The 125,229-nt window shown below is 44.5% G+C and overlaps 3 protein-coding genes and 1 long non-coding RNA gene across 9 annotated transcripts; 2 read left to right on the forward strand and 2 right to left on the reverse strand.

The window, feature by feature from the left end:
• Positions 1 to 8,321: 8,321 nt before the first annotated feature.
• PRR13 (proline rich 13) lies at positions 8,322 to 34,521 on the reverse strand. Its single transcript, XM_056560420.1, has 4 exons — positions 34,406 to 34,521; positions 19,056 to 19,094; positions 15,705 to 16,036; positions 8,322 to 9,500 (listed from the first exon to the last, which is right to left on the reverse strand). Exons 2-4 carry the CDS (start codon positions 19,075 to 19,077, stop codon positions 9,465 to 9,467), a joined length of 390 nt encoding a protein of 129 aa, XP_056416395.1. The 5' UTR covers positions 19,078 to 19,094; positions 34,406 to 34,521; the 3' UTR covers positions 8,322 to 9,464.
• Positions 34,522 to 34,545: 24 nt separating this feature from the next.
• On the forward strand, positions 34,546 to 36,294 carry LOC130357696 (uncharacterized). Its single transcript, XR_008889226.1, has 3 exons — positions 34,546 to 34,671; positions 35,898 to 36,107; positions 36,199 to 36,294. It is a non-coding gene; the product is annotated as an uncharacterized LOC130357696 (long non-coding RNA).
• Positions 36,295 to 45,773: 9,479 nt separating this feature from the next.
• On the reverse strand, positions 45,774 to 96,520 carry AMHR2 (anti-Mullerian hormone receptor type 2). 4 transcript variants are annotated; one of them, XM_056555230.1, is made up of 12 exons: positions 96,261 to 96,520; positions 95,781 to 95,957; positions 93,866 to 93,997; positions 74,448 to 74,525; positions 68,934 to 69,005; positions 68,116 to 68,237; positions 67,194 to 67,430; positions 65,541 to 65,655; positions 60,467 to 60,624; positions 52,751 to 52,898; positions 49,400 to 49,536; positions 45,774 to 46,454 (listed from the first exon to the last, which is right to left on the reverse strand). In XM_056555230.1, the coding sequence occupies exons 1-12, from the start codon at positions 96,319 to 96,321 to the stop codon at positions 46,296 to 46,298; spliced, it is 1,596 nt and encodes a 531-aa protein (XP_056411205.1). In that variant the 5' UTR covers positions 96,322 to 96,520; the 3' UTR covers positions 45,774 to 46,295. The 4 variants fall into 4 exon arrangements, with proteins under 4 accessions (XP_056411205.1, XP_056411207.1, XP_056411206.1 ...); XM_056555232.1 differs by lacking the exon at positions 74,448 to 74,525 and having other exon boundaries at positions 96,261 to 96,519; XM_056555231.1 differs by lacking the exon at positions 68,934 to 69,005 and having other exon boundaries at positions 96,261 to 96,519.
• On the forward strand, positions 52,802 to 108,832 carry LOC130355292 (cell division cycle-associated protein 7-like). 3 transcript variants are annotated; one of them, XM_056555235.1, is made up of 9 exons: positions 52,802 to 52,939; positions 60,339 to 60,420; positions 102,003 to 102,254; positions 103,378 to 103,455; positions 104,195 to 104,356; positions 106,556 to 106,699; positions 106,989 to 107,138; positions 108,275 to 108,411; positions 108,714 to 108,832. In XM_056555235.1, exons 3-9 carry the CDS (start codon positions 102,009 to 102,011, stop codon positions 108,748 to 108,750), a joined length of 954 nt encoding a protein of 317 aa, XP_056411210.1. In that variant the 5' UTR covers positions 52,802 to 52,939; positions 60,339 to 60,420; positions 102,003 to 102,008; the 3' UTR covers positions 108,751 to 108,832. The 3 variants fall into 3 exon arrangements, with proteins under 3 accessions (XP_056411210.1, XP_056411209.1, XP_056411211.1); XM_056555234.1 differs by lacking the exon at positions 60,339 to 60,420 and having other exon boundaries at positions 52,822 to 52,939; XM_056555236.1 differs by lacking the exons at positions 52,802 to 52,939; positions 60,339 to 60,420 and adding an exon at positions 60,637 to 62,088.
• Positions 108,833 to 125,229: the final 16,397 nt, after the last annotated feature.

A 125,229-nucleotide genomic window follows, 5' to 3' on the forward strand; every position in this document is an offset into this window, starting at 1 on the left:
AGGTCTGTCCATTCTTGCATACAAAAAGGGCAAAGGGGAAGCCCCAACGGTAGAGGAGGTCACTCTCCTGTAGGATTTCTAGAATGGGTTTGAGAGCAGCTTGCTGAGCCAGGGTGTGGCGGGACAAATCTGGGAACAGCTGGACTTGGGCATTCTTGTAGAGGATTCGTCTGCGTGAGCGAGCAAAGTGGAGAATATCTTCCTTGATGGCATAAAAGTGAACCTGGCAGATCACATTACATGGGTTCCGATCATCCAAGCTAGCAGGTCGGACAGCCCATGTGTGCCCTGTCCAGCTCTATGTGAGCGTCTGGGGCATGGTTCAGCAGGTCATTGAACATGGACAGCAAGGCCGAATACAGTTCGTCTGGGCCCACCGCCTCGGGCAAGCCACGAACACGGATGTTGTTCCGTCTGTTGCGGTTTTCAACGTTGTCCAAGTGTTGTTGTAGGGTGAATAGTTGAGCACTATGCTGCACCACCACCTCCTGCAGAGCTTGAACAGAAGAAGAAGAAGCTTGGGCTACCACCACCCGTGTAGTTAAGGTAGAAACATCTTGACGAAGTTGAACAAATTTAGCCTTGCATTCATCCACCAGTTGTTTAGCCAAGGAAGAGAAATCAGCTTTCGTGGGAATTGAGGCAATCAGGGATCGCAAGTCTGCAAGTGCGACAGGGCGGTCATCATGCTGAGGCAGACCTTGGTCCCCATGGAGAGGGTTGCCCAGCTGGGCCAGAGTGGCGGGTAGAGGAGCATACCCGCATGAAGGAGTTCCAAAAATGGAGGGGGTGCCTCTCAGGCTAGGCGGAGGATCCTGCGGCAAGGCAGGTGGGGCCCTTCCAGCTGGAGCTGCAGGACTGGGAGCCCGTTGGAGTATTGTAGGGCCCACAGTAGCAGACCCAAGAGGCAGTGGCCCCTTGGGTACCATGTTGCATGTGTCCGAGCAGGACATAGAAGGCCGACACTGAAGAAGGGTAGGTGGCCGAGGCTGAGGGCCAGTCCCCAGGGGCCAAATCCGGCTACAGCCTCAATCCAGGTGTAGCAGAGGAATGCAGCTCAGCTGAGGTGTTGTGGCAGTGAAGAACCTCCATTTGGGCACTGGGAGGACGGAGGGAAGCAGCTGAAGCTGAGGAGGGATGAGGAGCTGCAACTGAGGCTGTGGATGGATGGCTGGCCACAGCAGGGATTGTGGAGGGGTGCGCTGCTGCAGCAGAGACTGTGGGGATATGGAGGGATGCAGCTGAGGAGGGATGGAGGAGTGTTCCTGAGGAGAGGTGGGCAGTTGCAGGTGAGGAGGGAAGGATGGCTGCGGCTGGGACGGAGGGAGAGTGGAGGGCAGCATCTGGATCATGGGGGCATATAGAGGTAGGCTCAGAGTCCAGCACTTGGGGCAACTGAAGCGCAGACATAGTAGTCCCCTCCAGTGAAGATGCTGGGCAGGAGGGCACAGTGCAGGGGGCGAGCTCCAAGGCTACCTGGGGCCCAGAGGCGTCCGTCCACTGCTGTACGCCGGCCGGAGTGAGGAAGGAGGAGGCGGCGCCGCCATCTTGCTGGGTGCCCATCATGGCTGAGCAGCACGGCCGTGCTGAAGTGTGATGCGTCTGCTGGAGGGGTGCCCAAGCAGGACTCGCTGGCGGTGAAGAGGTGAGTAGCAGGGGTCCCGATGTATTGGGAGCCAACAGCGCCGCGGGTGAGGCAGAGCCCGCAGTCACAGGAGTCCCGGCAGCCATATTGGGTGCAGGACTGGAGCTCCTTCAGCACACATCCTCACTCGGTCATGGCTAGCCTTGCTTGATTTCTTTTAATGAGACTTGTAATTGTAAAAAAAAATTATCCAGATTTTCCAAAATAAATATTAAATTGTGTCTCTGTAAGTCTGGTACGCAGTTCAGTTTTTGCTTTACATAACTCTATTGTGATGAGCTCATACTCCTTTTGTGTATTTGTAGACACGGAGCTCTCTAGGTGTCCGTTTATACTCAGCATATGCGGTCAGTGATTAAATAGTCCAAAAAGACCGGGTTTCTTTTTCTGCAATGACTGCACTTTGTATTGCAAAGATTTAGTGCTTAGCACCTGCAGTTCATCCTGCAACTCACATGCAGTGAAGAACGCCCCCGCCTGTGCTCTACCTGTGCTAATAGCTGTGTCTGTGGATATATTGGGAATTTCCAAATCCATACTGCTGGAGATGTTTGAACTGCATGCCTCAGACATATTCATTATAGTTACAATCAAATGAAATAAACGGAGAAATGAAAAGGCATCTGGCACCGCTAGTAATAAACAGCTTCAATCCTATGCAGTGGTAATAAACAGCGTTCAGCACATGTGTCAGTCTGACATTACTCTGGATCGTGACAGTGCGCTCATCCCAAGGCTAGAAGACTTCAATGTGGACAAGTACTGTAGAAAGGACAATGCACTCACCACCAGCTTGATAGATGAATAATCCCGACCTCAATTTGAACATAAGAATACTTCCAAACAGACAGACACACAGGGAGCATCGATGGACAGGTGAGGCGGGGGGCATTCACAGGGGTGGCAACAAGTTTGGTGGCAACAAGTTTCGCACACAAAGGCGCTTCCTCTGGCCAGTACTGACGTTTACACGTCAAGGTGTGATTTATATAGTGTAACTTACAGGCGTTACTATGGAAACTATAAACAAGTGCATAAAAAAAATATACAATGCTAGTAAATTAAAAACAACAACAATGCAAGTGAGGCATCAGTGGAGAAAGGCACCAAACTCATTTTTGTCATTAAGCCCCAGTGGACCGAGCGCCTTGGCTCTGATGATCCAACGGGCTTCTTGTTCATGAGTATGCGATGCCTGTCCCCACCTCCTACTGGCACTGCTACCTTTTCAATACTGGCAAATTTTAGACAGGATGTATCACCATCGTGAAAATTACGGACATGGGCTATAAATCGTGTCGCTCCTACTCCTGTGCGTATAGGCGAAAATTTTCTTTTACTCTAAGCATAAGTTTGCATTTTTGTTTTGCCAATATAGTAATGCCCACATGGGCAAATAATACAATATACCACAAAAGTAGTTTGGCAAGTAATAAGCTCCTTTACCATTGCAGCACGTTCCCCCTCAAGGTTGAATGATCTAATCTTCTTAGAATACCTCACCTCTTCCATGTGACATGGTTATAATAAAGATTTAAACATAAATGTATGATTGCTGGGGCACCCAGAGATCACTAACACTAGGGTGCCAAACCTAAAGGTGTTTGAAAATTTTTGTTTTGACTGTCACTGTGTCCTAAGAGTGCCTGTAGTTTGGTTCCTGACTTGACCTGTATCTGTCTTAACAGACAGCAGTAGGCTTGGATTTGTATGACCATGCTTCTGTTTTTCAAACACCATTTGTAAGCAGCATTTGCTAAGAATACTACTTCCAGGACACATAGGTAAAGCCTGCACTAAGTCAAAACTCCCATGAGAAGCATTTTAGGCTGGGTTTACGCAAAGTATTTTGGGCCTCATTTTGGTCCAAAAAACACAGAAGAAAGGTGCAAATCTTTTCATTATAGTTTTCTTCTATTGACCATGAGAATCAAGTACTGAGTGTGAGCCTAGCCTATGCTCCCGCTCTGTTTTTTGGTCTGTATGCTTGGATGATGGCTGAAGGAATATAGTTACTGTCATTGATCTGGAAACCTATTTCAGTAATTTATTGTAAGATTATGTTTTGACACATCAGTCCATAAACCTTTGTATCTCAGATTTCTAGTATGAGTCTTGAGGCCACATTTAGAAAACCAAAATATGACTGATCTTCTTGTGTAAGTTTAGATCACAGAAGAATATATGTCCTTCTGAGTACATAGAAGACCAGTAACCAGGCAACATAAGAGTACAGCTCGCTTCATTACACATATGCAATGAAGATGGACGCACTTTCATTTGTGGGATGTGCGCGCACCAGAATCTGGGGATTTGAGTCCAGGACTCTGGGACAGGCTTAAAGGGGTACTCCACCCCTAAACATCTTATCCCCTATCCAAAGGATAGGGGATAAGATGTCTGATTGCGGGGGTCCCACTGCTGGGGACTCCCGGGATCTCGGCTGCAGCACCACTCTGTCATTACTGCACAGAGCAAACTCGATCTGTGCGTAATGACGGGCAATACAGGGGCAGGAGCATCGTGACGTCACGGCGTGGCGGCTGTAACGCCCCCTCCCATAGACTTGCATAAAAGGGGTGGGCCATGATGTCACGAGGGGGTGGAGCCGTGACGTCACAATGCTCCGGCCCCTGTATTGCCCGTCATTACGCACGGATCGAGTTTGCTCTCTGCAGTAATGACAGCGGGGTGCTGCAGCCGAGATCCCGAGGGTCCCCAGCGGTGGGACCCCCGCGATCAGACATCTTATCCCCTATCCTTTGGATAGGGGATAAGATGTCTAGGGGCAGAGTACCCCTTTAAGTGTACCTATTATTTTATCTGGTAGGTCATGCTGTTTTGGATCAGCTGGACTGGAGGGTTAAGATCTAAAAAAAAAATCTATAAAAAAAAACATTTTGGGGAAAAAGCTTTAAATCTATTGAAACTACAGAGCAAATTAAAGTTAGGGCTCATTGATACTGCAGCTGGGCTACTACTGGTTTATATACAACAAAAATATCTTACTCAGAAGAGCTCTAGCCCTAAAAAAATCTTATTGCTTCTAGTAAGTAAAGTAAAAAAATAGTATAAATACTCACCAATCAAAGATTCAAAGTGGGTACCAAATACACACAGAAAATCTAAGACAAAATCTAAGAAACATACCCTCAGGGAAAACTACTGGATTTATAAACAGAAAACTCTGGTTCTATTTGGCCTCAAGGAATCCATAGAACATTCCCTGTGATTTATTGTAGTGCAGTATATGCTATTTGTAAATTCCATGTTTCTTTCACATTTGATTTGCTATTTCTTTAGGGCATTCTGTCTTTCCTTTTGTAACCACTTTATATCTATATATTTATGTTACAGGAATCTGTATGTATTCTTATCTCATATTCATTACTCTAAAGTATCTTCCTCCCATACCTGGGTCCCCTATGGATTATTTGTTGTTGTAAGATACCTTTGTCCAACCAACATTACTTAGTTTTTTATTTAAAGGAGAACTGTCAGTAAACTCCCCCGGCACCTGGTAGTGCAGGGGATGCTGATCAATATGCTGCCTACCATGCCCGGATCCGTCCAGCTGTTCGCCCGTTATCTTCATTTTTGTGGATATGCAAATGAGCTACTAACTGGCACGGGTGGGGTTACAAGGCTCCTTCTGGCACTCTGACATCAGCGCTGCCGTCTGGCTTATGAATATACATAAGCCGGGCAGTGCGGCGGACGAGCAGCGCTGACGTCACAGTGCCAGAAGGAGCCTTGTAACCCCACCCGTGCCAGTTAGTAGCTCATTAGCATATCCACAAAAAAGAAGATAACGGGCGAACAGCAGGATGGATCTGGGCATTGAAGGCAGCACATTGATCAAAGCCCCCCGCGCTACCAGCCAGTACCTCTAGTAAGTGCGGGGGGAGTTTAGTGACAGTTTTCCTTTAAACGTTTTTATGATGTTTTCTACTACTATTTTTTTACATATATGCCATAGTTATATTTATTTACTAATTATAATATACTATATTAATTTTTTATTTTTTGTATTCATGCAATGAATGTACTGCCCTTTTATCTACCTATTGTGTTCACTTTTTGTTTTAATTACATGGTGCTTCTGTGTTTTGATTTGCTAAATATTATTGCATCTGTGATGTAATTTGACCTCTGACCCATACTTCCTGCTAGCAAAGCGTATATAACCCTTGGTTTTATGTTATGGACATTTATATATGTCATTTATTCAAGAATTCTCAGCCACCAGCTCTAAGGTTCTCTTAAAGACCCAGGTGAAGCTTCCTGACCACTTTAATGGCGACAGGAAGGCATTTGAGAGGTTTCGGTAAAGTTTTAAGTTATACTTTCCCAAAGAGTCGGTATTGTTAGGTCTCTCCTGTACAGGTGTCCTATATTGCCTGGACTTTCCTCAGGATTGCCTTTTTACTTCTCTTTGTCTTCTCTGTGGCTCAGTTGGTCACATGCCGACAGGACCAGTCAAGAAGTACTGTGGAGACTTCTTGACTGGTCCTGTTGGCAGGGTGTGTTTCATTTATCTTTAAATTGACAATGTGAAATACAAAAACTTTTTATATGTTATACATTTGGCAAAACATTAACCTTTCTAACATACTTCATAAGAAATGGTTATTTCCTTTTTATAGAAATCATGGTTTATAAAATCATGGCTTCGTCCAAGCTAAAGCACAGGCATGGACAAAGGGCTAGCACTCCTCTGTGGTCTCTGCTGTCTGATAGCACTCCTCTGTGCTCTCTCCTGTCTGATAGCACTCCTCTGTGCTCTCTCCGTCTGATAGAAATTCTCTGTGTTCTCTCCTGTCTGATAGCACTCCTCTGTGCTCTCTCCTGTCTCATAGCACTCCTCTGTGCTCTCTCCTGTCTGATAGCACTCCTCCGTGCTCTCTCCTGTCTGATAGCACTCCTCTGTGCTCTCTCCTGTCTGATAGCACTCCTCTGTGCTTCAGCTTGGACAAATCCATGATTTTATAAGCCATGATTTCTATAAAAAGGAAATAAAATTTTTTTAAGAAGTTTATTAGAAAAGTTAATGCTTTGCCAATATGTAAAACATATAAAAAGTTTTTGAATCTGAGTGTGCCCATTTAAGGTCTCAATTCAGACTAGGCTTTTCAGATAACGTTTAGGACCTTTTAGGGTATGTTCACAGATTTGATGCACAGGATTTTCTGCTGCAGATTTCAATGTAAACTAAATGACTGAGCACAGCTTCTAATCTGCAGTTACAAATCCTGCGTAGGATCCTGTACTATGTCAGTTATTCTCCTCCTGACACTTTAGACAAGGCTATGACATTAGCAATATGCCTTAACAGACAATTGAGGGAACACCAACAGGTATGGTCATTCATTCCGGTTTAACACCTACGACCAGACTAGCCTCCTGCTCTTGCCCATCCTTCTATGGTTGCAGAGGAGCTTATTCAACCGGGCAAGAACAAAGGAATTTCCGAAGGAGCAACGGCTTGTGTTTCTACTGCAGAGGTGCAGATTATGGGGGATATTTATCAAAGGATTTAGACTGGTTTTTCCTGTCTAAATTTGTCCCACAGAAAGTCGCAGACTAAATATGTGCGACTTTTCTGCGACTTTTGCTTTAGAGGATTTTTAGAACATGATGCATTCTAGTCTATTTTAGTGCATTTTAGTCTATATCTTTAAGTTATGCCCAAAATCCAAGTAGTTGGAAACCTTCAGCATCTAAGTGGCCATTTGGGAGGACAGGTATTTCCCAAACCTCTCTCTAAAGTTCTACTTCCAGCTTGCATTATGTTTATAGGTAAAACTTTATCTGGGTTGGCGTCACTGGGTTGGATACTACTTCTTGCAGGGGGATTAACAGAATTTTCCACTCCAGATTGGTATGCTTTATAGGCTCTGTACATTCGAAAATGTTTGCCATAGAAAACTTGTCATAGTTAAAGGGGTACTCTGCTGGCCAGCATTCGGAACAGTAAGTTCCGAACGCTGTGTGCTCGCTGCGGTAGCAGACTTTCACTGCTGTTATGGTAAATAAAAAAAATATTTTTTTTGCAGTTTGAGTGTGTTTTTTCTTCTTGGATTACTCAATGTTGTTTCTATATGCTCTTAGGGTGAGCGAATGATGACAAGATTTTTTTATATTTTCGTAGATTGATCATGTCTCATCTTCAATGCATTCACTTTGTAAAATATTTTTTATCAAAGATTTAAAAAATTATATATGCACAGTTTTAGTTTTTTTGTAAAACAAAAATGCAGCCCAACATCCACTTCGGTCATGCTGTTTATTTTTCAAATAGCATAACACATAGGCATTGCAACAATTTTGGGAGACAAACTCTGGAATATAGAGATACAGCTTTCATACTGGTCTACCAACATCAAAAAGCACCTGTTCTAGTTATACTGTACATGCAGGTTTAAACCTAGCTGCCCGTCTGCCAGTTCTTGGAAGCAAGTGGAAGATGGAATATTCCTATACTAATATTAAATTGATCAAAATGAGGTGTATCCAGATATGGTTGAAGCAGGATAACATTAGATATTATGCCCACGTTCAGCATCAATGCCACTTTTCCTAGTTCCCTTCCGATTATTAATTTTACTTGGCTATGGTGAACCTTTTATCCCTATTAGCTGAAACATTTCTCACTTCATGGAAAGTTTCTTCCCCCTTTTCTTTAGAATTATATTAACAAGCCAATGATGGGACTCAAAATAATCATATTCCAATTTGAACCCGAGAGCATTGACCAAGCCTCCGCTGAGTGTCTGCCAGTCCTTGCTTTCAAACCTAAGTTAAATAAGCATCCACCTTTACTTTACTGTAATTGTCCCAATAGGTCCTAAGTTTGAGTAAATTTTTACTGCATTAAAAGAAAAAAAACATATCTATCCACTGTGGTATTCAAGACAAATATTAAAATATTATATAGTCTTGTCCCCTTGGATCTACACCCCATGAGTTGCATAAATTCTCTCCTACCTTTGACATGCCCACTTGGCCTCTGATGATTCCAAACGTATAGAGCTTTTATTCAGATATAAAAGCCTGCATAGATTTGATATAATTGGACATTACTCCGAGGCAGCCACCATCGACTCCACACAAAGATAGGACATTTTCTAAAAACAGATGTTTCGACCTTCATGACTAGGTACATTTTAGGTACTTATAGCCATGAAGAATCTTTTTTTATTTTTTTTTACTGCAGATACAATTTTTCTCTTTTGCATGGAAATGTTTTCTCTTCTTTTCCAGTTCCCCTCCCTACAGCACAATCGCTGTCAAAGACGGACATCGCTTTATTTCACTTATTGTACACATTTGTTTTATTCTCTTGACTTTGGCTTGACCCATTGGATTTTTATCACTGATAAATAATGAAATCATAGGCTTTTCTCATATGTTTATACTTTATATTACTGTTAGGCTTGAAACCAAAAAAACATTTTAATTGCGAAAAAATAAGCATCCAACTTTACAAAAGGACAACTATCAGTTTTGGATTAATAATTAAGGTTAGTCATACAGTAAATTAAACGTTATTTTTGGAAGCAATTTTTTGAATTAAGTCCATTTCACTTCACAGTGGTGATAAATATAATATATATATATATGACAGCAGGAATGTGTGGTATCGCTCTTGCAGAGAAATAACAAGAACACTGCAGATATAATTACATTCATCCAAGATGATTAACATACATAAGACACTTGGGTCTGCAGCAGGCTCCTCTCCAAGAAAAATTTGTGCATACTACACTTTGGTGCAGGGGATTGACCCTGAAAATTTAGCATTCACTGGACATGTATTTTAGTCGCTGCTGGAGGACGAGGAGGATGAAGATCGCTGCAGAAAAGACAGAAAGAAGTGTTAACATTATAAAAAGCAGTTTCCTTCTAGGTAAAATATATATGCCTTATCTTTCAACCCACAAATGGATAAAGTTATCTGAACAGTATGTGTAATTCTTTTAAAATAGTATTCTTATCATCCTTCATCTCTTCTGAACCACCCAGGAACAGCGCCCCCTAGGGCCGGGGTAGTCATTTAAAATTCAATGAGGTCCAGTTAGAGAAAATCAACTCAAGGAAACATTCAGAACTTGCATTATCATTTAGTGCCATGGTTTATATTTAGTTTGCCCCCTATAGGCAAGATTCCCACCCCCTGTAGGTAGTTGGCCCTCTGTATGTAGGTCCTCCCTATAGGTAGTGTGCCCCCTGTTTGTAAGGTCCCCTGTAGGTAGTGTGCCCCCTCTATGCAGGGCTGCAAGAAAGTGAGGTACTTCTATACTGCACCCTTTCTGCAGCCCATTCTCTGTAAAAATATAGACCAATCACCCCCCCCCCCCACAAACACACACACACACACACACCCTGTGTGCTGGCTGGCTGGCTTTCCATTCATAAGGTGTTTTCCTATGGAGTAGAATGTGGGAAAACACACCACTGTCTCCTTCAATGCACCTGCGCTCCTTGTTTGATCACAGTGTAATCATATGGAGGAAGCAGAGTAACGTGTATCATCATGTTCCTCTCCGGAACAGGAGAATGGAGCTACATTTTTACAGTGAATGGGGCTGCAGACAGGTTGCAGTATGTAAGTAAGTGCCGTCTGCTCTGCAGCAATCCGACGCATGTGCAGTGGCACACTGGTTCATAAATTTTTTTGTTATTGTTACAGGTCCAGAAAGGATTAGTGACCTCAGCCCTAGCCCCTACCAATATAAGTGGTAGAAGAGTTCTCTAACCATCAAAGTGTACTTCTGTTTTTGATATTCCATATTGGCATCACCACTAATCCTTAGAATGGAAGTGCTGACCCCATTTTTAAAGAATTAATAGTCCCAAGATTCTCGGTACTCTGGGATTCCCAGCAGTTGGACCCACACAAGTTTCTTATGACATCTCAAATATATGCCATATATAACAATTACACAAACACATTCATCTAAGGCAGTGGTCTCAAACTGTGACCCTCCAGATGTTGCAAAACTTCTACTCCCAGCATGCCCGGACTGGGAGACGAAGTTTTGCAACATCTGAAGTGCCACAGTTTGAGACCACTGATTTAAGGGAAGCATGATGGCTCACATTAGGGTTAAATAAATACATTTGTGACCATCTTTGAGCAAGAAGTGGTTCCCCTTAGACTACCCTATTCAATATTAGGCTGGTGGTTTTAATGTACTGAATCATTTGTGGACATGTGCTACAAAAACCTGAACATACCACAGGGGCAGACTGTGCAATCCTCAAATGGGCACCGTCAGATACAAAAACTTTTTATATGTTGTATATCATGGCAAAACATTAACCTTTCTAATATACTTCATAAGAAAATTTTATTTCCTTTTATAGAAATCACGGTTGATAAAATCATGGCTTTGTATAAGCTGAAGCACAGGCATGGACAAAGTCCAGTAAGTGAGGGTGGGCTAGCATTCCTCTGTTCTCTCTCCTGTCTGATAGGACTCCTCTGTTCTCTCTCCTGTCTGATAGGACTCCTCTGTTCTATCTCCTGTCTGATAGCACTCCTCTGTTCTCTCTCCTGTTTGATAGGACTCCTCTGTGCTCTCCTGTTTGATAGTACTCCTCTGTGCTCTCCTGTTTGATAGTACTCCTCTGTGCTCTCTCCTGTCTGATAGTACTCCTCTGTGCTCTCTCCTGTCTGATAGTACTCCTCTGTGCTCTCTTCTCGGTGCTCTCTCCTTTCTGATAGCACTCCCCTGGGCTCTCTCCTGTCTGATAGTACTCCTCTGTGCTCTCTCCTGTCTGATAGCACTCCTCTGTGCTCTCTCCTGTCTGATAGCACTCCTCTGTGCTCTCTCCTGTCTGATAGGACTCCTCTGTGCTCTCTCCTGTCTGATAGGACTCCTCTGTGCTCTCTCCTGTCTGATAGCACTCCTCTGTGCTCCCTCCTGTCTGATAGCACTCCTCTGTGCTCTCTCCTGTCCGATAGTACTCCTCTGTGCTCTCTCCTGTATAGTAGTACTCCTCTTTGCTCTCTCCCGTCTGATAGCACTCCTCTGTGCTCTCTCCTCTCTGATAGCACTCCTCTGTGCTCTGTCCTGTCTTATCAGACAGGAGAGGGCACATAACCTGTGCAACACTCTCCCCTCCAGAGAAATTGTACTTTTAGCAAACAAGGGGATTCATAAATGGATGAAAGGCCACAGAATTAGGACTACGGCCCTAGGCCCTTCTGCCCTAACTAAAAAAAAAATGACAACATATTGGAAGATCTGCTCTCTTCTATTTATACCACTGGAATAAATCATTACCAGTAGGATGGCACTTTATATATTACTGGCAAATATAATTTTATATAGAGTGACTTAACAAAAAGGCATAAACCAACAAATTTTTTAGTTCTCTAGAACATGATCTTCATGTTTCCTTTGCTGTTAAGTTGCATTACTGAAATACAATGGGCTTTTGAACGATATCCTAATTTTTAAAAATAAATTTTTATTAGCTCACAGTGTTAAAAATTCTATCAGGGAAAGGGGCGTGTCCCTCCCTTGTGGTGATGGGAGGTAATTGGTGTGTATGCTCATGCAACCTTGCCCATGAGTCATTTCTTGTCATTTCTGCTTCTGCAGGACCCTTAGTGGTGGTATTTTCAGCAGCCGGTTTCAATATTAAATATTAAAATTTTAAACAACCATATTACAAAAGGTCTTTCATTTTTATCATTAACAACATAATGATTTATGCCAGAATCCAGTTTGCCTTTTGTGCCTTTCAAATAAACTATTTAATAAAATTGTTACAAAGTTAAACCCCATCCTTATTTTAGACTACAAAGCAGCGTGTAGTATTGTTTCACTTCTAATCAGGGCCCAATATCAAAGTACTGAGGGTATTCCCATTGGGCATACAATGTCCATGTGGTGGGTAAATCATAGATTTATGATGATATGTCCTCCTCTCATTCTAGCAATTGCTGTACTTGTTGCTGCACATATTAGTTTATCTAACCCAGGGTGCAAAGTTCAGAATGCGTCATCAATGACTCCTGTTTGAGTTGGTTGTAAAAACTAGGAAAGATTTTCAGGCTTGGTCTATTCACTTAGTATTGGTTGTGGGTAGTACAATACATTTTCATTGCCAATAGCTTAAAGGGGTACTCTGCCCCTAGACATCTTATCCCCTATCCAAAGGATAGGGGATAAGATGTCAGATCGCCGCGGTCCCGCTGCTGGGGAGCCCCGGGGATCCCGGCTGCGGCACTGCGCTATCATTACAGAACAGAGCGAGTTCGCGCTGCACGTAATGACGGGCAATACAGGGGCCGGAGCATAGTTACGTCACAGCTCCGCCCCTCGTGATGTCACGGCCCGCCCCTTTCAATACAAGTCTATGGGAGGGGGCGTGGCCCCCTGCCATAGACTTGCATTAAGGGGACGGGCCGTGATGTCACGAGGGGTGGAGTCATGACGTCACGCTGCTCCGTCCCCTGTATTGCCCGTCATTACGTGCAGCGCAAACTCGCTCTGTGCTGTAATGATAGCGCAGTGCCGCAGCCGGGATCCCCGGGGCTCCCCAGCAGCGGGACCGCGGCGATCTGACATCTTATCCCCTATCCTTTGGATAGGGGATAAGATGTCTAGGGGCGGAGTACCCCTTTAAGCACTTTCTACAGAAAGCATCACAAAAGAACAAAGAGTGGACAAACTGTAGATAATTATTATAATGTTGGAGAATTTAATGGAGAGTCATGAGGGCAGTCTGCTCTCCTGAAGAGTCACACTAGTTGGTTCTGAAACATGCCCCTTCTTGGTTCACTGGCAACCTACTGTGCAGCATACATATATGCCTGCCCTAGAAACATCAGGCACATTTGCAATGCACAAATGTAGCTGAGGCCAGTACATCTGACTTCTCTGTGCATGTGCTGAAAGCAGAAACATTTACAGTGGGGCAAAAAAGTATTTAGTCAGCCACCAATTGTGCAAGTTCTCCAACTTTAAAAGATAAGAGAGGCCTGTAATTTTCATCATAGGTATACATCAGCTATGAGAGACAGAATGTAGGGAAAGAATACAGGAAATCACATTGTAAGATTTCTAATTAATTAATTGGTAAATTCCCCGGTAAAATAAATTGGTCACCTACAAACAAGTAAGATTTCTGGCTCTCACAGACCTGTAAATTCTTCTTTAAGAGTCTCCTCTGTCCTCCACTCGTTACCTGTATTAATGGCACCTGTTTGAACTTGTTATCAGTATAAAAGACACCTGTCCAAAACCTCAAACAGTCACACTTCAAACTCCACTATGGCAAAGACCAAAGAGCTGTGGAAGGACACCAGAAACAATTGTAGAACTTCACCAGGCTGGGAAGACTGAATCTGCAATAGGCAAGCAGCTTGGTGTAAAGAAATCAACTGTGGGAGCAATTATTAGAAAATGGAAGACATACAAGACCACTGATAATCTGCCTCGATCTGGGGCTCCATGCAAGATCTCAGCCCGTGGTGTCAAAATGATCACAAGAACGGTGAATAAAAATCCCAGAACCAACACAGGGGGACCTAGTGAATGACCTGCAGAGAGCTCCAAAGTAACAAAGGCTACCATCAGTAACACACTATGCCGCCAGGGACTCAAATCATGCAGTGCCAGATGTGTCCTCCTGCTTAAAGGAAAACGGTCACCCATTCACCTGCACTATAACCCGATACACCGGGTTATAGTGCGGGTAAACAGGAGACCGTTGCGGTGTCTCGGACTGCTTTACCTAACTACAGTCCGGAGTCCTGATCCTCCAAAGGTCCCCCTCTTTTGGCGCTGACTTGCGCTTTGAGGCGGGCCTGCCGGCTGGATTTAAATATTTCTAAGCGCTGGCCATGTGAGTGCTCGTGCCTACTGAGGACTCACGTGACCGGCACTTATATATATTCAAATCTAGCCGGCAGGCCCGCCTCAAAGCGCAAGTCAGCGCTGGAAGAGGGGGACCTTCGGGGATTTGGGCTCCGGACTGCAGGTAGGTAAAGCAGTCCAAGACCCTGCATAGGTCTCCTGGTCAACCACACTATAACCTGGTGAACGTGTTCCTTTAAGCCAGTACATGTCCAGGCCCATCTGAAGTTTGCTAAAGAGCATTTGGATGATTCAGAAGAGGATTGGGAGAATGTCATATGGTCAGATGAAACCAAAGTAGAACTTTTTGGTAAAAACGCAACTTGTTGTGTTTGGAGGAGTAAGAATGCCAAGTTGCATCCAAAGAACACCATATCTACTGTGAAGCATGGGGGGTGGAAACATCATGCTTTGGGGCTGCTTTTCAGCAAAGGGACCAGGACAACTGATCCGTGTAAAGGAAAGAATGAATGGGGCCATGTATAGTGAGATTTTGAGTGAAAACCTCCTTCCATCAGCAAGGGCATGACAATGATCCCAAACACACCGCCCAGGCAATGAAGGAGTGGCTCCGTAAGAAGCATTTCAAGGTCCTGGAGTGGCCTAGCCATTCTCCAGATCTCAACCCCATAGAAAACCTTTGGCGGGAGTTGAAAGTCCATGTTGCCCAGCGACAGCCCCAAAACATCACTGCTCTGGAGGAGATCTGCATGGAGGAATGGGCCAAAATACCAGCAACAGTGTGTGAAAACCTTGTGAAGACTCACAGGAAAAAGTTTGACCTCTATCATTGCCAACAACGGATATATAACAAAGTATTGAGATTAACTTTTGTTATTACCCAAATACTTATTTCCCACCATAATTTGCAAATAAATTCTTTAAAAATCAGAATGTGATTTTATGGATTTTTTTTTCTCATAATATCTCTCATAGTTGAGGTATACCTATGATGAAAATTACAGGCCTCTCATCTTTTTAAGTGGGAGAACTTGCACAATGGGTGGCTGACTAAATACTTGCTTGCCCCACTGTATATAGCATAATGTACTGGTGTCAAACTAAGCCCAAAAATTCCTGATAGGTTTCTTTTAATTCTCTTTCCTGCAAAAACAACTATATGAACTGGTAACAGCTTCTAACAGTATAAATATAGCACTGTGTGGCATATATCTGATACTCACCCTCCCATGTGCATGCTTGTGTGCTTTTTTGTTTGCCTTTTTCATCTTCTTTCTCATTTTTTTATCCATAGGATAACCTGGCATCATAGGGTTCACTGGATACCCAGGCATACCTGGTGGATAGGGTCCAGAATGTGGAGGAGGGTAGCCAGGTTGCCCAGGATATCCAGGTTGACCTACTGGATAACCAGGCTGGCCAGGAGGATAAGCAGGTTGCCCTGGAGGATATATTGGTTGACCTGCTGGATAACCAGGCTGCATAGGTGGAACCGGAGGATGCGCTGGATTAGTAAGTGGGGGATAAGCTGGATTTGGTGGGTATCCGGGCTGCCCTATTTAGGAATAAAAACACAAAAGTACAAATATGTAATATTATTCATCAAGCAATGTTACGTGCTAAGAACAGCCTCAATAAGAATCTTCTACGAATTCACCTCTTGTAGAGAATAAGTGGCTGATACCAGTAGTTCTCTCATCTCCCTACTTAATTTGGGTGGTAAAATCAGGGGTGCGCATTTACCTCCCCTTTGGATACATTAGGCACAGAGTTATAATGCAAAAAGACCAGCTTGCACTTTTCAGGAATGAATCTACAATAAAAAATAGTAAAACCTACTAAAAACATTCCAATACCTCAGTGGAATCAATCTCCTAAAAGCTCATATCGATGCGCTAATGTGGACAAAATGGCAACATTCTCTCATGAATGTGTTTAAGCCAGAAACCCACATTTATTTTTGAGGGAATAGGTATAAAGAACATCTGTCTTTTAGGAAAAAAAATTTTTCCACCGGAGTACCCTTTTAAGGTATGTTTACACGGTAGAATGACCTTACGGAATTCGCCAGAATATTCCGAAAGGACATTCTGCTCCAGCAGAGTCCCATAGATTTCAATGGGATTCTGAGAATAGACATGTTTATTCTTTGTACGGATTTTGCTCTGCAAAGCATTGCCCTTTATGAGACAGCGTATTTCCTAGCAGGACTAGCACCTGCCGGATCGTGCAAATATGTGGAATGTCTGCCCCTGTTTTCCGGGCAGACATTCCGCACATTTTACACCCAGTGAACATGGCCTTCAACTTTACTTTATTTCTTACTGTTTTTAGTTTTTTACTGACTAGATAAACCACATCTTATCCAGCGTCTGACACCTGATCTATGTCCAAATACAATGAACAAGCAACTTTAGGAGTAGAACATATAGTTATTCCAGCATTAGGAAAACAGAGCTGAGTTCTTTCAATAACTGCACCACATTTGTCTGCAGGTTGGGTGTGGCATTGCAGCCCAGTTCCATTAACCCCTTAAGGACTCGGCCCATTTGGGCCTTAAAAGGAAAACTGTCCTATCTTTCCCCGCACTAACCAGCAGTACGGCATCTGAGGGGTTAATGGCACACATTTACCGGCTGATAGCAGCTGGGACCTGCCGCGCATAATGCGAGCCCCCCCACCCCCCTTCTTGAGTTTGGTCTCCTGTCAGGCTGGGAAGAGACCACACTGACTGTTTGATTTGTGCAGGGAACAGAACAGAACCACCTAGTGGCCATTTTTTCTATCACATTAAAGGGAATGTGTCAGCTAATATTAATATATATATATATATATATATATATATATATATATATATATATATTAGAGGCTAAATACATTTTTCGAATTTTTTTTTTTTGTTAAGATTTTTAAAGATTTTTACTTGTCACAAAATATTTTTTTAAAAACTTGTCATATTTTACACCAAAGCCAAAGGCTGTCCGGGTATGCTGGGAGTTGTAGTTTTGCAACAGCTGGAGGCACCCTGGTTGGGAAATACTGCCTTAGGGTGAACACCACGCCACTGCACCGACAAGATAATGTACATATATAGCAGGGGGCGGAGTCAGTGGCAGCACAGTCGAGCATCACAGCACAGCATGACTGTCAGACTCTTCTCAATGACCTCCGCCGTGCATCGGGCACTGGGTAAGCTGAATTAAGGTAAAGTGACTTCAGGTTAATCTGGCCCCTGTCTGCAACTGTCCCATTCTTACATGGACAGGATTTGCACAACCAACAAGTATGGTGTGTGACCGCCCGCAACACACTTATTACCACTCAAAAGTTTTTCAACTGGTCCCATGGAATCCCAATGCAGTTATCTACCTTCTACTAGGGCTCACGGCAGCCTGGTTCAATTCAAAGGAATAGGGCAGAGCTGCAATATTGGGCATAGCCATTACCAAACCTAGAGAGCTGTGCTTGAAGAAGATGTGGTGGGGCAACACAGATTCTTCAATTACCTGTCTGTCAGGGATGCTGGGAATCAGACTCCTAACGTTGTCTCCCAATCCTATTTAAAGCAGTACTACCCTGGAAGAAAAATGTTTTTAATCAACTGGTGCCAGAAAGTTAAAAAGATTAGTAAATTATTTTTATTTAAAAAAATCTTAATCCTTTCAGTATTTATCAGCTGCTATATGCTCCACAGGAAGTTCTTTTCTTTTTGAATTTCCTTTCTGTCTGACCACAGTGCTCTCTTGCTGACACCTCTGTCCATATTAGGAACTGTCCAGAGCAGGATAGGTTTGCTATGGGGATTTGTTCCTACTCTGTACAGTTCCTAAAATGGACAGACGTGTCAGCAGAGAGCACTGTGGTCAGACAGAAAGGAAATTCAAAAAGAAAATAACTTCCTGTGGAGCATACAGCAGCTAATAAGTACTGGAAGGATTACGATTTTTAAATAGAAGTGATTTACAAATCTGTTTAACTTTCTGGCACCAGTTGATATATAAAAAAAAAAAAAAAAAAAAATTCCAGTGGAGTATCCCTTTAATTTCTGAAATTGCTGTTGCTATTGACTTGATGAGGGAACATGATGGAGAAATCAGCTTGTAAGCTCCACTAAGGAAAGATGTTCACTGTTCTGTGTACAAATGCTATAAAATTGGGAAAAATCCTGCATTAGGATAGGGTCACACGTAATGGATCCTCAGCGTATTTTACGCTCCGGATCTGCCGGTGACCCGACCCTATAGTGTGCCTCCAGCTGTTGCCATCCCCCCACCGAGTCGCCGAGAGCACTCGCAGTGTACTCTGACATCGTGGAGCAGCCGCAATGTCTGAGTACACTGCGCATGCGCCCAGCTACTCGCAGGCTGATGGGAGCGGTGAATTGCAGGGGGTGGCAACAGATGGAGTTACACTATGGGTCAGGTCACCGGCGGATCCCCAGCGTAAAATACACTGCGGATCCATTACGTGTGACCCTACCCTTATGTTGTTTTGTAGCTTTGATCAAGATAAAATGTAACTAAAGACTTGTGTGACAGTACGTAAAAGGAAAAACAGACAACAAGCATACACACCTGGAACATTAGGATTCCACATTGTTTTGCTTGAAGTTTCTTTATAGACAGAAGAAAATAAATAAATAAAAAACAAACTCAAATTAGTGAAGATACACTGGGGTACATTCCTAGCATTATATTTGATACGTTTTATGGGCACCAAAACTAGCATCACAATAGACACACATTTTTAGTGTCAAAAGGAGTAAGTTTATTAAGAACGTACATGAAAAATAAACACGCCATACAAAGCATGCAGTAAAACCAAGGTAGCACAATAGGCAATAGCCCTAAACATAGCAAAAACATAACATAGCAAAAAAAACATATAAAACTGGGGTGGGGAAGGGAGGGAAGAAAGGGTCGTAGGCAATGGGAGAACAGTAATCAAATACAGCATCTCGAAACGGCACTTAGGTCAACACATACAGTCAATAGAAGAAAAAGGCCACATTATGGCGCTCAACAAAGTGCACAAAAAATTATTAGAGATCCATCCATAGACACACATTTTTAAAGGGCTAACTTTTACCATGCTTCCAGTAGATCGGTCTGACACTCAAATCTGCACCAGATCCTGTAGTTGTGAATGTACCCTTAAATTGGGCACTGTCAGATTCAAAAACTTTTTATATGTTGTACATTTTGGCAAAACATATACTTTTTTTTTTAAATATAAATCATTGCGTATAAAACAAAAAAACACAACATCACTAGGGGTCCCTATACCGTCCAGCTGCAGCATCATCTTTGTCCAAGCTGAAGCACATGCAGGGACAAAGTCCAGTGAGGGTGAGGCTAACACTCCTCTGTGCTCACTCCTGTCCTGTCAAACTGCACCATGAGGAAGGGGTTGTAGAGAAGCCTGCAGTGATTGGATGAAGAGACCCAGCAAAGCACAGCAGACTCAAGGAGGAAGATGAGTCATGCAGAGTAAGGACACACCCCCTCCAGCACAGGATGACAAACCAAGTGACCAACAGATAGAAGATATTTGGTGCTAGACACATAAAAATTATATGTACATGATCAGGATTAGGTACAGGATTTTTTGTGGGATATGATAGGTACTATTTAAGCAACTAAAGGGGTATTCAAATCAAATGGTGTCAGAAAGTTAAACAAATTAATAAATTACTATTTACAAAGTCATAAGCCTTCCAGTACTTATCAGCTACTCTATGCTCCAGAGAAAGTTGTGTAGTTGGTTCCAGTCTGACCACAGTGGTCTCTCCTGACACCTCTACCATGTAAGGGACTATCCAGAGTGGGATCAAATGCCCATAGAAACCCTCTCCTATGCTGTACAGTTCTTGACACATACAAAGGGTAAGCATAGAGCACTGTGGTCAGACTGGAAAGAACAACACAACTTCCTCTGTAGTATACAGCAGCTAATAAGTACTGGAAGGATTCAATTTTTTTACAGAAGTAATTATAAATCTGTTTCCAACTTTCTAGCACCAGTTGATTTAAAAAAATTTTTTTTAACCGGAGTACCCCTTTAATTCCTGTGTCCACCGATTGACATAATTAAGTGAAAATGAAAAGTTAGTGATTATACACTGCACATTTAACTGGAATAAAAAGGTGATAAAAAGTTGTACCAACGAAAATTGCAATTTGCCCTGCAAAAAAAACAGTCCTCACACATCTTTAAGGGGTGCGTTCACACTACGGAATTCCCGCGGAATTCCACGAGCGGAACTCCGCGATGTGAACTTAACATTAGTGTGAATGAGTCTCCGCGAGACCTGTTCATGCTGCAGAATTTCAGTGGCGGACAATGAACATGTTCATTCTTTGCACGGATTCCGCGAGCACTGCATAGCCGTCAATGGTGACGGCTCAGTGCCCCGCGGCCCTAGCGCCGAAGTATCTTTGGCGGCGACCGCCAGACAGAATCTCCGCTCACGGAATTCAGCGAGCGAAGATTGCGCAGTGTGAACGCACCCTAAAGATGAAAAAATAAAAAATATACAACTCTCAGTGTATGGCAACTATAAATTTGGTATTGCTATAATTGTACTGACCCACAGAATACATTTTTTCTTGTGTGTGTGTGTGTGTGTGTGAACAGCGCAAAACTTATCAAAAAAAAAAAAAAAAAGTTTTCCCCACCAGAGAATTTAATACTGTGAATAACAAATAATAATAGTTACACAAGTAAATGAAAAGTACGGTAACTAGAAATGTATCAAATTTCAGGGTTATGTGTGACTATATAAATGTAACTAGACATATTTACAGTACAAATGCATGACTGTAAGTGGGAGGTTCTCAGGACAAAGCAGAAATACCTCTACTTCAATAACTGGTCACTTGTAGAGTACTCCAGTAGATTATGGAATCATGTTGCGGTTCTCGTGTATGCCTTGTGTTTACCTCTTTTAGAAGATGTGGCATGCAAAAAATTTTCAGACATACTGATTACAATTCCATCAATGAAATGATATTCTAATGCTGTCTACATTTCCCATGAATTCTCTGGTTTTGCAAAGAGATTCTAGACTCTAGCTGAGACTCATAAGTGAGTTAGGGTCAGTTCACATTATGTGCAGATTTGATGTGTGTTTTTTTTAGAGAAATATTACAATGAGGCAAAAGAGATTTGACCTATAATCACAACTGAGGTGTTTTATGAAGATTTGAAGTCTTCGAAGGTATGTTTGCATTTTACCACATTTCTGTAGCATTCTTAATGCATTTTGGCCCTGTTTTAGCTTTCAATTTCCAAAATTGTGGTAAAAATTATGGGTGAGATTTATCAAAACCTGTCCAGGGGAAGAGTTGCTGAGTTGCCCATAGCAACCAATCACATCACTTCTTTAATTTTGCAGAGGCCTTGTTAAAAAATGAAAGAAGCGATCTGATTGGTTGCTATTGGCAACCGAGATGACTGGAATACTGCCATTTTCCTATGATTTTGGAAGGATCACACACAAAAATATGCAGCAAAAAAAAAAAAAAAAAAAAACACAAGGATGTATAACTTTATATATATATATATATATATATATATATATATATATATATATATAAATAAAGATGTGGAGTGGAGTGCTGCATCATCTTTATTTCTCTGGATTGAGGAACCAGTGGACCCAGGTTCCAGGAATGCGGGCACCCCATTTTCTTTTTCTACTCTGGACAACTGAGGTGCTGTCTTTATCTATTTGAGATTATATATATATATATATATATATATATATATATATATATATGTATCCCATAAAAAGCAGTAGTATACAGATGGAGCTGGGAAGGGAGGGGTATGCAAGCAGCCAAAATAGATCTGATAGGGGATGATGTCATCCTGTACTTTACAGTAAGTCAGCTGACCAAGCACTGACCACTTCATCTGACACACTCTGATTTTCTGTGGGTCAGAATGGTGAACACATGACCCAGTCACACTATAACAATAGGTCGCACTTTTGGTCTCCAGAAGGCTATTAAACATGTTTAGTGTGTACACCAGGAGCTTTCAAAGTGTATACCGATATCTCAAACATGATGCGAACGGGCCCTAAAAATAAAAAGTCTAATTATTGTAGCAAAAACAGTGCAACTCTTGTCCATGAGCTGTGCTCATTCAAGTAAATGGGGCTGAGCTGCAATGCCACTAACGGCCCACGGACATAAGTGGTGCTGTTTCTGCAGAGCAAAGAAAACAGGATAGCAGGTCTCTTCCATATGAATCTAGTCTAGAGAGCAGTACATTGTGTAGTTGAGGGTGGCACATGGTCAATAGGATCTAGACCAGTGGTCTTCAACCTGCGGACCTCCAGATGTTGCAAAACTACAACTCCCAGCATGCCCGGACAGCCAACGGCTGTCCGGCCATGCTGGGAGTCGTAGGTTTGCAACATCTGGAGGTCCGCAGGTTGAAGACCACTGATCTAGACTGTCCTCTGGTGGAACATGTTTTGAATAATATATAAAATAAACTTCACGCAATATGTACAACCTGCACCTGCTTAGAGGACAAAATTGGGAGGGGCGTAGTGTTGCCAAAGATGAATTGTTTTTGGTGACTGCTTTCTCTATTTATAAACCTCTTGCTTCCTAGGGCTTACCGTACTCCACATATATTTTGGTCTATCAAAAAAAAAAAAAAATAATAATTCTTAAAAAAAAAACTGTACTTAAAAAAACTGTGTTTATTAGTACATGCATTTTTTGTGACGTTTTGTCAGCTGTGTTTTTCCTCAGTCATGTGATTCAAAGATTACTACTGAAGGATGTGAGAAACGTCTGTAGGAGGAAAAACGCCATAGCTAGAGAATACTGCATTCTGTAAAAACTGCCACTCACCCAAAAGATATCAAGATAAAACGCCACATAAATAAACAGTTATTTAAAAAAAAAGATAAAACGCCACAAACAAAAAAGCACTGCAGTCGATACTCCCCTCTTCGGTTCCTAACCGTGTGTGGTTGTATTTCTTGCTCCTAGGACGGTCATACCACGTCTGTGGCGTTCCACTACTCCGCCTACACTTTCGTCCTGGCTTCAGGAGGTTTCCCATTTACATAGAATGGAGGAACTGACAGCGGATACTCACAGCACGTTGACTAGATATGTTGCTATTTGGTCTTCGTGGACGGCCCTTATCTCCTCACCAGACTTTAGGACCCTACACACGCTCACTTCCAGCGGTCCGCCATGCCCCTCCACCCTTTCGCCCTCCTCTCACTCAGGTTGAGCTGCTATTCTTCTCTGCTGTAATCCTTGGGGGACTCTGAGCTGGGACTCTCGAACGAGGTACGCCACCCATCTGGTTTCTCTTTCTTGCTTTTTCTTTCCCTTCTCCCTTTCCTCTTCCTTTCTTTCTATTCTGTCCTCTCCCCTTCTCTCTCTCTCTTCTCTTCCCCCCCTTTTTTTCTCCTGACCTGCCCCTATCCTTCTCTTCTCTGTTCTCCTAGATAGCTGTAACTGTTTATGGTTGTGGAGTTTGTTACTTGACCAATCGGTCTGTTGTGTTATGACTGTAAGCACTGTACTTGTTTTTGCTATTCCGACCGTTTCTGACTGCTACCATTCTTTCTCCACATTGGCCCTCATTTACTAAGAAAATCGGGTTGTAAGTCTATCTTCCTTTCTTACCCGACTTCTTTTTTCCCCTGGTATTTATTATTATGTCGTATCCTGTTTGTCGCACATGCGTTTTGTTGGTTTTGGTTTCCAACTCCTCTGAGCTGTCGGGAAAAAATCCACAACAATTCAACAAATTCGGGTTGGAAACCTTAATAAATACGTGTGAAAGCTCAGAAAGGTCGGGTTACGCCCCTTTTTCGGGTTTGGGAGAATCCACATCGGGTCCGTCGGGAAAAAATGTTGCATCCTGTCGCAGACTGGCGCACCATGTCTGCGACATGGCGCAGACAAAGATGCGACAAAAAAACCCGACAAAAGAAGTCGGGTTTAGAATAGTAAATGAGGGCCATTGTTGTACTTGCATTCATGAATATGTCATATTGTTTCTTGTTGCTGTTTGCAAACAAATAAAAATTTTACTCTGGGAAAACAAAAGTACAGCAGTACCCCCTACTGACCCCAGCTAACACTGGATGCAGCGGGAACCGCCTCCTGCCACATTGCTGGCGGATCCACACCGTACACCACTGACACCGCCCACATTCAGGACGTGTCCCTAGTCAAATCATTTTTTGACCGTATCCTGTTTTTAAACCGGACTGAAAAGTGCAACAGACCACAGCTTTCAGTATGGTAAAAAAACAACAGCATACGGATAGAAAATGAGCCAGCCGGAGATATGTCCTGACTCCAGGCAGCTTACTGAAATAAACAGGGTACGACGTGGATCTGGCAGGAGGAGGTATTGAAATTCTCCCACCGTATCCGGCTGCTGGATCCACAAATCCTGTATGTAAATGCATCTCTAGACACACAGAGGAGAAATTACTATAACTGCATGCAGATACAGCACACTATTGGGGGGGATTTATCTAATTTTTTTTCTTTCAGTTTGAGATATGCAAAGAAGATGGCACTCGCCATACAGTAGTGAAGACTTTAATGCAGCAGTCGGTGCATAGAAGACATCCAGTGGCAGAGACAGTGAGGACAGAGGGTTCAGGGGACAGACTGTTTCACGCGACACGCACACTTCATCTAGCTGAGATACCTCGGCTTAAAGAAGCACGCATGTCGTGTGAAACAGTCTGTCCCGTGTACCCCCCAGTAGGGGGGAGGAAAACACAGCTTCGGCACTGACACCACTAGATACTGATATATACTTTGCTATAGGTATCCACTGGTTGACTCTTATGCAAAGACGATGGCACTCACCATACAGTAGTGAAGACTTTAAAGGGGTACTCCGGTGGAAAACTAATTTTTATTTTTTATCCACTGGTGCCAAAAAGTTAAACAGATTTGTAAGTGACTTCTATTAAAAAATCTTAATCCTTCCAGTACTTATTAGCTACTGAATACTACAGAGGAAATTCTTTTCTTTTTGGAACACAGAGCTCTCTGCTGACATCTCTGTCCATTTTAGAAACTGGAACAGAGCTGGAACAGAGCAGCATATGTTTGCTATGGGGATTTTCTGCTACTCTGGACAGTTCTTAAAATGGACAGAGATGTCAGCAGAGAGCACTGTGGTCATGATGTCAGCAAAGAGCTCTGTGTTCCAATAAGAAAAGAATTTCCTCTGCAGTATTCAGCAGCTAATAAGTACTGGAAGGATTAAGATTTTTTAATAGAAGTCATTTAAAAATCTGTTTAACTTTTTGGCACCAGTTGATAAAAAATTAAAAAAATAAAAATTTTCCACCGGAGTACCCCTTTAAAGTCTTAACTACTGTATGGTGAGTGCCATCTTCTTTGCATAAGAGTCAACCAGTGGATACCTATAGCAAAGTATATATCAGTATCTAGAGGTGTTTTCCTCCCTCCTTGTGGATTTATGTTTAAAGGGATTATTTTTTTTGTCTATTATTGTTGCAATGGTTTGGCTCAGTCATTTTCTGTCTCAAAAATGTGCAACTTTTCATATAGAAGATTTTTAAAGATGTTGACTATATGGTTGTGTTTGGTTAGGAATTGTGCAGTGGAAATTAATTTACTATGTGCCACTTTTCAACTCGCATTTTGCTGACGCAACTGGCCCCCAAAGGTTGCAAACCCTCGCAAGCAGAATTCCGCCTAAAATGAAAGCTCAATACACTTCTATGGGATTTCACACTCCCATTCACACTTCTGAATTTCCGCTTGCGGAATGCCGCAAGCGGAAATTCAGAAGTGTGAATGGGAGTGCGGAATCCCATAGAAGTGTATTGAGCTTTCATTTGAGGCGGAATTCCGCCGTGTGAATAGACCCTTATAAAATCTTCTTTTTCACCATCCCTGGGGGGACATTATGGCTTGTGACTAATTTATCAAAATAGCGCACAATGTATAATAGATTTGAATCTGAACCGACTGTCTGTGTAGAGTAATTTCTTCAGATGGTTTGTAATATATTAACTTCTAAGAATGTTCAGGAAGTCAACTACCCCCCCCCCCCCCCCCCCCCCCCATCATTTTGCATTCAATACCCCGTAATAACAAAACGAAGTCAGAATGTTAGAAACCATTTTGCAAGGACATAATTATTCAGACCCTTCGCTCAGCACTTCGTTAAGGGCTCTGACTGGGCCACTGAAGGAGATTCACAGGAGTTGTCCCCAAGCCACCCCTGTGTTGTCTTGGCTTTGTGCTTAGGGTCTTTAGGGTGATTTACTAAACCCAGTGTAAAGGAAACATGGAGCCCATGGCAACCATTTAGACTGCAGCTTTCATTTAAAAAAAAATTTTTATAAAGACGCAATCTGATTGGTTGCTATGGGCAACTGGCCTGCTTTTCCTCTGCACATCTTTTGAAAAATCTCCCCCAATATCTATTTGGAAGGGAAATGTAAAACCCATAGCTCTCAGGATCAGATTTTCATTAAAGGGGTACTCCGCTGCTCAGCATTTGGAACAAAATGTTCTGAATGCTTAGAGTCGGCGCCCCCTCAATGCAAGTCCTTGGAAGGGGGCGTGACAGCCATCACGCCCCCTCCCATAGACTCACATTGAGGGAGCTGGGGTGTCACGAGGGGCGGGGTTATGACGTCACAAGCTCCCGGCACCGGCTCTAAGCATTTGGAACATTTTGTTCCAAACACTGAGCAGTGGTGTACCCCTTTAATACCCTTGTACTTTGCTCCATTCACCTTTCGCTCAACCTTGACCAGTCTCCCTGTCTCAGCCACTGAGCCCACACCATCCTGTCTCTACAGGCAGCCCTTTCCTGCTCATGTCAACAATAGACAAATGGAAGTCTTTAGAAATCCCCTGCAACCAGTGGTATAGTATATTATATAGTGGGCCCTTAAAGGGGTACTCCCATGGAAAACGTTTTTATTTTAATCAACTGGTGCCAGAAAGTTAAACAGATTTGTAAATTACTTCTATTAAAAAATCTTAATCCTTCCAGTACTTTTAGGGGCTGTATACTACAGAGGAAATGTTTTTCTTTTTGGATTTCTCTTATGTCACGACCACGACGCTCTCTGCTGACCTCTGCTGTCCATTTTAGGAACTGTCCAGAGCAGCATATGTTTGCTATGGGGATTTTCTCCTGCTCTGGACAATTCCTAAAATGGACAGCAGAGGTCGGCAGAGAGCGTCGTGGTCGTGACATAAGAGAAATGCAAAAAGAAAAACATTTTCTCTATAGCATACAGCCCCTAAAAAGTACTGGAAGGATTAAGATTTTTTAACAGAAGTAATTTAAAAATCTGTTTAACTTTCTGACACCAGTTGATCTAAAAAAAAAAAAAAAAATTCCACGGAGTACCCCTTTAACATGAATGTCTGGCATACAATGCCACATTTCCCTTGTGATTACAGTTTATTGATTAGAATTTTGGCTGTCCGGACATGCTGGGAGTTGTAGTTTTGCACCAGTCAGAGACACACTGGTTGGGAAACACTTGCTTAGAGTTTAAGATGCTGCACCCTGAAAGAACAGACGTCAATATGAGACAATCCCTTCCGTGAATGATGCTGCTGATCTAGGCCGGCGTTCTTCAGTGATCAGCTTTATTTGCCTTGTCATGTGTCTTCCATTTCACAAGTGACAGTTTATTTTTCTTCTATCCTTTCTCCACAATGTTGAATATGGCCTCCGAGCCGTATGTTGGGTGCAGCCCCAGCCTTCACGTATTCTTACAGAGTCCTTGGTGATCATAATGTTAAACTATATATATGTTCCCTTGTTTACTGAGCAGAGTATTCTTTTACTTGTCTGGCCAATAAAAGCACAGGGTGGGGTTCCTATAACACCACATGATAGATTATACCAGTGTACATTAACCAGAGCCTTCGTAGCCCATGAGTCACATACAACCTTAGACCTGCAGTAAAGAGGATCACCTAATAAAAAAGGGTTTGTATAGGATTAAACAAAACTTCCTTTCATTTTTCCCTTATATATAGCAAAACGTGTCCACACCCTGTGCCACATTCAGTTAACAAATACGAGAGAATCTATGAATAGTTGTGTGTAGTAGGCTTTTCTCGTCTTTTTTTGCTTTTGCGGAGACGTGCCATAGTTATGAATAGGCACACAGGCTTTAATAACTTTGGCGCATTTGTAGAATTACAGCTGCTCCAATGCAGCATCTCATTTTGTCTGTGCATGGAAGTGTGGTAGCTATCTTCACGAAATGCGTCTTTTAGGAGATGCGTTTTTTGCAAATGTCGCAACTCATAAATCTGTAACTAGGGCAAAAATGTGCCTAGAAAATTCTCTATGGAAACACCCACAAGAAAACCCTTCCAAATTTTTCAATACATTTCCCCCACAGAGCCATCCGTCATAAGTGGTGCATTTTCTAGGGGGGAAAAAGCTTGCCCTTCTAATGTCACACAACCCTTTACAATCTATCCAAAAATAAACATTGCACATTGTATATTGAAAGTTTTACAATTTTGCAGTATACTTGCTGTATACTTGCAATTCACTTGTTCAGTTTTCAAGATCTCTGCTTGCTGTTGTATTAGTGCCACTAAGGGTAGGGTCACATGTCAGGGCTCCCGGTAGTTGGGATGCCAACGTTTACTTTTAAAGGAGTTGTATGGTGAAAAATAACTTATCCCCTATCCAAAGGAGATAGAGATATGGGGGGGGGGGGGGGGGGAGGGTTGTCAGAGCGCTCGGACCCCCGGCAATCTACAACTTAAAGGGGTACTCCACCCCTAGACATTTATCCCCTAGCCAGAGGATAGGGGATAAGATGTTAGATCGCGGGGATCTCGGCTGCAGCACCCACCTCAACGGCTTCCGGTAACGCTGGAGGCCTCGAATCCCAACCACGCGAGCGGAAGAGCGTGACGTCACGACTCCGCCCCCGTGTGACGTCACACCCCGCCCCTCAATGCAAGTCTATGGGAGGGGGCGTGACGGCCGTCACGCCCCCTCCCATAGACTTGCATTGAGGGGACGGCTCTTTTAACAGGAGCAGCGGACCCCACTTTCTATGGCCAAGCAAAGTGACCTAGTGACTCCATTCAGGACATATGCGCTATTTTCAAAGGGACTCACTAGGGGACTCGGTATGACCATACAAAGAAATGGGGTCTGCTGCTCCTGATAGCGGTAAACGTGGTATTGTGAACCCTCCCTCAAATTAACTTTTGATATATTATCAAGACATGTCAAAGGTTTAGATCTCACAGGTTCTCACCCGAGACCCACTGCAATCGACAGTAATAGCCGGTAGAAGTGTTTCCAAAGCACGAGCCTCGTTCCACAGCTGTCAATCAAATCCAACTCTTTCACTGCATTAGTCTATGGCAGGGTTTTCCAACCATTGTGCCTCCAGTTTTTGCAAAACTACAGCTCCCAGCATGCCCGGACAGCCAACGGCAACAGCTGGAGACACACTGGTTGGGAAACACTGGTCTTTGGAGTCAATGAGTCAGATCTGGTGGTGTCACGCACATCAGCTGGCTATTACTAATAGTCTCGGTGTCATCTAAAAGAGCCGTGACGTCACATCTATGGCTCCGGCCGCCTCCAGAAAGTACAGTGGGGCAAAAAAGTATTTAGTCAGCCACCAATTGTGCAAGTTCTCCCACTTAAAAAGATGAGAGACCTGTAATTTTCATCATAGGTATACATCAACTATGAGAGACAGAATGAACCCCATAGAAAACCTTTGGAGGGAGTTGAAAGTCTGTGTTGCCCAATGACAGCCCCCAAAACATCACTGTTCTAGAGGAGATCTGCATGGAGGAATGGGCCAACACCAGTGTATACCAGCAACAGTGTGTGAAAACCTTGTGAAGACTTACAAAAATGTTTGACCTCTGTCATTGCGAACAAAGGGTATATAACAAAGTATTGAGAGGAACTTTTGTTATTGACCAAATACTTATTTTCCACCATAATTTGCAAATAAATTCTATAAAAATCAGACAATGTGATTTTATGGATTTTTTTCTCATTATGTCTCTCATAGTGGAGGTATACCTATGCAGAAAATTACAGGCCTCTCTCATCTTTTTAAGTGGGAGAACTTGCACAATTGGTGGCTGACTAAATACTTTTTCCCCCACTATAGACCATTTGGGGAGACCGGCAGAAGATAGGACATCCTGATACCTGAGCTATGAGGTAGCAGAGGAAAGCGATAAACGGCCACTGTCTGAATCAAAAACTGTTGTACATCTTGGAAAAACATTAGCCTTTCTAATATACATCATAAAATCATATAAGAATCATGGCTCATTAAAAAATTTTTAAAAAAAAAAGACCACTAGGGGTCCCCATACCATCCAGAACATAATCTTGTGTAGCTACAGCATCATCTATGTCCAAGCTGAAGCACAGGCAGGGACAAAGTCCAGGAAGTGAGGTTGGGACTACTACTCCTCTGTGTTCACTCCTGTCCAAACAGACTGCAGCATGAAAACAGAGAGGAGGGGGTTCCAGAGCAGCCTGCACGATTGGATGATGAGACCTAGCATAGCAGACTCAGGGAGGAAGTGAATGCATGGTGAGTGAGGGCGGGCTCAATACTTGCCTGGGACACACCCCTTTTTCAGCAGTGAATGTCAGAATGAGAAAGCAGCAGACCAGGGGGATTTGTGAGCCAAATAAAGAAGCTAGACACAAAATAATCTGCACAACCTAGTGAGTAACATAAGGAAGTATTTTTTGTGATATGACAGGTTCGCTTTAGGGTAGGGTCACAAGTTGCGCATACGCTGCGTATTTCTGCTGCGTATTTTTCTACCTATTGAAGTCAATGGGTGGCAAAATGAGCTGCAGAAAATATGCAGCAAAACACGCAGCATACACACTATGTATGACCCTACCCTTAAAGGAGAACTCCAGCCACAATTAACTTATCCCCCACGATCTACGGAACGGGACCCTGGCTCTTTCAGTGAGGAGCTTGTGTCATCAACCAGTAGACGGCACGCTCTCCAGTCATTTCTGTGGGAGTGCTGAAAAGACCCAAATTCAGCACCCGGGCATCATAAGCGCTCCAGTAGAAATTAATGGAACGCGTGCCGTCTAGCGGTTGACGACACACGCCCCTCACTGAGAGAGCCGGCCAGGGTCCTGTTTCCGGGGGGTCCTGGCGGTCAGCCTCCTCATGATCAGCTACTTATCTCGTATCCTGTGGATAGGGGATACGTTTTTTGTAGCTGGAGTACTCCTTTAAAGTGGTCCACCAGTGTAAGTAATTAACAAAACCTCCTATTGATGACAGCTAGCAGAGATCTTGAAAATCCCAATTAATTGATATAAATTGTATACTGGAAAATGATACAAATACATTAAAATTACAAATAATTAAAATCGCCAGCGCCAGCCTTCCAGTGGCCCTGCATATGCACAGCTCTATCCATATCATGGGAGTTAGGGAAACAACTAAACAAACGAGCTGGACTGTTTCCACGACTCACAGAAGTAAATAGGCCCTAACCATGTCTCCATTCATTTGATGGATGTCTGGATAAGGTGGCCGGAAGATACTTCAACAGAAAGGACGGGGGATGGTGGGAAACCTGTTCTGGAGACAAGTGCAGGTCCTAGAGGTGGGATCACATCTATAAGACATTTACCAAGTACAGTGATCCCTCAACTTACAATGGCCTCAACATACAATAGTTTCAACATACAATGTTCTTTTCTGGACCATTGTAACTTGAAACCAGACTCGACATACAATGCTATGGAATCAGCGAAACGTGTCAATGGCTGGAAGAACCGACCAATCAGAATGGATATTTTACTGTTAAAATCCTTGTATTACTGAAGCGTATGCACTGACTGGTGTCTGGTAGCGCCCCCTACAGTACATGGAGGTATCACATGTACTCTTTACCTTTTTTGAGGACATTGCGTGTTCTGTACAGGACCCTGAATAAGCTTCTGTCCTCTACATAGACCAGTGTTTCCCAAAGAGGGTGCCTCCAGCTGTTGCAAAACTACAACTCCCAGCATGCCCGGACAGCCGAAGGCTGTCCGGGCATGCTGGGAGTTGTATTTTGCAACAGCTGGAGGCACCCTGGTTGGGAAACACTGAAATAAACAGTGATTTACAGCTCCCAGCAGATCGTTATTACTTTTATATGTAAGGATTTGCTTTATCTATATTAGTTATCTACTTATTTATCTTTAATACTTTCTTTTTCCTATTTTCCGATGACATTTTGGTGGCTTCAGAACCAATTACCAGGTTTCCATAGAGTTCTGGTCTCAACATACAATGGTCGTCACAGAACCGATTAATATTGTAACTTGAGGGACCGCTGTAGTTCTAACCTTTATACAGTTTGCTGTGGTGTAACAGCACATCTACCAGACTGCGGTAATGCCTAGCGATTCATTGTTTATCATCTCCAACAGAATATGACCAAACACACAAAACAAACCTTCCGCACTGGTTCTTCTAGCAAATCAGGTCACCCAATGGTCAGACCCCCTAACCTTGCATAATGTCTATATTAGGGATCGGCCGATAATCACAATTTTGGGCATTATCGGTATCGGCAATTACCTTGCCGATATGCTAATAATGCCCCCGCACCGCGATCGCCCCCCCCCACCGACCCGCCGCACCGAATCGCACTCCCCACCGCACCGGCCCCATTGCCTCCCCCCATCCCCGGTTTTATAATTACCTGTTCCCGGGGTCAACGCTACTTCTGGCTCCTGCTGCGTCCTGCGTTACGCTGTGCGCAATGACGAGTGACGTGACACGACACGGCACAGTGACAGCTCAGGAGGACGCCACCGGAGCCAGATGTAGAGTGGACCCTGGGAACAGGTAATTATAAAACCGGGGATGGGAGGAGGCAATGGGGCCGGGGCGGTGCGGTGGGGGGGTCGGTGCGGCGGGGGGTGGGGGGTCGCGATGATAGGACTCAGGACCCCCGGACAGGCAGGGGGAGAGAAGCAGGTGGCGGCGGCGGTCTATGGCACCGCAAAAGCCGCTTGCAGTTCATCGATTTAAGGCGCCGCTTTAAATCAATGATCTGCGGCGGGGGGGGGGGGGGGGGGGGAATAAATAGCCGATAACTTATACCGGAATATCAGTATAAGTTATAGGCTATCGGCCCTAACCTCCACAGATTATCGGTATCGGCCCTAAAAAAACGATATTGGTCGATCCCAAGTCTATATCACTGGAGAAACTCTATAGGCTGATTATACTGAAGCGTAATGCCGGAGCAAATCTAAGTCTGAACAAGGATCTACAGACCCCAACAGCATATTAGGGATCTAGGATTCTACTAAACTGGGCCTTATGGACGTGCAGCCGTATAACACATATATAATTGGTTCGCAGTGCTTCCAGGGTGCCTCCAGCTGTTGCAAAACTACAACTCCCACCATGCCCGGCTGCTGAGAGTTGTAAAACTACAACTCCCTGCATTGTAGATTTGCAATAGCTGGAGGCACCCTGGCTGGGAATCACAGGGTTATTTTATAAATGACTAGTAGCAGAGACCCCCTACTGATTATAAAACACTAGATCAGGCCATTACAGTCAATACAGAGTAAAGCACAATGGGACCACAGATGGAAAGCCCCTTTAATACAGCAATTTGTGAGGGTCCCAGCACTTCAGGATAGTCCATTTGTTGACACCGCCACTAAGAGTAATGGGATCTCTGTTATCAATCACATAGGGAGGAAATAAATCAAGTCTCCTACTGCCCAGGACAGTATCCAGCTACCAGAATACATGACAGAGCCCGGTAGTGCAGATAAAGGAATGGATAATCTATACGTCTCTATAGGGTCAGCGGTATAGAGGTTAATATATGCAGGGTACAGGGCAGCTCACCTGTCACTCACAACCCTTCTCGCTCGTCGCTGATTCCTTCGTCTTCTTCCGGGAGACTTTGAACTGTTTCTCACTTGTGGCTCCACCCAGCTGACAGCTCTTTGTCTGATTGGCTGTTGCGTCTCGGTTCTCCCGAGTAAGCCCCGCCCCCGCATTAGGAAACGCCCACCCGACACACCCAGGTTATCTGTTATCTGCAGTGTGAGCTGGCTTAACCTCTTCGCTCCCTGGCAGTGTTTGTTCTGAGGATCTTCCTCACGGGTCAGGTGACTCAGCACAGTAGAAAGCGAATATATTTTTCTTTTTACAGGGCAAGTTCACAAATGGCGGTTTTATGTGTTTTTCCACTTTTTTCATACAAGAAAAAAAGTCCTGCAATACATTCCCACAATATTAGAGCTTTTTTTTTTCTTTTTTTCGATCTATTGACTTCAGAAGGGGAAATACATATATTTGCATTGGGCTTATCATAGATTCTGAGATTTCTTAGGCTAGGTTTCCACTTGTTTTTAAGAGCAAAAAAACAAACAAAAAAAAATGCTGCAAATGCCAAACAGCGTTTTTTTAGTTTTTTTTTATGTATGTTAGATATAAGTAAGGGTCGAAACACACTACATTTTGACCCCCGTTAAACGTATCCGTTTACATTTCGACATAAACAATGCTGACATATACTGTTAACGGACGCAGCGGACCCCATTCAATTCTATGGCCGAAAGGAATCACCTAGTCACTCCTTTCGGAGCAGTCATTGTGCTTAAAATAGCGTATATGTCCCAAACGGAGTCACTAGGGGTGACTCCGTTCCGCAGCAGAATTGAATGGGGTCTACTGTTCCCCATAACAGTATACGTTGGCATCCCGTTTTCGTCAGGATGCCGATGGATACGATTAACAGGGGCCAAAACGTAGTGTGTTCCCATGTGAACGCTCTCAAAAGGTACGTTCACATGTACATATTTTGCTGCAGATTTTCTGCAGTGGGTTTTGCTATCTTTTAAAAGGAGTTCTGTAGTGAAACATAACGTATCCCCTATCCAAAGAATAGGGGATAAATTGTAGATTGCGGGGGGGGGGGGGGGGGGGGGGGGTCCGACCGCTAGGACCCCTGCGATCTTCTGCATGGGGCCCTAGCAGTCTGCTGGAAGGGGGCATGCCGCCCCGTACGGATTGTTGGCAGACACGCCCCCTCCATGTATACCATAGATATACATGGAGGGGGCGTGTCGGCCGCGGTTTCCTGCGGGAGTTGGAACGGCCGCTTCCGACAGACTTTCGGGGCCCCATTCAGGAGATCGCAGGGATTGCAGTGGTCGGACCCCCCTGCAATCTATAACTTATCCACTATCTTTTGGATAGGGGCTAAGTTATGTTTTGCTGCACTACTCCTTTAAGGTCTATTGGTAGCAAAGTATGCACATGTGAACGTATCCTAATAGAATGCAAGCATTGGTCACAAATTAGCTCACACTTTGTTGTGGTTTTGTTGTAGACATGTACGGCACCACAATGCATAATATGCACATGGCCTCATACACCGCTCTGTATGTATTCAAGTCACTAGAGGTAAGAAGGAGAAATAGTTCCAATAGGAAAACCACAAAAGAAAACTGGAAAAGCAGTAAAACACAACAGATGAATCCAGCCTGAGGCTAAAGGAAACGGACCACTTATGTGGTGACACTAAGCAGCGTGATGCCAGGTGTGTGCCCATCTATTCTTTCGTGTTTTCTCTGTTTCCTACAAACCAATGAAAATTCCTCTCTTCTGTTCTGTGCATTGGGGTGTTCCAGATCTCTTCTAATGGTAGATGTCAGGAGACAGAAGGATAGAGCATGTTGGATAGAAACATCCCAAGCCATTGTTCCCCAAGACAGAGGCCGAGAAGTCTGGCATCTGCTTATTCCAATCTCTCCATTGAAATAAGTATGAAAAGAATAGTTGTTAGCCAAAAATATATTTTTCTGAGAAATATACAGTGAATGAACAGCTTAATAAAGGTGTCATTTCACCAGGGCTGTACAATTAGTACCCCAGTAAGGGGCCCGGACCCCCTTTGCACCCTCCTGCAGCCAGGGGCGGATCCAGAGTCTAGTCTTGGGAGGGGCACTATTAGAGTATCATGCGCTGGTCGACACGCCCCTCCCATAGACTTGCATTGAGGAGGTGCTGTGTGATGTCACAAGGGGCGTGGCTATGACATGACAACCCCTGAAGCCTGCACCCAGGGTTTGGAACAAAATGTTCAGAACGCTGGGGCACTGGAGTACCCCTTTAAGTATGCATGCAGAATAGTGCCCCCACACTAGGTAGGCAGCATAGTTCCCAGTTCCCCCACACTAGGAAGGCAGCATAGTTCCCCCACATTAGGTTGTAGTTCCCCCACATTAGGTTGGCAGTATAGTTCCCCCACATAAGGTTGTAATTCCCCCACATTAGGTTGGCAGTATAGTTCCCCCACATAAGGTTGTAATTCCCCCACATTAGGTTGGCAGTATGTTCCCCCACATTAGGTTGTAGTCCCCCCCCCCCCATTAGGTTGGCAGTATAGTTTCCCCACATTAGGTTGTAGTTCCCCTACATTAGGTTGTAGTTTCCCCCTCTATTAAGTTGGCAGTATAGTTCCCCCACAGCAGGTTATAGTTTCCCCACATTAGGTTGTAGTTCCCCCACATTAAGTTGTAGTTCCCCCACATTAGGTTGGCAGTATGTTCCCCCACATTAGGTTGTAGCCCCCCCCCAGTAGGTTGACAGTATAGTTCCCCCACATTAGGTTGTAGTCCCCCCCCCTCCCATTAAGTTGGCAGTATAGTTCCCCCACATTAGGTTGTAGTCCCCCCCCCCCCCAATTAGGTTGGCAGTATAGTTCCCCCACATTAGGTTGTAGTTCCCCCACATTAGGTTGGCAGTATTGTTCCCCCACATTAGGTTGTAGTCCCCCCCCCCCAATTAGGTTGGCAGTACAGTTCCCCCACATTAGGTTTTAGTTCCCCCACATTAGGTTGGCAGTATAGTTGTGAGTATAGTTGTGATGCCCGTGGTGTAGCACGCTGCAGAAAATAATTTCCAGTATAATAATCAAATATACCAATTGTCACAGAATGGGAAAGTGCTAAAGAAGTTTTTACCATTTAAAACTACAGCTCCCAGTATGACCTAAGCAGTGGTAAGGTTATGCTGGGAGTTGTTGTTTCACCTATCATTACTGCAGAACTTACAAGTGACTACAGCTCTGATGGGACATAGTGAGGAGAATACACAAGTGACAGCTTCGATGGTACACACCGATGTGACCTTGTCAGCTAAATCTTCTCTCTGCAGAAAATGACACCCAGATGGCTCCTTAATTTGTCAGCGGATTCTGATCCTCTATAGGAAAACAATAATTATTATAATTCTGCTAAACACCGTATCCTCTGATTACCCCACATTGCACCCCTGAATATAATACTACCACACACTGCACCCTCTGAATATAATACTACCACACACTGCACTCTCTGAATATAATACTACCACACCTCACTCTCTGAATATAATACTACCACACACTGCGCTCTCTGAATATAATACTACCACACACTGCACTCTCTGAATATAATACTACCACACACTGCGCTCTCTGAATATAATACTACCACACACTGCGCTCTCTGAATATAATACTACCACACACTGCACTCTCTGAATATAATACTACCACACACTGCGCTCTCTGAATATAAAACTACCACACACTGTACCATTTGAATATAACCTTGCCATGCAGTTCACCCTCTGAATATAATACTGTAATATATTGTGGCCCATAAAAATCGTACCAACCCTGAAATTCCTTTATAATATACACCATACCTCTAAAATGCGAAACACTCTGTGCCTTCACATTTAGTAATAATGCCCCATTCTGTGCCCCCACATATACTAATTATGGCCCCTCCTGCGCCCCCCAAATATTAATAATGTCTGTCCTGTTCCCCCCACATAATAAAAATGCCCTCTGTCCTGTGCACCTAACATATAATGCCACCTATGCTGTGCCATTCACATATAATGCCCTCTGTCCTGTGCCCCTCACATATAATGCCCCCTGTGCTGTGCCCCTTACATATAATGCCTCCTGTGCTGTGCCCCTTACATATAATGTCCCCCTGTGCTGTGCCCCTTACCTATAATGCCCCCTGTGCTGTGCCCCTTACATATAATGCCCCCATGCTGTGCCCCTTACATATAATGCCCCCCGTGCTGTGCCCCTTACATATAATGACCCCTGTGCTGTGCCCCTTACATATAATGCCCCTGTGCTGTGCCCCTTACATATAATGCCCCCTGTGCTGTGCCCCTTACATATAATGCCCCTGTGCTGTGCCCCTTACATATAATGCCCCCTGTGCTGTGCCCCTTACATATAACGCCCCTGTGCTGTGCCCCTTACATATAATGCCCCTGTGCTGTGCCCCTTACATATAATGCCCCCTGTGCTGTGCCCCTTACATATAATGCCCCCTGTGCTGTGCCCCTTACATATAATGCCCCTGTGCTGTGCCCCTTACATATAATGCCCCCCTGTGCTGTGCCCCTTACATATAATGCCCCTGTGCTGTGCCCCTTACATATAATGCCCCTGTGCTGTGCCCCTTACATATAATGCCCCCTGTGCTGTGCCCCTTACATATAATGCCCCTAACATATAATGCCCCTGTGCTGTACCCCTTACATATAATGCCCCCTGTGCTGTGCCCCTTACATATAATGCCCCTTACATATAATGCCCCTGTGCTGTGCCCCTTACATATAATGCCCCTTACATATAATGCCCCTGTGCTGTGCCCCTTACATATAATGCCCCTGTGCTGTGCCCCTTACATATAATGCCCCTGTGCTGTGCCCCTAACATATAATGCCCCTGTGCTGTGCCCCTTACATATAATGCCCCTGTGCTGTGCCCCTTACATATATTGCCCCTGTGCTGTGCCCCTTACATATAATGCCCCTGTGCTATGCCCCCTACATATAATGCCCCCTGTGCTGTGTCCCTCATATAATGCTCTCATCATGTGCCCCTCACATATACTGCCCCCTGTCCTGTGCCACTAACATATAATTCCCCCAGTGACATGCCCCTCACATATAATGCCCCCTGTCCTGCCCCACAGGGGGCATCATATATGAGGGACACATGACAGGAGCATTGTACCTGAAGGGTATATGATGATGGGGGCATTATATGTGAGGGGTACAGCACAGGGGGCATTATATGTGAAGAGCACATGACAGGGGACCCCCTGTCATGTGCTCTTCACATATAATGCCTCCCTGTCATGGGCACCTCACATTAAATGTATCCATTTTTTGCACCCCCTAATTTCCCCCTGTCCCCAGTGCCATATAGTTGTGCCAAACAGTTTACAAAAAATACATACACTTCTGTTTCGTTCCCCCGCGGAGCAGCTCTCTTCTTCCGTGCACAGACTGTGCAGACAGGTGATTCCCGAGGTGCGGTGACGGGATCTTCAGGTGCCGACGCGATAATGTGACGTCATCGCGCTGGCCTGCCGTTGATCGCCGATCACGTCCCAGCGGCGAGAAGGGTAAACTAATGAGTGAATGGTGGAGCGGGAGCTGACAGCTCCCGCTCCACCATGTTAGAAATCGGGGGTCAGAAATCTCGGGGATCCGCCACTGCCTGCAGCAGCCCTAGCACAGAAGCAGAAGACCTGTGCCGTTGTACAGGATCCTGAGAGCCCAGCCTCAGATGAGTAGTTTTTTAATATATTATTTAGAGGGGGCATTATCTACCTGGGGACACTACCTACTGAGGGCACAATCTACTGGGGACATTACCTACCTGGGGGCATTACCTACCTAGAGAGTTCTACCTACTGGGGGCATGACCGGGCACTATCTACTAGGCAAACTACCAACTGGAAGTATTACCTATGTAGGGGCACTAACTACTGGGGGCACTTCCTATTGGGGGCATTATCTAACTGGGACACTACCCACTGGGGGCATCACCTACTACCTACCTACTGGGGCATTACCTACTACCTACCTGGGGTCATTACCTACATGAAAGCATTACTGGGGGCATTAACTATCTACCTTCCTAATAGAGGAGGGAAATTACCTACCTACCCTTTGCCTCCAACACACCTAATCCCTCATACTATGCAGGGCACCAAGTGGGTCATTATTTGGGGCACTGAGGTAGGGAACAGTTTGGAAGAAGACTTTATGACAGTCTGAGCAAGACAGAGAAGAAACGGAATGAGAACGACTCCAAGAAAATGCCTCCCGTGAGTCAGTAGATGTAACTGTGCTGTAATCACTAGTGATGAGCGGCAGGGGTCATATTCGAATTCGCAATATTTTGTGAATATATAGGCGATTATTCGTCCTATGTTTGCGAAATTTGCATATTCGCTATGTTCCTTCACTTTTTTTTCCATGCGAAAATCCGCATAAAAAAATTGCATAAAATTTGCATAAAAATTTGAAAAAAACTATGTGAAAGCATGTGAAAAAAACAAACAAAAAATAGCATTATATTCTAAAATATAAAAAAGAGAAACATCGGCACTCCAAAAATATGCAAAAATGGTTGTCTTTATTCACCCATCATGTTCAGTTCGACGTTTCAGCCTCACAATGAGGCCTTTCTCAAGCACAAGGCCTCATTGTGAGGCTGAAACGTCGCACTGAACATGATGGGTGAATAAAGACAACCATTTTTGCATATTTTTGGAGTGCCGCTGTTTTTCTTTTTTATATTTTGCTAAGGAAGGTTTTGGAGTTTCGGACCTGTCACAGCTGATCACCCATTTGTGAGTGAGTCATCTTTACAGTGTCGGCCTTCCCCCCTATTTTTTCTATTGAATAGCATCATATTAAAAATATTCGTGAAATCATGAAGTGCCAATATTCGCGATAAAAATTAGCATTACTAATATTCGTGCTCAACACTAGTAATCACTTACAATACAGTCTGCAGAGCATGTGTAGAGCTGGGGTCACCACTATATAGGCTTTGTATGGGGGGGATATTAGTCTGTGTTCCGTTGTTTTTATACAGTCACTATGTGGTGGTAATGGTAGGGGTCATGGTGTGGGGGTATCATTCTCCTTAGTGTACTGGTATTCATTTAGTAATATTGGTCTCAGTATACAGGATTTGGTCAGTAACAGTTTGATGGTAATATGTATGGTGACAATATTTCTGTCACGATGCCGGCTGGCAGGTAGTGGATCCTCTGTGCCAGAGAGGGATTGGCGAGGACCGCGCTAGTGGACCGGTTCTAAGTCACTACTGGTTTTCACCAGAGCCCGCCGCAAAGCGGGATGGTCTTGCTGCGGCGGTAGTGACCAGGTCGTATCCACTAGCAACGGCTCACCTCTCTGACTGCTGATGATAGGCGAGGTACAAGGGAGTAGACAGAAGCAAGGTCGGACGTAGCAGAAGGTCGGGGGCAGGCGGCAAGGTTCGTAGTCAGGGTGGATAGCAGAAGTACTGGTACACAGGCTTTAGACACACAAAACGCTTTCACTAGGCACAAGGGCAACAAGATCCGGCAAGGGAGTGCATGGGAGGAGGTCAGATATAGTCAGGGACCAGGTGGAAGCCAATTAAGCTAATTGGGCCAGGCACCAATCATTGGTGCACTGGCCCTTTAAATCTCAGGGAGCTGGCGCGCGCGCGCCCTAGAGAGCGGAGCCGCGCGCGCCAGCACATGACAGCAGGGGACGGGAACGGGTAAGTGACCTGGGATGCGACTCGCGAGCGGGCGCGTCCCGCTGTGCGAATCGCATCCCCAACGGCCATGACAGTGCAGCGCTCCCGGTCAGCGGGACTGACCGGGGAGCTGCAGGGAGAAAGACGCCGTGAGCGCTCCGGGGAGGAGCGGGGACCCGGAGCGCTAGGCGTAACAATTTCCTCCTTCTTTCCTTTTTAAACCAAAAAGGCTCTTGTTTTTCTTGTACTTTGTTTAAAAAATAAATTTTAATAGATGATTGGGAAGACAGTGGGCGGGTCCTGGGGTGCGGACTCGGGGCTGGCCACCTGGAGGAGCACAAGCCTTGAGCTGTGTAAGGGGCCCCAAAATGTAAGATGACAGCCTTGCTTCCAACTGAAGAAGTTATCATGTTTGTGGTAGTGGGGTGTGATGAGGACAGATGTTTTACCCTAGGGGCAGATGGTATTAACCCCTTGTATTCGTGACGCCAGGGTGTGGTTTAGCCTAAAACCACCTGAAGATATACTGCTGGATCCTGGGCTAGGGTCGGGGCAATAAAGACTCCGACGCCAAGTTATGGACAACGGTAGCTTTACTGAGGGTAGACAGTTGGTAAAGTCTATACAGTTCAGCCAGGGCCCAAGGAGGTGACCAGTGACACAGAGACCTTAAGAGCTTGCTGAGACTTGTAGTAGGACTGGACAATGAATGCAGACCACACTGACTTGACAGATGACAGGGACTGACTTGATTCATAAAGCTGTGACGTTAGCAGTCAAGCGGCAGAATCATCGATCACTGGTTTCTTATGAGAAACCAGTGATCAATGATGAAGATCAGTGTGTGCAGTGTTATAGGTCCCTATGGGAGCTATAACACTGCAAAAAAAAAGTGAAAAAAAGGGAATAAATATCATTTAACTCCTCCCCTATTAAAAGTTTGAATCACCCCCCTTTTCCCATAAAAAAAAACAAAACACAGTGTAAATAAAAATAAACATATATGGTATCGCCGCCTGCATAAATGTCCGAATTATAAAAATATATCGTTAATCAAACCGCTCGGTCAATGGCGTGCGCGCAAAAAAATTCCAAAGTCCAAAATAGTGCATTTGATCAATAAGTCCTATCAATGCAAAAATGGTACCGTTAAAAACTTCAGATCACAGCGCAAAAAGTGAGCCCCCATACATCCCCATACGCGGAAAAATAAAAAAGTTATAGGGGTCAGAAGATGACAATTTTAAACGTATTAATTTTCCTGCATCAAGTTATGATTTTTTCCAGAAGTACGACAAAATCAAACCTATATAAGTAGGGGATCATTTTAACCGTATGGACCTACAGAATAAATATCAGGTGTCAATTTTACCGAAAAATGTACTACGTAGAAACGGAAGCCCCCAAAAGTTACAAAACGATGTTTTTTTTTCAATTTTGTCTCACAATGATTTTTTTTCCCATTTCACCGTAGATTTTTGGGCAAAATGACTGACGTCATTAAAAAGTAGAATTGGTGGCGCAAAAAATAAGCCCTCATATGGATTTTTAGGTGCAAAATGAGTTATGATTTTTTTAAAGGCAAGGAGCAAAAAACGAAAATGCAAAAATGGAAAAACTCACGGTCCTTAAGGGGTTAAGTAATACCTTAAAGGGTTATTCCAGGCAAAACTTTTTTAAATATATATATATATATATATCTCAACTGGCTCCGGAAAGTTAAACAGATTTGTAAATTACTTCTATTAAAAAATCTTAATCCTTCCAATAGTTATTAGCTTCTGAAGTTTTCTGTCTAACTGCTCAATGATGATGTCACGTCCCGGGAGCTGTGCATGATGGGAGAATATCCCCATAGGAACTGCACAGCTCCCGGGACGTGAGTCATCAGAGAGCAGTTAGACAGAAAACAACAACTCAACTTCAGAAGCTAATAACTATTGGAAGGATTAAGATTTTTTAATAGAAATAATTTACAAATCTGTTTAACTTTCCGGAGCCAGTTGATATATATAAAAAAAAGTTTTGGCCTGGAATACCCCTTTAAGTAAATACCTTGGTAAAATACCTGCCTGAAATCAAAACACACAAAGAAACCTACACTCTACTCTTAGTAAATAAACCCCATTGTCTACTTACCAATGATGTACAGTGACCCCCCGACCTACGATGGCCCCGACATACGATCATTTCAACATACGATGGCCTCTCAGAGGCCATCGCATGCTGAAGGCAGCATCAGCATACGATGCTTTTGTATGTCGGGGCCATCGCATAAACGGCTATCCGGCAGCGCAGACTGCTTCAGCTGCCACAGGATAGCCGTTTTCGGTGCCCCGTGTGGTCCGCTGACGATCACTTACCTGTCCTCGGGGCTCCGGCGCGTCCTCTTCGGGATCCCCTGCATCGTTGGCGCACTCCATCGTCGCCATCACGTCGCTGCGCACGCTGTCCCGTAATCCAATAGGAGTCCCGTGCGTAGCGATATGATGGCGGCGACGGAGAGCAAGGATGCCGGGGAAGCAGAGGCCTTGCCGGAGCGTCGGGGACACCCCGGGGACGCGGCGACAGCGATGGAAGGTGAAATCCAGGGCAGCGGTGACGAGCGGTGACGGTCCGGAGCGGCGGCGACACGTGAGTATAACCTCCAATACCAGAGGTCTTCAACCTGCGGACCTCCAGATGTTGCAAAACTACAACTCCCAGCATGCCCGGACAGCCGTTGGCTGTCCGGGCATGCTGGGTGTTGTAGTTTTGCAACATCTGGAGGTCCGCAGGTTGTAGACCACTGTCCTATACTTTACATTGCACGGATCCCTCAACATACGATGGTTTCAACAAACGATGGTCTATTTGGAACGGATTACCATCGTATGTTGAGGGACCACTGTGTATGCAACCAGCACTTCTAATAGCGAGGAATGGGAAGGAGCTCTGCAGGGACATTGCTGACACAGAGATACTGATGACATTGACTTAAAGGCCCAGACACACATTAAACGTGTTTGACAACCCGATGATTTCAGTGGGGTTGGTAAACCACCTAATGCAGGGGTCTCAAACTGGTGGCCCTCCAGATGTTGCGAAACTTCAACTCCCTGCATGCCTGTATATGCCCAGACAGCCATTTGCTGCAGCTAACGGCTGTTGGGAATGCTGGGAGTTGAAGTTTTGCAACATCTGTAGGGCCACCAGTTTGAGACCCTTGATCTAATGTTTATGGGGGACACCTGGCTCTTCCCAGATAGAAAATGTATAAATCATGGTTAAAGAGATTTTCTGGGTTAGGGTACGTTCCCACTATGGAATTCCCGTGGAACTTAACATTAGTGTGAACTTAACATTAGTGTGAATGGGTCTCCGCGTGACGCGTTCGCAGTGCAGAATTTCATCGGCGAACAATTCCGCAGCTGAAATTGTTCCGCGCAAAGAAAGAACATGTTCATTCTTTGCGCGGATTCTGCGACCACTGCATAGCCCTCAATGGTGACATCTCAGTGCCCCGTGGCCCTAGTGCCGAAGTATTTTCGGCGGCGGCCACCAGACGGAATCTCCGCTCGCTGAATTCAGCAAGCGGAGATTCCGCAGTGTGAACACACCCTTAAAAAAAAAAAAAAAAAGCAACTTGAAACAGTAAGAAACTGGAACATATTGTCACCTTAATGAGTCTTTTTTTATTTATTTTTGTGCAACAGCAATCCTACAATGTCCCTTGAAAAAATGAAAGTAGTAAAACAAAAAGTAAGTGTACTGAACAAAATAACAAAATCAATATGACAATTTTATCCTACTGACCGATAGAAATTTAAAATGGCAGTTTCACCATACAGCCCCATATAATTGCACACTTGTGTATTTATTCTCAATTTCACCCTACAAATAATGTTTTTCTGGTTTAGTAATACATTATATAAAATAAAAGTTGACAATAAAAAGTGCAACTTGTCCCAAAAAAATAACAGTTATGTAGATGGAAATATATGTTAAACTTAAAAAGTGCAGATAGACATTAGATAACTATTAAGTGACATGAGGAACATGGGTAAGTACTTCTTATTCTTTTACATAACATGAAATAGTAACAACTGTGCACCAGTGATGACCTCACAAAACAAGGAATTTTACAATTTGTTTTACTTTATATTGAAATACAATAATCTAGACATTCCCGCTGCTTGAAATACTGTCCTCTGGCAGCAAGCTGAAGGATGCAAGGAGAAGGTTACGTAGTCTCTGCTCTGCACATTGGGCCGTCAGACGAGCCTCAGAGTCAGGGTCCCAGCAGTCTTCTAATGTCTCCCACAATGTTTCAAAGAGCTTAAAAAATACAGAACATTCAGCATTAAATATGAAGGTCCATTTATTATGTACAGTGGGGCAAAAAAGTATTTAGTCAGCCACCAATTGTGCAAGTTCTTCCACTTAAAAGATGAGAGAGGCCAGTAACTTTCATCATAGGTATACCTCAGCTATGAGAGACAGAATGAGAAAAAAAATCCATAAAATCCCATTGTCTGATTTTTAAAGAATTAATTTGCAAATTATGGTGGAAAATAAGTATTTGGTCAATAACAAAAGTTTATCTCAATACTTTGTTATATCCCCTTTGTTGGCAATGACAGAGGTCAAATGTTTTCGGTAAGGTTTTCACACACTGTTGCTCGTATTTTGGCCCATTCCTCCATGCAGATCTCCTCTAGAGAAGTGATGTTTTGGGGCTGTGTGTTTGGGATCATTGTCCCCATTCATTCTTTCCGTTACACGGATCAGTTGTCCTGGTCGCTTTGCAGAAAAATAGCCCCAAAGCATGATGTTTCCACCCCCATGCTTCACAGTAGATATGGTGTTCTTTGAATGCAACTCAGCATAATTTCTCCTCCAAACACGACGAGTTGAGTTTGTAGCAAAAAGTTCTACTTTGGTTTCATCTGACCATATGACATTCTCCCAATCCTCTTCTGGATCAACCAAATGCTCTCTAGCAAACTTCAGACAGGCCCAGACATGTACTGGCTTAAAGGAGATATCCAACATTTAAAAATCAAAAGAGAAGTACTTGCCATACTGTTGCACATGCTCCCATCATGTGTCCGTCATGTCTGAGATTTTTTTTCCTGCTCCCGTTCGCCCGTTATCAGCCTTTAGATTTCCCTGTACTTCCTGGTTATGGGTGCGATGTGCGCAAACCTATAAACTACATCTCCCGGCAGGCAGCCCGCATTATATAGGAAATAACATGGCCGTGCACAGCTATAATCACCGCTTCTAATTTCAATAATGTACGCCCCACAGCAGAATACAAACACGCCCTGCTGTGCTTGCACTCTCCCCCTCTACTCACAGCTCCCAGTGCTCGGACCGAGGCTGCACTGTGCTTGTGCTTGGCAGGCAGAGTGATTGGCTGGAGGGGGCAGCGCAGCAGAGCCAATCTCCACTGCGCACACACACAGGGGGATGATGAATATTCATTAGATGGGCATGTCCAGAGCATGGACAGGGTGGGCGGCTCGGCAGGCTTCCATGACGCGCTGACCACAAAATGGCCGCAGAGGCTTGCAATACGGTGGTCGACTGTCTGGATTCTCCATAGAACTACTGAACTTCCGCTCGGGCAAAAACAGGAGCAGAAGGCTGTTTTCCATTGCAGATCGATTATGTAAGGAATAGCCAATGTTATATAACTTTTGTATGCAGAGTTAACTACTCACAATTTTTTAATACTGGACTCCTCCTTTTAGAAGGGGGACACGTCTTGCACTGCATGATTTGAATCCCTGGTGGCATAGTGTGTTACTGATGGTAGCATTTATTACTTTGGTCCCAGCTCTCTGCAGGTAATTCACTAGGTCCCCCCCATGTGGTTCTGGGATTTTTGCTCACCGTTCTTGTGATCATTTTGACACCACGGGGTGAGATCTTGCATGGAGCCCCAGATCAAGGGGGATTATCAGTAGTCTTGTATGTCTTCCATTTTCTAATAATTGCTCCCACAGTTGCTTTCTTCACACCAAGCTGCTTGCCTATTGTAGATTCAGTCTTCTCAGCCTGGTGCAGGTCTACCGTTTTGTTTCTGGTGTCCTTCTACAGCTCTTTGGTCTTGGCCATAGTGGAGTTTGGAGTGTTACTGTTTGAGGTTGTGGACAGGTGTCTTTTATACTGATAACAAGTTCAAACAGGTGACATTAATATAGGTAACAAGTGGAGGACAGAGGACTCTTAAAGAAGAAGTTACAGGTCTGAGAGCCAGAAATCTTGTTTGTTTGTAGGTGACCAAATACTTATTTTCTACCATAATTTACAAATAAATTATTTTTATAATCAGACAATGTGATTTTATGGATTTTTTTTCTCATTATGTCTTCCATAGTTGAGGTATATGTGGTGCGCCACGGGATGTGATGTGAGGTGTAAGGGGGCAGATGTTATGGCCCCAGGGGTAGATGGTATTAACCCCTTCTTGTCGTGATCCTTGGTAAGGCAGGCGCAATAAAGAGTCCAAGGCCAGGTTAAGGGTAATGGTAGCTTTACTGAGGTAAGAAAGATGGTACAGTCTATGCAGTTCAGCCAATATCAGTGACACTGGGAGACCAAGTAGGCTTGATGGGACTTGCAGTGACTTGACAGACTATAAATCAGGCCACAATGACTATAGATGACTTGACTTGAGATGGTGACAGACAATTGAGGACAGACTGGTGGCTGCAGTAATTTAGACTTGAGGCCTCCAATGGCTGGACACAGGCACTGGAACACTTGACTGGACTTGACCTCAGCCACAACACGAGGTGTAAGAGAAGAGGAAGATTGCAGCTCCTCCCCTTGTTATATAGGGGGGCAGTGCAAGGAGCCCATAGGTCACTTGGAAGGTCACCTGGTCACTGGGGTTCTCTGGTTAACAATACAATCATGTGGTACAAAGACTTTAAGGTATATTACACTTATAATACATTACTGCACATAATGCGTAGAAATTATGGGGTTTACTGCAGGGACATGCAGGGACTCTGCCTGACAGGGCAGAAGTACAGTACGGCAACATCCCGTACTGGGATATTACATATACACATGATGAAAATTACAGGCCTCTCTCATCTTTTTAAGGGGGGAGAACTTGCACAATTGGTGGCTGACTAAATACTTTTTTCTCTCTCTCTCTCTCTCTCTCTCTCCATATATATATATATATATATATATATAGATAGATAGATAGATAGATAGATAGATAATGTATTTCTTCTTTAATGTTACAGTTGCCATTTTACCTGTAGATTGTTACTCCAGTTTCTGGGTACTTGTGGCCGCCGCTTGTTCTCCACCACCAATGATCGTAACTCATCTAAAGTGGGGTTTGGTCCCAACTCATCCGAAAAGGCCACACGAAATTCTGGACACTGGCGATCTGATGCACAGAGTCAGTTAGCAACCATAGGAGTATGCTAAACATTTTTTATATACCTAAAAACCCCTCCAGGGCTTACACCCCTCAGAGACAGATTCCTTTAAACTAGGGACCCCCCCCCCCCCCCCAATAAAATTCTTATATTTTATTTATTCATCTTAAAAATCAAAAACCCAAATGAAAAGTGCAATATAAGGAAGGAGGTTAATCACAGTGATTCTTTACTATTACTGAAAAGGGGTTAACAGTTCTTATTTATTTATTTATTTATATGTCCAAACAAAGTGTATTTCACCTAAAAAAAATGTTTAAGCAATAAAGCCTAATATCTCACATCCTATCATTGGACACACTGTTTTTGCTCCTCACAGTGCAGATTAAAATCCTGACAATAGATCTCCCCGACATTAAGCCGGCTGTAACCGGCTTTGTCAAGGGCCGAGGTGCTACTGACCCTGGGAGCCACCTGGGGAATTTGTGTGTTTCTTCAAAACATTTGTTGACTGTAAAGAAATGTGCTCATTACAAACTCAATGCAGCCTGGAGTATATTCTTTGAGATCTAGTAAGAAGGGGTATATCTGTTTGTAATATTAAAGATGTTTGATAGTCTTATGTCACAGACTGTATGTAATAACCTCATAAAATGTTTTCGTTATACTGTTCTTTGATGTACCTCTGATTTCTCCTCTAAAGCATTATACCCATAGTTGCTAACATAGAGAAAGCAAGGAAAGGTCCAGTGCCCAATTGCAGATAAAAGAATCCAAGACTTTTATTCCCAGTAGGTGTGTAGGATACAACAGAAAGTAGAGAAGTAATGCTTTTCGAGTGTACACAGCACCCTTACTCATAATCAGTATGCAGGTATGACTAAGGGTGCAGTGCACACTTGAAACGGGTTACTTCTCTACTTGTATCCTGCACACCTACAGGGAATAAAAGTCTTTGATTCTTTTATCTGTAAGGGTACATTCCCACACATCGTATTTGCTGCGTATTTGCTGCTGCGTATTTTATTTTCTCTGTTGAAGTCAATGGGTAGGAAAATACGCAGCAGCAAATACGCAGCAAAATACGCCGTGTGGGAACGTACCCTAAGGGTGCGTTCACACGGCCGTCTGTCCCTGTTTTTTAATCCCCATTTCGGTTCCGTTCTTGCAGGCTGTAAATGGATTAAAAACAGTTTTTAAAAAATCCCATTCATGTCAAAGGGATTTTTTTACAATCCGTTTACATCCGTTTGGACCCGTCTAAACTCATTTCCGTTGTTTTGACGGCAGAAAAAACGGCACATGCAGTATTTTTTCTTCCATCAAAAAAACGGAAGAAAAAATGGATACAGTAAATTTTACATTAGCCTACATGAGCCTTTAATGTCATCTGTTTGCATCCGTTTTTTCAATCAGTTTTTTGATCTGTTTTTACTACTGAGCATGCTTAGAACAAAATAATTATTTTGTTTTGTTTATTAACTGAACAATAAGGGATCCAATCGGATATAAATGGATAACATCTGTTTGCATCCGTTATTGTCCATTTTTTTGATGGGAGAAGAATGGGATGGTCTAGACGGCCGTGTGAATGCAACGTAATCGGGCGCTGAGCCTTTCCTTGCTTGTTGGTGCAGTCAGGCAGTGCCCGAGCGCAGAGAGTGCTGCTCCAGGTGATCTGAGAACTCTCTATCTTATATACCGTATTTATCGGCGAATAACACGCACTGCCGTATAACCCCCCCCCCCCCCATTTTAACAGGAAAATTTAAGTAAAAAAATAAAATGTAAAATAAATTACTTTGACTAAATGCTACATCATCCCCCCAACTTCGTTTTCTTCTGCACCTCAGTTTGGTCCCGTCCCCTCCAGTGCCACATCATTCCTTCCCTTTTATCAGTCCCTGTGCCACATTTACCCCTCTCATCGCCACCCCCCATGTCTCATAATTTCCCCCTGTCATAGACCACCACTAGCCATACAGACATTAAGCATTTAGTGCCTCCCCCCACCATCATTTCCCCGTCTCATCATGTCCCCGATCATTCCCCCCTCATCATTCCGCCACCCTGTCTCATCATACCCCCCCCAACCTGTCTCATCATGCCCCCGATCATCCCCCCCCTCATCATTTCCCCCTGTCTCATCATCCCCCATCATGTTCCTCCTCCAGTGGTCTTCAACCTGCAGACCTCCAGATGTTGCAAAACTACAACTCCCAGCATGCTCGGACAGCCAACGGCTGTCCGGGCATGCTGGGAGTTGTAGTTTTGAAACATCTGGAGGTCCGCAGGTTGAAGACCACTGTATGCTATTCTTCCCCTCCCTCATCATTCTCCCTTTTCCCTGCTTTTTATATATTTTTTTTTTATTTTCCTTACCTGCCTGCGCTTCGGCTGTCTTGTGGGCTGCAGTCAGTTTAGCAGATGAGTGATGTCCTCTCCCAGCTCTGCGCGGCATCAGGGATGTCACTTTTCGGCGGCGACTACAGGAAATGAAAAGTGACGTCACTGATGCCGCGCAGAGAAGCCGGGAGAGGACGTCACTCATCTGCTTCACTGACTGCAGCCCGCAAGACCTGGAGGTAAGGAAAATAAAAAAAAAACACAAAAAGCAGGGAAAAAGGGGGAATGATGAGGGAGGGGGAGGTAAGAAAAATGAAAAGTAAAACTGTCACTTGTTTTCTCTCGCACTATCCACAGGTACTGGTGGATAGTGCGGGAGACGCTGATTAAAAGGTAGTGCAGATCCGGACAAGGTAGGGCTCATTTTAATCAGCGTCTCCCGCACTATCCACCACACCAGTACCTGTGAATAGTGCGGGAGAAAACAAGTGACAGTTTTCCAGAGCGGGGAGGAGACGCCGCTGGTCACTGATTTACGCTGCTGCGGCCGCTTTAAATCAGTGACCAGAAGATTTATCGGCGTATAACACGCAGGCAGGTTTTTTTGCCTTAAATTTAAGTTTTAAAAGTGCGTGTTATATGCCGATAAATACGGTAGTTGGTAACAGTCTTGAAAAAAAGGCATAACCCAGACTTTTGAAGTGCTGGTTTTGGTGGAGTTTGGCCATTTTGGATTTTTAGTTCTAGATGCAAAGCCTGGAGGCAAAGCTTTAATGGCACAGTGACATCTTGGCAACTATGCATAAAGATGGTTAATATATTTGTTATATGGACCCCATAGAGTTGAAGTGAGTTAAATAAATGACTGCCTCTTACCTACATATAAATCCTTACAGCGACTAAATATTTCCCACAGCAGGAGGCCAAGTGAATAAACATCAGCCTGAGTCAAGGCCTGTTCCCAGGACATAAGATTCAAGGAGCCATCCAACATCTCTGGGGACATATAGCGTAATGTTCCTGTCTGTCATTGGAAGAAAAGCAGCAGCATTATATTTTACCAAAGTAAGCAATCAATGAGCAAGATACGGTGGGCATGTACATCACTATATACATGTAATAGATCACTGCCACACGGCAGCAGCCTTGTTTTAAAATGAAATTATTTTCATTAGACTATGAAGCTTCCAAAGCATGATAGGCACATATTACTGATGTTTAGTGACACATAGACAAAATATAAGTGACAATGTAAATAGGGCTTACAGAAATCCATGTACATACTGACAAAACAATGGTGGTCAGTAATTGGTTTATGTCTGGAAAATTCCTTTGTTATATCTATGAGACTCAAGGAAGCTCACATCTCATCCAAGGAAAGTTGAGTGAGATTTGTGAAATCCAGGGTAGCTTGCTGTTCTTAGCAAGACATAAGGGGGGTGTTACGCCGAGCGCTCCGGGTCCCCGCTCCTCCCCGGAGCGCTCGCTTCACTCTCTCCGCTGCAGCGCTCCGGTCACGTCCTCTGACCCGGGGCGCTGCGATCCCGCTGCCAGCCGGGATGCGATTCGCGATGCGGGTAGCGCCCGCTCGCGATGCGCACCCCGGCTCCCCTACCTGACTCGCTCCCCGTCTGTTCTGTCCCGGCGCGCGCGGCCCCGCTCCCTAGGGCGCGCGCGCGCCGGGTCTCTGCGATTTAAAGGGCCACTGCGCCGCTGATTGGCGCAGTGGTTCCAATTAGGGTAATCACCTGTGCACTTCCCTATATTACCTCACTTCCCTTGCACTCCCTTGCCGGATCTTGTTGCCTTAGTGCCAGTGAAAGCGTTCCTTGTGTGTTCCTTGCCTGTGTTTCCAGACCTTCTGCCGTTGCCCCTGACTACGATCCTTGCTGCCTGCCCCGACCTTCTGCTACGTCCGACCTTGCTTCTGCCTACTCCCTTGTACCGCGCCTATCTTCAGCAGCCAGAGAGGTGAGCCGTTGCTAGTGGATACGACCTGGTCACTACCGCCGCAGCAAGACCATCCCGCTTTGCGGCGGGCTCTGGTGAAAACCAGTAGTGGCTTAGAACCGGTCCACTAGCACGGTCCACGCCAATCCCTCTCTGGCACAGAGGATCCACTACCTGCCAGCCGGCATCGTGACAGTAGATCCGGCCATGGATCCCGCTGAAGTTCCTCTGCCAGTTGTCGCTGACCTCACCACGGTGGTCGCCCAGCAGTCACAACAGATAGCGCAACAAGGCCAACAGCTGTCTCAACTGACCGTTATGCTACAACAGTTACTACCACAGCTTCAGCAGTCATCTCCGCCGCCAGCTCCTGCACCTCCTCCGCAGCGAGTGGCCGCTCCTGGGCTACGCCTATCCTTGCCGGATAAATTTGATGGGGACTCTAAGTTTTGCCGTGGCTTTCTTTCCCAATGTTCCTTGCATCTGGAGATGATGTCGGACCTGTTTCCCACTGAAAGGTCTAAGGTGGCTTTCGTAGTCAGCCTTCTGTCCGGAAAAGCCCTGTCATGGGCCACACCGCTCTGGGACCGCAATGACCCCGTCACTGCCTCTGTACACTCCTTCTTCTCTGAAATCCGAAGTGTCTTTGAGGAACCTGCCCGAGCCTCTTCTGCTGAGACTGCCCTGTTGAACCTGGTCCAGGGTAATTCTTCCGTTGGCGAGTATGCCGTACAATTCCGTACTCTTGCTTCAGAATTGTCCTGGAATAATGAGGCCCTCTGCGCGACCTTCAAAAAAGGCCTATCCAGCAACATTAAAGATGTTCTGGCCGCACGAGAAATTCCTGCTAATCTACATGAACTTATTTTCCTAGCCACTCGCATTGACATGCGTTTTTCCGAAAGGCGTCAGGAACTCCGCCAAGATATGGACTCTGTTCGCACGAGGCGTTTCTCCTCCTCGGCTCCTCTCTCCTCTGGTCCCCTGCAATCTGTTCTTGTGCCTTCCGCCGTGGAGGCTATGCAGGTCGACCGGTCTCGCCTGACACCTCAAGAGAGGACACGACGCCGTATGGAGAACCTCTGCCTGTACTGTGCTAGTACCGAACACTTCCTGAGGGATTGTCCTATCCGTCCTCCCCGCCTGGAAAGACGTACGCTGACTCCGCACAAAGGTGAGACAGTCCTTGATGTCTACTCTGCTTCTCCACGTCTTACAGTGCCTGTGCGGATGTCTGCCTCTGCCTTCTCCTTCCCTGCTGTGGCCTTCTTGGACTCTGGATCTGCAGGAAATTTTATTTTGGCCTCTCTCGTCAACAGGTTCAACATCCCGGTGACCAGTCTCGCCAGACCCCTCTACATCAATTGTGTAAATAATGAAAGATTGGACTGTACCATACGTTTCCGCACGGAGCCCCTTCTTATGAGCATCGGATCTCATCATGAGAGGATTGAACTTTTGGTCCTCCCCAATTGCACCTCAGAAATTCTCCTTGGACTTCCCTGGCTTCAACTTCATTCCCCAACCCTGGATTGGTCCACTGGGGAGATCAAGAGTTGGGGGTCCTCTTGTTCCAAGAACTGTCTAAAACCGGTTCCCAGTAACCCTTGCCGTAACTCTGTGGTTCCTCCAGTAACCGGTCTCCCTAAGGCCTATATGGACTTCGCGGATGTTTTCTGCAAAAAACAAGCTGAGACTCTACCTCCTCACAGGCCTTATGATTGCCCTATCGACCTCCTCCCGGGCACTACTCCACCCCGGGGCAGAATTTATCCTCTCTCTGCCCCAGAGACTCTTGCCATGTCCGAATACGTCCAGGAGAATCTAAAAAAGGGCTTTATCCGTAAATCCTCCTCTCCTGCCGGAGCCGGATTTTTCTTTGTGTCCAAAAAAGATGGCTCCCTACGTCCTTGCATTGACTACCGCGGTCTTAATAAAATCACGGTTAAGAACCGCTACCCCTTACCCCTCATCTCTGAACTCTTTGATCGCCTCCAAGGTGCCCACATCTTCACTAAATTGGACTTAAGAGGCGCCTATAACCTCATCCGCATCAGAGAGGGGGACGAGTGGAAAACGGCATTTAACACCAGAGATGGACACTTTGAGTATCTGGTCATGCCCTTTGGACTGTGCAATGCCCCTGCCGTCTTCCAAGACTTTGTCAATGAAATTTTTCGTGATCTGTTATACTCCTGTGTTGTTGTATATCTGGACGATATCCTAATTTTTTCTGCCAATCTAGAAGAACACCGCCAGCATGTCCGTATGGTTCTTCAGAGACTTCGTGACAACCAACTCTATGCCAAAATTGAGAAATGTCTGTTTGAATGCCAATCTCTTCCTTTTCTAGGATATTTGGTCTCTGGCCAGGGACTACAGATGGATCCAGACAAACTCTCTGCCGTCTTAGATTGGCCACGCCCCTCCGGACTCCGTGCTATCCAACGCTTTTTGGGGTTCGCCAATTATTACAGGCAATTTATTCCACATTTTTCTACCATTGTGGCTCCTATCGTGGCTTTAACCAAAAAAAATGCTGATCCCAAGTCCTGGCCTCCTCAAGCAGAAGACGCCTTTAAACGACTCAAGTCTGCCTTTTCTTCGGCTCCCGTGCTCTCCAGACCTGACCCTTCCAAACCCTTCCTATTGGAGGTTGATGCCTCCTCAGTGGGAGCTGGAGCTGTTCTTCTACAAAAAAATTCTTCCGGGCATGCTGTCACTTGTGGTTTTTTCTCTAGGACCTTCTCTCCAGCGGAGAGGAACTACTCCATCGGGGATCGAGAGCTTCTAGCCATTAAATTAGCACTTGAGGAATGGAGGCATCTGCTGGAGGGTTCAAGATTTCCTGTTATTATCTACACCGACCACAAGAACCTCTCCTACCTCCAGTCTGCCCAACGGCTGAATCCTCGCCAGGCCCGGTGGTCTCTGTTCTTTGCCCGATTTAATTTTGAGATTCACTTTCGTCCTGCCGATAAGAACATTAGGGCCGATGCTCTCTCTCGTTCCTCGGATGCCTCTGAAGTTGATCTCCCCCCGCAACACATCATTCCACCTGACTGCCTGATCTCCACTTCTCCTGCCTCCATCAGGCAGATTCCTCCAGGAAAGACCTTTGTTTCTCCACGCCAACGCCTCGGAATCCTCAAATGGGGTCACTCCTCCCATCTCGCAGGTCATGCGGGCATCAAGAAATCTGTGCAACTCATCTCCCGCTTCTATTGGTGGCCGACTCTGGAGACGGATGTTGGGGACTTTGTGCGAGCCTGCACTATCTGTGCCCGGGATAAGACTCCTCGCCAGAAGCCCGCTGGTTTTCTTCATCCTCTGCCTGTCCCCGAACAGCCTTGGTCTCTGATTGGTATGGATTTTATTACTGATTTACCCCCTTCCCGTGGCAACACTGTTATTTGGGTGGTCGTTGATCGATTCTCCAAAATGGCACATTTCATCCCTCTTCCTGGTCTTCCTTCTGCGCCTCAGTTGGCTAAACAATTTTTTGTACACATTTTTCGTCTTCACGGGTTGCCTACGCAGATTGTCTCGGATAGAGGTGTCCAATTCGTGTCTAAATTCTGGAGGGCTCTCTGTAAACAACTCAAGATTAAATTAAATTTTTCCTCTGCATATCATCCCCAGTCCAATGGACAAGTAGAAAGAATTAACCAGATCTTGGGTGATTATTTGCGACATTTTGTTTCCTCCCGCCAGGATGACTGGGCAGATCTCCTTCCATGGGCCGAATTCTCGTATAACTTCAGGGTCTCTGAATCTTCCTCCAAATCCCCATTTTTCGTGGTGTACGGCCGTCACCCTCTTCCCCCCCTCCCTACCCCCTTGCCCTCTGGTCTGCCCGCTGTGGATGAAATTTCTCGTGACCTTTCCATTATATGGAGAGAGACCCAAAATTCTCTCTTACAGGCTTCTTCACGCATGAAGAGGTTCGCGGATAAGAAAAGAAGAGCTCCCCCCGTTTTTTCCCCTGGAGACAAGGTATGGCTCTCCGCTAAATATGTCCGCTTCCGTGTCCCTAGCTACAAGTTGGGACCACGCTATCTTGGTCCTTTCAAAATTTTGTGTCAAATTAATCCTGTCTCTTATAAACTTCTTCTTCCTCCTTCTCTTCGTATCCCTAATGCCTTTCACGTCTCTCTTCTCAAACCACTCATCCTCAACCGTTTTTCTCCCAAATCTGTTCCTCCCACTCCTGTTTCCGGCTCCTCGGACGTCTTCTCGGTCAAGGAAATTTTGGCTGCCAAAAAGGTCAGAGGGAAAAATTTTTTTTTAGTGGACTGGGAGGGTTGTGGTCCTGAAGAGAGATCCTGGGAACCTGAGGACAACATCCTTGACAAAAGTCTGCTCCTCAGGTTCTCAGGCTCCAAGAAGAGGGGGAGACCCAAGGGGGGGGGTACTGTTACGCCGAGCGCTCCGGGTCCCCGCTCCTCCCCGGAGCGCTCGCTTCACTCTCTCCGCTGCAGCGCTCCGGTCACGTCCTCTGACCCGGGGCGCTGCGATCCCGCTGCCAGCCGGGATGCGATTCGCGATGCGGGTAGCGCCCGCTCGCGATGCGCACCCCGGCTCCCCTACCTGACTCGCTCCCCGTCTGTTCTGTCCCGGCGCGCGCGGCCCCGCTCCCTAGGGCGCGCGCGCGCCGGGTCTCTGCGATTTAAAGGGCCACTGCGCCGCTGATTGGCGCAGTGGTTCCAATTAGGGTAATCACCTGTGCACTTCCCTATATTACCTCACTTCCCTTGCACTCCCTTGCCGGATCTTGTTGCCTTAGTGCCAGTGAAAGCGTTCCTTGTGTGTTCCTTGCCTGTGTTTCCAGACCTTCTGCCGTTGCCCCTGACTACGATCCTTGCTGCCTGCCCCGACCTTCTGCTACGTCCGACCTTGCTTCTGCCTACTCCCTTGTACCGCGCCTATCTTCAGCAGCCAGAGAGGTGAGCCGTTGCTAGTGGATACGACCTGGTCACTACCGCCGCAGCAAGACCATCCCGCTTTGCGGCGGGCTCTGGTGAAAACCAGTAGTGGCTTAGAACCGGTCCACTAGCACGGTCCACGCCAATCCCTCTCTGGCACAGAGGATCCACTACCTGCCAGCCGGCATCGTGACAGTGGGGTTATCAAAGTTGTCTATTTCCTGCATCAATATCAATATAGACCAACCTACAGAGGGTTAGGCCGGTCTGTTATGCACTTAAAGGGGTTATCCAGGAAAAAACTTTTTTTTTATATATCAACTGGCTCCAGAAAGTTAAACAGATTTGTAAATTACTTCTATAAAAAAAAATCTTAATCCTTTCAGTACTTATGAGCTGCTGAAGTTAAGGTTGTTCTTTTCTGTCTAATTGCTCTCTGATGACACGTGTCTCGGGAACCGCCCAGTTTAGAAGAGGTTTGCTATGGGGATTTGCTTCTAAACTGGGCGGTTCCCGAGACACGTGTCATCAGAGAGCACTTAGACAGAAAAGAACAACCTTAACTTCAGAAGCTCATAAGTACTGAAAGGATTAAGATTTTTTAATAGAAGTAATTTACAAATCTGTTTAACTTTCTGGAGCCAGTTGATATATAAAAAAAAAGTTTTTTCCTGGATAACCCCTTTCATTTATCCAAAGTTGCACGGCTCTTGATAAATTCTGCGCACAGACTTCGGGAGCTACGGTTTAGACTATAAACTTGCCTCAGTATGGTCTGACATTACAGCGTGCTTTCGGCCAATGCGACTTTTCGCAAAAAGTCTATATTGATAAATTCAGCACCAATGCATTTTTCCATCTATAATAGACTAGAATGCATCATGTTCTAGAAATGCTCTAAAGCAAAGGTCGCAAAAAAATTTGCACGTATTTAGACTGTGACTTTCTGTGTGACAATTTTAGATGGGGAAAAAACAGTCTAAATGGTTTGATAAATCTCCCCAATAGACTTGCAAAGTTCTGTTTACAGGCCTGGATTTTATTGGATGACTGGCAAGTTGGTAGTTTCAAGTTGGTACTTTCTAGCCTGTTTGTGTTTTTAGTTTGGCTCAAGTCATCACAGGTGCTAAGGCTAAATATGGCTGGGCTTTCAAAATCTCTTTTCCTAATATACATACGGTATTTCTTATATTCGCTTGTACTATTGATCTATGCAAAGTTTGTAAAAGTGACAATTGCCTTTTATTGTGTCCTCAGCTAGCTACCTATATCTATTCCCATTATCTCAGTAATATTGTAATCCTACCCAGTTCTTTCTCTGGTGGTCTGAAACTGTATTTGCTCTACAATGTGAGGCTCATTACGGGATAGTAAGGATTCAATAGATCATTTTAAGTAAAATAACTTTTAAGCAGGTCCTCAATATTGAGGATTGTAGTGCAAGCATAGTGGGTAGACTATTTTGGATCACTGGTTAAAAAAAAAAAAAACAACACCCAGCGAGAGACATATGTAATTTAAAAATGAAAGCCACCTTGCCTCAAAACCAGTATACTTCCAGTCTTTAAGCACTCTCCATTTTTTTAAAGGTGGCTACAATCACATGAATCCTGTTTTCTTCTAGCACATTCCAGTCTGATCCATTGATGTTTATACTCCTCTGGAAATTCAGTAAGATTTTTTTGTTTTACTGTTGCTCGGTGTTATCTATACATACCATGTTTAATATTGCTGGATCCCTTGGCTTCTTCTTTGTTCGGGATTCCTCCAGAACCACAGATAAACCAAAGTCTGTTATTATGCAGGAAGAATCAGCTGTCACCAAGATGTTGTCACTGCTCAGGTCTCGATGAGCGATTGCAGGCTTGCAAATATCTTCAATAGAACAAAAATTTTATTAGCCATTTGTATGGCGTTTTTATGACCTAAGCTACCTCATCTAACAATAGCAACATACTGTATTATACCAATATTATTCTAAGTGATTTTGTCTACCCAACAGGATGTATTGATTGCAAATTAAAAATATAGTTATGGTATAAAATATGGACAGATTTATTTTCCAACTTTCTGAGGACATTGGCAAAAACAGTCATGAAAGCACTCAAGACCCATTGGCATGGTATGATATTCTAGATATTTTTGAGGAATGCTATTTACTTTACTTATCACGCCCCCTTCCATAGACATAAATGGAGGGGGCGTGGCATGGTGTGATGTCAAGAACACAGAAGCTCCAAGCTTCCACGTTCCGGACGCCGCCGGTCCAGAGATCGCAGGGGTCCCCAGCGGCGGGACAGCGATCAGACATCTTATCTGCTATCTTTTGGATAGCAGATAAGATGTATATCGCCGGAGTACCCTTTTAAAGCCTAGACAGAAGTCCAGGGCACAAACGCATGAGGGCTCAATATGATTCTTACAGGTCACCTGTTGAAACCAAAGCTTATGGAAAAAGTCAAAGCCAAACTGAGAAGAATCAATATGGGCAAATATTCAATTATAGTAAATATTTAAAGGGAAACTGGCAGCTGTTTTACCCGCACTGAAGCCAATGCATAATGTTATAGTGCGGATTAAAATGATGTATAACTTTGACATTGCTAATATGTTCATTGCCGGCTTTGTGAAATGGAGACAGGACCTGGGATGGAGGCAGGGATGCTGTGTATTCCAGATCCCTCCTCCATTGCACAAAGCCAAAGCGATTAACATATTAACAATGTGTATTGGGTATTGGGTTTATTACGAGTGAACTGGCTGTCAGATTTGCTTTAAATAGGCACTTTTATTTTAAAAGAAAACTTTAGACATATCCTAGTGTGTTTGTACTCCACTAAGTGTGTGTATTGACATGATTTTATGTGGTGTCCTGGTACCGTACGTTGTACTGTACCTTGTGTGGTAAGTCCCCAAAGTTAGAGTTCCTGCGTACCGGTAGGATCCTCCTAGTGGGATAACCCCTTGTCGCCTCTTCCTCCTTTAATTTTATGTGTTTGATGTATATAATTTGTATATAATTTATATATATGTATAGTACTTCCAGGACCTTAGGTCACATGACTACTAAGCCTACTGTTAGGTTAAGCTTAAGGACCTTCCAGGTCACGTAAGTAGGTCACATGATGTACCGCAATGCTTTGTGAAAGGACTGACAGTTGGTGGGAACCAATAAGCTATGAGTCTGCCCCTTGCCATATAAGGGCAATGTATCCAATGATTGCTCTCTTCTTCCGATGCGCTCTTGGGTTCCGGACTAGCAGAGAGAGAGAAGCTCCGTGCATACCTTCAAGACAAATCTAGGCCTGAAGCCTGCTAACTTCAGCCGAATACAAAACCGTGAGTTCAACTAAACTCAATACTAAATCTACATAACTACTGAACCTAAAACCAAACCGTAAATTCAGTGGAACAGCGTAAAGCAAGCCTCGGAGCTTATTTCCCTACAAGGTCCCAACCAACTGTGAGGAACTTAAAGCCCGGTCCTCTGTAAAGACTGTTCCTACTGTTAACCTGCATAAGAAGTTGCAGTAAAGTTATTTCCAGTTTAATAAACCTCCGGTTGTGAACAATCCTTTATTCCTCCCTATCATTCCTGGGACGGGTGGCGGTAGGATATATATATATATATATATATATATATATATATATATATATATATATAGAGGAAGAACCCGCACCCTGGCATCACGACAGTTAAGGGTTAATCTCATACCCTTTCATCAATGCACAGCTACACCCTTCCTACCCTACGTCCCCACAAGCTCACCACATTTATATTTCCAAGGATAAAGGAGAGACTGGCTTCTACAAAATGAAAAAGGAATTTTTTTTTTGCGTGACACATTTTCTGAAATTTCACTCTTCACATACACCAAAAAGCTACGCTAGGTCTGGACTGGTGTAGAATTGCGACTTTTTGGTGGGTTTTGCAACTATTTTTGCAAAAGTTGCAGTTGATAAATTCATTACCACTGCACAAGACTAAACCTTACAGCTGGTCTGTACGCCCTTTAAAAAAAAAAAAAAGTGTAGATCGAAAAGGTTAAAAAAAATGGCCTTAGGTGCAGTGCTGCGCCTATATATAGACAAATCTACATACAAATACAGCTCTAAAGACAATGATAATGCCCCAATAATGTATAGTTTTTATACTTAGTCTAATGACATTGTTAGTTCTATGTACTAATTGCACCAACAGGGGCTGTGTATATTGTCTTCCATGTTACAAATACAGTGAAGCTGGGGAGCCATACATGACGTGATCTGTGGTGTTTACCCCACTGTCATTAAATTAATATGTAGAAATCAAGGAGCTCTTATTCAATGTTTCTGTCATGTAAGCTACTGTGACATCACCTCTGTGTACATGAAGTAAGCTGCTGAGATATCACAGTGGATTTCTTACAAGTATTCTTCTGAGTCATTATGAGCACATTTCTGTCATGTATACTACTGTGACATCACAACTGTTTCTAATGGCTGCTGGGACATCACAGTGGGTTTTAATCAGGAAAGCTAATGGGAAATCAAAATTTTTTATATACCAACTGGCTCAAAAAGGTAAACAGATTTGTAAATTACTTCTATTAAAAAATCTTAATCCTTTTAGTACTTATGAGCTGCTGAAGTTGAGTTGTTCTTTTCTGTCTAAGTGCTCTCTGATGACACCTGTCTTGGGAACTGTCCAGAGTAGAAGCAAATCCCCATAGCAAACCTCTTCTACTCTGTGCAGTTCCCGAGACAGATATGTCAGCAGAGAGCACTGTTGCCAGACAGAAATGAGCAACTCAACTTCAGCAGCTGATAATTATTGGAAGGATTAAGACATCACAAATGACTTTCCATCAGGTAACTCCCATAATATAACAACTGTATTAATCCAATGAGCCTTTCTGACTAGTTATTGTGAGGTAATCTGCTGTGACTCCAAATGTAGGTTTCGGACAGGTAACATATTGTGACTTCACAAATACTATATGTATCTCTTAAATAAGCTAATGTGGCATCACGCTAAGCCCAAGTACAGTTCTTACAGAAGGGCTCTTGGCTGGGCTATTGTTGTTGTTTGCCCCTGGGGTGTGTGGATATATCCCCCTTTAATTGAAAGACTTAACTTCTGAAAAGGGTACCCCGCCGGAAAACATCTTATCCTCTATCCAAAGGGCATCACAAACATGAAAGCTCCAAGCTTACGTGTTCCGGATGCTGCCACTGCTGGCCAGGGGTCCCCAGCGGCAAGAACCTCGTGATCAGACATCTTATCCCCTATTCTTTGGATAGGGGATAAGATGTTTTCTGGCGGAGTACCCCTTTAATCTTTATTTTCATCATGGGGCAGTTAAGGGTGTATTGAGCGGGTGTGGAACTACTACTGGCGGCTGGCTACTCGCAGCTGCTAATAACAGACACAAAGTGATCTCCTTAGCGGGCTATTGTTACCATTTACATGATACTGTCATAAACCATTTTTTTTCCCCTTAATAAAAAAGTGTAAACAAAAAAATACCCCTAAACATATTTAGTAGTGCCGTGTGTGAAAATGTCTGAACTATTAAAATATAATGTTATCGAAACTGCATGATGAATGGCGTTAACATTAAAAAAAAAAACAACTGGTCAATAGTGCAGTTTTTTTGGTCACATCATATCCCACAAATAATAGAATAAAATGTGAATAAAAGTCCTATCTTTGCCAAATTGCTAAAAAATAAAAACTATAGATTATGGCACAAATAATTAGCCTGGTACACAGCTCCGGAAATAAAAATAAAAGAATGATAGGGGTAAGAAACTGAAGATTTAATAAAAATTACAATTATGGATCTTAGGAGAGGAGGAAAAAAGAATGCTGAAATGTCCTGCATTGTAAAGGGGTTAAAAACAAAACAAAAAAAACACTACTCTAACAGTAAAGGTGAAGGATTTCCCAGTCAGCACATACTATACATTTGCTATGAAATTTAGGTCTAAACCTTCCTCTGCACTTTCACAGCGGGGCTATGTGATATAGCCTGGCCTTGGGGGAAAATAAAGTATCTTTAGTTAGTCCTCTCTGCAAGTGTTTTTTCTCCAGCGTAGCCAACCCCATTCACTTAAAGGGGTACTCCGCTCCTAGACATCTTATCCCCTATCCAAAGGATAGGGGATAAGATGTCAGATCGCCGGGGTCCCGCCGCTGGGGACCCCCGCAATATAGCATGCAGCACCCACCTGTAACTGCTTCCGGAAACGCTGGAGGCTCTCAGGCTAATTCCACCCGACCACGTGGACGGAAGATTGTGATGTCACGACTCCGCCACATGTGATGTCACGCCCCGCCCCCTCAATGCAAGTCTATGGGAGGGGGCGTGACAGCCGTCACGCCCCCTCCCATAGACTTGCATTGAGGGGGCGGGGCGTGACATCACATGTGGCGGAGTCGTGACATCACAATCTTCCGTCCACGTGGTCGGGTGGAATTAGCCTGAGAGCCTCCAGCGTTTCCGGAAGCAGTTACAGGTGGGTGCTGCATGCTATATTGCGCGGGGTCCCCAGCAGCGGGACCCCGGCGATCTGACATCTTATCCCCTATCCTTTGGATAGGGGATAAGATGTCTAGAGGCGGAGTACCTCTTTAAAGTTTTCTGCACAGTAGATAAATGAAAGCACCTCTGTACAGGGAAAAGCTGTAAAGACGCTCCTCTACTAGACCTGGGTCAGAAAGTGATCCTAGTGATGTACCATCATTACAACAGAAACACTACCACAGATTACAATATAAACTAAAAAAAAAAAACTATTTTACTTACTCCCATTCCATTTTTCACTATGTAGGAAAGCCAAACCTCTGGCTAAGGAAATAGCCATTCGACAAGCTGTGTCCCAATTAGTTGTTCGACCAGTCAAGTAGCTCCTCAATGAGCCCTGATGAAAAATGCAAGATTAAAACCACATTCACACTGCAGCATTTTGGTTAGTATTTTGCAGTATTTGTAAGCCAAAACTAGGCATGGAACTGGAGATGAGCGAACTTACAGTAAATTCGATTTGTCACGAACTTCTCGGCTCGGCAGTTGATAACTTTTCCTGCGTAAATTAGTTCAGCCTTCAGGTGCTCCGGTGTGCTGGAAAAGGTGGATACATTCCTAGGAAAAAGTCTCCTAGGACTGTATCCACCTTTTCCAGCCCACCGGAGCACCGCAAAGCTGAACTAATTTATGCAGGAAAAGTCATCAACTGCCGAGCCGAGAAGTTTGTGACGAATCGAATTTACTGTAAGTTCGCTCATCTCTACATGGAACCTAAGCAGAAGAAAGGTATAACGGAGAGATATGCATCTCTTCTGTAGCTTGATGATTGAAGGGATACTCCACTGGAAAAAATAAATAAAAATGTTTAAATCAACTGGTGCCAGATAGTTAAAGGGGTTATCCAGGAAAAAACTTTTTTTTATATATCAACTGGCTCCAGAAAGTTAAACAGATTTGTAAATTACTTCTATTAAAAAGTACTAATCCTTTCAGTACTTATGAGCTGCTGAAGTTGAGTTTTTCTTTTCTGTCTAAGTGCTCTGTGATGACACCTGTCTCAGGAACTGTCCAGAGTAGAAGAAAATCCCCATAGCAAACCTCTTCTACTCTGTGCAGTTCCCAAGACAGACAGAGGTGTCAGCAGAAAGCACTGTGGTCAGAAAGAAAAGAACAACTCAACTTTAGCAGCTGATAATTATTGGAAGGGTTAAGATTTTTTTAATAGAAGTAATTTACAAATCTGCAAGTAAACACAGAAAGCAAGGGGAGGCACTGTTCACAATGGCAACAAAAAAGTGGAAAATCCCAGCAAAAGCAATTCCAACTGAAAATTGGATGGTGAAGGAGGTGCACGGATAAATGAATATGCAGATTAAACAACAACTATAACCCAGATGGAAAATCCCGCACTCCCCATGTCCATCGCTGTGTCTGTGGAGATTCAAGGAAGGGGAAGGTGGAAGGAGTAGACGGGGCTCAGAGGCAAACACCGGTGGTTTCGTGCTAATTAGCACTTCGTCCGGCTGGAGAAGTACTAATTGTATCCAGTTACCTGTGCTTTGTGGAATATTTCCAGGTTTTCTTTGCTCTGCTTAAAAAATACTCTAAAGACCAGTTTCAAACTTAGAACCTTAATTGTTCTGGTGAACTACGTCCAGTTTAGTAGACCTGTGGGGTCCTGGTGTCAGGTCAGACACACAATGGGGGAGATTTATCAAAACCTGCCTGTGTAGTGGAAGAGTGGTGCAGTTACCCATAGCAACCAATCAGATCACTTCTTTCATTTTTTACAGGCCTCTTTAAAAATGAAAGAAGCAATCTGATTGGTTGCTATGGGCAACTGCACCACTCTTCCTGTACACAGGTTTTGATAAATCTCCCCCATTGTGTGTGTAGAACGTGTTGTTATAAAGCAGACTTTTATACACTCACTTCTGGATAATGTTGAAAGACTAAAAGCTGGTGATTCTCCAGCATCCCCTTGGTACCAGATCCAGCAGCTAGGAGGCAGACAATGTTTTCATGCTTTAGAGGGGTCAGAAGGCTCAGCATCCTCCATTCTTGGCTGTGAAGCTTCTTCAGAGGGGGTGGGAAGCATTTTATGATAACTCCCTTACCATACAGAGCACCAAGCCACTGGTTTGCAGCCAGACTCTCTTCTCGAATTGCCTGGAACACAGTGATAATAGCGATAATAGCTGATAACAGTATACGTGCAGAGATTCTAATTTGCAATTAAATCTTTGGGTATAAGAGACATTCACACAAAATTCCTTCATAAATATATCCAGAATTTAATAAAGCACTCAAAAAAGACATTGCCTTAAAAGGAGGACCTTCACTTTAAGGCATCAGTACATCACATGTTTTGACAGCATGAAACAAACTATGATCTGTTCACATACACGAGGGAAACTTTGGTGGATCCTATCAAAATGTCAAATAGGTCTGCCAATCGCCATTTGGATCTACAAATGTCAAGCAGCACAACCACTTGACAGATAGACCGACCTCTGGCCCGCACACAGAGAGCCTCTGTCAGTTGAATAAAGTTGTTGAGAGAGGTGCTGTGTATCTAGACAACTGCTGCTGCACATACTATGGTGTGCCAAACCAATCCACCCCCCCACCATGGGAAGATGCCTCACTTACCCGCTACCCTCGCCACAGGGCAACCACAGCATTAGAATGCCCCCTAAGAGTTGGATTGGGTCTGATTGAATTAATCATGGGTATGAAACTGCTGATGGGAATTTGTGTTTTAGAACTAGAACATATTGCTCAGTTCTGCCTGAATTCATAGGAGGCCATGACGGACTGAACTAATATCACATGATATTGACAAAGAGCAAACCTGCAGTAGGATGAGTCCCTCCACTGGCTGGGTTGGAGGGCTACTCTTCTCTTGTAGAAGCACCTCCTGGTTTTCCAGCAATTTCTTACCTCCCACCAGCAGACAGTACTTTCCTTTTCTTACTAGTGGAAATAGAAGAGACATTTTGGAGAAGAACACAAGCATTTTTCAATATACATAGTGGTGCAAAAAGGATGGCGCAAAATTATAGCCAAAATTATATGTTCTCACTAGGAGAACATAAAGCCAATTTATTTACATAAAAAATGCATCCAAGTTTTAACTATACACTACAAATGTTCAAAGTGATTTCCACTGGTGACAGGACAGATGTCTAGGTGGTAGTCCAGTTCTGTCCAGACACGTGCCGGACAGATGTCTAGGTGGTAGTCCAGTTCTGTCCAGACACGTGCCGGACAGATGTCTAGGTGGTAGTCCAGTTCTGTCCAGACACGTGCCAGCTATCCTTGGACTCCACTGTTTCAGTCTGTTTTAGGCCATTCAGATCTTGTGGCTGGGAGGGCAGGTTGTGAGGTTTGACGATCGTGGAAGCGTTCCTTCGATGACCATGTTCTTGCTAATTCCAACATCTTCCAGCTTCTTGCTTTTCTTGCTTCATTTTTTTTTACCATACTATGTCACACTATGTAAGCTTTTCAAATTAGGCTCAAATTGGGCCACTAAGCTAGATATGCTTGATTTTCAATCTCTGGCCATTTAACACTGATGTTACTTTAACTACAGGACTTTACTTTTGCACCATCCTTTTGAATCACGCTGTACAGTTTTCATAACACAAAATTATCCATTCTTCTTACCTACGATGAACCCCAGAATGCTCAATAACATAAAGATGGTAATGGGAGCCACAAATACAGTTGCCCGATTCCCTGAAAAATCACATGTGGTTCATTAGTTTTATATTAGAAACAAGTAAAGATCGGTTAACTCTATCCCCACTATCCTGTCTCTGAGCTCTACAGTTAGTTCTTTCCCTCTCATGGCTTGATTTTTGTTCTGATATAAATAAAGATTTATGAAGAAATAGATGGTCCAGCGCAGGATAACGTGCAATAAAAACCAGAATTTATTGTAGATTCAAGCCATAGGATAGCAGGACACGGGGTTACGCGTTTCAGCCAGAAAAAACAGCCTTACTCATTTAGTCAGCTTTAAAGGGGTTATCCACCATTAGGTGATTTTAGTACGTACGTGGCAGGCAGTAATGGACATGCTTAGGAAGGATCTGCTCTTGTCTTAGGGCTAAATGGCTATGTTGTGAGATCACCTTAGCACTGTGGCTAGCTTTTTGTGAACTGGTATTTCCTGTTTGAATTTCCTTTTTTGACTACAAATCACACAATTCCATTTTCCTCCCTCCCACACATCAGCCACCCCACCTATTGAAACCTAAAAGAGCTGCATCCATCAAAAGAACAGTGGTTTTCAATCAGGGTGCCTACAGCTGTTGCAGATTGATCTCCCTCCCACCAAGCGATCCCTCCACCCATTGAAGCAGACAGGCTCCCTGTCATCAGCTGACTAGTGAGTCATGTCTCGGCCGCATTACAACCTGGGAAAAATCTGAGACAACAGTCATTTTGTATGCTGGTAAAAATAAATATTGTAATGAAAATCACAGAAGAATTGTGAGAAAACCGTCACACACAGGTACATACACTATATTATTAACTACACTAACTTCACAGCCCCTGTAGCATAGTCAAATAAAAAAAAATCCTGGGATACCCCTTTAAGACCTTATGTAGACAGGGCTGTGTCTTTCCAAATCAATTGAATGTACCACAGGTGACTCAGATTAAGGTGTAGAAACATCTCAAAGATGATCAAGAGAAATGGAAATAGCAAGTGCCATAGCAAAGGGTCTGTACTTATGTTTATGTCTATGGGAGGAAAAACACCAAGATTTCACAAAAAAGTCATACTCTCATATGCTGCAATTTTGGAAAACTAGCAATGACTAGCCAAAAATGCCACAAAAGGGTGAAAAAATGCCAAATTGGTTAAGCCTTACAGCCCTAATGACTCCCAGATAATTTTTGTCTGCAGTGTTTTTGGCTTAAAAAAAACACCATACAGAAATGTAAAAAAACATTTTTGAGGCATTTTTATTTTTAAAAAGCCAAATGGAATACCAGCCTCACAGCTGCATTCAAATCACGTGTGCAGTGAGTGTCAAATGTGACCTTCTACAATACAGCATATACTATGTAGATAAAATAGCAGTGAAGCGGCACTCCAAGTCAGTGATTTCAATCCGTGGGTTTATTCACACATTCAAACAAAACAGTGCAACGTTTCAATCCTACAGTGCTGATCTTCCTCAAGCATTCACATTGTAGGATCGAAACAAACTGTTTTGAGATGAGCACACGCTAGTTTTAAAATAAATGTTGTTTTCTCTGGATCTGACTGCAATCACACAGCCTAGGAATTTTATCATTGGGGAAACGGATGCTTTTGGGTAGGACACGATTCATCAAGAGCAATCTCACCTATATTTCTGTAATGAAAGAAAAAGCCGGAGCACTCACTCAGATGTTGCTGCAGTGGCTTCTTTATTCGTTCATCAGAACACAACAGGAATTCAGCGGTGTAGGGAGGCAGATGGTGAAGACGTGGGGGTATGGATCGACGGGTCATTCTCACGCCTCGTGTGAGAACGGCCCGTCGATCCATACCCCCGCGTCCTCACCATCTGCCTCCCTACACCGCTGAATTCCCATTGTGTTCTGATGAACGAATAAAGAAGCCACTGCAGCAACATCTGAGAGAGTGCTCTGTCTTTTTCTTTCATTACATTGCTATTGCCTCTATACCGGATTCGTACGGTGACAGAACCGGAACAGATTGCTATGAGCTTCTAGGGAACCACACTGCTACCTATGAACTGTATTAGTCCATGCTCACACAGTTAGTGCCAAGTGTATTCTATTTCTTTGGATCTTTATCACCTATATTACAGTTTACCAATAAAATAGCAGAAAACCATCAAGAATATAGGTTTATAAAGATTTAGCATAGCTAAATGAGCCATTTTTTACATTAGAAAACACCATCGGGGACACCATAGGAAGGTGCCTTTACACTTTTGTACATCTTGAGCAATAATGTAAAACATTTAGAATAAAGGGTACTATCCGTAAATCTAAATGCTTATATCACCTTTATAAATCACTAATGCCGTCCTTTCAAGCTCTTGACTGTTTGCGAACACTCCCCTTGTCACATGTTTCTTTGATGGACATCAAAGTCTAGTCATTCCCTAACTCAGACTGCTTACATTCCATGGTTTCTCCCCGGTAGTGTTCATCCAGTCACAGGACTGCGTTCCAGGGTGCGCATCTCTCTAGTTTAAGCTGATAAGAAATCCAGTCAGAGAAACACATGTCCTCCCCCAACAGCACCTGTGGTTCCCCAGTGATAAGCTTCCCAGGCTGTGAGATCATGTCCAGAGCAAGAGAAAGCAGCATTCATTATGAAACTGAGATGTGCACTTCAAGCAATATAACATTCGGTATTATGTATTTGTTTTATCATATATACAGTGGGGGGAAAAGTATTTAGTCAGCCACCAATTGTGCAAGTTCTCCCACTTAAAAAGATGAGAGAGGCCTGTAATGTTCATCATAGGTATACCTCAACTATGAGAGACATAATGAGGAAAAAATCCATAAAATCACATTGTCTGATTTTTAATGAATTTATTTGCAAATTATGGTGGAAAATAAGTTCATCTCAATTCTTTGTTATATACCCTTTGTTGGCTATGACAGAGGTTAAACATTTTCTGTAAGTCTTTACAAGGTTTTCACACACTTTTGCTTGTACTTTTGGCCCATTCCTCCATGCAGATCTCCTCTAGAGCAGTGATGTTTTGGGGCTGTCATTGGGCAACACAGACTTTCAACTCCCTCCAAAGGTTTTCTATGGGGTTGAGATCTGGAGACTGGCTAGGCCACTCCAGGACCTTGAAATGCTTCTTACGAAGCCGGATCATTGTCATGCTGAAAGACCCAGCTAGGTTTCATCTTCAATGCCCTTGCTGATCGAAGGTTTTCACTCAAAACCCCACATATTCTTTCCTTTACATGGATCAGTCATCCTGGTCCCTTTGCTGAAGAACAGCCCAAAAGCATGAGGTTTCCACCCCATGCTTCACAGTAGGTATGGTGTTCTTTGGATGCAACTCAGCATTCTTTCTCCTCTAAACAGTTGAGTTTATACCAAAAAGTTCTACTTTGGTTTCATATGACCATATGACATTCTCCCAATCCTCTTCTGGATCATCCAAATGCTCTCTAGCAAACTTCAGATGGGCCTGGACATGTACTGGCTTAAGCAGGGGGACACGTCTGGCACTGCATGATTTGAGTCCCTGGCGGGGTAGTGTGTTACTGATGGTAGCCTTTGTTACTTTGGTCCCAGCTCTCTGCAGGTGATTTACTAGGTACCCCCCTGTGGTTCTGGGATTTTTGCTCACTGTTCTTGTGACCATTTTGACACCATGGGGTGAGATCTCGTGTGGAGCCCCAGGTCCAGGAAGATTATCAGTGGTCTTGTATGTCTTCTATTTTCTAATAATTGCTCCCACAGTTGATTTTCTTCACACCAAGCTGCTTGCCTATTGCAGATTCAGTGGTTTTGGCCAGTGGAATACCTACCATAAAGGCAGGGTAAACCACTGCTATTGGACCTGGCAAACAGGGTCAGGGGCCCAGTCAGCTGCCACTCTACTCACTGTCTATGGGACTTTCAAACAAACATAGCCGAGTTCAGCCCTTTAAATCAGGATAGGCTTCGTGAAAGGTTGCAGGTTACTGAGCGCTGAAAGGATCCACCACAGTTAAAAACAAGGACAATTTAATGGTAAAAATGCAACGCATTTCACTGCACATGCGCAGCTTCATAATGCATGACAGATGTAGAGAGAGATCAACCATTATAGCGAAATATTAACTTTTTGTAGACCACTATAAAATCCAATCTACAGAATGCATGTACAATATAATATTATATGCAGCTTAATATTAAAATTAATAATAATTTTAATAATTAGGCTGCATATAATATTATGTTGTACATGCATTCTGTATATTGGATTTTATTGTGGTCTACAAAGAGTTAATCTTTTGCTATAATGGTTGATCTCTCTACACCTGTCATGCATTATGAAGCTGCGCATGCGCAGTGAAACGCGTTGCATTTTTTACTAAAATGTCCTTGTTTTTAACTGTGTTGGATCCTTTCAGTGCTCACTAACCTGTGACCTTTCACGAAGCCTATCCTGATTTTATCCCATCAATACGGCAGGAGAGCGGCGGCTGGAGACCACGCTTCCCATTTCCTCATGCTTCCCATTGTTGTGTATGAGGCTACACAACCAACTTTGGTAAACGGCTCTTGCCTGAAATTCAGTTCCTTTATTGGAGCGTGTTTACACTATGGAGCGTTAGTTTCTCCCCTTCTTTTAGAGTTCAGCCCTTGGCAAGGTGCAGAAATCCCATTGAAAATGAATTGAACAATGGAGCAGTATTCAAGCATGCATACTGCTGCGCCATTCCCTTGAGCGACAACTGACCTCTTTTTTTTACCGTTAACTATTTTAATCTTGGAATAACCCATTTAAATGTCTTTACTCAAAACTGCAAATATTCCAGTTTAAATGTAATGTTTATTACTTAAAAAGTTTATTGAAACCATATGTCAAGGGTATAGAACTGAATGTTACTGTGATATATCTGTTATAATTTTACAAACCAAACTCTTAATCTGCTTTATTTTTTCTATGACTGTTTACATCAAGATTGTCATTGTTTGCCTTGAAATGAGTTATACCTTTTTGAAAATTTAAATAAAGAATATAAAAAAAAAAAAAAACATGTCTCATCAAAAAATGACGCGTTGTGTAAATCAGGCTTTGTGTTAAACATTTTCTTAATTTGTAGTGACAATTTTCTAATTATCTATTTTACAGTTTTCATCCTACTAAACCTAATAATAAGCTGCAGTCCCCACACACATTATAAATCATAAAGAACTCAGATCAACAACTGCATAGATAAAGATCTATTTACCAAAGAAAAAACTTCACACATTATATACATCACCAGTAAATAACCCGTACACATAAATATATACTGTACTAGCAGTGAATTGACTTTACACATAAGCATTTACCAGCAGGGAATGAACCGTACAGATAAAACTATACCAAAATTCAAGAACCGATACACATAAATAAATACTGTACCAACAATGACTAAACAGAACATGTGAAAATATACCAGCAGTGAATAAACCACACTCACTCTTGTTAGGCTCTCTCTGTAGTGCGGTCTGGTTCTCATCTGAAGTACTGCTTCCAATGGCAGATTCAGGATTTAAATCTAGAATAGGGAAAAAAACAACCAATTGTAGCAAATCCACAAGAGTATGAAATGTAGGTGAAGCATCAAACCCCAAAACCAACAGCAAAATAAATTTAGATCTCGAGTCACAGCAGACTTCAGACAAGACCTTAAAATGAATACAATTCTCAGACCAGATAGATCTGTTTACTTACTGCTCCTGATTTCTGGTTCCTCCTCATCTCCAGGTGCTACACACAATAGGTATGACACTGGTCAGTGATAGGACGCAGCACGATGGCCCCTGGTGATGGAGAGGGTAAGGCTGGGTTCTCACTACGGAATTTCTGAGAGGAAAGGATCTTGATCATTCTTTGGGTGGAATATGCACAGAATACAAGTCTGAGTGGTCCTAGCACCAACTAGTTCAGTCCAAGCGGACATTCCATAGTCTGAACCTAGCCTTAGTGTACTGTCTTGCCATCCTGTGCACACCTCTGCACTTCCTCTCTCATTGGATGACCTCCACAGTCAGGATCATTGCCTCTAGGCATATTAAGTATGCACCTCTCTTTTTCACGTGTGTAGGCAGAAGGACCCACCTTATTTTGCCAATACTGCTGCTAGTTATGAAAGAGATTATTCAAGAATAGAAAAACTGAGCTAATTTCTTTCAAAAACAGCTCCCCGTCTGTCCCCAGGTTGTGTGTGGTATTACAACTTGGCTCCAGTTTGCTTTGACAGGGACAACGACAACTCATTTAGAGTAGTGATCCACCATGGTGAGAGCATAGATTTACCCGGACCGGGTAGGAGACAAATTGACATGGTCAAGCATGACAAACTGGTTAGGCCTTTCACTCTGGATGGAATGGAGAGGTGCTCTTGCGTCCTTGTGCATGTTCTTGGTGACGTTACAGACAGCACCATTTCTCAACGTCGCTCCGCATTCCGATCCAATAGAATCTGCGCCTGACAGTAGCTTCGGTCTTGTGGACTACAAAGTGTCCTGACTGATCATGATATGCATTGAGGACCATCGATTCATCTCTTCAGGGAACCAGAATCTGATGAAGTCAATCACCAGAGACCGCATCCAAAGAATTTCGGTACAACAGTCCTTTGTGCACAAACAGTCGCTTCCTCTGTTGCCACAGACGTTTCAGCTCGTAGTCACACTGGGCCCGGCGTAGACGGGTTGGTACCTTTTTCGCCAGAAGGTAGTCCAACAGATCCCTCATGACTCGACTTTCGTCCTGAAGTGTCTTCCAGGTGTATAGGTCATCTTTTACTTTTTTGGACCTGGGTTCACCATCCATGAGGGCGGTCACAACATTCTGGTTCACGAACCATTGGTAGAATGGGGAAATCTCCCCGCCTTCCCACACGGATTTGACAGGGGGTTCTTTGCCGGGGGTCATCCTAGACAGTACGTCGGCATTGACATTCCACTTTCCGCTTCTATACTTGATGATGAAACTGTAATTGGCTAATCTTGAAGCCCAACGCTCAATGGCACCCAACTTGGCAGTGTTCAGGTGGCCCAATGGATTATTATCCGAGTAGACAGTAAATGGCGTGGAGGCCAAATAGTCTTTGAACTTTTTCGGTCACCGCCTACACCAGGGCGAGAAGTTCCAACTTGAATGAGCTGCAATTTGCATCGTTCTTCTCTGCTCCTCACAGGTTATAACTGGCATAGGCAATTACTTTCTCTTGTCTGTCCTAGACTTGGGACAAGACAGCTCCCAGACCTTCAAAACTGGCATCAGTATTCTCCTTCGCCACACCCTGTAAGAGAGCTGTGAGGGGTTCTGCAATCTGGGCGAAGTGGGGAATGAAACGGCGGTAGTAGCCGGCAAACCCCAGGAAGCTCCTGACATCTTTCACCGTGCAGGGTTGGCCAGTTCTTGACAACTTCCACCTTTTCAGCATTATTCTGGACTCCCTCTATGCTGACAACATGACCCAAGTAGTGGACCTGAGGTTTGAACAAGTGACACTTTGATGGTTTGAGTTTCAGCCCATGCTTGATCAGGACTTGGAAGACGTCTGACAGGTTGCTAAGGTGTTCCTGGTAGGACTTGGAATACACAATGACATCATCCAGGTACAATAGGACACTTTGAAAAGTCAGATGGCCCAGGCACCTTTCCATCAGACGCTGGAACATAGCAGGGGCATTGCACAGCCCAAACGGCATACTTTTAAACTCGAACAGTCCCATAGGTGTCACAAAGGCGGTCTTCTCCCAATCCTCCACGGCCATGGGCACTTGCCAATATCCACTGGTTAAGTCCAGGAAGGAGAAGTAAGCAGCCGACCCGAGGGTGGTGAGTGACTGCTCGATCCTTGGCAATGGATAAGCATCCTTATGTGTGACATTGTTCAATTTCCTGTAGTTGACACAGAAGCGGATGGTTCCGTCCTTTTTCTTGACTAGGACAAGTGGCGCCGGCCAGGGGCTTTGACTTTCCCGGACTACGTCTGTCTCTTTAATTTTGGCCAGCATCTTCTTGACAGTCGGATACATTCCGGGCGCGACCTGACGGTTTCTTTACTAGATAGGTGGGCTGTCACCTGTGAGGATTCAGTGCTGAATCATTCAAGTCTGCCTAAAGTCTGTGGGGTGCTTGCTGAAAGCCTCATGGTACCTCTTGGCAACATTGATGATTCCATTGACTTGGTCCCTTGGGGTAGTGTCGTCTCCAACCTGGAGTTGCGCACACCAGGGCTCTGAAGGGTTCATACTGGATCCTTTGGGCACGCTGTCGGGCCACCAGACATTCTGTCACAATGTCTTTCGACTCTAGGAGGCACAGCTGAGCTACAGGAGTGTATTTGGGCAAGAAAGTAGCAGAATCAGACAGGTTTACTAACCGCACCGGGACTCTCCCGCTGGTGACAGTGACAAGGCTTCTCGCAGCTCGAACAAGAGGATGATCTTCCAACTGCATAGGTTCCAGCAGGGCTTGATAATCCCTATTCTTGACTCCGGGATGTGCACAACACCAGATGATGGTCTCTGTGTTGGGTTCTAAGGTCACCAACCTGATGTCTTGAACTCGTACTTTGCAGATTTCCCTTTACTTGTTGGCAAATTTATGCTCCGCATGTAGAACTTTCAAATGGTGCTGCGCAGCCCGCTGGCCTGAAGGGGACATATGGGGAAGAAAGGCATGCAAGGCATCTAATACTTCATCCCCAATATAAACTCAGCAGACCCCTTATCTGTCACATTAGTTACAATCACTCCCTGCCCACTAAGTACATGCTCTCCCAACTGAATGGTTGGTTCCCAGAATCCATGTCTGGGGACTGGTTGCCCATTACCCGCAACTACTTGGAAGTTAACATCATCAGGCTCACACAATAAACTAGCATCCCAATACTGATAGAAAACACTTTTAGGTATAGTAGACACTTGTGACCCTGTATCTATCAATGCCTCAAACGGTAAACCTTCTACAATAACTTTTACATAGGGGCAGGAGGCGACAAAAAAGTGAGAGTCCTGGCTTAGGTCGTTCTGGGATTGGACCTGGTGACTGTTTTCCTGAGGGCCGGCCAGCGACCTCAGGGGAAATCCGTTTAAATCCCAGTACTGCATTTTCCAATGTCCTGATTTGTTACAGTAAGTACAATAGGGTCTTTGAGCCCCCGAGGGTCTATTGGACGGAGGATTGCAGTAATTGAAATTGTGGGGAGCAGGGGCAGGTTTTCTAGGCAGGGGCGGTTCATGGTCAGGTGGAGCGGCCCAGGTGGCAAGCTCCTTCACAGCCTTAGTCAGTTGTTCAATATCCTGCCTAACACTCTGTTAATCTGAGGCTGCAGTGACTGGCATAGTAGAGGACACTGGGGCGGGGGCTGGTGAAGAAGGTGGTATAGATCTGGCTACCGCCCCTAGTGGCTCTGGAACAGGTGTAATCACTTGGATAGCCAGTCTTTTGAAAGCGGGGAAGGACAACTTGGGGTTTTCGACCACTAACATTCTCAGCTGGGCTTTGTCCCACTTATTATGAGCCCCATCAATAAGTCTGTCCATTAACACCTTATTGCCCTGCTTAGGAGTTATACCATCTAGTTTTTGAACAGTCTCTAGTGCATTCTGTAGGGCTACGACATATGCTCTCAAGGTCTCACCTGGCTTTTGTCGCCTTTCATACAGCTGGAGACGTACCTCTGATGGAGAATGTGACTCAAATACCTGATACAGTCCTTCAAAGATGTGCTCTACAGTTACCTGCTCAGAGGCTCCTCTAGCGCTGGTCACTGGAGTTGTCCTGTGAACAACTGCACCTGTTCATTAGGAGGGAACAAATAAAAGACAAACAAACTCTGGATTCTCTCTTTGAAATCCTTCAGGGTGAAGGGGTCTCCATTTTAGGTAGGGAGGACAGGGTTCCCCATGAATAGCGGTGCAGACGCTGGAACACTAGGACTGTTGATGCTGACTGCAGGTAGAGCTGGCAAGATCCTGGCTGCTGGGGCAGGTGATGACCTTGCTGGTGGAGATGAAGGGGCGCTGTCGCCTGGTTGATCTGGAGAGCTGGGTTCTGACATCTTGTTGAGTTTTGAGTGCCCTGTCGCTTTAAGAAGAATAAGGTGCTTTCCCCTTTAAGATGATTGCTGAAGTGCTGCAGCGGCTTGGACTTGACTGATGGGGGTACTGTAATAGATGCTCCCCCTCTATTTTGCCGGCACCTGGTTGTAATCTGTCTTTCAACCAGACTTGCAGGTGCTAATGGGTTAATGCTAGCATGTACTTACACTGGAGACTTAATACTGACAATCGTTGGTGTCTGCGCTGCAGCGGGTGTTTGACGGATAGCAGCAGAGAAAGATGCAGCAGCCGAAACCTCCAATATGGCTGCGCCTAGGGAACTTCCTGTTTTGGTCCAGTCGGCAAAATCTTCCCCTGTGCAACACAGGGCGGCTCTTTGGTTCCTCATCGTTTGATTAAAGAGGCTGGGGACTGACGGGGCAGAGTTGCGACCGCTCTCGTGCGTGGGTAACTCCGGACCAACTTAACCCTTTATGTACTACCTCTGTACAGTTCACAGTAGTAGATAATAGTCTTTTCTTCACCTCCCCCTCTCTTTCACAAGCGCTACGAGTAAACCACTTTTCATTTGCAAAGTCCCATACACTTTCTAGCGCAGACTTAAATCGCATCGGCATGCAGTTTTTGCAGACAATATTGGACACAGTTCAGACTAGGGGAGGAATTGTGGCTTAAGGCGCACACCCGTATCCTATTCGTAGGACGCCAAAAGTTGTGGTAGCGGGGTGTGATGAGGGCAGATGTTGTTACCTTTCGGGCAGATGACATTAACCCCTTGTATTCGTGATGCCAGGGTGTGGTTTAGTCTAAAACCACCCAAAGGTATACCACTGTATCCTGGGCTAGGCCTATACAGTTCAGCCAGGGCCCAAGGAGGTGAACAGTGACGCAGTGACCTTAAGGCAGGGGTCTCTGGGGGCCACTGGAGGTAGAGGCTGGGTTAGGCTGGACCGCATCAAGTATTGGACCAAAATTCTAAAATGTAAAACTGATGCAATCTTAATAATAGTTGTAAACATTAACGGTTGTACAGAACATAGGTTTCTCTTACCTCCCACTTCTTGTTGCCAGAGACCTGGCAGCGCTTCCTCCTACACAGCTCAGCAACATTTGGCTTGAGTGAGGAAGCAACTGACACCCTCAATATGGCTTGAAGATACTCCTCAGTAAGTTTGGCCCTGACTTATTAAAGGTCATGGTGGAGAAGAGCGTTTCACACAGATAGGTACTCCCAAAAAGGCACATGATCCGCCTAAACATCCTGGAAATCTCAGGAAAGTTGGTGGACAATTCTCTCATAAATTGTCCAAGCTTGTCTGTTTTTCCATTTATATCCCTGAACTTAGCTTTGAGTTCAGAATTGCACTGAAGATCAATTAGCTCCATTTGATACTACTGAATGGTGTGCCCAAGTCCATGAGTACCTTGCTGGGAAATGGCAGAGGTTTGTCTGAGAAAGCTGGGCTTTCTATTACATGTGTTTTGCAGTGAATGCCCTGACATTGTCATAGGCAACAGTGACAAGCTGCCCCTGGCCTTGTAACTTCTTGTTTAGTATATTTAGCTCCTGAGTGATCTCAACAAGAAAAGCCAAGTCCATGAGCCATTTGGGATCACTTAGTACAGGAACAGCCACCCCATCCATCTCCATGAAGGCTTTAACTTCTGCTCTCAACTCAAAAAAAAACTTCTTTAAGATGTTTCCCCTACTAAGCCAACGCACCTCGGTGAAGTAAATGACATCCTCATATACTGACTCTATTTCCTCTAAAAAAGTGCGGAACTGCCGATGCATCAAGCCCCTGGATCTGATATGGTCGATAAATTTCACAAAGGGCTGCAAAGGACCTGCTGATGGTGGATAATGCAGTACAGAGCAATGGCCGCTTCCACACCCTCCTCTTGTAGTTTTCTTTGAACATGTGCCACAAGTCCATTTTTCCTCCCTGTCATTCATGGCGCTCCACCATTTGTTATTCCTGCAAAATTCTTCCATAATAAGCCAGCATCCACTATGGCTTTACACAGCTGGCAGAATATCTCCTGAGCAGTGGTCTGGCCATGCATTGGAATCACTGTGAGGAACTCCTCCAACACTTCAAGATTGTCATCGACACCACGGACATATATTGCGAGCTTTACATGAGAGGGTTAACAGGTAGTTACAAAAGTATCCTATTGCTATAACATAGTATAATAGTCTTACCCATGTGGGACTGCATCAGTCATGTTGCTGCAACCCCGTATACTGATGCAGCCCCGCATGGGTAAGACAATTACACTATGTTATAGCAATAGGATACTTTTGTAACTACCTGTTAACCCTCTCATGTATAGTGCCTAATAGGATAGGAGTACCAAGATAAGTCCTGAGATATTGTTATTTGCACTTTGAGTAGTGGTAATACTAGTTGTATGTGATTCTCTTGCTTTATGAGACATATTGGATATATACCGTATATACTCGAGTATAAGCCGAGTTTTTCAGCACGATTTTTCGTGCTGAAAACACCCCCCTCGGCTTATACTCGAGTGAACTCTCCACCCGCAGTGGTCTTCAACCTGCGGACTTCCAGAGGTTTCAAAACTACATCTCCCAGCAAGCCCGGGCAGCCATCGGCTGTCCGGGCTTGCTGGGAGTTGTAGTTTTGAAACCTCCGGAGGTCCGCAGGTTGAAGACCACTGCGGCCTTCAACATCATCCAGCCCCCTCTCACCCCCTTTAGTTCTGAGTACTCACCTCCGCTCGGCGCTGGTCCGGTCCTGCAGGACTGTCCGGAGAGGAGGTGGTCCGGTGGCATAGTGGTTCCGGGCTGCTATCTTCACCGGGGAGGCCTCTTCTAAGCGCTTCGGGCCCGCCCTCAGAATAGTCACGTTGCCGTGACAACGACGCAGAGGTGCGTTCATTGCCAACGTACTTCTGCGTCGTTGTCAAGGCAACGCCTCTATTCCGGGCCGGAAGCGCGGAGAAGAGGCGCCCCCGGTGAAGATAGCAGCCCGGACCACCTCCTCACCGGACCACCTCCTCACCGGACCACCTCCTCTCCGGACAGCCCTGCAGGACCGGACCAGCGCCGAGCGGAGGTGAGTACTCAGAACTAAAGGGGGTGAGAGGGGGCTGTATGATGTTGAAGGCCGCAGTGGTCTTCAACCTGCGGACCTCCGGAGGTTTCAAAACTACAACTCCCAGCAAGCCCGGACAGCCGATGGCTGCCCGGGCTTGCTGGGAGTTGTAGTTTTGAAACCTCTGGAGGTCCGCAGGTTGAAGACCACTGAGGGCGAATGATGAGAAGAGGATGATGAAGGGGGGGGGGGGATGATGAAGGGGGGTGGGGATGATGAAGGGGGGGGTGTGGGATGATTACAAGGGGATGATGAAGGGGGGATGTGTGGGATGATAAGGGGATGATGAAGGGGGGATGTGTGGGATGATAAGGGGATGATGAAGGGGGGATGTGTGGGATGATAAGGGGATGATGAAGGGGGGATGTGTGGGATGATAAGGGGATGATAAGGGGGGATGTGTGGGATGATGATGAGGATGTTAATGACGGGTCTGGATGATGACAGGGGGGGATGATGTATTTCCCACCCTAGGCTTATACTCGAGTCAATAACTTTTCCTGGGATTTTGGGTTGAAATTAGGGGTCTCGGCTTATACTCGGGTCGGCTTATACTCGAGTATATACGGTATATAAACTGTGCCAGATGTCCCCGCATTTTTTATGGGTACACCTGCCTTAATATTTTAAATATTATTGTTGGTGCAACATGTGGAATAAAAGTTATAATCATTTGGAATCAATACTCTAGTAGTGTTTTCTGTATACAATGTTAGGTATCTAGAGGATTCTTCTATTATGGCAGAATAAAGGACAGTTATATATCAGACAGGAGGCGAGTATCTTATGCATTATTCTTTCTTTAATAATGCCCATAGCAGAACACTTTGGTAATCAACTCAATAAAAGAAAAAACTTCAAACTACAACTCCCAGCAGTCCTAGGACCACAGTAGTCACTCCTCCTCTGTAGCCCCTATATAAGGACTGCCCCCATATAGATCTTCCTCTTTCTTTCTGCTCATAGCAGACCCAAGATAAGTGTACTCTATATACATTGATTATTTTTCTGTATATCTGTCTTTATTGTATACTGTTATATTATTCTATAGTAAGACCTTGTGTGGTGCTTATCTGAGTGATTAGTACTCACAGGTTCCGTTTTTCTTTTCATTTCTTTCTCTCCTCATATTGTTTCTGCCCAGCGCCGGAAATTCCCGGTTCTGGCCTTTTTTCCTCACTGTCGCCGCTCCGGCGTCTCCCTCTTACCTCCTTCACTATTATCGCCACCTTCCCCTCCCCCCTTCTTCGCCATTTTCTTGCGCCTTCTTCTCCGTCCGAGTTCGCGCGCGCGGGCTAGGGGCGGAGTTTCTTCTCCCTGGCTGGCCGCTTCTCACTTGCGGCCTGCGCTCGGGAAGGGGGCGGCGTCTCTGCGCTCGTGGAGAGGCGCTCCTGGGACCTCCAATCAGAACTCAGAGGGACGTAGTCTCGCGAGACTTCGCCCCCTGGGTACAAGGACTCCGGGCTCCCCTCCCACCGCAGCGACAGTGCAACGCCAGCGGTGTGGAGGATCGGAGCCCTGTACTGTGTTATGTAGGTAGTGTAGTGTCCCACATACTGCATATTCCTGTGGAACGGAATTTATTCCGTCTAGTTAGGAGTTTTCTGTGCACATTGGGTTCATAATTTAACCCCTCAGTCACTACCCAAGATTCCTTGCACTTCCTTTTAACCTAAACTTTAATATGGCTGAGGAACCTTCATCTGCCCCTTTCAGAGGTGAGGCTCTCTCCCTGGATTCGGCGCAATTTATGACCGCCACCCAGATCCAGGACTTAATTAACAGGTCGGTCCAAGCAGCCCTGGCCTCGTCCATGTTGTCCTCTGGCCCGCATCAGCCGGGTTCCCATGCCCCAGTCCCTCCACTTCATGGTGGAGAGCCGCATGTAAAAAAGGGCAAGGCTTCCCATAAAAGGAAGCACACCTCCGACTCCCCGGCAGGGGAAGATAATAATATGCTCCAGACAGTTCCTACCCCGGTCTGTCAACCCCAGCATCCCTCAGACCCCGCTCGACCCCTGGGCCTCGGGGAGTTACATGGCAAGAGGCATAAGTCCGCTAGACGGGCAAAACCCGACTCCTATGTAGACTCCTCTACTGAGGGTTCTTCGGGTTCTTCCAATGAGTCTGAGGACTATGAGTCCAACCCCAATATTGAAGAGGATGCTGGGGATACAGCGCTCGACACCGACGCCAACCCTGCCACGCAGGGCAATGTTATCCTAGATGCCCTAGGAGAACCCCTGTTCCATCCAGACGCAATCTCCCATCCGAGATCGGGCGACTGGTCACCGCTCCCCCATGTGGCCCAATATGTAGAGCTTTGGGCCCGTAACTCTCTGGATAGGTGCAGCCGTAATAAGCTGAGGGCTGAATGCCCTAGAGCTTTTATCCCCAATAAAGTGGTGGTCACCCCTGAGTGGATCCCATCCTGATGAAATATCTATTAAAATCAGGAAAATTCCCTAAGAAAGGAATAGAACGCTCCTTCAAGACTATACAGGAGCGTATCCTTGATTTAATGGGCCCCCTCACTAAAATCCTTAACTTAGCGGAACATGCTGCAGCGACGGATGAACCTGTGGACGTCCGTCAGCTCCGTGGGTGGGCTCAGAGAGCCATTTGTCTAGCAGGTACTGCTAATACCACCTGCTCTGTTGAGAGGCGCCGGTCGATCCTTATGTGCCTCGACCCGCAACTATCCCATCTGGCCGAGACCGAACCTGGTCCTTCGGCAGCAGGCATGCTTTTTGGGGACAGTCTAATGAAAGATGTCAATAGATTTGTTGGCCTTTTTACGGGCTTAGATAAGGCCCAAAATTCCTTAAAGAAATCGGGGTCCAAAAATTTTTTTCCCCGGGCCGGCAGAAGTAGAGGCCGATCTGCCGGCCGTTCTGCTCCCTATAGGCCACAGGGCAGACCCTTCGCCCAATACCAGTATCCACAGGCTCCTCCTTCCTACACCGTACCCGTGGTTCAACCATCACCATTCTTCCCTCCTCGAGGCCGACAATGGAGAGGTCGTGGCGGACGTGGATACCCCCGTTCCCGCCCTTCTACCGGTGAGTGTACTTTCCATTCCACATTCTCACATACCTGTGGGGGGTCGACTGATGTATTTTACCCACGCCTGGTCTGCGATTACAGCAGACGTATGGATTCTTCAGACAGTGGGGGGGTTTCACATAGAACTCCAATCCTTGCTGATTCTGGGTGTGATTCCACCTCCTATTCACTTTTCCGACTAAAACGTTGCCCTCATAGACAACGAGGTGCGGGATCTCCTGTACAAACATGCGATCGTGGAATCCGACCCATCTTCCCTAGGGTTCGTAAGCAACCTCTTCCTAGTGAAGAAAAAAGGGGGCGGCTACCGTCCGATCATAAACCTACGAGACCTGAACCAACATGTCACGTATTGCCATTTCAAGATGGAGGGAATTCATTCCCTCAGGGATCTCCTACTGCCAGGAGACTGGCTGGTGAAGGTGGACTTAAAGGACGCCTACCTCACCATCCCTATACACCCAGAGTCACAACAGTTCCTCCGATTCCTTTGGAAGGGCCGCATGTGGCAATTTACCTGCCTTCTGTTCGGCCTATCGTCCGCCCCGTGGTGTTTCGCCAAACTGATGAAACCGGTGGTGGCGGCTCTGAGGAGCAGGGGGGGTTCGTCTGATCATTTACCTAGACGACCTTCTCATCATGGCCCGCTCCAAAATTCAGGCCTCCCTTCACATGTCGTGGGCGATATCACTGCTACATACTCTGGGCTTCATAATCAACCGAGAAAAGTCGGTTCTGATTCCAGCTCAGGAGATGGAATTCCTGGGTTTCTTGGTGGACACCAATCGCGCACTGCTGCGGCTCCCCAAGTCCAAACTAGCCCTGATCCACAAAGAAATCAGGGCGGTTCTGCGCAAAGGATGCTTATCATTACGGATTCTGGCGCGCCTGGTGGGGCTCCTGGCGGCTTCCATCCAGGCTATCTTTCCGGCCCCCTTGCACTACCGAGCCCTTCAGAGGCTCAAGATCTTGCATCTGCGCCAGGGCCTCAGATACGCGGACAAGGTACCCCTTTGTCCGGCGGCTATCGAGGAGTTACATTGGTGGCTTCGTCATGCCGTCGAGTGGAACGGCAAAGCCATTTTCAACCCATGCCCAGACGTCATCATAGAGTCGGACGCGAGCCGGCTTGGCTGGGGCGCTCGATGCGGGGAGATTTCCACAGGAGGGACTTGGTCCGTCAAGGAGGTCGACCTGCATATCAATGCATTGGAGCTTCTGGCGGCATATTTTGCCGTCAAGAGTTTCATGCCTCGTTCGTCCAATTGTTGTGTGTTACTACGCATGGACAACGTGGCGGCGGTCCAATACGTCAACCGCTTGGGGGGCACCAGATCCAAGATCCTGGCGGACCTTGCCAAAGACTTCTGGCACTTTTGCCTAGCCCGCAACATTATCCCGGTAGCGGAGTACATTCCAGGGGTCTCCAACACGGTGGCCGATTGGAATTCTCGCTATCTCCTCGATTCCAGCGATTGGCGGCTGGATCGCTCAATCTTTCTGCAGTTGCGGCGCCTGTGGGGTCCGTTATACGTGGACCTTTTCGCGTCCCGCCTCAACCACCAGCTGACCCATTTCTTCAGCTGGAGGCCGGACCCAGAGGCATCGGCGGTAGACGCTCTCTGCCTCATCTGGCCGAGGGGAATGCATTATGCTTTTCCTCCCTTCCAGTTGATCCCCCGGGTTCTCCTGCATACGACGAACCAGAGAGCGACGGTTGTGCTGATCACGCCTTGGTGGCCGACACAAACATGGTTTCCTCTCCTTCTGGGGATGGCCGTGGATTATCCCAGAGTGATACCCGACATTCCACACCTTCTCACCAACCCGACCGGGGGTCTCCATCCTCTGGTGATGGAGGGCAAACTGCCTCTCCTGGCGAGGTTGGTTTCGGGGTCTCGGACGCGGATCAGGACCTTTCAAGATCAGCTAGGGATCTCCTCGCCCTGGCCTGGGCCCCCGGGACTAGATCGGCATATCGATCAGCCTGGAGGCTCTGGGTTCGTTGGTGTGATCAACGGCAAGTTGATCCCATACATGCACCTGTGTCTGTAGTGGTGAACTACTTGGCGGATTCTTTTGAATCTGGCAAGTCTTATAGCTCCATTAACGTATACCGGTCGGCTATTGCGGCTTACCATTGCCCAGTGGACTCTCTACCGATTGGCAAACACCCGCTGGTTTGTAGACTTTTGCGCGGCATAAAATTTCAACGTCCCCCTCGGCCTAGGTATCATTCGACCTGGGATGTCTCCAGGTTGCTCGATATGTTTGCTTCGTGGGAGGACAATGACGATCTTTCCCTGAAACTGTTGTCATATAAACTGACGGTCCTTCTATGTTTGGTGTCCATCAAACGTGTGTTACGCCTAGCGCTCCGGGTCCCCGCTCCTCCCCGGAGCGCGTACGGCGTCTCTCTCTCCGCAGCGCCCCGGTCGGTCCCGCTGACCGGGAGCGCTGCACTGTCATGGCCGTCGGGGATGCGATTCGCACAGCGGGACGCGCCCGCTCGCGAATCGCATCCCAGGTCACTTACCCGTTCCCGTCCCCTGCTGTCATGTGCTGGCGCGCGCGGCTCCGCTCTCTAGGGCGCGCGCGCGCCAGCTCCCTGAGACTTAAAGGGCCAGTGCACCAATGATTGGTGCCTGGCCCAATTAGCTTAATTGGCTTCCATCTGCTCCCTGCCTTTATCTGACCTCCTCCCATGCACTCCCTTGCCGGATCTTGTTGCCTTGTGCCAGTGAAAGCGTTTTGTGTGTCCAAAAGCCTGTGTACCAGTACTTCTGCTATCCACCCTGACTACGAACCTTGCCGCCTGCACCCGACCTTCTGCTACGTCCGACCTTGCTTCTGTCTACTCCCTTGTACCGCGCCTATCTTCAGCAGCCAGAGAGGTTGAGCCGTTGCTAGTGGATACGACCTGGTCACTACCGCCGCAGCAAGTCCATCCCGCTTTGCGGCGGGCTCTGGTGAAAACCAGTAGTGACTTAGAACCGGTCCACTAGCACGGTCCACGCCAATCCCTCTCTGGCACAGAGGATCCACCTCCTGCCAGCCGGCATCGTGACAGTAGATCCGGCCATGGATCCCGCTGAAGTTCCTCTGCCTGTTGTCGCCGACCTCCCCACACTGGTCGCCCAGCAAGCCCGACAGATTGCCCAACAAGATCACCAGCTGTCGTACTTGACCACCATGACTCAGCAACTCCAGTCGCAGCTACAGCAGATTCAGTCTCAGCTACAGCAGCAGCAACCATCTCCTCCGCCAGCTCCTGCACCTCTTCCGCAGCGAGTGGCCACTCCTAGCCTCCGCCTGTCCTTGCCGGACAAATTTAATGGGGACTCTAAGTTTTGCCGTGGCTTTCTTTCGCAATGTTCCCTGCATTTGGAGATGATGTCGGATCAGTTTCCTACTGAAAGGTCTAAGGTGGCTTTCGTAGTCAGCCTTCTGTCTGGAAAAGCCCTGTCATGGGCCACACCGCTCTGGGACCGCAATGACCCCGTCACTGCCTCTGTACACTCCTTCTTCTCGGAAATTCGAAGTGTCTTTGAGGAACCTGCCCGAGCCTCTTCTGCTGAGACTGCCCTGTTGAACCTGGTCCAGGGTAATTCTTCCGTTGGCGAGTACGCCATACAATTCCGTACTCTTGCTTCTGAACTTTCCTGGAATAATGAGGCCCTCTGCGCGACCTTTAAAAAAGGTCTATCCAGCAACATTAAAGATGTTCTGGCCGCACGAGATACTCCTACCAACCTGCATGAACTCATTCATCTAGCCACTCGCATTGACATGCGTTTTTCTGAGAGGCATCAAGAGCTCCGCCAGGAAAAAAACTTAGATCTCTGGACACCTCTCCCACAGTCCCCATTGCAATCTGCGCCTAGGCCTCCCGCCGAGGAGGCCATGCAAGTGGATCGGTCTCGCCTGACCCTGGAAGAGAGGAATCGCCGTAAGGAAGAGAATCTTTGTCTGTACTGTGCCAGTACCGAACATTTTTTGGTGGATTGCCCCATCCGTCCTCCACGTCTGGGAAACGCACGCTCGCACCCAGCTCTCGTGGGTGTGGCGTCTCTTGATGCTAAGTCGGCTTCTCCACGTCTCACGGTGCCTGTACGGATTTCTTCTTCAGCCAGCTCTTCCCTCTCAGCCGTGGCCTGCCTGGACTCTGGTGCCTCTGGGTATTTTATTCGGGAGTCCTTGGTGAATAAATTCCGCATCCCGGTGACCCGTCTTGTCAAGCCACTCCACATTTCCGCGGTCAACGGAGCCAGGTTGGATTGCACCGTGCGTTTCCGCACGAAGCCCCTCCTAATGTGCATCGGACCTCATCATGAGAAAATTGAGTTTTTGGTCCTCCCCAATTGCACTTCTGAAGTTCTCCTTGGACTACCCTGGCTTCTACACCATTCCCCAACCCTGGATTGGTCCACAGGGAAGATCAAGAGCTGGGGTACCTCTTGCTTCAAGGACTGCCTTAAACCGGTTACCAGTACTCCCTGCCGTGACCCTGTGGTTCCTCCTGTATCCGGTCTCCCTAAGGTCGTTATGGACTCTGCCCGCCTTAAGAAGTGCCTCTCCCCCCCTCCCAGTCCAGTCAGGCAAGCCTCGGTGCCTCCTCATGGCCCTCGTCCTGGTGTCACACTGCCCCGTGCCAGGCCTCGCCCTCTGCCCTCCCTCCCCATTCCCACTCCTGCTGTACTGCCTGCCGTTGAGGAATCCCTCCATCCTTTCCCGGTGTCCTCATCCCAGGGGAGGCAGTTACCGGACAAAGAGAAGGGGAGACCTAAGGGGGGGGGTACTGTTACGCCTAGCGCTCCGGGTCCCCGCTCCTCCCCGGAGCGCGTACGGCGTCTCTCTCTCCGCAGCGCCCCGGTCGGTCCCGCTGACCGGGAGCGCTGCACTGTCATGGCCGTCGGGGATGCGATTCGCACAGCGGGACGCGCCCGCTCGCGAATCGCATCCCAGGTCACTTACCCGTTCCCGTCCCCTGCTGTCATGTGCTGGCGCGCGCGGCTCCGCTCTCTAGGGCGCGCGCGCGCCAGCTCCCTGAGACTTAAAGGGCCAGTGCACCAATGATTGGTGCCTGGCCCAATTAGCTTAATTGGCTTCCATCTGCTCCCTGCCTTTATCTGACCTCCTCCCATGCACTCCCTTGCCGGATCTTGTTGCCTTGTGCCAGTGAAAGCGTTTTGTGTGTCCAAAAGCCTGTGTACCAGTACTTCTGCTATCCACCCTGACTACGAACCTTGCCGCCTGCCCCCGACCTTCTGCTACGTCCGACCTTGCTTCTGTCTACTCCCTTGTACCGCGCCTATCTTCAGCAGCCAGAGAGGTTGAGCCGTTGCTAGTGGATACGACCTGGTCACTACCGCCGCAGCAAGTCCATCCCGCTTTGCGGCGGGCTCTGGTGAAAACCAGTAGTGACTTAGAACCGGTCCACTAGCACGGTCCACGCCAATCCCTCTCTGGCACAGAGGATCCACCTCCTGCCAGCCGACATCGTGACAACGTGTCTCAGACGTGAAAGCTTTGGACATCTCTAGGCGACAATTTTCGCCTCAGGGAGTGAAATTCTCGGTGGTCCGTAGGACCAAGACGGGTATTCACTCGGTTTTTTATCCATTTTTTCCTGCGCATCCGAGGCTTTGCGTTGTTCGTTGCCTACAGGAGTACAAATCGCAGACGGCAGATCTGCGCTCTCCGGATTTCTCTCAGCTCCTCGTCTCTTATGTCAGACCTCATCGTCCAGTTGCCTCCGCTACTCTAGCGCGTTGGGTACGTTCTGCCATGGACATGGCGGGTATAGATGTATCTCTGTTTGGAGCTCACTCGTCCAGGGGTGCTATGGCTATGAAGATAGTCACAGCAGGGGGCTCCCTCTCCGACTTATTGATGGCGGCTGATTGGTCTTCGGAGACCACCTTCCGCCATTTCTACTTCAGGCCGGAGGACCATGTTTCTATGTTGGTCTTATAATGCTCTGGCTGGTTACTGTTTATTACTGTCATAGCTAGTTGTTAGCTTTGAACTTGCATAAGATATGAGCCTCCTGTCTGATATATAAATCTAGATTTTCCTAGCTTGTGACGGAAAATATTAGTTATATGAAGACAGGAGGCGAGTATCTTGGCCTTCCTTGCAGCGACGGACCGTTGAGGATGTCCGGATAGAGTCGTTTTCTGTGCGGTTCCGATTCGCATGAAGAAAGAGGAAGATCTATATGGGGGCAGTCCTTATATAGGGGCTACAGAGGAGGAGTGACTACTGTGGTCCTAGGACTGCTGGGAGTTGTAGTTTGAAGTTTTTTCTTTTATTGAGTTGATTACCAAAGTGTTCTGCTATGGGCATTATTAAAGAAAGAATAATGCATAAGATACTCGCCTCCTGTCTTCATATAACTAATATTTTCCGTCACAAGCTAGGAAAATCTAGATTTTTACAGAGATGCATAGTCAGCATATCTGTCCTGTGAGACCTTGGTGTCTAAATATATTGCGAGCTGCGCAGTGTCAGTAACGTCTGTGCTCTCATCAAGAGCGACTAAGTATGAATGGACATGTTTAGCTTTTTCACACAGTTGCTCATAAATGTTACCTGACAGGTCAGAAATGCGCTCTGCCACTGTGTTGGCTGAAAGGCTGGTGTGGCCCTTCTTTTCTGGACTGACTATACTTGCACTCTTTGAATGGCTTTCCTGCCCTAGCAATCATCTCGCTCACCATGTAACTTGCTTCGATTGCGGCATCACTCTCTTTGTTTGCTTTCTTGAAAAGCTCTCGTTGCCTCAGTAGACATTTTTTAAGTTTGGCGACCTGGGCCTCTCTGTCATCTCCCTGGTATTTTGCATACTCCTCAGCATGTCTAGTTATATAATGACGCCTGATATTGTACTCCATGTGCACCGCAACATTCTCGGTGCATATAAGGCACGAGGGAATGCCCCTGTGCTCCACAAAAAAAATATTCCATCTCCCACTTTTGAAAAATTCTGTGCTCATCATCAATCTTTATCTTCACAGCAGGTTTTGAGTAAGACATGACTGGGGCTGGAAGACAAAATCGTATTTGCACTGTACATAACACTAGTTTGTCTGAACTGTACTACCTACAACAGCTGTAGCCTACGGAGATGCCGCCACTGCGTTAGAGATAGTGTTGCTCGCGAATATTCGCAATGCAAATTTTATTCGTGAATATCGCATATTCGCGAATTCACGAATATTCGCGAATATAGCACTATATATTTGTAATTACGAATATTTTTTTTTTTTATCACAGTACACATCACAGTGATCATCCCTCTCTGCTTCCAGCTTGTGTGGTGTAAAGAAGGCTCTAATAATACTGTGTGAGACTGGCGTGCAAATTTTTGTATATGCTCATTTTCGCATATGCTAATTTTCGCATACGCGAATTTCCGCATATGCGAAAATAAAACGCGAATATTACGAATATGCGAATTTAGCGAATATATGACGAATATTCCTCCATTTATTTGCAAATATTCGCAAATTCGAATATGGCCTATGCCGCTCAACACTAGTTACAGATTGCGCCTCTGCCGCCTCTAATGTTCACTCTACAGGACAGTCCCTATGACCCTGGCTGCAGTCACGTACACACCACTCCTTTTCTCCTCTTCTTCTTTCAGCACTGCCAGCCAATCACATGGATGAGCACTCAGCCTATCAGGGTAGTGAGCCGATATTCGCTCAGCCCTGATAGGCTGAGCACTTGTTCCACCCCCAGAAATTTCCTATCAGGGCTGAGCGAATATGGTCTCACATACATATAATGCCCCCATCATACACCCCTCACATATAATGCCCCATCATGCAACCTCATCATCCACCAGTACTACTGCTTGGTGGTGGTGGGGGGGGGGGGGGGGTTGCTGATGGATGATGGGGGTGCTACTGCTGGGGGGGGGGGGGCTAGCCTAGAGCAGTCTTATTGCATGCTGAGGTACAGTCAAGTGAAGACTTGAGAGTGTCTGGTGTTCCTGAGGGAGACCAAGGCCTAACCACACAGCCACTACCAGTAACCAATACAGGTGAAAGTCAAAGCCTGGTAAGCACAAATACAGGGGCGAAGTATAGTCAAGATAGTCAAGTCTGTCAAGTCTCTAAAGTCAGCGTGGGTTGCATCATTCAGGCTAAGTCCACTACAAGTCCCAGAGAGCTAACAAGTCTACTAAAGTCCACTGAGCATCTCCTTGGGCCTGAACTGAGCTGTAAAGACTTTAACATGTGTCTGCCTCAGTAAAGTGCCGTTGTTCCGTAACCTTGCATCGGAGTGATTATTTGCCCCTTGCTTGGACCAGGAACCACGCCCTGGCGTCATGAACACTAAGGGTTAATAACATCTGCCCTAATGGTTAACAACATCTTCCCTTCCAACACCTTCACCACACTGTGATCTTGGACTTTTGTACAAATAACACCCCATATCACAGCTTCAGTGAGTATGAGGTAAGGGGAGGTGGGTGGGATTATGGGATTTATTAAGATCAAACCTGATTTTTAGGTTTTGTGTGGATATTAAAGTCAAATAAATGCATAATAGATGAAAATAAATAAAATTAACATATTATAATCACTAAGTGTAGATATTCAGTAATTTACTCACAAGAAATGTCTTGATGAGAAAAGCTGATGTTGGCGTTACACATGTCTGAGGAACATATACAATGGTATTTGCCTTGCTTGTAGAAAGGAACACAGATGTCAGATCTGCATACAGCATGTAATGGAAAGCAGCCTACAAAATAACACAGTGCGTATGCATCATTAACCATTATTAATAAGACCAGGGCTTCTCAAAATATGTTCTACTATATCCTGACCCAATAGACCAAAATGATGCCTGGGCCTCACTAGACAGACCAAGGGATTGCCTGGGCCTCACCATAAATGGTTTAAGTTCTTAAAAAGTAAGAATAACTTTCACACTTCCTTTAAACTCTGTACAATGTACAATATTAAAATATTAGTCAACCAAATTAGTCAATAAAGTTTTGAAACCAAAGACGCATGCAACAAGAGAAAGAACTGTACAGTTTATAGTCATTTTTATGAAAACTGCCCCCCCAGGCGTGCCTCACCAACAACTAAGGGATTGCTAACTGGTGAGAAGCACTGTGCAAGGCCACTGGCAGACCATCCATAAGTCAACCAAAGGACTATCTTTAGTTATAAAAGATATTCTGGGGGAGATAATCAAAAACGTTCTCATTCTTAGACGTAAACTAAGCGGTCAAAGAATATGTTAGGTTTTTACTATTGACTGTTTGAAAATCTGAAAATCTGGACTGTCTAGTTTAAAGGGTAGCTCCCACCATCATATTTTTATTTTTTTGCTAGCCCGTTCCCCCCCCCCCCCCCCGCTACGGCACTAGCCCGTTCCCTTCTCCCCCACCCCCGCATACCCCGCTCCCTCATTACACTTGCAGTTACTGCAGAGTCCGGCAGCGGGCGTGCAGGGACAGCGGCGGCAACGAGGCGGCGGTGGCGATGTGCGGGAGGAGTGGCCGGGGAGCCAATGCGCTCGCTCCCGCCTGTCTGATTGACAGGCAGGGAGCGAGTGCAGCCTAACTGAAAAATGACTGATTGCCACTCCAAAATCAGTCCTTTTTCAGTGGCCGGTTTTTAAATGTAAATTAAACCTTTTTAATGAAAAAAAAAATAAAGTATATTAGAGATATGTTGTAGTACATAAGTACTACAACATATCAAAAAATAAAGTTGGTGACAGTGGCCATTTAAAGGAGTAGTGCAGTGAAATATAACTTATCCTCTATCCAAAGGATAGGGGATAAGATATAGATTGCGGGGGGGGGGGGGGGGTCGGGCGACTGCTGGGAACCTCCTGCGATCTCCTGGATGGGGCCCTGGCAGTCTACCGCAAGCGGCCGTTCTGACCCCCGCAGGAAGCCGCGGCTGACACGCCCCCCGTGGCTTCCTGCGGGGGTCGGAACGACCGCTTCCAGCAAACTGCCGGGGTCCCATTCAGTAGATTGCGGGGGGGGGGGGGGGGGGTCCCAGTGGTCAGACAGCCTCCCACCCCCCCTCCCATCGTGATCTATAAATTATCCCAAAATGGCAAAAATGTGCACCAAAAAGTGGTGCATTTTTTTACTGTGCCAAAAAAATGGCTTTCATGGCACAACATTTTCATTGTGTTTTAACCAATTTTTAAACATGAACACCCTCTATCTAGAGACATTTTAGCGCCTCATGGAATATTTAGCATAAACTTTAAAAGAAAAAAAAAAGTCAGGGAAGAATGCGCTTAGCATGCACTTCTCTCCGCTCTATCTAGCCATCAGCTGGGGTCTGAACAAATGCTTAATATGTCTCTCTAACATGATTTTTTTTTATGACAACACCCATTTAACGTTATGAATTATATTTACAAGTAACCAATAATTCTGTCACATACATAGCTGATATTACATTTGCAATATATGGTTACTAGCCCCATGCGGGCCCAGAATAATTAACCCATGGCCACAGGAAGCAATGGTATTATTTCATTTTCTTACCTAATACAGCAAGCTGAACCTCTCCATTGTTCATATTCCACATTCCCATACAACAGTTGCTTTCATTGCAGTGAATCTTTCCTGGTTCTATTATGTCACCAAATCGAGCGATCCCTAACCCGGCAGAATATGATGGATTATCAAGGATGGCACAGGATATCCCTTTAAGATTGACATCTAGGGAAAGGCAAGAGAAGAGATGAAAGTGTTATCATATATTAACTTTCTATGCCCTATAATGATCCCATGGGTTTACGTGTCACGGATTTGACTAAGGCAAATCTGACATGTATTGATGTAGTGGATCTGCTTGAGGATTAGCTCCATGGTTAGGCAATGAAGCTAGTCTTCTGCTTTTCCATGGTGAATCCATGGTAATAAGATGCATACAACTTATTCCACAGATCACAATTTTGGCAGCGCTGTCACTCATGTCGGAGCCCATATTCATCAGATCCTCACCGTGTAAATGAGTCTTACCTTGCAAGGAAGCTAAGAAGAGGATCAAGTGAATGGTGAAGTTCAATCCAGTGTGAGGCATTCCTATCACCAGCAGAGGTAATGGTTCGATATCTATTTCTCTCTATTCCAGAGTATTGGTAGTTGTCTCTATTGTTCCAATTCCTCTTCTAAAATGCCCTATTTTCTTAGTCCTAGTTCTATTATTAATCCCATATATAAATCTCACTTCTAAAACCTTAGCCAGCAGGTCTTAGATGGGAGGGCAGAAATCTCAAGGATACCGAACAAGGGGCGTATCTTGGCCATGGTGATATGCTGGAGGAGTGTTGTTCTGGGAACATTGTGAAGGAGTAGAGGACCCTACAGTCAGTGGGCACAAGAATAGAGACAAGTGATGATTATGAGAAAAAAGCTGTTATAACACACTGTGCTAATATTATCTCCTACATGGGAATAAACCTGAGTCATGAAAATACTAAAATAAATACAATAGTGTACTCTTTTTCATGTAAACACAATAACCCATATGCCATAAGATGTAATGCACGGTGGGTTCTGACAGCTTTCTATCATAGCTCCCATGTGCATTATTCAGACTTAGGCGCCAGTGACCCTACCACAGGTTGACTGGTTGTCCATCCTAGACCATTGCATACTAGAAGTAACCTTTAACCCCTTGCCGCAAATAGACGTTCATTAACATCCATCTGCGGCTCCCGACGTATGACGCGCACTCAGCAGGCCGTCACGCCTCCTCCCATAGACTTGCATAGCGGGGGGTCACATTGGGGCGGAGTCGTGGCATCACGATACTCCGGCCCTGTGGTCGCCACCTGGCTGTTTGTGGGCACCGCAGCGTGCAGCTCAAACAGGTGGGTGGCGAATACAAGATTGCGGTGTTCCCCAGTGGATAGGGGATAAGATGTCTCAGGACCGGAGTACCCCTTTAAAGACATTTTGCCCAGTTGCATTGAGAGAAGCAGGATTGTTGTAGAAAGGATCAATCCAACAATAAACACAAGCATCTCCCACAGTTTCCTTGTCCAGCATCCAGACACAGATGAGATTGCACTTTCATTACACACCCCTGTCTCTGCCCAAAACATTTCAAGGTACTTAACAGAAGGGGATTTGGTATCACAGTGCCCATTATGTGTCCTGGCATTGACAGCCAGCCCCTGTTGCCTTTGTTTGCAGTGGGGTTCGTAAACAATAAACCTGGACTGCTATGGACTGGGACCATATAATCTTAAGCAATGAATCCAGGTTCTGTTAGGGATAGAAAGAATGTGATATATATTGGGAAATACACATGTAAGTCCAGACAAACAGGGGTAAAAGGAATTTCTCAACTACTAATGAATCAAATAAGAGCTGAGATGCAATTACCAAGCACGGCCCCTACACAATGTATGGCGCTGTCTTTCTTTCCACAGGCCAGTCTGCAGTCTCAGTTGTCCATAACACCACTGTAGGAGTGGCAGATTCTCACACAGGCCTTCAACGGTCACTTTGTGGTAAACCTCGGGGGGTGTAGGGTAGCTGGGGTGTTGCTGATCAGGTATCAGGGGTTTATTAACCCTTGTCACTCGTGACGCCAGGGTGAGGGTTAAATGCTGAGGTAATTCTGGGCCTATCGCCACCCTTCCCAAGAGCGATAGGTGAGTGCAGAATAACGGATTGTCCACCACCAGTGCTTAGCTGAAAACTTGTAGAAACTTTACTGAAGATTATCTGTAACATGCAGCAGTAACAACAGTCCAGATAAACAGAGTCTATATACAGCTGAAGCAGCGATTGACAGGTGGTTGGGACCTTGTAAGTTCTCTTTAGTTTAGGAGGATTTTTGTAGCATAGATCCGCTGGATTTAGGGATAGGTATAGGTCCAGTGATCTTGCAGAGATAGCGGGGAATTTTAAGAACTCACAGTCTTTAGCGTAGGCTGAGGCCGCAAGGCTTAGGCCTAGTACTTGTCTTTGGAAGTTGCGGAGGTCCTACCTCATCCAATGTCAGCAACCCAAGAGAGAGATTAATGGCTGCAGCTCCCTTATATGGGCAAGGGCTGAGCGGTTTTGAATTGGTCCATACAGCTGTCACTCACCGTTACATTGCATTGTGGGTGAACACCTGACATAAGAACCACCAAAGGTCCTTCAACAAACCATAGAGTTCTGAACACCGAGTCACATGACCTAAGGTCCTGCAAAGCTAACAGGTAGGCATTTAAATATACATATATACATTTATATTTATGTGAATATTCGCTAACTGAGGGGTGACTAGAAAAGAGGAACCCCACCGTTCCTAGGAACTCTGACTTTGGGGGACTCTACCAAGGTACGGTATGCAATACGGTACCGGGACACCACAACTTATCAAAGAGGTGCTCCCTGCTTAGAGGTAGAGACAAGTTTCTAGGCTGGCGTGGGTTTGAGCCAAAATGTTATGCTTTGCACCTAAATGTTAAATCGTTCGACAACACAACTTTCTCTAAAAGCACTTACAGCTACAACATGTGAACATTTTAGCACAAAAACACCATTTCGCAAACATTTGCCACAAAAACACCCATGCTGAAATATTTGCACCTAATATAGACAACAAAACTGCTCTACCACTGATGAATTACCCCAATGTACAGTGCTGTCTGCTTCCCACTCTGTATAGACAGATGCTGTGGCTCTGGCAAACAGCTGGCAATAAAAAATGTCTAGAAAAACCCTTTTAGGCTAGGTTCACACAGCATTAGCTACATGCACTATCTACAGCGGACTCAAAAGAGCAGAAGACTGAGTCTGCTTAAAATAGTGCATAGTCCAAAACTGAGTCACGTTGCTGAAATTCCGTAGTGTGCACTGTGCAGGGGAATTCCATTACCAGCAATGGGATTCTGCTACAACAAAATTTCCCACTGTAATTCCCAAGCCGAATTCCGGATGGAAAGTCTGTAATGCGAACCTAGCCTAAGGGCTCGTTCCCACGGGGGATCCATAGCGTATTTTATGCTGCGGATCCGCCCACAATGGACCCCTACAGTGTGCCTCAGATGTGCTTGCTTCGAGCGGCAATCCACCGCTACGAGCAGACACACTGCGATGTGCGAGTCGCCGTGTGCAGTATACTCGCATATATCACAGTTGCCCTCGTCCTAGCTCGGGGAGCAGGGGGAGCGCGTGCCATGTGTGCGAGTATACCACGCATGCGCGCAGCGACTCAAAGGGTGGTACAGTTGCCCATAACAACCAATCGGATTCTTTCATTGTTAAAGAGGCCTGTGAAAAATGAAAAAAATGATCTGAATGGTTGCTATAGGGAACTGCACAGGTCCTCTACACAGGTTTTGAGAAATCTCCCTAACTGTATCTAAAAAGATGTAACTGTATGCATAATGCAACATAAATTGTGCAGTGTGAACCTGTGCATTGTATTTTGCATTATACATTGCATATGTCTGTCATTGACACCCATAAAAAACTGCACATTGTATGATGTACAAGAGAATTTCCCAACATTAATGCCAGACATTCACCATAGAACGTGCTGTAAATTTAGTTTTAGGCTACATAGAATTTGGTCAGTACTTTTTAACCAATATCAAGAGCGAAACTGACACAGAAAATCGTGTCAAGATTTGCACCTCTTTCTGTGTTTTGGATTTATTACTGGTTTTGGTTACCAAAGTGTTCACCAAATACTACAGATAAACCAAAGATGATAGTTTGCGCTGGTCACAGTAGGGTCATGTTGTGATAGTTTTCTCAGCCAAGTGAAGAATGGTGCCACCTAGTGTATAATGTGGGAAATGCACACCTGAGTGTTTAGTGAGCCAGCTGCAGGCTATAACAGGTGAATCAGCCCTTGTGTATAAGAAGCTCAGGTTGCTTGTTTGTAGTGTGGTGTCTGGTTTTCCAAAGTAAATAGGAGCACAAAACTGTATGTACAGGTTTCCACCGGTTTGATTCTGATTTTGTGTTTTATTCTTATATGTTTAGTGATTTTCTGTAACATTGCAATTTACTATATAGTGAAAGATAAGTTATTGTGAAACTAAAATGGATGTTAAGCAGTTTGGAAGCATCTATATAGATGGTGAATGGTGAAGGGCTCCTCGGGCCAGTCCATATATATAATATATATATATATATATATATATATATATATATATATATATATATATATATATATATATATACTCTGTAAAATGGTTGATGGAAAATTCTGTTGAGATCTAGGTTATCGGTGTTGTAGGCTTCAAAATGCATTCGTCCTTTTAATTTGTCACAATTTTAGTTGCTTTGGGGAGTGTATGGTAGGACATGGTTTTTTTTATTTATTTTGTTTTTTTGTCTATATGAATTTTAGAAGCATGCAGAGATTCAGTAGGCGACCCTCTACACATGTCTCATGAATATATATCATTAATATATAGCTTTCCTATATGAAGGTAATGACTGAAACAGATCTTCAATAATCTAGCAGAAAGTGATATTTCTTTATAGTCTAGAGTGGCCTAGCAGTTTATAACTATTATCCCTGCAACATGACTGCAGTGTATGGATACAAACTAAGTTGTATGGTTTAGGCTGGTGAAGCAGGTGGGATCTACAACAGAATGTGTACCTGTCATTAAACAGATTTAAAAAAAAAAAAAAAAATTCTATTCTAAATCCTTCCAGTACTTATCAGCTGCTGTATACTACAGAGGAAGTTTAGTAGTACTTTTCAGTCTGACCAGTGTTCTGTCTGATGTTTTGTTCCTAACATGGACAGAGGTGTCAGCAGAGAGCACTGTGTGGTCAGGCAGAAAAGAACTATACAATTTCCTCTGCAGCATACAGCAGCTAAGTATTGGAAGGATTAGTATTTTTTTCTTGTTTTTTTTTTTTATAGAAGTAATTTACAAATCTGTTTAACTTTCTGGCTCCAGTTGATTTAAAGAGAAATTTCCACTGGAGTACCCCTTTTTAAATAGGCATATAATATGCAAAAAGGAGCTAAATCTGTCCTTGAGGTTCCCTATTTCTGCTCGGATAATGTCTATTGTCTGTTGGTTCAGTTTCCTGTTTTGCAATCAGTCTTCAGTGATGATGCTTTGTGAGTAAATGATACTTTTACTGGGATAACTGCATGATCATTATCAATCTGTAATGCATATTGTAAATCTACTTGTCAGTGTCGCTGCACCATATGTGATCTTGCTTATATGTCTTTACAAGCTCATGTAGCATCAAATTATTTTTTTTTTTTTGCACAAAAAATCTGCTACAAAATTATACATTTAATTTATGGCAAAATGTTTACATAGAAACCTTGAATGTGTCGGGAGATAAGAACCATTTGGCCCATCTAGTCTGCCCAATAATCTGAATCCTCTCAATAGTCCCTGGCCCTATCTTATATGAAGGATAGCCTTATGCTTATCCCATGCATGTTTAACCTCCTTCACTGTATTTGCAGCGACCACTTCTGCAGGAAGGCTATTCCATGCATCCACTACTCTCTCAGTAAAGTAATACTTCCTGATTTTACTGCATAAACCTTTGCCCCTAATTTAAAACTACGTCCTCTTGTGGTAGTTTTTCTTCTTTTAAATATGCTCTCCTCCTTTACCGTGTTGCTTCCCTTTTAACTGGTGCGTTCTGACAAATTTTATATCTTTGCAGTAAAATGCTTTATGGGCTTTTTAGTTATGTCCACGAAAGTCTTCAGAACATGGAAGTTTACTTGTCTTCTCAGCTATTGACCTTCTTGTTTTTCAGCACACAATGTCTAGAAAGTCATCTAAAGTTTCTGTTCCCCAAAAAACCCACAAGTACTCCCTGAGGGTGGCAATGAAGAAGCCAACCTACCTGTCAGAAACCAGCGAGTCTGAAGAATACAAAAGCTGCTCCACCTCTTCAGATTCAGAAGTGGAGCAACCACCAGTGGTAACCCCAAGTGATTCTGAGGAAGAGGCACCAAATGAATTCTTACAAAGGAGAGCCAAAAATATCAGGGATAACAAGGCCATGGTTAGTCTCGGCTCACTGAAGTGTTACTAATGTATATACTGAATGCTCCTTGTTTCTTCCAGATGGCCTGAAATGACTGGGGTGAGATGGCAGCATCCTAGAGTTAGAGCCACTGCTCGAATGCCATCTGTTCCAGCAGTGACTTTATGGGGACACGGGCTGGTGTTGGTGGAAATACCTGATCACTTTGATGCCAGGGCACCGTTATCCTATACATGATCTGAGGTTTGGGGATAGCTTCTCCTGGGCCAGACACGGGTGGTAAAGGAACACACTGATGTCAGGTTACGGATAACTGTCTTTACTGGGCTGGTGCAGATAATACACAAAGAGCTGGCTTTAGGTGAAAGTGCAGTGTAACCCCTTGGGAGCCCTGTTGTCTTGCTGAGACTTGCAGTGCTTACACAAACAGAATTATACTGACTTGTGAGAAGGAAGATTGAGTCCTGGTTGCTAGGGTCCTGTCAAGGTGCTGAAGACCGTTCCACAGAGGTATGAAGTTCCTCCTTGTGAATAATACTTGCAGGACGACAAGCTGAGAGATGAGACTTGAGCTATGCCTCTCCTCAGAGCACAAAACACACAGCACACCGGAGCTAAGCTGTTGCTCAGGAGCCACACTGGGGTGAAACTGACTGACCCTGCACCTCACTATACAGGGAAGACTTTAGGGGTTCTCATTGGCAGGCAGGGTCACATGGGGTTCACTGCTCTAATTTAAGGGTACAGTACACAAACAAACATATATGCATATAATATGAATTTAGAAAAATATATTTGACATTATAATTTTAATGGTAGAACTTTAGGTCCAACACCTTGTGCTGCTTGGGACAGTCCAAAGCCACAGGACAACGATTGATGCTAGGTCACCACAACTTGAGGATGCTGCAGGCCTGCCTCAGTCACTCAAGGCACTCGGCGTAGCCAGTGCTGCAATCCAGGCTTATGCTATATCGTCCTAAACCATCATGGCTGTCGTTTTAAGCCCCATAATGCCAGTGACATGTTCCCTTTGGTACTTTTATATACAGTTAGACTGTCTTTATAAAACACAAAATGCCTTGTGACCTTGTCTTCTAGATCTGCATTGTAATATCAGCTTTTTCTTGACATTTTCTAGCTTGCAAAACTTATGGCAGAATTGGAAAAGCTCCCAGGAAACCTGCAGCCAGAGCCTGAACAGAATGACAACACTCCGGTAAGACTACTTACATTCTACGGCAGAGCCTCTGCTAGTCCCTGTCCCTGGGCATGACTGGTTTAAAGGTATACCTAAAAGGGTGGTGCAGAATTAAGGGATTTGAAAAAACACCAAAGACTTCATTAGGATACGGATGAGATGTTTAGATGCAGAATACCCCTTTAATAAAACTGCTGCATGAAGGAGGCCTTAGGCCACTGGGTTTTTATTTTGCAGCATACTGGACTTCATACCTCTGTTCTTAAAGCAGCTTCTTAGAAGGGGTTTGTAGAAGAATCGGAGTATTCCTTAGTGATTTACAGCGTACCTGTCAGATCAAACACAAAAAAGTTACTCAGTACCTAATCCTGACCATGTACATCTAACTCTTATGCCTCGATCACCTACATTTATTATAAAAATACCTCTTCATTAGCTCAGTTAGAAGTCCTCTCAGGGGAATGGGATGTCCCTCCCTTGTGGTGGAAGGTGATCTGTGTGTCTGCTCATGCAGCCTTGTCCATGACTCATGGACAAGCTGATGCTCCAGAAAAACTGGTTGTGCCCCAGTAGGTATCAGGACACCTAGTGGTGGGATTTGAGGGCTGTATAAAATGTATTACAGTAACATACATTTTGGGATCTGACAGTCCTATTTAGAGCTTGTGTAAATCTGAATCCCTAGCATAAGATACTAATAAACATGAATTTCTCAAACCATTCTGCATAAGTGTTTTTTTTTTTTTTTTTTTCTTAGAAATACAAAAGACGTCCACGTGAATCTCTTGCTAAAGTTGAACCGAGGAGGAATCCTGAGCGAGCCTCCCGTCGTCTGACCCGCTCTAATGCAGAGGTGTTGTCTCCACTTCCAAGTAGGAAGAAAAGCCCACAGGATTTTGAGGATCAATTGCTGGAGGAAGTAAGAACCTGACAAGTCAATCTAAATACAACTCTGGACTTCAACCATGTAGACTTAAACTAGTCTCAGGCTTTCAATATTATACTGAGGGGGGGACACTTAGCCCCCTGCTGATAAGCTGTTTGCTGGGGTTGCAGTCTCTGTAACTTTTTTTTTTTTTAAATCAGCTGCAAACAGATTTGTATTTACAAAGGTCATACTACTTGTAGCAGTAGCGCAAACTATGCAGTATTGTTTCATTTGAGTGCACTAAACTCCGAAATACCTTCCGCTACTGCTGTATAAATACAGGTTTGCAGGTACACACCAGTATACAGCTGATGTAATAGAACATGTGAAGGGTAAAAAAATTGTTGTCAACTAACCGCTGCTTCTCAGTCTTTATTGTAGAAAATACTCACATAACATAAACGGTGGGAAGGTACGTAGAAGCAGCGGAACAACGGCTGCTGTCGGCTTCTACGTACCTCCCCGCCGTTTATGTTAGGAGTATTTTTTACAATAAAGACTGAAGCAGCGGTGAGTTGCCGACTTTTTTTTTTATATTTTTTTATCCTTTACATGTTCTACTGCATCTTACTGTGCCCAGCCAGAACACCACCGCCACTCTAGATGCTACTACCAGTTTCATATCTGCAAACCTTTATACACAGATCCAAGCAGTGACAGTCCTAATATCGTATTCTTGATTTCATTACAACTGTGCCTTGTGGCCCAGTCTAACAGCTGATCTGCAGGGCTCAAGTGTTGTGTGGTTAGACTATTTTAAAGGGGTTAGCCAGGGAAACCTTTATTTTTTATTTTTGTGTTATATCAACTGGCTCCAGAAAGTTAAACAGATTTGTAAATTACTTCTATTAAAAAAATATTAATCCTGTCAGTACTTACGAGCTGATGAAGTTGAATTGTTCTTTTCGGTCTAAGTGCTGACACATGTCTCGGGAACCGCCCATAGCAAACCTCTTCTATTCTGTGCAGTTCCCGAGACGAGCAGAGATCACTGTTGCCAGAAAGAAAACAACTCAACTTCAGCAGTTGATGATTATTGAAAGGATTAAGATTTTTTGATAGAAGTAATTTACAAATCTGTTTAACTTGCTGGAGCCAGTTGATATACAATGATTTTTTTTTTCTTCCCCCTGGAAGACCCCTTTAAGTTGGATAATATCTTCAAATAAACTTCCCAGGCTGTTAACTATAAAGTCCCAGTATGTGTAGTGAATAATTCATAGACAAGGCTACATATACACTGAAGACCTTTCTGTACCAAAAGTTGAACTAAAGGCAGAAGTGGATCCTACTGGAAGGGGAAATCTAAAGAAAGGTGTTATACTCCCTACTTCCATTGGGACCAATGTTGCCTTTAGTACATTTTTGCAATGTGTGGCTTTACCCAAGGGGAGAGTAGTAGCCAGTGAAATATTACTGGCATCCTTCCTATAGGTGATGTAGCTAAACTGATGTAGTAGATCATGACTTAAATGAAGGACTGAAATAGCAAGAAGACATTCCAGCTATTGACTTTTGACTGACTGCATCGTTCAACTCTATCCTAAGGGTCATAACAAATTTTCTTTCTGTAGAATTACCAGATCTGTTACTGTAAGTAGCTTGGATGACGGTCACGATTCACCACGGCATATAAGTGATTAAACTGCTGTGATCAGTGTCATTCATGATCCTGGTAGGAACAAGGCTATGTAATGGAGCCAAATACTTGTCGTTGATCTCGTGGCTGCATTGACTGTACTTGCATAAAAGGAACACTGGGGCAAAAGTGTATGTGTACAACACAGCTTAAGGACTTAAAGGGGTACTCTGCCCCTAGACATGTTATCACCCTATCACATGTCTGATCGCAGGGAAGGCAGCTGCCGATGCTGCGGCATTACTGTCACGGAAGCCTGATGTCACACCGCGCCCCCTCCATTCATGTCTTTTGCAAGAGGCATGACTGCTGTCTACTAGCAAACATGCCTCCTCCCATAGACATGAATAGAGGAGGCATGACTGCTGTGATGGATGGAGAAGAGTTTGCGCCATGCACTGGATGACTGGGGTACCACGGTGGAGATTGTGGGGTCCTCCCAGCAGCTGGATCGCCATGCTCAGACATGTTTTCTCCAATCTTTGGATAGGGGCGGTGTACCCCCTTTAAAGCGACACTATAAATTCAGACCTGCTTTTATCCTATGATAGAGAGAAACGGCAAGAAGAAGGCGTCCTGCTCGGCCCAGCATTCATGCTATTCCTCATGCTGTGCGACCAGTGGAGGATATTACAGAAGAGGAGCTGAATAATATTGCTGATAATGTAAAGGCAAAGGTGTACCATGCAGTGCAGGTGAGATCCACTTTCTTCAGAAGCCTTATACAGCACATGCCTAGTATTACAAGGATAGTCAATCAGAAGTGAATGGGCATAGCATTCAGCTAAGCACTTCTGCCCCCCTTTGTTTTGGTGAATGGTGGGGGTCCTTTTCTCATACACCCTATTGATAAAGCTTGAGAAAAAATGATTTCTGTAAATGTGGCACTAAGATTACATGTATAACTTGTGTTAAAGGTGCATTGACCTTGTCTAATGTCATGTATGAGCTCTCTACACCCCCCCCCCCCCCCCCCCCTTACAGGGTTCCACTTGCCATCAGTGCCGACAGAAAACTCTAGACACAAAGACAAACTGCCGCAACGAAGAGTGTCGTGGAATCCAGGGACAGTTTTGTGGGCCTTGCCTCAGGAACCGATATGGAGAAAATGTGCGCGATGCTCTTCTAGATGCTGTGAGTAGAAGAAACCTCCTAATAGACTAATGGGTTGTATGAAAAATCCTCAAAAAAAAGCCTGTTATAAAACAAACTAAAACTGGAAGCCTCAGCAAATGTCCCTAATTTTGTGTATATTATGACCTTTTAAAAGGCTATAGATGCCTTTTACACTGAATTGCTTTCTAATTGGAAATTAAGTAGTTTTTTAAACTTCAGGGGAAAGGGCTGCTATTCAAACATGGGATCTCAGACTCTATGGGAAAGATTTATTAAAAAAATTATAATAATAAAATAAAAAAACAGAGGAAAATGCCCAGTTGCCCATAGCCACCAATCGGATTGCTTCTTTCACTTTTTCTGAGGTCTTTTAAAAACTAAAGAAGCGATCTGATTGGTTGCTATGGGCCATTGGGAAACTTTTCTCTGCACAGGTTTTGATAAATCTCCCCAAAGTGATCTGTGTTGGTGATGGCATAGGGGGTTACACATACTAAGGGGAGGGTTTAGACACCTTTTTGGAGGACGGCTCATACAGGCATGAGAAGCGCACAATATGTTAGTTTTTGAATTTATACTGAGAAGCAATTAGATCAAAATGCAATATGTGAATGTGCGACCATGTCTGTTTCTTCTACCTGAATTCACGAAGCACACAAAGTAGTTTGCACCGGAGGAACACAGGCTGTGGACAAATGTAGAAGGTAAATAGAGCAGCAAACTGTAGAAGAGAAACTAAGCAAATTTTAACGTTATCGGAGGGGGGGGGGGGGGGGGGGCAGGGATGCAGATACCCTTGGCAACCAGATGTAAGTTAAGATTTCTTATAAAGAAGTGTTAGCTAGGGGCAACTGCTCAAATGCGCTCCCCCCCCCCCTACAAGTGTTTAGATGGATCTTCCCATGGAACTTATTCTGCACAAGGTGTCCGCAGCCTTTGTTAGAGGGTGGGATCAGTAAGTAACACGACTTGAAAGACAAGAGCCCATTGTCTTCACTGCAACAATATACTTCAAAGGAAATGTCTCTGCTGTTTGTCACAAGTGCTGTCACTTCTCATCAACAATCTACTCAGTGTGGTGCCACAATGACTCCTAACCCACAGATTTGTAGTCTATCCACACCATTACTATTTGTTTTCTCTTCCCTCCCTAGAACTGGACTTGCCCACCATGTAGAGGGATCTGTAACTGCAGCTTTTGTCGCCAGCGGGATGGACGCTGTGCTACTGGCATCCTCTTTCCTCTGGCCCGCTACCATGGCTACAATGATGTTCACTCCTACCTTAGCGGGTAATGAAGGTTGTAATCCCTGTTAAAGGGGTACTCCAGCCCTAAGATATTACCACCTATCTAAAGGATAGGGGATAAGATGTCTGATCGTGGGGACCCCCCCCCAAATCTCTCATGCAGCACCCACCTCGTCGTGAGGCTTCAGATGTCTGATCGCGGGGACCCACCTGCGTGCAGCTCACACAGGTGGGTCCCCGCGATCAGACATCTTATCCCCTATCCTGTCTTGGGGCCGGAGTACCCCTTTAAAGTTTGTCTTTTATTTTATAGACATGACTGACCAGACTTATTTTCCTCCTCAGATTGCAGAAAAATGGCGATGAGAGTGATGAAGACTAATGGAAGTGGTCAGAAGGGAAACGCTTGCTTGATGTCTTGTGTTTTTGTTTTTTATGTGGTGGTTTTAAAATAACTTAATAAATCTTTTACAGTAAAAGAACTACTTTATTTTGTGGGTAAACTGTGGCCTATTTCCATATACTACTGAAGGTGCAATCCATGAAATCCAGGGTTTATTTATTTTTTATTTTTTTTGGGGGGGGTGGGGTGGTCGGGCTACCAAAAAATTGTAAATGTGACATCCACACTACTTTTTGGTGTGGGCTTTTCTGCAGAAATTGTTCCATACTTGGGTTTTGTTTACAAAGTCTCCAAACGGTACAGATTCCTTTAGCATAACAAAATTTGGATAGCTTTATTTCAAGGCATCAAAACATAAAAGGAAGAGAAAACACCTCCATGGTGCTGTCTAGAGATGAGCGAACTTCCAGTAATTCGATTCATCACAAACTTCTTGGCTCAGCGTTTGCTGACTTTCCTAGGACTGTATCCACCTTTTCCAGCCCACTATAGCACCTGAAAGCTGAACTAATTTATGCAGGATAAGTCATCAACTGCCGAGCCGAGAAGTTTGTGATGAATCGAATTACTGGAAGCTAGCTCATCTCTAGTGCTGTCATTAAAAGGGTACTCCGGTGGTCAACGTGTTTTTCAGTTTTTGATTTACCCTATTTGTTTTTCATTTCTATTCTTGTTGTTTAGGCAACTCTATTTCTACAGAGTTTCCCCCAAAATACACCCTACCCCTGTTTCCGCTCCTGTTTGCGGTGGAGCCCTTGGCACTTCTCCTCCGTCAGGACCCCCTGTACTCCGGTATCATTATAGATGGGAGGGAGGACCACCTAGGATTATATGCCGATGATATGGTTTTATTTATGTCTCGGCCCCTTGAGACGCTTCCCCGTGCCATTGCTGTAATTGATTGTTTTGGGGATTTTTCTGACTTACACATAAATTGGATGAAGTCTGCCTACATGCCTCTCCAGCAGCGACCTGGCCCCTCTACTCTCTGTGGCCTGGCCGTAGTCTCCCATTTCAAGTACCTGGGTATAGTTATACATAGAGACTCCCCCTTAGATCTTCAGACTAATGTCCTACCCCTCATTTCCTATGTCAAATCCAAATTTCGTGTATGGAGTATCCTGCCTTTAGCGGTCCCTGGTAGGATTAATTTGGTGAAAATCCTTCCCAAGCTCCTTTATATCCTTGAACACTCCTCCAATCCAGTCCCTGTAAGTTTTTTTTAAATCCCTTGACTCCTTACTCCCGACCTTCATTTGGGGGACTGGTAGATCTAAATTGAAACTCTGCAACGCCCTAAGGATTTGGGGGGGGGGGGGGGGCTGCCCTACCTAATTTTCAGACATATTATGTAGCCGGCCAGCTGCGTTACCTCCGGCATTGGGTTTCTCCTGATTCTCAATCACCTGCGGAGCTACAACTCTCCTCCTTTTTTAGGGCTCATTTCTATGCGTGCCTTCTTAGAAGGTGCTCCCCCCTAGGATACATAGGCTCCTTCCTTTACACCGCCTGGCACTGGTGTGGCGCCAGGCACAAACACTCACCTCCTTCACTGATATTAAGGATGACCTTCCCCTGTGGTATAACCCTCACTTCTCTCATTTGATGGACTCCCTAGACCCCCCCCCCCTTTCTGGATTACACATGGGGTAACACAGTTGGGTGACTTGTTCCAGCTAGACGTTCTAAAGACTTTTACACAGGTCCAGACTGACTTTGGGGTCCCCCCGTGAGGCATTCTACAGATATTTACAACTTTGACATGCCCTGACTGCCCAGTTACCCTCCCCGAGCCCGCCCATCTCTGCGTACCCCCTCATTGGGATCCTTCGATCCCAAGGTCCACAGGGTCTTGATACAATGCTCTACACCCATCTCACTAGGGCTAAACTTGCCATTGCTACAGACAAGGCGGAGGCTTATTGGAAGGCATGCGTCCCTTCACTTACGACAGAGGATTGGTCCGAGATGTTGTTCTCTCATCTATCGGTATCTCCAGCAGCCAATAATAAATTAATTCAACTTTACATTATTCATAATTGTTATCTTACTCCGATTAGACTTCACAGAATGGGGCAGGTGCCTTCCGATGCCTGCCACAGATGTTATTCCCCTAGAGCTGATTTGGCATTTGATATGGCAATGTCCCTCCCTTCAGTCGTACTGGCATAGTATTGTAGATTTCCTATCATCTCTTATCTCTATCCCGATAGCCTTGGACCCCCTGATCTGTCCATTTGGCTTACTCCCCGGAGAATCTTGGCAACACCACATGCAGATTTTTCTACGTGAGGTGTTGTTCCTAGCTAGGAAGGCGGTGGCTCTGCGATGGATGGACCCGCGTCCTCCCTCTCTCCCACAGTGGAAAAAACTAGTCAATAACGTACTTCCATATGAAAAACTAGTCTTTCAGCATAGAAAATGCCCTGATAAATTTCAGAAAGTCTGGGGCACCTGGTGTAGCTCCCCCCTCACCTACTATTCACCCTCTGCATTTACATCATTGATGTCCTCTGGGGCTTTTGGTTTTCCCTCTTAATCATTCCCTCTGGGGCAACAGTGGATGATAGCTTTTCTCCCTCAAGGATTTTTCTCATGAGTCTGGTCTATGATGCATGGCCCCGATTTCCTACTGAGAAGTAGTCAGGCAGCGCTTTTAGTTTTAGTTCTAGTTGTATTTATTGTTCTTAGGTTGGGATTCCCCTGATTATGCGAATCTGCGTGGATGGTATTGTATGACCTTATGCTATAGTTTTGAGTATGTTTTATGTACTTTTATATTTGTTGTACATTTTCCATTCTGTGGAGCTGTTGCAAATTCCTCTATTCAATTTTCAATAAAACGAGTTTAAAAAAAAAGTGTTCCTTGCCCTCGAAATGTGGTTCGTTAGTCAGACTGTTGGGTGTCACTATGGAGAGTTGCAGTGTAGCTCTAGCCTAATTCTAGGATATCTTTTTTTATTTTTTTTTAATAGCCTCTATTTTGGATTCCGATCTAAAAAGATTCTTCTAGCTAGGTTAGGCCAAAGCTAATTCTATTTTAAAGTCTTCTCTTCCTTGACTACTAACAATGGAAATGATTCCTTTCTTGGGTATATGTCAATCCTACCAGTTTACAGGAAGTATTTTAGAACCTTCTAAAGGTGTTGTGTAATTCCCATGTCTCTCATCCGGATCTCAATAATGCCCAGTCTTCAAATAAATTCCAGTATAAGGGCAGGGTCACGTGCCTTGTTTTGGAGTTTTATTTCCTACTAGACATGAGCGAAGTTAAAGTAATTCGATTCGTCACGAACCTCTCTGCGGTTTCTGACTTTATCCTGCATAAATTTTCAGGTGCTCTGGTGGCTGGAAAAGGTGGATACAATCCTAGGAGAGAGTCTCCAGCCCACCGGAGCACCTGAAAGCTGAACTCATTTATGCAGACTAAAGTCAGCAACTGCCGAGCCGTGAGGTTTGTATTGAATTACTGTAACTTCGTTCATCTCTATTTCCTACCCACTGCTGATTTTGCTACCTATTGACTCCAATGGGTAGGAAGATACACAGCAGTAAAATATGAAATGTGCAGCCCTACATTTACTTTACAGCAGTCCTGAGAAGTGTTTGTATAAAATCATACATCCATTCATATACTGTATTACACGTAGTCACTTTACAGTTTCTTCTGGACCATATGGTGCTCATCATATACAAAACAAGTCTATATCAATCTGAAATGTATATATTCTGATCACTTGCCATCAACTAACACTCAATCAGAAAGTGGAATATTTATTGCTTACCCTGTTTTGGCTACTGGAAACACATGAACGGTATCTCCGCTATCCCAATGGCTAGGCAGTGAAAGGAGAGTCCACAACAAAGTTATGGTTTAACGGAGGCTTTACTGAGTTAAGACAGGTGTTATCTTTACAGCTAGGCCAGAATCCCAGAGAGGTGGCCAGGAATACAGAAGGACCTCGCAGCTTGCTGGGACCAATTATACTTGTAATAGACTTTAGATAAATGACTTGAGGCTTGACTAGACTGTAGATAGTGACAGCAGACATAGACTTGACTTACTGGAATGACTGTAGATTTGAGGCCTTCCAGGTGCTGGACACTGGCACTGAGATCTCTAGTGTTTGCTGGTCTCAGTAAAGAGCACAAGAAGAGATGAGCGAAGTTAGTGATTCGATTTGTCACAAACTTCTCAGCTCGGGGTTGCTGACTTTTCCTTCATAAATGAGTTCAGCTTTCAGGTGCTCCAGTTGGATGGAAAAGGTGGATACAGTCCTAGGAAAGAGTGTCCTAGGACTGTATCTACCTTTTCCAGCCCAAGGGAGCACCTGAAAGCTGAACTAATTTATGCAGGATAAGTCATCAACTGCCGAGCCGAGACGTTTGTGACGAATCGAATTTACTGTAAGTTCGCTCATCTCTAGTGGATATCAATGGTCCACAAAAGGGGAGATTTAACTGGGAAAAAGATATTCTCAAGAAAAAAAAGTATCAACCAAGAGGAGTGGAGTTTCAATACAGCAATCTTCAACCAAATAGTGACCAGAATGGGGGTTGTAGTCCTGCATGTTAGGAGTTGAGAAAGCTCTCATATTCTGCTTTACGTGCCTCTACTGTCACTGTCAAGTGACATCTCAGTCAGTATGGAGTGTTATAAGAGGAGCGTGGCAAGTGTCTTCCCTATACCCAAAATGTTGGAAAGGACACTACAGGAACAAGCAAGTTATTTACGGTCTTTCCTTTCTAACCCTACAGGGCCTGATTCATAGTTCCTCTCTTAGAAGGGAGCCTTTTTTGCCCACCTTCCTAATCTATATTGTACAGCCTGGAGGCTGAGTGGGGAAAATTTGGCAAAGTGGCTTGTCATCTAGATCATAAAAACATTGTAGGGTATATCAGACCCTCTAGAGTTAAAAGAGATATCCAGGATTTAAAAAACATGTATCCCCTATCCTAAAGATAGAGGCTAAGTTTCAGACTCCCGTATGGGGCCCCGGTTCTCCGGCCAGAGGGCGCGTGTTGACCACCGCACGAAGCGGCGGCCGACATGTCCCCTCAATACAGCGTTATGGCAGAGCTGGAGATTGCTGAAGGCAGTGCTCTGGCTCTGCCATAGAGTTGTATTGAGGGGGCAACAGCCGCTGCTTCGTGCAGTGGTCGAAGCGTCCCCTTCCCGCGGGTGGCCGGGACCCCGTACGGGAGATCGCGGAGGGTCCCAGCAGTCAGACCTCCCGTGATCTAAAACTTAGGATAGGGGATACGTTTTTCAATCCTGGATATTTTCTTTAAAGTGGTACTCCCGTGGAAAATTATTATTATTTTTTTTTAAATCAACTGGTGCCAGAAAGTTAAACAGATTTGTAAATGACTTCTATTAAAAAATCGTAATCCTTCCAACACATTTTATGGGCTGTATACTACAGAGGAAATGCTTTTCTTTTTGGATTTCTCTGATATCATGACCACAGTGCTCTCTGCTGACCTCTGCTGTCCATTTTAGGAACTGTCCAGAGCAGCATATGTTTGCTATGGGGATTTTCTCCTGCTCTGGACAGTTCCAAAAATGGATAGCAGAGGTCAGCAGAGAGCACTGTGGTCATGACATCAGAGAAATCCAAAAAGAAAAGCATTTCCTCTGTAGTATACAGCCCCTAAAAAGTACTGGAAGGATTAAGATTTTTTAATAGAAGTAATTTACAAATCTGTTTAACTTTCTGGCACCAGTTGTTTAAAAAAAAAAAAAAATAATAATTTTCTGCGGGAGTACCCCTTTAAAGTCTATAATTGGATCTGGGAAATTTTCAGTGCTTGGGGAAACGAGATCTCTCTCAAGACTAATTTCGTAATATCTATTCTATGATGCGGATCAGCCACAATGTGATATCGGGGAGGTCACACAGGTACAAATTACTGATGAACAACCACTTACATGCCTACTAGTCATGAGGGGGGTAGCTGCTTAGTATTATAGTTGCATACAGATAAGGCAATAAACATAATGCTATCTACATGCTGGCTTACAACCTTTTAGTGACGCCCATACTAATCGATCAGGCGGGCTGCCCAGCATCTTATTTGTGGCACCCTGTGTATTGCCTTATCTGTGTGCAGCTACCCCCCTCATGAATAGTAGGGCATGGGAGTGGTTGTTCTTCAGTATTTTGCACCTGTGTACCCCCCCTACACACACTTTATAGCATTGTGGCTGATCTGCATCATAGTCGGAATAGGTGTCCTGCCCTTGTACCAGTAAGTGCGGCCTATTTCCTGGGATTTGTTTGAGACCTGGGTGACTTATGACTTACTATTTCCTTACCAAGGTGCCGCCTTCAACAAAATCCACAATGAACAATGTTCAAATAATTTCCTCATTTTATACCCCACAACCTTTGGCTATTTTTGTCTTCTCCTCTAAAAATAAGGAGATGGGAATACTCCTTTAGGGTACGTTCCCACGCGGCGTATTTGCTGCTGCGTATTTTATTTTCCCTGTTGAAGTCAATGGGTAGGAAAATACGCAGCACCAAATACGCAGCAAAATACGCCATGTGGGAATGCACCCTTAAGCAAAGTACATGAAAGTTTAGGTGTGCGCCCTCTTTGCTATGTATGATTATGATTTAGCTCATGTGGATGAAATGATTCATGAGCGCAGTCTATGGTTTATCTGCTAGAATCCAAAGCTTTCTCTCCCTTTGGACCCAACCACTGTTCTACAGGGACTAACTAAAAAGCCCTTTGAACCGTTTTCTATTCAAGACATCAAAAGTCCTTCCTGAAAGGCATTTTTTGCTTGTGGTAATTTTTCCCAGCTAGAATTATTGAAATCTGAGGACCGTATCGTACAGGAGACTAGTGTCAGAATTTTATAGGTACCAGGATGTGATTTTACCATCATTCTGTAACAATCAGCAACGACATGGAGGGAAAATGTCCTTGATGTTAGAGGCTACCAAATTCTGGAGGGTAGATGATAACCGTTTTCTCCTGTTTCAAGGGAAAAAAACTCTTTCAAGGAAAGTACAACAGCTATATAGACCAGTTGGGCTGAAAAGACTTGTACTTTGTTCAATTAGTTTTGTAGGACTGCTACTTAGTCCAGTCCCCATACTTCCATCAAACATTATCATTTACAGCTTAAAAATATTTACTAAGGATTAGTGATGAGCGGCATAAGCCACATTCATCCTATATTCGTGAAATTCACATATTCGTGAAATTTCGCCATGCGAAAATAATCGCCACTCGCGGACATGCTGGGAGTTGTAGTTCTCTTATACCTCCTCCTGTAATGTTCTCTGATATCACATAATAACAGTCCGGACATGCTGGGAGTTGTAGTTCTCTTATACCTCCTCCTGTAATATCCTCTGATATCACATAACAGTCCAGACATGCTAGGAGTTGTAGTTCTCTAATACCTTCTCCTGTAATATCCTCTGATATCACATAATACAAGTCTGGACATGCTGGGAGTTGTAGTTCTCTCCTCTTATACCTCCTCCTGTATGCAAATTATGTCCTGGAGCCAGCAGCAATATGGTTGGAAGTAATTTCAGCAAAAGTACGGTACGGTTCCCGCATACGGCGGGGGAGGGGGGGGCTGGGGTAGGAGCGGCAACCGCACGCAGCCGTATGCGGGAACCGTACTTAATATATTTCAATGAGATGGCCAGAGTGAAACGCAGCCTCTGGTTGGCGGTTTCCCGACCGGTCCTTAAACCGGGGTTGAACACGGTTTTGGGTCCGGTCGGGAAACTGCATGCGGGCAAAAAATGAGCCAACCGGAGGCTGCGTTTCGCTCCGGACGGCTCATTGAAATACATTCAGTACGGTTCCCGCATACGGCTGCGTGAGGATGTCGCTCCTCCCCTTTTTTCTTTTAGATCAACTGGCGCCAGAAAGTTAAACAGATTCGTAAATTATGTGGTGTGTGTAGCTCACCTAGGATAGAGATAGTACTTGAGGTTAATGGTGTTACCTTCACCCAAAAGGCCTATAGCTATGTAGTGTACGTGTTATAAATATAAAATCTATTTATAGATACCAGTCCTCAAAAGTACTGCAGGTACAGGGTGAAATAAAGTAATTATAGTGAAGAATAAAGAGATAGAACAGATAGTATGAAGGAATGCAAAATTTATTTATAGCAAATGATGTATGTCGTCACCTTTAGCAGGGCCCTTGCGTGGGGTGAACGGCAATACTATTTAATAACAATAATATGTATAGTATATAGTAATAATTAAAAAGTATAAGTTAAAAAGTATTCACTAGCATTAATAAAATTAATAGAAATAAATAAAATATCGCTTGGATAGATATGCTATATGTAGAAATATTCTCACTCGCTGATTGCACTTAGTCCATTTGGTGTATTAGATCCATATGATATAGTTCGTAGAATTATATTAAGTGGATGCAGTTCATAGGTATAGTTCGTCGGTGATATAGTGCCGATTATGACGGTAACTTGGAAGCGTACTGATTGTGTATCGCTTATAATAATCTACGGTGCACAGCACCACTCACCCACTGCAGGATAGGTTACTGCTTCGGCTGGCACGGCTGGCACGGCTGTCACGACTGCGTCCTGTGCTGGGGACGACTCCCTCCCGTGTGAGCCCGTCTGTGTAATGGGTGAGTGGTTCTCCGGTGGTTCGTGGGTCCCGGGCTGGCACGGCAGGCGTCCGGCCTGTGGATGAGATGTCCGGGACTCACGTAGGTAAACCGGGGCTGTGAGGATGGATTAAAGAGAGTGTTCCACGTGTGTGAACGCGGCACTATGTGCGCGCGGGCTGCAGTGGACTCCAAATAAAGGGCATCCAGCAGTTCAAAATGATGATAAGTCAAATGAATCAAATGATGGCAATAGTAATAGTCTTTGTGCAATAGCGTTTAAAGGAGTACTCTAGTCCAGAGTATTACTGCTCCGTTCTGCCCGGGCTGCAAAATAAATGAAAATGAACCCTCACTCACCTCCCTGGGTTCCCGCGGAGCGCCGCTACAGCTGTTCGGTCCGCCGGTCCATCCTCTTCATACTTCCTGGTGTAACGAAGCGTCACATGGTGCTCAGCCTATCGCCGGCCGAGGCTGAACATCGCGGTGGCCGGCGATAGGCTGAGCGCCATGTGACGCTTCGTTACACCCGGAAGTATGAAGAGGATGGTCCGGCGGACCGAACAGCTGTAGTGGCGCTCCGCGGGAACCCAGGGAGGTGAGGGTTCATTTTCATTTATTTTGCAGCCCGGGCAGAACGGAGCAGGAATACTCTGGACTAGAGTACTCCTTTAAGCTGTGGCAAGCTAGACGCGTTTCAATGTCACGGACATTTTCTTCAGTAGCTATATAGTGTCTGGTCTATAGGTCACGGTTTCATTTTATATAGTCTCTAAATGGTGATGTCACATTCATCTCAGATAGGGCAGAGGAAAGACATGGAAAGGAAGGCATGGATTAGGGATAGCATAGAAGGCATAAAAAGGTTATGTAGAAAAATATGGAGGGGTATAGATATCAATTTATCTTGTGATCTCCGCATTAATAAAATAAATAGTGAATAATAAATACGGAGGCATATTCAGTGGTAGTTTATTGTGTGTTGTAAATTGTGGTTGGTGGTGATAGTCACGAATTTAGATGGTCACATGTTAAAAATATGAATAATAATAATGTATGTGAATATGGAAATAAATACAAATAAAAATAAAAATAAATAGATGAAAGTAAATAAAATAATAATAAAAAAAAATGAAAATAAAAATATTGAAAATAAAAATAATAATAATAATAAAAATAAATATTGTGGATTGTGTATATATATGTGAAAATAAAGGTAGGTATAGAGATATTGTGAAAAAAGGTGTGAAAAAAAGGGGGTATGAAAATGTGTATATATATATATATATATATATATATATATATATATATCTGTATGGTGAAGTACATAAAATACAAGTGCGATGGTGTACAAATGTATTATAATTATGATGTAAATTGGTAGTATAAACATATCAATATAGGAAGTCAGTATATGGATAGTGGTATAAAATCAGTATATTAACTAGATACTAAATACTAAATAATATGGAGCAGGCCAAGAGGTATCTGGTGTCTTGAGGTATCTTGAGGTTCTTGGTTGGTGATAAACTTGGGAAGGCTAGGCCTCAGGAACCGTCACCGGGTTGTCATGCGGCCAGCCGGTGACGGATCGTGGGGAAAAGCCTTACCACAAGTTTTGATATTTACAGAAATCCGAAGATCTCCAATTCTGAATTCAGTCCTTTTGGTGTAATAGTGTCAAATTCAAAAATCATTCTCAATTCTGCTTTTGACATTTTAGTTATGTAATCGCCTCCGCTCCAACATTTCTTTATGTTCTCAATGGCTACAAAAAATAGTTCTGATGGGTTTTGTTTGTGGTGCTCAGTAAAATGTAGAGATAAGGGGTGTGTTTTTATTCCTTTTTTGATATTGTATATGTGTTCTGATATACGTGTTTTTAATTGTCTCTTTGTTCTTCCTATATATTGTTTGCCGCATGTACATTGGATCACTGACTTCCTATATTGATATGTTTATACTACCAATTTACATCATAATTATAATACATTTGTACACCATCACACTTGTATTTTATGTACTTCACCATACAGATATATATATATATATATATATATATATATATATATGTACACTCACATTTTCATACCCCCTTTTTAATTCACACCTTTTTTCACAATATCTCTATACCTACCTTTATTTTCACATATATATATACACAATCCACAATATTTATTTTTATTATTATAATTTTTATTTTCAATATTTTTATTTTCATTTTTATTTTTATTTTATTTACTTTCATTTATTTTTTTTTATTTGTATTTATTTCCATATTCACATACATTATTATTATTATTCCTATTTTTAACATGTGACCATCTAAATTCGTGACTATCACCACCAACCACAATTTACAACACACAATAAACTACCACTGAATATGCCTCCGTATTTATTATTCACTATTTATTTTATTAATGCGGAGATCACAAAATAAATTGATATCTATACCCCTCCATATTTTTCTACATAACCTTTTTATGCCTTCTATGCTATCCCTAATCCATGCCTTCCTTTCCATGTCTTTCCTCTGCCCTATCTGAGATGAATGTGACATCACCATTTAGAGACTATATAAAATGAAACCGTGACCTATAGACCAGACACTATATAGCTACTGAAGAAAATGTCCGTGACATTGAAACGCCTCTAGCTTGCCACAGCTTAAACGCTATTGCACAAAGACTATTACTATTGTCATCATTTGATTCATTTGACTTATCATCATTTTGAACTGCTGGATGCCCTTTATTTGGAGTCCACTGCAGCCCGCGCGCACATAGTGCCGCGTTCACACACGTGGAACGCTCTCTTTAATCCATCCTCACAGCCCCGGTTTACCCATGTGAGTCCCGGACATCTCATCCATAGGCCGGACGCCTGCCGTGCCAGCCCGGGACCCACGAACCACCGGAGAACCACTCACCCATTACACAGACGGGCTCACACGGGACGGAGTCGTCCCCAGCACAGGACGCAGTCGTGACAGCCGTGCCAGCCGTGCCAGCCGAAGCAGTAACCTATCCTGCAGTGGGTGAGTGGTGCTGTGCACCGTAGATTATTATAAGCGATACACAATCAGTACGCTTCCAAGTTACCGTCATAATCGGCACTATATCACCAAGGAACTATACCTATGAACTGCATCCACTTAATATAATTCTACGAACTATATCATATGGATCTAATACACCAAATGGACTAAGTGCAATTAGCGAGTGAGAATATTTCTACATATAGCATATCTATCCAAGCGATATTTTATTTATTTCTATTAATTTTATTAATGCTAGTGAATACTTTTTAACTTATACTTTTTAATTATTACTATATACTATACATATTATTGTTATTAAATAGTATTGCCGTTCACCCCACGCAAGGGCCCTGCTAAAGGTGACGACATACATCATTTGCTATAAATAAATTTTGCATTCCTTCATACTATCTGTTCTATCTCTTTATTCTTCACTATAATTACTTTATTTCACCCTGTACCTGCAGTACTTTTGAGGACTGGTATCTATAAATATATTTTATATTTATAACACGTACACTACATAGATTCGTAAATTAATTCTATTAAAAAATCTTAATCCTTCCAGTACTTATTAGCTGCTGAATACTACAGAGGAAGTTCTTTTCTTTTTGGAACACAGAGCTCTCTGCTGACATTATAGTAATAATAATAAATCTTTATTGATATAGCACTCAAACCTAATTTAGATGTTGTCCTTAGTGGGATTTGAACCCACAACCCCAGTGCTGCAAGGTAACAGTGCTAACCACTGAGCCACCATGCTGCCCTTAGCATACATCTGCTATGCATGGTTGCTAAAATGGACAGAGATGTCAGCAGAGAGCACTGTGGTCATGATATCATCAGAATTTCTTCTGTAGTATTCAGCAGCTAATAAGTACAGGAAGGATTAAGATTTTTTAATAGAAGTAATTTACAAATCTGTTTAACTTTCTGGCACCAGTTGATTTGAAAGAAAAAATGTTTTCACCGGAGTACCCCTTTAAAATTATGATATAAGATCAGATAGCAGTGTTTTCAAAACAGTGTTTCTCCAGCTGTTGCATAACTACAACTCTCAGCATGCCTGGACAGCTTGACATCTGGAGGCACCCTGGTTGGGAAACACAGGTGTGTAGGTAGGATCGCCACCTTTCTTATAAAAAAAATACCAGCCATGCTATTTAGCATAATTAATAATTTATGCCTGACATCACAGGGCTGCGTTCCGTGAGTTTTGCTGGCCAAGGGCTGTCCGAGCATGCTGGGAGTTGTAGTTTTGCAACAGCTGGAGGCACTCTGGTTGTGAAACACTGACCTGAGCTATCCACTACTATATAGTCCACCCTACTGGGAGTTGTAGTTTTGCAACAGCTGGAGGCAATCTGGTTGGGAAACACTGACCTGAGCTATCCACTACTATATAGTCCACCCTACTGGGAGTTGTAGTTTTGCAACAGCTGGAGGCACTCTGGTTGTGAAACACTGACCTGAGCTATCCACTACTATATAGTCCACCCTACTGGGAGTTGTAGTTTTGCAACAGTTGGATGCAATCTGGTTGGGAAACACTGACCTGAACTATATATACTATATAGTCCAACATGCTGGGAGTTTTAGTTGTGCAACAGCTGGAGGCAAAAGTACGGTACGGTTCCCGCATACGGCGGGGGAGGGGGGGGCTGGTTTAGGAGCGGCAACCGCACGCAGCCGTATGCGGGAACCGTACTTAATATATTTCAATGAGATGGCCAGAGTGAAACGCAGCCTCTGGTTGGCGGTTTCCCGACCGGTCCTTAAACCGGGGTTGAACACGGTTTTGGGTCCGGTCGGGAAACTGCATGCGGGCAAAAAATGAGCCAACCGGAGGCTGCGTTTCGATCCGGACGGCTCATTGAAATACATTCAGTACGGTTCCCGCATGCGGCTGCGTGAGGTTGCCGCTCCTCCCCTTTTTTCTTTTAGATCAACTGGCGCCAGAAAGTTAAACAGATTCGTAAATTATGTGGTGTGTGTAGCTCACCTAGGATAGAGATAGTACTTGAGGTTAACGGTGTTACCTTCACCCAAAAGGCCTATAGCTATGTAGTGTACGTGTTATAAATATAAAATCTATTTATAGATACCAGTCCTCAAAAGTACTGCAGGTACAGGGTGAAATAAAGTAATTATAGTGAAGAATAAAGAGATAGAAAAGATAGTATGAAGGAATGCAAAATTTATTTATAGCAAATGATGTATGTCGTCACCTTTAGCAGGGCCCTTGCGTGGGGTGAACGGCAATACTATTTAATAACAATAATATGTATAGTATATAGTAATAATTAAAAAGTATAAGTTAAAAAGTATTCACTAGCATTAATAAAATTAATAGAAATAAATAAAATATCGCTTGGATAGATATGCTATATGTAGAAATATTCTCACTCGCTGATTGCACTTAGTCCATTTGGTGTATTAGATCCATATGATATAGTTCGTAGAATTATATTAAGTGGATGCAGTTCATAGGTATAGTTCGTCGGTGATATAGTGCCGATTATGACGGTAACTTGGAAGCGTACTGATTGTGTATCGCTTATAATAATCTACGGTGCACAGCACCACTCACCCACTGCAGGATAGGTTACTGCTTCGGCTGGCACGGCTGGCACGGCTGTCACGACTGCGTCCTGTGCTGGGGACGACTCCGTCCCGTGTGAGCCCGTCTGTGTAATGGGTGAGTGGTTCTCCGGTGGTTCGTGGGTCCCGGGCTGGCACGGCAGGCGTCCGGCCTGTGGATGAGATGTCCGGGACTCACGTAGGTAAACCGGGGCTGTGAGGATGGATTAAAGAGAGCGTTCCACGTGTGTGAACGCGGCACTATGTGCGCGCGGGCTGCAGTGGACTCCAAATAAAGGGCATCCAGCAGTTCAAAATGATGATAAGTCAAATGAATCAAATGATGGCAATAGTCTTTGTGCAATAGCGTTTAAAGGAGTACTCTAGTCCAGAGTATTACTGCTCCGTTCTGCCCGGGCTGCAAAATAAATGAAAATGAACCCTCACTCACCTCCCTGGGTTCCCGCGGAGCGCCGCTACAGCTGTTCGGTCCGCCGGTCCATCCTCTTCATACTTCCTGGTGTAACAAAGCGTCACATGGTGCTCAGCCTATCGCCGGCCGAGGCTGAACATCGCGGTGGCCGGCGATAGGCTGAGCGCCATGTGACGCTTCGTTACACCCGGAAGTATGAAGAGGATGGTCCGGCGGACCGAACAGCTGTAGTGGCGCTCCGCGGGAACCCAGGGAGGTGAGGGTTCATTTTCATTTATTTTGCAGCCCGGGCAGAACGGAGCAGGAATACTCTGGACTAGAGTACTCCTTTAAGCTGTGGCAAGCTAGACGCGTTTCAATGTCACGGACATTTTCTTCAGTAGCTATATAGTGTCTGGTCTATAGGTCACGGTTTCATTTTATATAGTCTCTAAATGGTGATGTCACATTCATCTCAGATAGGGCAGAGGAAAGACATGGAAAGGAAGGCATGGATTAGGGATAGCATAGAAGGCATAAAAAGGTTATGTAGAAAAATATGGAGGGGTATAGATATCAATTTATTTTGTGATCTCCGCATTAATAAAATAAATAGTGAATAATAAATACGGAGGCATATTCAGTGGTAGTTTATTGTGTGTTGTAAATTGTGGTTGGTGGTGATAGTCACGAATTTAGATGGTCACATGTTAAAAATAGGAATAATAATAATAATGTATGTGAATATGGAAATAAATACAAATAAAAATAAAAATAAATAGATGAAAGTAAATAAAATAATAATAAAAAAAAATGAAAATAAAAATATTGAAAATAAAAATTATAATAATAAAAATAAATATTGTGGATTGTGTATATATATGTGAAAATAAAGGTAGGTATAGAGATATTGTGAAAAAAGGTGTGAAAAAAAAGGGGGTATGAAAATGTGAGTGTATATATATATATCTGTATGGTGAAGTACATAAAATACAAGTGCGATGGTGTACAAATGTATTATAATTATGATGTAAATTGGTAGTATAAACATATCAATATAGGAAGTCAGTATATGGATAGTGGTATAAAATCAGTATATTAACTAGATACTAAATAATAAATAATATGGAGCAGGCCAAGAGGTATCTGGTGTCTTGAGGTATCTTGAGGTTCTTGGTTGGTGATAAACTTGGGAAGGCTAGGCCTCAGGAACCGTCACCAGGTCGTTATGCGGCCAGCCGGTGACGGATCGTGGGGAAAAGCCTTACCACAAGTTTTGATATTTACAGAAATCCGAAGATCTCCAATTCTGAATTCAGTCCTTTTGGTGTAATAGTGTCAAATTCAAAAATCATTCTCAATTCTGCTTTTGACATTTTAGTTATGTAATCGCCTCCGCGCCAACATTTCTTTATGTTCTCAATGGCTACAAAAAATAGTTCTGATGGGTTTTGTTTGTGGTGCTCAGTAAAATGTAGAGATAAGGGGTGTGTTTTTATTCCTTTTTTGATATTGTATATGTGTTCTGATATACGTGTTTTTAATTGTCTCTTTGTTCTTCCTATATATTGTTTGCCGCATGTACATTGGATCACTGACTTCCTATATTGATATGTTTATACTACCAATTTACATCATAATTATAATACGTTTGTACACCATCACACTTGTATTTTATGTACTTCACCATACAGATATATATATATATATATATATATATATATACACTCACATTTTCATACCCCCTTTTTTTTCACACCTTTTTTCACAATATCTCTATACCTACCTTTATTTTCAC

The sequence above is a fragment of the Hyla sarda genome, chromosome 2 (genome assembly GCF_029499605.1).
Source record: "Hyla sarda isolate aHylSar1 chromosome 2, aHylSar1.hap1, whole genome shotgun sequence".
Taxonomy (NCBI): Eukaryota; Metazoa; Chordata; class Amphibia; order Anura; family Hylidae; genus Hyla; species Hyla sarda.

Coding starts and splice junctions, on each gene's coding strand:
- PRR13 (XM_056560420.1), bottom strand. CDS start 19,077: ATGTGGAATCCTAATGTTCCAG. Junction 16,037..19,055: donor GTGGAATCCTAATGTTCCAG/GTGTGTATGCTT, acceptor ATTCCTAAATAG/GGCAGCCCGGATACCCACCA. Junction 9,501..15,704: donor ACAAGCATGCACATGGGAGG/GTGAGTATCAGA, acceptor TCTTTTCTGCAG/CGATCTTCATCCTCCTCGTC.
- LOC130355292 (XM_056555234.1), top strand. CDS start 52,889: ATGTTCCTGTCTGTCATTGGAAGAAAAGCAGCAGCATTATATTTTACC. Junction 52,940..102,002: donor CAGCATTATATTTTACCAAA/GTAAGCAATCAA, acceptor CTTGTTTTTCAG/CACACAATGTCTAGAAAGTC. Junction 106,700..106,988: donor AGGTGTACCATGCAGTGCAG/GTGAGATCCACT, acceptor CCCCCCTTACAG/GGTTCCACTTGCCATCAGTG.
- AMHR2 (XM_056555230.1), bottom strand. CDS start 96,321: ATGCCTCACACTGGATTGAACTTCACCATTCACTTGATCCTCTTCTTA. Junction 95,958..96,260: donor CTTCTTAGCTTCCTTGCAAG/GTAAGACTCATT, acceptor GCCTTTCCCTAG/ATGTCAATCTTAAAGGGATA. Junction 93,998..95,780: donor GGTTCAGCTTGCTGTATTAG/GTAAGAAAATGA, acceptor GTTATTTTGTAG/GCTGCTTTCCATTACATGCT.